Source organism: Phyllopteryx taeniolatus, chromosome 7 (assembly GCF_024500385.1).
Source record: "Phyllopteryx taeniolatus isolate TA_2022b chromosome 7, UOR_Ptae_1.2, whole genome shotgun sequence".
Classification (NCBI taxonomy): Eukaryota; Metazoa; Chordata; class Actinopteri; order Syngnathiformes; family Syngnathidae; genus Phyllopteryx; species Phyllopteryx taeniolatus.
Genome location: NC_084508.1, coordinates 24,444,049 through 24,553,025, shown reverse-complemented (window position 1 = coordinate 24,553,025; position 108,977 = coordinate 24,444,049). Strand labels below are relative to the sequence as shown.

Below are 108,977 nucleotides of genomic sequence, written 5' to 3'. Positions count from 1 at the left end.
CACAGGGCTGGAGCGAAGACCCCACTATATACAGGCAAGAACTTAAATGCGTGAAGCCTACACTGAAAAAGTGGACCAACGAAGCAAAGATAGAACTTCAAAGCTGTTTAGATTGCACAGACTAGAGTGTCTTTGAAAATTCAGCTGGCAGCCTGGATGAATATGCGGACACTGTCACATCCTATGTTAGTTTCTGTGAAGATGTGTGTGTACCAACAAAGTCATTTCGCACATTCAATAACAACAAGCCGTCGTACACTGCCGAACTTAAGCAACTTCGCCACGCTAAGGAAGGCGCATGTCAGAGCGGGGACAGGGCCCTGCATAATCGAACTAGAAACTAGCTGACTAAAGAAATTAACATTGCAAAGAGAAACTATGCAGCAAAGTTGAAAAAACAGCATGCATTGCAATCGCTGACCAATTACAAGCAACGATCACCCCAAGCTGAGAACAATAGCACACTAGCCAACGACTTGAACACCTTCTACTGCAGATTTGAAAAGGACACTTTCCTTATCAAATCTGCAGTAGAAGGTGTGCCCCACGGTGGCAGTGCCTGCCACCGTGGGGCACTGGGGCACCCCAAGGTTGTGTCCTCTCTCCGCTGCTCTTCTCTCTCTACATGAACGACTGCACCTCAACGCACCCGGCTGTCAAAGTCCTGAAGTTTGCAGATGACACCAATGTCATCAGCCGCATCAAAGACGGTGACGAGCCTGCATATCGACAGGAAGTGGAGCAGCTGGAGCTGTGGTGCAGCCGACACAACCTGAAGCTGAACACACTCAAGACTGTAGAGATGATCGTGGACTTCAGGAGGCATCCTTCGCCACAGCTGACCCTCATGCTCTCCAACCGCCATGTGTCAACCGTCGAGACCTTCAAGTGCCTGGGAATTACAGTCTCTCAGGACCTGAAGTGGGCGATCAACATCAACTCCGTCTGCAAAAAGGCCCAGCAGAGGATGTACTTCCTGCGGCTTCTGAGAAAGCACGGCCTGCCGCAGGAGCTGCTGAGGCAGTTCTACACAGCAGTCATCGAATCAGTCCTGTGTACTTCCATCACAGTCTGGTTTGGTGCTGCTACAAAAAAGGACAAACTCTGACTACAACGGACAATCAAAACTGCTGAAAAGATTGTCGGTACCCCCCAACCCACCCTTGAGGACTTGCACGCTGCCAGAACTAAGACAAGAGCGTGCAAAATCCTCTTGGACCCTCCACATCTCAGTCACCAGCTCTTCCAGCTCCATCCCTCAGCTAGGCGCTACCGATCAATGCAAACTAGAATTAGCAGACATTCCAACAGCTTCTTCCCTCTTGCCATCAACTTCTTAAACAGCTAACCTACAATTCCATTGCAACATATAGCCAATTATTATTATTTTTTTGTCTTGAGTTTGTTGTCACATTTCTGTTGGGCCAATTATACATACTAGTGCACTCACTGTAGTAGTCTCACCACGCTGCACTATTTGCATAAGAGTTGTTGACCAATACTGGCCATTCATGCCAGAGTAGCATCTGCCCCCCTTGCACACTGACTGAGGAGTATCTGCAACATTTGCACAATCAACATTGTCCCAGATTATCGCACTACTCGTCACTTTAAACTGCATACACTCCTTGAAGTCTCGGCGCCCTTTAAACAATGGTCATTGCACCGGACTACTGCTATATTAGTCATTCAAACTGCTCTAAGTGCTAGAGGACCCTGCATCTTTTTGCACAGTTGTCAAAACAAAAAAAATAAAATACCATTACCAGATCACTAGCAACCCTTTATTGCTCAGGGACTGTTTTTGTCAATGTCTTTATGTCTCCAAAGATGTTCTCTTTCAATTGACTGTCTGTTGTCGTACTAGAGCGGCTCCAACTACCGGAGACAAATTCCTTGTGTGTTTTTTTTTGGACATACTTGGCAAATAAAGATGATTCTGATATAAACACTAAGCGCCCTTATTCCATGCAGTGGTCATTTGGTGTAATTGCACTTTCTTGTTAAAAAAATAACTTCACCCTGTTCTACGAGTACAGCGTGCAACTGGACATGAAACCCATGAAGCCCACAACTTGAAAAACACGTCTTTCCTGAGTTGTAATGTTTTTCTTTTTTTTCTTTTTTCTTTTTGTTTATTTATTTAATAGGTCGTCGTGTCTTGCCAGCTCAGAGGTTTCTTCTCTGCAGCCAGTTGGAAAGCATGTGATATCTCGGTCGCTGGAGTGGAAAGGAGCCGTGAGAGGACCACGAGGGTGGTATTTAATGGCCAGGAGAGGCGGGATTTTCAGAGCTCTTAGCGACACGCCCACAGCGTCTGCAAACTGAAAGAATGTCTTCATTCTTGACCATTTTGAAGACTGATTTCACATACTTTGCAATTTTTAAATTCATTCATTCATTGTCAGGCTTGTTAACAAGACTCTTCTCTGTGATGTGTCAAACTTAATTCATTTTTTCTCGTTTGGTTTCACTTTAAGTCCAATATATTTCCATTTAATCTTTAGGAACTGCTTTTTAAAAAGCGTTTAGGTAGAGTTATTTTTGAACTTTTATGTGCATTATTATATTTTAATTGAATCATTATTTGAGTGCAGTTTTTTCATTCTCCTATACTGTATTTTAAGCACAGTGTTAATGTTCAAACTGCATAATGTTACAGTGGCTTACAAAAATATGAAATATACTGAGTAATAAAGTCTTTGTCTTGTTTGTTGATGAACACTTAAAGGCCTTTTCACACTGCATTTAGGTTTTCTTGCTGTTCACCATGTGGCAGCACGTAGGGATGACGCTGCCTTGGTGCAAGTTTGTCCAAATTTGGAATGGTAGCTTAGTGGCCTACCAGGAAGTAGCATTGAGGCTTTTAGTGCTGGTTTGGATGTGAAATAGACCGATGTCATTTCTCTTCCAAGGCTTGAAATGAGTGGATTTGCATCGCAATTTTCAAATCCATTTGACCGACTGGTTAGCACATCTGCCGCACAGTTCTGAGACCCAGGTTCAAATCCGGCCTACCCTGTGCGGAGTTTGCATGTTCTCCCCGTGCCTGTGTGGGTTTTCTCCAGGTACTCCGATTTCCTCCCACATCCCAAAAACATGCATGGTAGGTTAATTGAAGACTCTAAATTGTCAGTCGGTGTGAACGTGTGTGTGAATGGTTGTTGGTTTATATGTGCCCTGCAATTGGCTGATGACCAGCTCAGGGTGTAACCCGGCTCTCGCCCAGAGTCAGCTGGGGTAGGCGCCAGCGCGCCAGTGACCCTAGTGAGAATAAGCGGTTTGGAAAATGAATGAATGAATTTGCATTTTCCACCTCATAAAAACACAAAATTAGAAAGTTGCTCCTCAAATGAAGTCATTGATGATCAAAACTGCTCCTCAAAGAAAAAAAAACGTATTTTGAACCAAAGCTCGGGACACTAAGAAACTGTATTCTCACTTCTTCCATTTTCTCCATGCTATTTACTGTACAAGTCCGGCAAAATCTTTTGCTGTTAGTACGTTGAACTCACTTCACCAAACCCTCACATATTGGGAGCAATGAAGTCATGGCGACACTTCTCTTGAATTGAAATTTTTTTAATTCAAGGCACGGCGTCGCGACGGCAAACGTCCACCTTGCGTGTCGATATGCGACGGACGCAATAGCGTTCGGTCCTCGCTCCATCGCAGCAGATGCACAGATGAAGAAACGGTGATTTTTGACATACCATTACACCCCTAATGATTATACATTCATGTGCTTTCCTGATTACAACCGGTCCGCTGAGGGCAACCATAACTATGATGTGGGTACTTGTGATGAAAACAAGTTTTATACCCCTGATCTAGGAGACGAACAGGTGATCACTGGCACAAGGTCTTTCAAAATATCTGTTTAATAATGTATAATCTGTTCAATACCCATATACAATACCCGTTTTGCTAATTGAGCACAACGTAAGAAACACTGTAGTTTCCCTCCATTAACTTTTTTAGTGCTTGTATTGTGAGAGAAAAAAGATAGCTAGCATTGGCTCGAGCTTTTGTGCCATCAAACCAATGTGTTCCCATAGCTTTACTATCATTGATTGACTCATAAAAACATGCTAAATAAGTTAATGATGACAGAAAAAACTAGTGTAATTGGCTGGCAACCAGTTCAGGCTGTATCCCGCCTCCTGACCGCAGTTAGCTGGGATAGGCTCCAGCATACCTGTGACCCAAGAGAGGATAAGCAGTGTTGAAAATGGATGGATGGGTACACAAAAAACAACAACACATTACCTCTTTTTTTTTGTCAGATTAGACAAACTGGTGATTTGTTGTTAGCAAACAAGGAATAGGCATTTTTTAAGGGGTGGATATTCTGGTGGATATTCCAAAATAGTTCCAGCAAAGCTCCTGAACCCTATGCTAACAGGTCAATGCGAGGCTGCAGGGGTGTGCGGGTGACCGGTTGAGAGTGCGCACGCGGGGGCATGGCAAATGATTGACACCACGTCGGGTACGCCTTCTGTCTCTGATAGGTTGTTCTTCCTCGAGTGTGGTGGTTTCTTCAAAAAAAAAAAAAAAACAATTGAAAACTCTCCCTTAAAAACAAATACAAATACAACAACAAAAACAAGCCACGCCCACATTGATGTCGTTAATCACCATCCAGGTAATGAATGGTATTAAAATTGATTTGGGCCGCCCTCTACTGGTTGGTCTCATTACTGAATAAAATTCAGCTGGAGAACATTAGGAAACATTTTTGTTGATGTAGTTGGTATTTATTTTTTTCTGACTATTGAAATTGAAATTGAAAACGTGAACAGTTGTTAAAATGTTCCGAGAATATGTTTTTATGCTTCGATCTCCATCTCCCACAACGCGCCATTCACGACAGGAGGTGACGTACTTGTGCGACGTGTCAGGAAGCACTGTTCTGTCCAACATGGCGGCGCAGCAGACTGATGTTGACGAACTGTTCGATGTGAAAAACGCTTTTTACATCGGCAATTATCAGCAATGTATCAACGAAGCCCAAAAGGTGAAGGTAGGTCAAGTTTTGTGAAGCGTTTAATAGCTTAAAGTAAGATCATTTGCTCCTTGCTTCCATTTCTGAACGTTACCAACTAAAACGCAACGAAACAGTGGCTAATAGGTCTATCATTTAATTAAAAAAAAAAAAAGATTAAACATACATGTGCCTTGATTTTATCTTAAGAATTCAACACCAGAAAAGGAGACTGAACGGGACACGTTCTTGTACAGAGCATACATTGCCCAGGTAAACAGCGCATTTATGTAATGAATTGACGCGCGAGTGTCAGTTTCGATAAATAGAATACAAAGCTTGGTCTTATTCACGTTTTATGTTGTGTATTATATTATAGAGAAAGTATGCAGTCGTCATGGATGACATCAAGGCCAACTCTTCTCCTGAGCTTCAAGCTGTCAGGATGTTTGCGGAGTATTTGTCAAGTGAAAACAAAAGGTAAAACAGTATGGCAAAGCTGTTTGTTCAACTGGAGGAGTTATATGCTACAAGTATGAAAGAAGTGTATAATTATTTAGTAATTTTTAAGGGTGTAATTTTATTACTCTAGCCATTCCCAACTGAACTGAAGTAGTTCTCTGCAAAAAGAGTAACATTCGTATTTTAAGAAATTTCACAGGTTAAAGGGAGAATATGCTGACAGATGTAGTGATAATTTCAATGGTTGAAGTACAGGATATGTTGAAAAATTAATTGCCATTCTCTACTGTTGTTTTCCTATGCAGGGATGCCATTGTGGAGGATCTTGACAAGAAAATGGCAAAGAGTGTGGATGCTGCCAACACCACGTTTCTCCTCATGGCAGCCTCCATCTACCACCATGCGATGGACACTGATGCTGCTCTCAGGACTCTTCATCAAGGAGAAAGCCTGGAGTGGTAAGTAGACTTTACACCGATTTTTATTGGCCTGATCGGTATCGGCCGATAATTAGCATTTTATGCTGATCGGCTTTAATGTCATAATTCGCCGACGTCATTGATGGGCTCCGCAAAAGACAGTTACTCCTCATCGCCATCGTGCACAGTATATTTGAATCCTCGTTCGGTCTCGAAGACAGCAAAAAGTTCACCTTCCCTTAAGTGTCTCTGTCATCTGAATCTACGCATTGCACATGGAGCAAGGCTGTGGAGTAGTGGAGAGAGCCAACACTGGTAAGCTTGTACCGGTCTGCGGGCGTTCCGTGAGCCCAATAGCAACTAATGACACAGCCGTCCAAGTCGCTCACTGTGTGATCCGCACGCCGTCTCACCACAACAATGATAATTTATCGAGTCTGGAAAAACTGTCGTGTCCATTTTATTTATTGAACGATAAGTCAATATTGTGATTATCGTAACAGGCCTAGTGATGGGCAGGTGAGGCCCCATGAACCACTGAGGCTTTCCTGCCCATTGCTTCAGGAAAAGGTTCATTCCTCGAGTCCTCATTGAAACACTAAATACCGCCATCTGGTGTTGAAATAGACATATGACAGCCATATTTGATATCTGCCTCACAGTTCTGAGGACCCGGGTTAAAATCCGGCCTCGCCTGTGTGGAGTTTGCATGTTCTCCCCCATGACTGCGTGGGTTTTCTTCGGGTACTCCGGTTTCCTCCCACATCTAAAAAAAATGCACGTTAGGTTAATTGAAAATTCTAAATTGCCTGTAGGTGTGAATTTAAGTGCACATGGTTGTTTGTTTATATGTACCCTGCGATTGGCTGGCAGTCAGTTCAGGATGTAACCCGGCTCTCGCCCAGAGTCAGCTGAGATAGGCTCCAGCACGCCCGCGACCCTAGTGAGGATAAGCGGTACGGAAAATGGATGGACAGATTCTATTTCATTGTCGTTGCACAAAGTACTGAGACAACGAAATATCATTTAGCATCTACACAGAAGTCCAAAGAGAGCAGAAAGTGTAAGATCTATGTATATGAATGGAAATGGAGTATGAGTAAATAGTATGAAATAAGATAATGCAACATTGACAAAACGTTGAATATGAGCAGCACATTTTAGCTGTAGGTATGTAATGCTAATATGGCATACAGTCCCTTCCAAATGTATTTGAACGGAAAGGTCAATTCCTTTGTTTTTGTTGTAGACTGACGGTGTGAATGTTAGTGCGAATGGTTGTCCGTGTCTATATGTGCCCTGCGACTGACTGGCAACCAGTTCAGGGTGTAGTCCGCCTTTTGCCTGAAGTCAGCTGGGATAGGCTCCAGCGTCCCGTGACCCTAACCAGGATAAGTGGTGTTGAAAATGTATGGATGGATGAACCCTTACTTGCAATAACTGCATCAAGCCTGCGATCCATTGACTTCACCAGACTGTTGCATTCTTCCCTTGAAATACTTTTCCAGGCCTTTACTGTAGCCTCTTTCAGTTCTTGTTTGTTTCTGGGGGGTTCTCCCTTCAGTCTCCTCTTCAGGAGGTAAAATACATGCTCTGTTTGGTTAAGGTCTGGTGATTGACTTGGCCATTCTTAACACCTTCCACTTTTCCCCCTGATTAAGTCCCTTGTGTTGGAGTGTGTTTTGTGTAATTGTCTTGTTGCATGATGAAGCTTCTGATTAGTTTGGATGCTTTTCTGCCATATTGCCATATTTTAAGCTATATACATTTCCCTAAAAGGCATTAAAACTGCTTTCCAATGATTTATAGATTGTGGTAATCAGGTAACAATTGGTGAAGATATGTCTGTTTAAAGCTTGGAAGCACCGTTTCAGCGTTAGCCTACCAGGAAGGATGTTTTGTTTCCACTGTATTACAGCTGCTTTTTGGTTCATACGTCTAATGATGTACATTTGAATTAAATCTGCAGCTAGAGAAAACCCCAAGCTTTCTGTTGATAGCATTACGTGGTTTTCCTTGTTTTGCGCGCCGCAGCAGCCGATTAGTGTTGTCAATTTCTCATCGTTGTCTTGACTTTTCTCATGTAGATTTTTTGTGCCCTCTCAAGAGCATTTTTTTCCCCAAGACATTAAGGTAAAAAATCACATCAAATGACACTGGGCAGTGGTGTTATTTTTATGGTGTTTGAATCATATCTGAAAATCTATCTTTTTCACATAGTAAACCATTTATGGGCTTTAGCTCAAAACACAGCCTTGCGACTTCCGATTGTTTTTGTCACATTTGTGCAAGGGCCACTCGCCTGGTGTGCAAGTGTGAGTCGCTGAGTTGACTTTGTTTTTGCCAGTTCAGTTGCGTTCAGTCCCATTGCCCAGTGTGCTGCAGGCCTAAAGCTTGCTTCTGTTGGCTATTTTATCAGTGATTCTTTTTAGTGCATCTCTTTTAATTTGGGGGGTTTAACCTAAGGATATCAAACTGATCTAATACAACTTATTTTTCAGCATGGCCATGACAATTCAGGTGCTGCTGAGTCTGGATCGTGTGGACCTGGCGAGGTAAGAAGTGAGCTATAAACAATAGACAATTTGATGTGAATGTTAAGTTTTATTTGATTAAAAAAAGGAAAATCTGTGTTTTATTTTTTATTTTTTACATGAATCCTGTCATTAAACCCACATTTTATTTGCTGAGTATACCCAGTGAAACTTCTAATGTTGAGCACAATCCATCTGACTCACTGTTAAACTGCCAATCTGGATTTCTAAATGATTTTTTAAAAATAGCATTTTACTATCCCCAACTGTCATACAAGTGTAAAAATAACCGCTGCCATTAGTAAAAAGGATATAACAGTATGAGTTTCAATGATTAAGGTGTGGCATAGTGACTCACCGATACGTATCGCACATTAATTGTCATGCAAGTGCAAAATGAAGTTAACCACTGTAAAAATAACCAAGTTTGTCTACAAGTAAGGACTCATAGTTAACGCTGGCGTCTGGCTGCTTTGAATGTGAGATTACTACTTAATTTCAGGTGTACATTCTTCTTCTCATGCTCTTCTGTTAACTGCAGAGCCCTTGTTCAGGCCGGTCCTTATTTTCGAGAAGAATGCAAAGTAACAAGCCAGAACAAAGCAAAACATTTGAGACCAAACGTGAGCTACACTGAGGTCTCACAATATTCTGTGCTGTCGACCGTGGTCCAGCTACGTGTTGCCAAAAAGCCAAAGAAGAAGCAAAGCACACATCCAAAATCATTCCTTTGATGCTTGAGGTGTACAAAATGCGGATGCCTTGCATGATGCATATGTCAGTGGTGCAAGCATGTTTTTGTGGCCTCTAATTATAACAAATGTGTTCTGTGACAGGAAGGAACTGAAGAAGATGCAGGAGCAAGATGAGGATGCTACGCTAACCCAGCTAGCCACTGCTTGGGTTAATTTGGCTGTGGTAAGCAGATCATTACTAAAATGCTTATTTTAACAGCCAAGATCTTCACTGATAATTGCCATTTCATTTTCTGAAAGCTTTTACACTTTTCTTTGCATACTTTTAATCACCCGCTGCTTATCGTCCCAGGGTGGAGAGAAGCTGCAAGACGCCTACTACATTTTCCAGGAGATGTCAGATAAGTACTCCTCGACGCTGCTGCTTCTCAATGGGCAGGCAGCCTGCTACATGGGTCAGAACAAGTGGGAGGAGGCCGAGGGAGTCCTACAGGAGGCACTCGACAAGGTTAGATGGAAATGTTAGGTTTGTGAGAATCTCACTAAACCAAATTATCCAGATAAACCTCACTTTCCGATAATTTCGCAATGAATGCGCCAGAGGTGCTGTGTGGCTACAGAGTTGAACCGAGGCAAAAAAAAAATCCCTTTCAACGATAATGCAGTTTTTTATTCACAATTTAAAACAATTACCTGGTGTCTTAATGACAGGTCTCCGACATTCTTCCTTCAAAATACACAAAAGGATAAAGAATTACAGCACACATAATATTCACTTTTTACCATCTAGTAGGGCTGGGCCAATATCGATATTGAAATTACAATTAATAAACAGAATTATTCATTGATTTCAAAACTTAGATGTTCAACTACCAAAATTCAACTTTAAATATACCGGTAACTTAAAAGAACAACCACAAAATAAATGAATAACAAGGAAAAATAATATATTAATATAATAGCATAATAATTTATTGTGCATTTTAGTTTTACAGTAAACTCAAACTAAACAGCTTAAAGCATGCTCTGGGAGGGCAGAATAACATACTGTAAATCACACTTACTGTAAGCAACACGGGGTGCCTTCAGGGTGCTTTTACAATGCAGGAACTTGCATACACAACCCGTTTCAAGGCACATTACTTGTTTTTACGATCATGAGAAGCCAAAATGGAAATCAAATGGAAATTTTGATTAATCGCCCAGCCCACGGACTGGTTCAAATCACTCTGTTTTTGGGGGGCAGCTCTGTCATTTGCAAATATCGATAAGAGTATAGCGTTAAGAGATCTAAAACATTTACACCACAAATGCTCATAATAATAAATATTTGCTTGGTCAGATTTTTTTATATACTCTACTGTATTAATTTGGCCCTCAGAGGACTTCTTAAATTTCCGCTGGTTGGGAAAAAAGATTCCCCACCCCTGCTTTAATGATGATGTTCATTGATGTTCAGAAAACTTTTACTAATCGCAATATCTGTTGGATCAGCAGAGGGCGCCAAAGCTTTTTTCATTTATTAATTGTTGGATAGGCAGGTTGACTTATGTGCATTGATGCACACTTGTGCTTGACATTTCATGTCAGGTTAACTTTGATTTTAAACCCTTTTATGAGACAATTGTTAATGAGTTCACGTAGTAAATGTGCTTTACGGTAATAAATAATACTCCAGGTTTATGATGCAATGACCGCCTGATCCTGGCGGTGGTAAAGTTATTACTCCAGTGATTAACCTTTTGCAGTGTTATGTCATACTAAAAAGGCCAAAATGCAGTGCAACTGATCAGTTTCCTTGTGTATTACAAATCTCATGTTGTGCTTTTTTCTTTCTTTCTTTGTTAATTCTCATTTACAGGACAGCAGCCACCCTGAGACGCTGATCAACCTGGTAGTGCTGACTCAGCACCTCGGGAAAGCCCCTGAGGTTAGACTTTGGCTCTTAAGCTGCGAGCCAGGAAATGCTTTTTTTACAGCCACACATTTTGTCATTTCCTACTGATGAACACAATCTCACCTACTCTCACTGGGATCCCTTCATTTTGGTGACTACATGATGTAGTTCTCAACCAAAGGCATTTAGCTGTGCTTTTTTTCGTGATTGCATTTTTTTATCCTACCATGAAAGACATCTTTTAATCATATCTTTGTTTTTACTGCTGCACCTGTGCTTTGCATTGCACTCTTACAAACATCGATAAGATAAAGACTTGATAGGAGTGTAACCGAGTGCTGACCATTGAATCCAAGCCATCACTATTCTGAGATAACATCTGATAACATCTTTTACAAGGTTAAAACTTCGTGCAACACTTACCGGACACTTGATTAGGTATTTGGTATTCTGCCTGTTTTAATTGGCACTGTTGGTGTGTGCGTTTACTTTGTTGACTTAAGAAGTTAAATTAGGTAACCCAAATACTTGAAACAGCTTTCAGCATGATGCAGTGCAGCTCTTTATTATTTTGAATTACAGCCACAATAATAAATAAACAGTGTTAAATTAATTAGCCCTCAGACTATGGTAATTAAAACTGATCTTTGTACAGAATGCTCTTGTATTCAATCAGCTCATGCAGGTGTGCCTAATGTTGAGGCCAGTGTGAGTGTTTGTTAGGGGATGGTTAGTCTCTTTCTGAGCTAGGGTTGAACCTCTAAAGCCGAACATAATCCATTCCTTGACACGGGCTGACTTCAAAGTTCTTGTAATTTCAAAACATAGGAATTCACATAGGAGCAATGTAAAGTGAATTAATTTGTTCCAGGTTCAAATGGTCGTTCCAAAATCTTCATAAACTGTACAGAGATTAAAGTGAATTAATTTGTTCCAGGTTCAAACGGTCATTCTAAAACCTTTATAAACTGTACAAACTGTTAATTAACCTTTATTCCCTCCTAACTTTCGTGTCGGTAGAACAAGTGCACCATTTTATAATAAAACAGAAACAAAGAAAGACTACTTACCCTTTGAAGACACCCAACAAACATAATGCAAAGGGATAAAGTACTTCACAAACTTGTGAAGTACAGTATATTATACTGTATGTATATCTTTTATTTGCTTCTATACAAAATGCACACACTTAGGAATTGAAACCCATTGATGCTTCCTGAGCTGAAGTCTCACATTTGCTGATGTTTCGTGATTTCATGCGGGATGATGGTTTGAGCTTCAAAGTTTTTTTTGGTTTTGAGGCATACATCTCCAGAGCATTTTGGTTACACTCCAAAATATACCACATTTAGGGTGTTTGACCGCAAGTTGTTCCACTATATTTCTGTTGTCCAATAATCAAACCTGAGTTGAAACTATTTTGAGTCGTTTTCGTTCCATTTTCTCTTCAATTTTATCCAATCTGTCCACAGGTGACCAATCGCTACCTCTCTCAACTCAAAGATGCACACCGGGCCCATCCATTCCTCAAAGATTATTTTTCCAAGGTAACCTACTTGTCTTAATGCTCTGCCTTATGTCAACATGACTGAAGATATTTGTAATTACTTGCTTGAATTACTGCCTTGGATTAGCAATACCGTATTTTCACGACCATAAGGCGCACCGCATTAAAAGGCGCAGTCTCAGTTATGGGGTCTATTTCTGTATTTAACACATGCATAGCGCACCGTGTTATTGGGCGCAGGCATGGTGAAACATATGCTAGCTTAAAACATAGGGTAGCATGCAGCGGGAGCAAAACTGAGTTTGGTTGTACTTTATTGAAGTATTTAACAATGTACTCACGTTATTTTTTTCATCAATCCTCATGCACCAGGGGCAATCACCATTTACTTCTCAGTTTTGTAGAAAAAAATAATGATTTAATGTGATCCTAATTTCTATCAAAATATGGTATTTTCAAAGCGATATGTTAATCTTCAATACTTGATTGGTAAATCCCTTTGCTTTAATCACTGACTTGATGCGCCATGGCATTGACAAACATCTTGAATCTTTAATATTGTTCATATTAGGCACTAATAGCAATGGCAAAAACAGTCTTGACTACATTCCATATGTAAATATAATGTATAATAATATAATATAGGCAGCACGGTATCCGACTTGTTAGCACATCTTCCTCACAGTTCTGAGGACGCGGGTTCAATTCTGGCCTTGGAATTTGCATGTTCTCTCCGTGCCTGCGTGGGTTTTCTCCGGGTACCCCGATTTCCTCCCATATCCCCAAAAACATGCATGGTAGGTTGATTGAAGACTCTAAATTGTCCGTAGGTATAAATGTGAATGTGAGTGTGAATAGTTGTTTGTTTATATGTGCCCTGCGATTGGCTGGCAACCATTTCAGGGTCTACCCCGCCTCCTGCCCGCAGTTAGCTGGGATTGGGTCCAGCATGCACGGAAAATTAATGAAAAAACAATAACCAATCCGATCACAAGATGGAGCAATGTGTCTATTGAAATTAGTTGTTCATTTACTGTATATAGTTGTGTACTATATACTGAGTATCTTCAAAGGTATTCTCTATTCAGGTCATTCTGATCAGTCAGGTCAGACTAACATGGCAAAATGACAGAAATAATGGATGCTAACTTACTGTAATTAAATTACTTTATAATTACTTCACCCACACAGAAACTTGAGAGAATGATTCGACAGAACGGCAGCATGTTTACGCACAACCGTTAGTGCTAGCACTAGCTTGCTAGTCCACTGAACATTTTGTTGCCTGCTTGCGAGCCGTATCGTATTAAAAGTACGTGAACATACCTCAAGCAATCCTTGAATGAAAGTCCTCTCCCAAGCACCGGTGAACACCAGCATACGTTTTTCCCCATTTTGTTTTTATAATACACACGAGGTGATCCATTGTTGTTGTCGTTGCCATGGTAACGAGTGTATCCGGTTACGTTTGAGTGGACAAGATAAAGCCCAGTGATCGTAAAAGATGGAATATTTTATTGCAGTAGTCTGACATAGTTCAATCGTGAAAGACCAAATTTGTGTTGTAGTCTGATCCAGGCCTTACTAGTCTGTCTCAGACGTGTTGTCTGTCCCACACAGACATTTATTTATTTTTAAAAATACTTTTATTGGCGGTCAGATATTTACAGTACTACAGCAAAAGACACACGACAAGGCTGCAAATAAGCTACATTTTGGATTCAAGTATACTGTATACGATGGCGACGCGGAGTAAATGTCTTTTGCACAGCCGATCAATGACGTCATTGATTGGATCGGCGAATTAGGACATTAAAGCCGATCAGCATAAAATACTAATTATCGGCCGATACCGATCAAGCTGATCAGATCGGTGTAAAGTCTAAATAATAATATCATTATATGTAAAAGCAAGTTGCATTTAGATTTAATTCATGAGTAATTTGTTGTTATACATGTACAAAGTAGAACCTTACACATCATCAGTCTGGATGCTGCAGGCTGGACAAGAGTTGGGGATACATGTTCAAAAAGCTTTGCTGCATATCTTTGCTTGCCATTAGCTGGCAAGAAACTTGCATACTGTGATAAGTCGCCATGAAAACTAGGTGATGATGCGTCTTTCTTACATTAATTACTTATTGTCTTCCTGTATTGATAACAATACATTCATAAATGTTGCTTGTTACCCGCCATGGAGGCGCTCAGGTGAGGATTAGGTAGTACAACAGTGCGAACTCCCGGACTTTAAAAAAAAAAAAAAAAAAATAAAATAAAAATTCTCCTCAGACCTTCCGCTCTGCTCGCTATCTAGCCGCAGATCGTACTGTGCTGGCTGGTACAGCACAAGTGAGCATTCCCATATTCCTTTCTGAACTCCATGACCAGACGTGCATGAGCCATTTTTATCCTGAGACAGATACGATGCTGTCGTCAATAAGTTTTATCGTGATTAAGTCCAAATGTATGCCTTCTGCTGATTATACTGTGCACCCCTACTTGTGTGTAATTTTATTGTGGTGAATTACTTGTGAGACATTTATATAAACACTCAACACAACCACTCACTCCTCTATGTCTAGTAACAGCGTGAGCTTCCCAGTTGTCGTTGTCTTTCATGTCACAATCACAGAGTCACTGGTTAGAGGTTTTCTGAGCTGATCGAGGAGGAAAAAGCACTCTTCACACACCCAGAATAATTGCTTAGGTTAATCTTTCATAGACATTTGACAGTTGGGCCTTTGCTGACTTAAACCACACAGGATGGAAAATGCTCAAATTTGGCCCAATTGTCTGTATTTGTGTACCTTGCTTAACCTGGCCATTTGTTGTTGTGGAATTGCTGCAGGCCCTTCCAAAGAGTACTCTTGGTCTTTGGCCTTTGTCACGCATGTAATTGCACAATGGCACAGATATACATAAACACTTGATTATCCGCACATTACCAAACAAATCATGCTATGCACAACTGTTGCTTGACTTTCTTCTTTTCTTGTTTTTTACCCCCTGCAGGAGAATGACTTTGACAGGCTAGCGATGCAGTATGCTCCCACCGCCACCGCATAATGGCCCTCAAGTTAACCTTATACTTTTCCTCCTGTCTTTAATGTGCATACCTGGATTTATTTTATTTTATATGAAGACAATGTGTTGAAATGAAACGTACACCACCAGATGAAAGGAAACTCTATTCTGTATTCGTTCTATATACGTCTACTGGTGAGCCAATGTGTCAGAAATTCTTGCAAATACAATAAGGTTCACTGTCAAAGAGGTATTAATTTAACAAAATGTTTATTGTTATAGTTGTGTTTGCAGTGGTTTTGAGGGGAAAATATAACTTTGGGCCCCTCCACATCAATGTAGCTCCCAAGATTATTTGAGCCAAGCTCACATATATTACAAAAAACCTCATTACACATCACCAAACAAAAATGTGGATATGGATAAGTTAGTTTACATCTACTGGAATAGCATGTAATTGTTGTGCCTGTTCCTACATCTTGCTGGCATAGATAAGTGAAATTGGATATATATATATATATATATATTTTTTTTTTTTACAGCCCACCTGATCTCTCACCAAACTGCTCTCAGTAAGACGCTGTACTGTTCTACACCACTGCAAACCACATCCACATCAATACATATTGTTAAGCTACTGTATACCACACAGAAGTGGCCTGCAAAAGGGCATTTTCGGATGCCGTTAGATTATGCTGGTGGACCCAATATGGCCACTTGTGTGAATCATCATGCACATTTCTCCTGTAATTAAACTGCGTTTGACGTAACATTCCTTTGACGTTCTAATAAAAGCTCAACTTGTACATGGGTGTGTGTGTTTTTGTTGTTGGGTCGGTGAAGCAAACGTAAAGCGGCACTTTGCTTTAATTTTTCACTTATATGAGGGCGTGTTGCAGTGTGTTGCGCCTTGTCTAATCTGCAAAGGTTTCAAACCGACGATTCAGCGTGTAGATTGCGGTCCCCACTTACGTCACGTACCTCTGCCTCCGTTTTTTTTGTTTGCATAAGCGTCGCTGTCTCCTTTCTAGCGTCCCACTTGAGCCCTGGGCGCGCTTTTAAGATCGACCATCGACGGGTAATTTGTCGCTTCGTGTGGCATTATTTGTCTTTTAAACTGAAAGATGCGTTATATAAACAAAGTAACGGTCAAGGGATGAGACGCGACGTAGCTGCCCCGTAATGGCACAATAGTCGCGTGCTGTCTGTCGACCGCAACGCCGCGCTTTATGGACCCTATTTGGAATTAATTCCGCGATCGGGAGTCTGTTATAGTGACTTAGCCGGCTTGAGAGCCACTGCCAATGCCCGTCTTTTTCCTCTGGAGTGATTTGAAGTTAGCTCGCCAGCCTAGCAACAACACGCCGCGCTTCTGCCGGTGCGCAGCGGGATGATGATGATGATGATGATGATGAGAGATGGTGTGGCCCGTGGCTCCCGTTAATTGTCTTTCACATGGTTACATTTTTGCTATGATTGTGGCTGGGCGAAGAATGAGCGGTCCCACACCGTAAAAATACGGACAGCAAAGAATAAGGCTACCCGACCGAGACAGCGGGGTGTCGGATCAAGCTTTTCTGTTTAAATCAGCTAGCAAGCTTGTTAGCGGATTAGCCACACGGCCAGGTTTCGGAGTATATCCCCCATTCCGACCGCTTTTTATTTTTATTATTATTTGTTTTCCTGCCTTTTTTTCCCTTCTCGAAGCGCCCCGTTGCGATGGGCGCTCATACCGGGGACGTGGAGCCCATGCCGGGATACTTGGAGCTCATCAACCGAGCCTCCAGCGTCATGCTGAAATCTTGGAGAGACTGCAGCCAGTGCGGTGTGGAGCTCACCACACGGACACTCCTGGATCACGCGTACGTCACCTGGACCGAGATAGCCCTGTTCCTCTTTTGCGCATTTTTGTGGACGCAGATCAGGCGGGGGTTGACAGAAAGTCTGTTCAAGGTGGGTGACACACATGCACAAGTTAACATTTCCTCAAATCCTTTATTGTGGCATCAATTGCTCCCCAAAGGCACAACAGGTGTAAGTAGCGGGGAGGGCATTTTTTTCATTTTCACCTTAAGCTACATGAGTCTGGTACGGTGCGTAGTTCGCACTTTACAGAAACATGTACGCCATAAATTGTTTGTATGTGACTGCGATTGGCTGGCGACCAGTCCTGGGTATATCCCACCTCTCACCCAAAGTCAGCTCCCTCAGCCGGGATGGGATCCAGCTCGCTCCTAAGTCGAATGAGCACAAGCACTATTCAATATTAATTGGATGGAGAGATGGTGACGGTGTACCTAATGAAGTGTCCATTCTCCATTGAGTGTATGAGTAGCTGGTTACAGTATATGGCCATAATCAAAGACTTATAGTGCCATATATGTCATATTGTGTTGAGGTCTGGGGAAATGTACAAACGCCAATTCCAAGTTGTGTAATACGTAAACAAAAACAGAATACAATGATTTGCAAATCCTTTTCAACCTATATTCAATTGAATACACTACAAAAACGATATTTAATGTTTAAACTGATTAAATGTATTGTTTTTGTTCAAATATTCACTCATTTTGAATTTGATGCCTGCAACACGTTCCAAAAAAGCTTTGACAGCGGCATGTTTACCACTGTGTTACATCACCTTACCTTTTAACAACACTCAATAAGTGTTTGGGAACTGAGGGCACTAATTTTTGAAGCTTTGTTTGTGGAATTCTTTCCCATTCTTTCTTGATGTAAAACTTAAGTTGCTCTACAGTCCAGGGTCTCTCCGCTGTTGTATTTTTCGCTTCATTATGCGCCACACATTTTCAATAGGCCAGTTTAGAAGAAGAATCATCTTTTATCGTCATGAACATGCACGCATGCACACGAAATTTGTGTGCATTTAACCCATCACAGTGAACACATACACGTTAGTGGAACACACTGGAGGAGGGGGCATCTGAAGCGCCCGGGGAGCATTTTGGGGTATCAGTGTCATGCTCAAGGACACCACAGCCGTGAGTCTGGGGGATGTTGGCAGATGGTCCAGTCGGGGTCTTGAACCTAGGTCCCCCACAGTGGCAGGCGATGATCTTAACCATTGGGCCACGGCTCACACTCTTTTATTACGAAGCCACGCTTTTGTAAAGTGTAGAATGTGGCTTGGCATTGCTGAAATAAGCTAGAACATCTTGAAAAAGACCTCGCTTGGCTGTATGTGCCTTTCAGCATTAATGGTCTCTTCACATGGTCCCTTTTGGTTGTTGGGCCGTGGAGAGATGGGGTGCCCAAATGCTGTCCGGGGGTGGGGGAGTTTTGCATGGCGGTGTCGAAGGATGGGGGTGGTCCGGTACCCCTGCTCCTCCCTTTGGGATTGGTCGAGGCGCTTCGGTTGGGCTGGGGGACCGGCCTGGGTCCTGGGGAATGGGTGGCGTCCACCTGGCTGGATCCCCCACGGGATGGGCTCATTGACTTGGCGCCCCCCCTTGCGGGCGGGGGGGGGGGGGGGGGGTGCAAGTCCACCCTTCCTCGACGTGCCGGCACAGCAACTCCGTACACCAGTTGACTGACATGCATATGATATGGTGTTCAGTCACTCATAAGTTCCATAGACATGCTGGAACAACTAACAATAACACAGGTTGTATTACGATATCAACTCACAGATTCTTAGAGGTGTTCAGACACTATAAAAGCATCCCCCCCCGTCCACAAATAAGAACACAATTTGACTTTGTAATCAGAATCAGAATCATATTTATTTGCCAAGTATGTCCAAAACACACAAGGAATTTGTCTCCGGTAGTTGGAGCCGCTCTAGTACAACAGACAGTCAATTTACAGAACACTTTGGAGACATAAAGACATTGACAAAAAACAACAACTAACAACAATTGTGCAAAAAGATGCAGAGTCCTCTAGCACTTAGAGCAGTTCGAATGGCTAATATCGCAATAGTCCGGTGCAATGACCATTGTGCAAAGGGCACTGAGACTTCAAGGAGTGTATGCGGTTTAAAGTGACGAGTAGTGCGATAATCTGGGACAATGGTTGTGGAAATGTTACAGATACTCCTCAATCAGTGTGCAAATGGAGCAGATGCTACTCTGGCATGAGTGGCCACTATATGCAAATAGTGCAGCACGGCGAGACAACTACAGTGAGTGCACGAGTAATACATAATTGGCCCCACAGAAATGTGACAACGAACTCAAGTCAAAAAAAATTGCCAGCTTGTTGTAATGGAATTGTAAGTTAGCTGTTTAAGAAGTTGATTGCAAGAGGGAAGAAGCTGTTGGAATGTCTACTAGTTCTAGTTTGCAATGATCGGTAGCGCCTACCTGAGGGAAGGAGCTGGAAGAGCCGGTGACCAGGGTGGGGAGGGTCCGAGAGGATTTTGCACGCCCTTGTCTTAGTTCTGGCAGCGTGCAAGTCCTCAAGGGTGGGTAGGGGGGTACCGACAATCCTTTCAGCAGTTTTGATTGTCCGTTGCAGTCGGAGTTTGTCCTTTTTTGTAGCAGCACCAAACCAGACTGTGATGGAAGAACACAGGACTGATTCGATGACCGCTGTGTAGAACTGTCTCAGCAGCTCCGGTGGCAGCCCGTGCTTTCTCAGAAGCCGCAGGAAGTACATCCTCTGCTGGGCCTTTTTGAGGACGGAGTTGATGTTGGTCGCCCACTTCAGGTCCTGGGAGATTGTAATGTTACTTGTAGTCAAATATCTAGACTGTCTTAATTGTTTTTCTGTTGTGGTTGGCGCCCCTATTCCCCTTCGGTTTATCCCCTAGAGCCCTTTAATGTCCAGCTGCATTTTCAATAACCACGAGAATGATTAAAAAAATAAAAGATAAGCAGGAATTATTTCAAACTCCCCTGTTGCACAGCAAAACTGTTCAGCACAAAAGGCATACAGATCCACCACATTCTGCATGGCCAAGCAGCTGAACAGGACAGGTTGAAAAAAACAACAACTTTCGGTTGCGCAATTGGTAAGCACATCATGTTGAGGGGATTGGCTATTGTTTGCCGTAGATTTTCTTGCTTGTCTGAACCTTGTGGTTGAACCTTAGCCCCCTCATTTACATTCCGATTAACTTGTGATTCAGTTAGTACAGGTACTGTATGTCTCTGATCTTCATTTCAATGAAATCATGTGTCTCTTTATTACTTGTACTTTCTGGGATTAATTCTAAGTCTTTACCTTTGGATATGGCATTTTCTGATTCTGTCATTTTAAGTGACTTTGGATAGGTGATCAGAAATGAGATCTCTCTGGTTTGCAATGATTCCATCACACTGTTTAAATATTCTAAATCTGATATGCTCTGACATCAAAGTTCATTACAATAAATACATCACAAGAGGCGGCACGGTGGTCGACTGGTTAGAGCGTCTGCCTCACAGTTCTGAGGAGCGGGGTTTGATTCCCGGCCCCACCTGTGTGGAGTTTGCATGTTCTCCCCGTGCCTGCGTGGGTTTTCCGGGCATTCCGGTTTCCTCCCACATCCGAAAAACATGCATGCTAGGTTGATTGAAGACTCTAAATTGCCCGTAGGTGTGAATGTGAGTGCGAATGGTTGCTTGTTTCTATGTGCTCTGCGATTGACTGCCGACCAGACCAGTTCAGGGTGTACCCCGCCTCCTGCCCGTTGATAGCTGAGATAGGCTCCACCACTCCCACGACCCTTGTGAGGATAAGCGGCTCAGACAATGGATGGATGGACATCACATGCAGGTTGAGCGTTCTTTTCATTGACGTAGATCTTGTGTTGAGGAGGTAGATCTCGAGGTGTCGACTTGACTTTCAATCGATGATTCTTCTCCTAGATCACAATTTTGACTGTAGCTGTCCCTCAGTTCAAGACAGGTCCTTCACTTTATTTGCATATTGGTTTCATCCGAGACCAAATGCAGTCATCAAACACCGTGAAAAGTAACTACAATTGAACACTACCAGTTCCAAGATGAAGACAAATTACACTTGAAGCTGTTTTTTTTTGACAAAGAAATTACCTTGTAATTAGGGGACTAATATAGCAATAATACTGCTACTACTACTAATACTACTACTACTATTAATAATAATAATACATTTTATTTGTAAGTGTCTATCATGGCCCTCAAGGTCACCATACATCAATAAAACAACATTAAAACAGTATTATACAGAAGAAATAAAACAAATAGATACAAAAATATAGGGCAGTCCACTTAGTGAGGCAATATAGAACAGGTGGGTTTTGACTTTGGATTTAAAAGTGGTGAAAGAGACTGAGTTGGGGAGGTCTGGTGGCAAAGAGTTCCAGAGCTGGGGAGCGGAGCGGCTGAACATAAGATTCAAGAGCTTAGTGGCTAAACATAAGATTGAAGATCTTAGCTTTGTTTCTTCTTTCTATTCTACAAATGAGTTGCTAATGTTAGCAGAAATGGAACTAAACCAAATGAAGAGTGAATGAAAATAATGTGATCTCTTACTTTACCCACAAATTGACTCAGTGGGAAATCTGGGCCTGTTTAATTGAACACAAAGCTATACTGTTGCATGATGACAACAGGCTCATACGCAGGTTTATTATACCTGCTCCCATGTAGTGGAAGAGCATTTAATTGTTCTGCCTGTTACTATACTTAGCTGGCATAGATAGAGGTACAAATATATACAGTGGTGTCTTGAGATATGAGTGACCCGATTTAACAAGTCTTTTGAGATACGAGCCAATCGGACAATTCTTTTGCTGACTTGCGAGCACAAACTTGAGATATGAGCGCTGAATGGTGGCCTGTGAATCAACATACTTCACAACAAGCGGCAGATTGGCAGATATAATTACCGCATATTCTTCAAAAAAAAGAGGCTTCAAGCTGTTTGTTGCCACTCTCAGCAGGAGGTTCCTGTCAAAGTAAACAAAAAACAAAAATAATTACACCACATCAAACCACATAACCTCTGCTACCTTAATGCTAACATAAAATGAGAAACTCCTTAGACACACAGCCTAACTATTAGCATCTATGTGGCGGTGACCCTTTAAGCAACGGATATCTGAACACAGTTATCAGCATCATATTACAAACACATGTATGTCTGCCATTTTGAGCTCATACTTGTGTTGCACTTGTATCTCATGTTGTGGCCAGCCAGTATTGGTTTAAATCCAGATCACAAATGTACTTATGCGAAAGTAAAAACAATGCTGTTCACTACTATTGGAGGGATTTAATTAGTGATGGGCCTCATGACGTTTTAAATCAATTGACAAAACATGGAGTTAGGTATTTGGCTGCAACCAGCAGAGGCGCTGTTGATATAATCTTGTTTGCAGTCGAACGAAGAGTAACATAATGTTAGCTATGGGAAGTTGAGGAAGTTTTATCCAGAGGAGGGGTACTAGGACCTTCAGCTGGGACTTACTTAATCCACCCCTTAAAACCACCATCACAACACAATCATAGGAACTATCACTACGATACAAAAATGCAATATAACAGCATGCGACTGTGCCACTGCCGCATACATCATCAGGAGCAGTTCAGAATCTATATTTATTTAATCCCATGACAAAAACATAAAAGATTAAACTATGCTCACCAGAGATACTGATTATGAAATGTCTTAAGTGTGTGTAGAATGTTACGTATGTGATTTGCTAGTTGCTGTGATCAATCAGAGGTTGAAAAAATGCTTCGTGGCTGTGCGTTTATTAGTTTAGATTAGACTAATTTAACTAAAATTAAGATGAAAATTAAGACACCTAGATAGGAAACACAAATATAACTTTAATACATTTTTCACAAATTTGCCATTCACAATAATTGTTTTCACCGACAGTACTTGACTCAAAATGTAGCCACTTGCAAATACGATGGTAGTACACTGGCCATAATCTACAACTACATTGTGCGCGACTATAACGTGACGTAACATATTCAGGGTGTTTGTTAAGCACTGTGAGATGTGTCTCAGCTTGGCAATGAACTCTTTCCTGCCATTAACAGGCAGCTACTGTACATGCCTATAGTACTGTAATGCCTTCGGAAGTGGTCAAGGAAGGGAGTCGCTAATGCACTTTCAGTTGCTTTATTGAACTCACAGCAACACATGAACATCACAAACGTACGACCTGCTGACGGATACAGCTCATGCCAATAACATCTTCCCAGACTGACTTTTCCTTTCACTTACGTCACACTAATCACCCGCCCTCTTCAAGGCATACACACATCAAACTGGCAGGTCTGGCATTGAATGAGTTAAATAACCGGATCCCCGAGGCAGAGAAGATTCCACAAGCATTTGTTGTATTCGAACATCTTGAAACATTTGTGTATTCCTTCAGTCCAAGTTAAACACGTGGCTTTCTCCGTGTAGGTACAAAATCTCAATGAGCTGTGATTCGTGCAGATGTGGCTGAGCTGTCTTTGGAACAGAATTAATGATGTCACATACAGTCTGTGCAAACACACCTAATTGGGGTTGAAAGTATGGCTGTCAGTTGACAAAACAGGTTATAAATTCACTGTGCAATAACAAATGCGCAGTTTTCATTGTGTAAAGACTACAGTAATTGGCTCTCAAATAGTGGCAGCACAAAGGCAGCACACTAGTGTTTATTAGGAAGGGGCTGTAAGCTTGAATTATCTTTATTTACCAGGGGAAAAATAAACAGTCAATTGATTAAATGTTTAAAGGTCTTTATGAGTATAGACACATGGATGTATGCTTCCCATAGTTTGTTTATTAGCCTACAAAGAACTTTAGACTGAATCAACAGGGCTTTTGCTATTGCATCCAAGTAGTGCACTTCTGCTTCACAATATGATTTATCACTCAATAGATTGTTATGCCATTGCCCATTCCTAATTTCTATGTAATTCAACATTTGTTTATTAGCATGTGACCTTAATCCTCTAGGAAATAGTCGAGAAAAGCAGTTATGTTACAGAACAGAGCTGCTTCCCAACAAAAGTTACATACCTTCAAACTTTGGACAGAAGAACTATGATGTGGCCATCTGCCTCAACTAGTTGATTAGATTAGAAACAGAGGTTAGTGGGATAAGCAAACGGCCATCATAGAATAGCATTAAGCATGTATTCGGGTTGCCTGTTGTCATACACAAAGGTGGCAAAAGTACTCACACTCTGTTCTAAAGTAGAAATACAAATACTTGTGTAAAAAATACTTCGGTAAAAGTCGACGTACTGATTCAATTCCTTTACTTTCAGTAAAATTAAAGTACAAAATCTTGAATGTACTTCAGTAGAAAACAAAAAAAAATAAATATTTTTTTTTACTGTCAATTACCGGTACTACTGTACTGCACATGCTATTTGGTGGTGTACTGGAGCCTGGTAGATTGTCCAGATAATTGTTAAAGATATCAACGAAGGCCAATTTTACATGTGTTTTTTGTGTGTGCTCTTTTACTAACTTAACTTTATACCACATCTTCTTCCTGTTTACAATATAGCACCTGCTGCTGACCAATAAGAGAAGAGAGCGATCTCACATGGTTTGTGGTCATGCATATTGGTTCACTTAGATTTTTTCATACCATGTGGAAAGGAACGGAACCAGGACGAACCAACTAATTCGGACGAGAGAAATCAGACTATTATTAAATACTCTACATGTACCAATGTGCCATGGTTGAACTGCTAACCTCAGTAAGATGTATCCCGATGACAGGTGGCCAGTGGGGTACCAGTACCACCCTAAAGACAAATTGTCCTTCTCATGGCTTCTACTACACAATCAAATATTAATAGATGTGAATCTATAAATGATTCAGTGTTACTGTAACCACACTACCTCAGACCCAAACTGGGGCGGCCACTAAGCTTTGCTTTTTATGGATCTTTTGTTGGTTTTTGTTCTAGATGCTAAACTAAGCATACAGTAAGCCAGTAAGCCCCTTTCAGGCGGATGTCACAGGGTACTTATAGTTTGCTATGCTGTGTTATGCGACTTCTACATGCTATATCGATGAAGTGTAATTGCAAGTTATTTCTTTTATCTTAACTGATAAGACATTTTTACCCATGTGCACACTAGAGACTTTGTGGTCTTTGTTGAAAAGCCCATCAGAAATCATGTGACAGATCACATGTAAAAACAAGTGTGAAAGTATTTGTACAGTGTCTATAAAAAGTCTACACACCCCTGTTACAATGCCAGGTTTTTGTGAAAAAATTGAGACCAAGAGAAATAATAAAAAAAAAAAAAAAACTTTTGTCACCATTATTGTGACCTGTAACCTGTACAACAGTTATTGTGTTTGTTTAATCTTTTCGAGAGTAAACGTAAAAATAACTGAAATAATGTGGCTGCACAAGTGTGTTCGCTCTCCTATAACTGGATGTGGCTGTGTTTAGAATTAACCAATCACATTCAAACTCATGTTCAATAGAAGTCAGCCCATACCTGCCAGTGAAGTGCCTCGGCTTAACACCAAATACATTTTAAATGTTCTAAGAAGGGCGGCACGGTGGACGACTGGTTAGAGCGTCAGCCTCAAAGTTCTGAGGACCCGGGTTCAATCCCCGGTCCCACCTGTGTGGAGTTTGCATGTTCTCCCCGTGCCTGCATGTGTTTTCTCCGGGCACTCCGGTTTCCTCCCACATCCCAAAAACATGCATTAATTGGAGACTCTAAATTACCCGTAGGCATGACTGTGAGTGCGAATGGTTGTTTGTTTCTGTGTGCCCTGCGATTGGCTGGCAACCAGTTCAGGGTGTACCCCGCCTCCTGCCCGATGACAGCTGGGATAGGCTCCAGCACGCCCGCGACCCTAGTGAGAAGCGGCTCAGAAAATGGATGGATGTTCTAAGAAGCTTTTCCTGAAATGTCTTTTGCTTTCTAGCATAAGCCTAAAGGTTTTGTGCTAACACTGACTGTTATTTTGAAGTGTTCATAATTCTTTCCACCAGTTTAAGGGCTCAGTTCCCACTGAAGATAACCTCAAAGCATAATGCTGCCACCACTATGCTTTACTGAAGTTATGGTGTTTGCGCCAAACATAGTTTTTGGAATTATGGCAAATACGTTCAACCTTGGTTTTATTAGACCATAACAAAACCTCCCAAACATGTGGGAAAATATGTTAAAGTTTGATGAAACCAAGGTTGAACATTTTAGCCATAATTCCAAAAGGTATGTTATTAATGGTAGCTATGGTTTTCGAATGATTTACCTTGGTCGCATTGTTTTCTTTATCGAAGACAAAATGGCATTTGAACAGGGTTGGGTAGACTTCTTATACTGTAGCTACTTCGTGTGCAGCCAGTCCTTCCTACTCCAGTGTGAATTGAACTTTTTTTTTTCTTTACGTAAAGCTTGAGAGAGGTTTGTTGATCACATAGAAGTACGGCCAAAAAGAGAAGAGAGAGACGAGAACGGAAGGAATAGTGGCCAGAAGTAAGGCCTGCTGAGTTGGCATTGCAGGAACCAATCATTAACACAATAGCGTGCATACCCAGGCACGCACATATGTTGGTGGTCTTAGAAGAACTTGAGCACCATGCAACTTTCATCATGGGCAGCACATTCTACACACAAGTAGTGGCTACCAAAGCATGCATGGCTCAAAATCTGTCAGCAGCAGCACTACAGTATAACCAATTTCATTTCAATCAAGCCCCTCACGCACAAAGTAATTGTTATAAACCGAACTGTGAGTGCAGCAGTGTGCTTGCCAGTGTTGCAGAACTTATCTCTCCGTGCAGAGCAGAGGAGTTACAAAAACACCTCCGTGGACCGAAAAGTGAAAGCGGCCTCAGATTGAACAAGTTTATCCAACCACAAGATACACGATCACCTTCCTCCTCTGGCTCATTTTTATTGCATTAGAGCCGCAAGGAGAAACCCGACACTTGAACTGTGGTCAGGGAAAGTGCTTGTCCATTGGGCCAAAAGTGCTCCCTCAGGTGGATGCCTTAGAATTCCGACCCTTGAATGAAGTTCAGCTATTGTGAGTTGCATGTATTGCCAATGGTACTGTAATCTAATTCCATCACCTAAACAGCACATAGCATGTGTTCCTTGTCATGTATATGCCATTGGGTGTCGTCTTCTGCTCGTCTTGTCTGTCCATCCATCCATTTTCCGAGGGTCACAAGGGTCACAAGGGTCGCGGGCGTGCTGGAGCCTAAATTTACGCTCCGAGCAAGCTGCAGATATATCGCCGTTATAGTGAAGTGGAAAAAATTTTAGCAATTAAGGTACTGTGGGGGAGGAGAGCCAGAGTCACCGCACTTTCAGTCGTTTGAACGAATTTGAGTTCGTTGTCACATTTCTGTCAGGCCAATTATACATTACTCGTGCACTCACTGTAGTAGTCTCCCCACGCTGCACTATTTGCATATCTGTTGTTTACCAATACTGGCCACTCATACCAGAGTAGCATCTGCCCCATTTGCACACTGACTGAGGAGTATCTGCAACATTTGCACAATCAACATTGTCCCAGGTTATCGCAGTACTAGTCACTTTAAACTGCATACATACCTTGAAGTCTCGGCACCCTTTGCACAATGGTCATTGCACCGGACTATTGCTATATTAGTCATTCAAACTGCTCTAAGTGCTAGAGGACTCTGAATCTTTTTTGCACAATTGTCAAAAGAACAAAAAAGAAAAAAAAACATTTGTACCGGCATTACCAGATAACTAGCAACCCTTTATTGCTCAGTGGCTGTTTTTGGTCAATGTCTTTTATGTCTCAAAAGTGTTCTCTGTCAGTTGACTGTCTATTTGTCTTGATTGAATAAGCCCCCCAAAAATTGTGTTTTCCAGGGGACTAGATCAAAATAATGGCATTTAAAATAATTTCAATGGGGAAATGTATTTTTTTATTCAGTAAATAGAGTATAGAGTAGCAATTTTGGTCACTGAATGAATTTAACTTCAAAGTCAAGGTACCACTGTATTAAGAAAACACAAGACAGCGCCAACTCGATATAATGTTTCCTAAAACTCTGTTTTAATTGTCTTATGCTAATAGTGCCTGCATCGTCCCTCCAGCTTGAAATGCACTTCAACAAACAACAAACAGCTCATGCCATAGAAAAAAAAGCTCTCTCCGCCTACTTCCTAAGTACCACCTACTCAGCACTTAACAGTAAACATTGAGCAAGCGACTCGCTGCTGGCTCAAGTGCCAGATTGTTGCCTCGTTCAGAGAGAAGGTAAAGAAATTTTGCACCTTTTAGCAGACGGCTAGAAACACAAATTATGTTTTCTGTGTACTACATACTGTGCAACACGCAATATGAAATTTGCTGTGGCGTTTCATGGATGCAGTCCAGTCAGCAGGTGTCGGAAAATTTTACTAGAACCAAAGAAACAAGGGGAGTCAGTGGTTGCGTCCTTTTCAAGGTGGTGAATCACAAAGCAGCCATGTTTTTCCTCCACAATGCAGTATCATGAATCAACACTGTTTGCTGACTGTGATGGTCTGGCCCTCCTCTGGGCAGGTGGAATGTGCCGTGCGGCCTTGACCGCTCCCGAGTTCCCGTGGCCAGCCACTAACTGATTTTCCTCTTCTGTTGGCCTTATTTAACCTTACACTAACTGTGGGTGCAGGCTTTTATGAGGCCCAAACACACTTGTTTCCAATTGGGCCACTCTATTACTGTGTATTAGGCTGCAGTAGTCTGTGGAACCAACTTCATTCTGTCTGTGCACTAGTATGCATGCATGCATGAGATAGTTTGCACCAGGAATTACTGATGAATTGGTTGCTCATCTCTTTGGAAATGGGTGAGATCTCACAAGAATTCACTGAGTGGACTTGGATCAGTTTTTGTACTACTACACCTCCACGCATCATATGATTTATTTTACAGATACAGGTACAGTATGTTTTGGTGGGATCTTAAGACTGAATGCATTTTATTTGGAAGGTTAAATTGTTTCCTCACGAGAGGTAGCAATAGCTTTCTAATCAATATTTTATATGCCGCATGATACTAGAAAATACTCATTGATTTAAAATCAGATTTGTCAATTCACACATACAAAAATGTAATTTCATTTAATGTTGAAAAAACTGCAATTGACTGGTGAGGTGACCAATGCAAGGTGTACCTTGTCCCTTACCCAAAGTCAGCACAGATAAGGTTCAGGTACCCGCGACCCAAACAAGGACAAGAACATGGATGCAAAAATGTGTACAGTGCATACTAATGAAAGTGTAGCAAAGCTAAATTTTACATTACAATTGTTCTTGCATTCACGAAGAAATGAATAAATACCTTACATTTGAAAGGGGTTGTATAGTGTTCCCCAATGAGGTCTATTGGAAGAGATTTAAATTAACAGCTAGAAAAAGACTGAGCTCCAGTAATACTCATTGTTCTCAGAAACCAGAGAGAATATGCCTGTGAGTAATGCTGTATGCACAGTTTGTATGTGTTACGGCTCCGTTAAGTTGCAGTTGTTTTAAGGTTTGTAATTACAGAAACATCTATGATAATTTATGTTAGCCCGTCTACAGCATTTCACATAATATGTTAGAATTAAGCTGCTGGACTTTCCTTGGGCTTAATTGCATGGTTTGATCGCACATTTTGGTGTTTACAAAGTTGCAAAGTTTATTTCTCGAGTTATGTGTCAGTTTTACAGTAAACAACTGGGAGTGACAAATGTCGAACAATGTAAAGCAAGAACGCTTCCTCTTATTTGATGAACAACTGTGAACTGTGAGAGAGAGGAAGTAAGAGCAGGCGCTAAGAAATACCTTTAAAGTGTGTTTTAATAAGTTTGGAGGCTGTAGAAGGGGTAAAACAAAACATTTTGGCCTGTATGGATTTTTTTCCCTGTTGTGGGTGGTTCTGAAACGTATCCCTGCCATAAACGGGCGTTCTCTGTTTTCATTATTAGCACTATATTTCAAGTAATATTTTACCATTAATTAGTGTCCATCTTTTTATCATGAAATATTTCTAAATTCTGTTGTGGACAATCGCATTGGTTTGGCAGCTCATTCCGATTTTTCACACTCACTTTTGGAGCGCCTCTGTTTTAATAAACACACTCATATGAAAGTAAGACAGTATAACAGTGCACTGGCAGGGCAATTTTGTACAATCTCTGCATAAGAGAGGGTTTAGACTGTCTGCAATGTGATGGCCGACTGTATTATCATCAGCCTGTGTAAATCTGTAGCTAAAAGAGAAGAGTCAGGACTCCAGGTGACACGTGACTTGCCAACACACACACATGGACACACGCACGGACACAGACAAACACACACACACACACACACACACACACACACACACTTGTACTGTCATCTGACCTCCCTCCTAAGCAGTGTTAAGAGCATTTGCACTCACCAGGGACCCGACCTGCTCGGACGCTAACAGCCATCCATTTAGACTCTCATATGTATGCCCTTTCTGTTTCATCAGTGTTACTCACTAGTGAACATGCTATAATGAACATAATATTTTCATTTTGATAAGAAAAAAATAGTACAGTAACAATAGCATCCTTGCAATAAACCCCTTTTTTGTTGCTAATAATCATTTCAGATAATTTAAAGTGTGGTGCTATTAAAAGGATCCACTTGAGAACACTGGCATGTGTTCCTTATATTATGGTATCTTATTAGGTGTGGGCATCGAGAACCGAGAACCGATTGGAACCTCCTATATCGTGGAAATCTGTAATGCCCACACAGTTATGAAAGGAGAGCCGCAGTCACCGATGCACTTTTCAGCCAATTATTGAACGCCGGGAGAACAGTAAAACACAAACACAGTGAACACTCTCTCGCGGGAGCTGCTGTCAGCCACAGCTCTCAGCCAGACACACGCTGACTGTCTTAGCTTGAGCCAACTGGCCCAGCTCCCTCCTGCTCGCTGTGTCACATGAAAGCCTAATTGGCCCCGCCTCTTAAAGACACAAACAGACAGGTAGTACAATACATACAGCATTTTTTATACGTTATGTTGGCAATAATTTTTTGTGTTCTAATACATTTACAATATGTTTAAAAATTGTGTTTTAATAAGTTGGAATGTGTTTAAAGCATGTAGGAGTGGTTAAACTTAAAAAGATCCATCCACCCATCCCTTTTCCGTACCGCTTATCCCCACTAGGGTCACGGGCGTGCTGGAGCCTATCCCAGCTTTCTTCGGGTGTGAGGCGGGGTGCACCCTGGACTGGTCGCCAGCCAATCGCAGGGCACATAGAAACAAACAACCATTTGCATTCACATTCACACCTACGGACAATTTAGAGTCTCCAATTAACCTACCGTGGATGTTTTAGCAGATTTTCCTTTATTGTGGGTGTGTCTTGAACAAGCAACGATTCATTGTTTCCCTTTGGACATAATGTATTGTATGATGTTAATCAAGACGTTAGCACATACACCTAATTTCAGTAAGTATTGTAGTAATAATTCCATGTATGTGTTTTGCTTTGTATTGTGGATTTATTTTTTGTACGTGAGATTACTTGAGATCAGCCAACATATCGCACATCTCAGCGTACAACCCAGCAAGCAACAAAGCAAGAACTCTCAGCATGTGTTTTTATTTTTATTTTTTAAAGAAATCAACTCAAAAGCAAAGCAGGAAGACTCCTGCCTGACCATACACATCACTAGTTAATCAAGTTATTACATAAGTAGTTTTACAACGGTTCACGTCTTTTTACGTTTGACAAGTAAGAACTTTCTTTTTTTCCCAGTATTACATTATTATTTCTATTTCCATCTGAATTGTATTGCCATTATTATGTACGTTCCAGATTTGAATGAATCTTGTGTGCGACTTTGGAGGTTCCACTTTTATGTGGCTGGATACCAGTCTCTTGTTATACAGTACCCTGAGTTAAGCTATCTATCTATTGATTTTCTATAGTGCTTGTCCTTATTAGGGTCACGGGTGAGCTGGAGCCTATCCAACAAGACTATGGATGAGAGGCACTCTACACCCTGGGGTGGTCGCCACCTAATCACAGGGCACATATAAGCAAACAAAAATGGAAAATGTAGTCTTTAATTAACCTAATGTATGTTTGTGGAATGTGGGAGGAAGGGTTATTACATGCAATAAACAAAGTAAGCATGAGGAGAACATGCAAACTCTCGACAGGAAGGCCATAGCCAAGGTCCGAACCTCAGGCAGGGATGCTAACTCCTAGATGTGCTGCCATTAATTGACCATTTAAAAAAAAAAACTATCCAGATTATACACTACTTGTGGCCCACTTTAAGGTTTGTTCTCAAGAAAGCTTTGTTGTTCATGGCGAGCTTTTGAATGACCCTATTGTCTGTTGAAGACAGAGACTCATTGTATCAGCCCTCTTTTCTCTCCATGCTATATGTGGCACGACTATTGCATTATGAATAACAGCCATATGTCTCCTAACACGCCAGCGAGAGTGAGTTTAACAATTGGCCGAGAATGAATTCTCTCTTTATGTTGCTTTAACAGAGGGTTTCAATTGCATTAGCGTGAACAGTTTCTTCTTTCCGCATGCGTAATACCAATTAGGAGATACATTTTTAAGTTTGTGATCAAATAATAAAGCGCACATGACTGTACAACATGAGACCCCCAATGGCACGCTGAAACAAAATTATTATTATTTTTTGCTATGGGCTGTATAACACTAGAAGAATGTCTGATGTCTTTGCAGTGGTCAGAACACAATTTAGGAATAGAAATAGTCAAAGAAAATACATACTTTGGTACCTTGTGCACATGTTTAGAATAATATTAATGAACATGAGTGTCTTCTGTCACTAATATCAAATTAAAAAAAAAAATTCTGTTCCAGCCCCTACAAAAACACCACAATTTTCTTTAACATATTCAAATAAATAAATAAAAATAGCATCATATTGTATTAAAACATAATAAAAGAGGATGTAAACAAATGCACTGGTTTTCTAAAGTGTATTTAATGTACTTATACTGGTACATGCATTCATATGTTGCTTGTGTGGATTTAAGGGGTCTGGCCTAGTGCAGTGATTCCCAACTTTTGGGTCGGGACCAAAGAGCCCTTTTTGGAGGGTCGCAGACAGGTAGTAAAAAATTTATAGCATAATAATTCAGACTGTTTATTTAAAAAATAAAACAGTTGCAGTGGTTTTGGTCTGCAGCCTTCACTTCATGAAAAGAATAACTATTGATTTTGCACTTTTCTAAAAAGAAAACATCAGGGCTAAGATGTAAAATTTTCTACATGTAGTTATGTTCATCCTTAGTTTCTTAACTGCCAGTCTTCCCAGTTAACATTGATATTTGACTTCTAAAGCCGTCAATGGCAGTGACTGTGTTAATATGGTGCTCTTAAAGCTACTATAAACATGTAAGCATGAGTAAGTAAATTTAAAATTATGATATTCAGATGTTTTCAAAGGTTAATACATAAATCATTTTACACTTGAGACTATCTGAGTCCCAGGATACACTCATTGTCTGGAAACAATGAATCCCTGCAATTTATCATCATGGAGTACAGATGCAGTAATCCTCCACTATATGACGGTTGTTGCTTCGTGGTCCCGCTGTATTGCAGATTTTTATTTGTACAATTTGTATAATATTTTTATGTTATCCATTGCTCTTGCTCTCTCTCAATATATTATGTTTCAGTTTGCCACAAGGGCAAATCTTTTAGGAGGATATATTTGCCCTGAAACTATCACGATAAACGAAACTATCACGTTAAACGATAAAATCCCGGCCTCCGCCTGTTTGGAGTTTGCATGTTCTCCCCGTGCCTGCGTGGGTTTTCTCAGCGTACTCCGGTTTCCTCCCACATCCCAAAATCATGCGTGATAGGTTGATTGATGACTCTAAGTTGCCCGTAGGTGTGTATGTGAGTGCGACTGGTTGTTGAAGTGGCCCAAAAATGTCTTAACGCCTGCCAAATGTGAATGAATAAAAAATACACCATCTATGTTGTACTCGAAAGCATTTGAGCTTCGTTACTGTTTTTAAATCAGATGCCATACATTGTAATATCACTCTTATTTTTTAATTTTCATTTTTATTTATTGTATGAATTTTGATGTCACTGTACGATATAATTTCTGATGCCTCTTTTGAAAGAGATTTTATCTCTCAATAAGCTTTTACCTGGTTAAATAAAGGACAAACAAAATGTAAAATAAGGGACTGTGATGTGAGACCTTTACCCGTCAATCAAAAATGCCAAAAATTAGTTCGCTGAAGTCAACTACTTTTTAAACAGTTAACTTTCCCGTATGTGTGTGTGATGTGGGGAACACAGACACAACTCCGAGCGCTGATGTTTTAACGATGTCGCTGCTATCGAGTGAGCTTTTTAACTCCAGCCCTTAGCTCACGAGCTTATTAGCTTGCAGACTAACGAACGTAATAAACAGTTGACTTTCCCTTTATCCCAGTTGTGTGTATCTACGGAGCAAACACCGTTCTGCCAATGGCTTGCTGAGTTGTGAGCAGTGTGGCAGGTGTTACCAAAACAATGAACATTTATCGAGTCCAGAAAAAACTTCTGTGTCCATTGTATGGATTGATAACCCGCCACACTCTGCCTCTGATTGGCTAGCACCTGTGTGTGGAAGCTCTTCGCTAACATGCACGCATGCACACACGCACACACACACAAACACACACACGCAGGGCGGGTCTTAAACCATGCGTCAATGGACGCAGATTAAATGTACTTCATGTGTCCCTGCTAATTTTTGTGCGTCTCAGACGCAGGATGCACATCATACGAGATCCTTGCTCATATTAAACAATACATGATTTTCATTGTTCCTAACCTTTATAAAAGTGGATTTCGACAATCAAAAAATCTGGTTCTCTGGGTAACAGTTGAAAACCAATGGCCTGGTCAGTTGGTCTTGATGGAGCGAGTCGGGTTGGTTGGTTGGTTATTTCTGTAATAGTCAGCTTCAGCTGTATGGTGGACCCCAAAAACAGACACAACAATCTTTGAGCAATTTAGTAGTCTTTATTCAAAACCAAGGGAGCATTCAAGTGTGAAATATCGAACAAAAGAATACAAAAGCAGAAAACGATAACAAAAGGTCAACGAGAAAACGAAGCAATTTATACGATAACTAACTAATAGAGTTGGACGGAGCTACAGTGGAAGGAAGGTACTCCATCCATCCATCAATTTTCCATACCGCTTATTCTCACAAGGGTCGCGGGCGTGCTGGAGCCTATCCCAGCTACCTTCGGGCGAGAAGCGGGGTACACCCTCAACTGGTCGCCAGCCAATCGCAGGGAAGGTACTCCTGTAAAACAAAACAGGATCTAATCTACACAGGCAGAATTACAACAATGAAACAAAAACCTACAATTACAAAAACAGAACTGACGGACAGAAAGAAAGGACACAAGAAGAGGTGACAATGGTGACAAGCAATCGGATGCAATAATGCGCCACCTTCCTTCCGCTGTGACTGAGTTTAAATACAGAATGGCAATGCTTGCCAACAGGTGTGACAAGGCATCTCTGCCCACCAGCACTTCCGAAGGTGACTGTGGAGTCATGTACAAAAAGTCAACAGAAGACAGGAAAACTGAAACACAACAATTTCAATTGTGAGTGTTCTCATTTTGTATTTGTGTGTTTGACTGTTTGTTCCATGCAATATGGTATTCATCATGAGCTTGCACTGTGACAGAAGGGCCTTAGCAAAATAACGGGAACAACATGAAATGTATTTATGTATTTAAGACAAGCTTGTGATTGGAGATCAGTATTCCGTTGGTGTTGGGCTGGCCCCTCTGAGAAATGTGAGTTTTCTTGGCAGGACAGGACAGGACTTTGCAGTAAGGCAACACGTTTGAACCCGGGTTAGGCCAGTTTCATTCAGATGTCCTCATTACTTAGTGCCCGTGGACGATTCTTTGCTGTTTGACGGAATGGAAAGTGTACGCACTGTGGAACTCATTCCTTTTAAAGGAGACTACTATTTTTTTGTCCTTCCTTGCACACAAATGTGGATTTCTGTGTTTTGATGTACTGACCTATGCATTTAAATGAAACCACATGTAACCCCTAAACATTTGTTTACCTCATGTTTCCCCTTCTATTATTAACTCTGCATTTTTCCATCAACATGCTCATCACCGTGAACTCATTCGTGCAGGCCCAATTCTTTTTCATTTATATAGTCTCATAAAAAATTGCAGCTGGCCCATCTTGAGATGCTCTGTGGACCGCTACAACTGGCTCCAGTGAGCATACAAGATGTGGATGATTAAACTTAAATGACCCAGAGAGCATAGTGTGTGTCTGAGTGGGTGCGATTGAGGGCAGAGAAGCAAAGGACCACCATACTGATTTTCCATCATCACACTTTATACATGTGTCTTCGGTATTATTTTATTTGTTTTTGAAGTTTTTGGGACTAATGGAATGTAATTGCGGAGGTACTGTATATATTTTAACGGGAGTTAGAATAGTTATTCCCTCTCTGTGTGATGTTCAATCACCTATGACCTTCAACTCACTAGTACACCACTAAAGAGTGATACTGTTACAATGTGTTTAAACTATTCGGTGGAGGACAGGAGGTGGCAGCGGTGAGATGCGGAGATCCGACCCACGGGGGCTTCCCGGTGGCGGCCACCGCGAGCCAGTATGCTGACTTCGTGAAGCGGACAGAGGCTAGTGTGAACAACAAGGCGCCTCTATCTCAATTGTGAAGCGATGCTCCGACAAGCATAGTACGCCGTAGAAGTTGCAATGCTAACGCACTCCTCTCAACGCTGCAGTCGCACGGGCCAATCAGTGTATTTCTTTAGACGTACACATTGGTGGCATGGGTTGCGCGTCCAAACGGGTGTGTTTACACAGAAAGTGTAAAAGTGAGGAAGTGAAGCGCTGTAGCAGCCTGGCTAAGCGGCTTGGTTTCGTATAGTCGGCACAAAACAACATTTTAAGCACAACGGCTCATTATTTTATGCAGAGACAAGGCCACGATGATATTGAGGCACTTTTAATTTCTCAAAAACTACTGTGACATCCCTACATCTGACAATATTATTTTTCATTCCCTTGCCCGATCAGAATGTTGTTTTACTCGCTTGCCCGTGAGTATTTTTCAGTTGCCCCGGGCAATCGGGAATCATTAAAACTTCGAGCCCTGATTCCTGAATCATAATGGCAACAAGCCTTCTGTTAGTCATCACCATGGAGAAGAAAGTGGCTTGTTAACTAACAAAACAGTTCTGTTTTACACTGAGTGACATGATAGTGATATACTGTACGTTCCAAAATACTATGAATCCATTTGGATTATTGTGTGATAAATATACCAAGACATGCAAATTTTACAAATATGAATTATATCTTGTTAAAACAAGTCATTGGCTCTGTCTTAACATGTTCAACAAAAGTTCATAGTACACGATGAATGGCATGGCACAATCCTTTTGGAATTTGGCTTTCATCTTTTTTTGGAAAACAGCTGTCTCTTCATACGCTAATTATACACTTGCTAAAACAACATATTTAAGGATACCGTTTTTATTTTAACATACGTTAACTCTTGAGTAGATAAGAGACAGGACAAGGAGCACTTTTAGAATAAAGAGAAATACAATTTATTAAAGACTTTCATGCAAGGAGAGTACACCTGATGGCTTCAAAAAGTGGCTGTCTATTTATCCTTAGGCAAGGTCATACACAGTACACACATGAACATCAGTTATCATCTCCCTAATGCAACTGGCGCCCCCAATCCACAGAAATCTTGCTTTGTCCTATCCTCACACTAAAACAAAAGTTTATATGAAGTCATAATTAGCATAGAATACATTTTGTGCAAAAGCATATCTTTTTCTAACACCTTCCATTAAACATACTGTGATGGCTGTCAAAATATTTTTTTGTGCTATAGTGGTTTTGTGGGGCATTGCTATGAAATACTATGCTATAAAATATTTTTAAAAAAAAAATGTGTCCTTAAATAAAACCTAAATGTGACATGCGCGGTCAAGCGACACAAACTCACTGTGGTTTGTATGCAATTTCAATCTCACATTTACTTTCATCACTTTCTTATTTGCTAATCTTTGTTTGACTTTGGATGTGTGATGACAGTCAAGGGCAAACCCAGGTCAAACCTTTTGATTGCAACCTACAAAGAAAACAAAACGGAAACAAACAGAACAGGACACAAAACCCCACAAATCCAGTTTTATGATGATCACATATTAATAAAATATAAATAAGTCATAATCAGCTGATTTGAATACTGACAGAATTTGCATGTGTGTAAATGTGACAAAGAGAGTGTCTGGGTGACATCATACTGAACTGGAAAGAATCCAGCGGGAAGAATCCAAAGGGATGAAAGTGGACCATTCCGAGCAGAACCACATGAGCCAGTGTCCTGACTCACTGGCCCAGTTTATCTGCTTATACAACAGCCTAATGAAGTCCATTCACCCTCTGTCGTCTCTCATCACTTACTTCCTGGAAGGAAGGAGAACTTTAGAGCATGGAGGGTTCAGTAATTAGAGCAGCTGCATGTCAGCGGGGAACTAAAGGAAATGACAAAGAAAGAATGAGGAATGAGTTGGAAGAAGGAGCCAAGGGAACCACTTGTCATTAGGTCTCCTTCACACGAGCTCCGATTTTTTTCTCCGATTTCCTCGGTTCTTTTTTAAAACAAGTGTAAAAGCAGAGATGGGAGTAAATAATGTTGTCATATGTGCAAGTCATAAATAAGTGTCAAGTCTTAACCTTCAACTTTCAAGCAAGTCCCAAGTTACTTCAGCAAAAATCAAAAATTGCGTCCAAGTTATTACTTGGTTTAAACAAGTCAAGTCATACAACCGTGATCAGTCACAACATATACTGTATTTGCACATTAGCCACTTTACACTCAGGAGGCCTATATCTACTAAAACATTGACCCTCATTATTTGTTTTTAATGGTCCCAAACCAATCTACATATGTCTATTGCAGTACTTTGTCTTCTCAATTAGACGCACAACCGACATGAAGCCCATTTATTGTTTGACGAGCTCACGGTGAGCTAAACTGTATAATTAATTTAGGTTATCTGCCTTAGTGGGTTTCATACCGATGGATGAAGTTGAATGTCGTAGTTGTGTTTTTTATCTGTTACTATTTACCATTCTGTTTTTCCCAATGTGATGAAAAACACAATCCTTGAATCCAAATGTAGTTACTGTATCTTTGGCGCTCCCTCTGTGATACTCGCTTCATGAGGTAGCCTTTGAATTTTGCATCATACTGGTGGTTTGCCTGGCTGACTATCTTGAAAATCAAGATTTTCAAATATAAGCAGACAAGACTTGTCTGGTCAAATGGATTAAGTCCAAGTGAAGTCGAGTCTCACGAATACCAAGTCAAGCAAAGCTAAGCAAGTCCCAAGTCCTAGAATTGCCCACTTAAGTCTGACTCGAGTCGAGTCGTGACCTGAGCCCCCCTCTGGTAGTAGAGCTTGAGGAGGACATTGGAATGAAATCCAATGAATTGTCTTTCTGAGTTTGATTGGGGAAAGAGTTGAACGCTCAAAGGTGAGGTCAAGGCCACTTATCTGACACAGGTCCCAAGGATTATCTCGGTGTCCTTCGTCCACTGTCATAAATGGCACTACAAGATAGGACTTTGGCCATACTCATGCTCAGTGACTATGTGCCATTGCTTCAAACTAAATCTAAGACTCATATGCTCCGTTTTAAGTAGAAACTACTTTGAGCCTTGTGGTACTGTCTTTGGAGACAGGCCGAGAAATGTAGATGTCCATATCGCAGGCCTGTCGATAACTCGGTGAGACCTTAAGACCTTTGACTGCAGAATTCAATTTCTGTGAGATCATAAGCAGAGATACTGGAAATCATCCACATGAAAGACACTGTGTGAATGGTGTTGAACAAACCATGCAGGACTCTGGAACACTATCTTAAGAACGCATGATTGAGATTTTAGTTTACAGTGTTTCCCCTCTATATCGCGCTTCATTGTTTACGCCTTTGCTATATCGTAGATTTTTTTTGTGGAACGTATATGTCGCAGAAATCCCCACTAATTTGCGTTTTTTGATGGTATGCTTACTGAAATGCCCTTGCATGTAGGAAAGGAAAGCCAAAGCTGCCAATGAATTACAATATTTATTATACAGTTTATATTTGCTATTTGTTTGGTGTGTTCGTATATGTTTGGAATGTGTTTCAAAATTGTGTTTTGATAAGTTTAAATGTGTTTAAAGTGTGCGGGAATGGTAAAAATCATGGATTTTCACCTATAGTGCGATTTGGTTTGGTCGAATATGAGATGTGTAGTGTAGGTAGGCAGGTGTAGTGTGACCAATGTGTTTCAGGCTTTGGAGAGCCAGTGTGGGCCTGTTTTGTGGCAGGCGGGCGGAGGGTTCGAGCGATGTGGAGCAAGACTGAGGGGGCAATGCTGACAGATGGCTTCTATAAATAAATGTCGGAGGCAGGGGGCAGACTGAGAGGGAGAAGCAAGTGTGGAGTTGAGCAGAGAGTGAAGGAGGGGGCTGACAGATGTGCTAGAATATGCAACACAATGTGCTGAGATTCTGCTGTCTGCTTCGTTCTGAGCCTGCATGTCAATGAGTCATGGCCTCTCTGCCTACTATTTTCTTTTCTTTTTTGAGTTACATGTGATTTGTCACGACCACACAACCCAGAGTGTCGCTGTTGCATGATCTCAATCCACGTGGGCCTGTCAGATTCCTTCCCTGTTGTTGTTTCCGACTCAAGGGTCACACAACCACTAAATGTACCTTATTTCATATCTGACGTTAATTAGAGTTCAAGATTCCAGAGAAAGACTTTATTTGAACAAATACGTTTATTTGTAGTTGCGGCAAATCAAGCTTGAATCAAAATGGATTTATTGCATTTTGGAAAATATATCTTCAAATTGACAGCACACTCAGCCATTCATCACAGCTTGATATCTTATTAGAGCAGTAGTAAATATACTGTATAAAATAATGTAATGTGATGATAATAAAGGGGGAATCATTTGATTGTGACCTTCAGACGACTCACAGTTTACATTTCGCCGTAGCCACACTTCCTGCATGAAGTTATGGTGTAATCAGAGCCTTATCAGATCATGTCCTGTTGACTGCTAACAACTGACTCAGATGGACTGGATAGCTGAGGCATGAGGCAGGCATCTTTCTCTTTCCTGCAGCCTCCGCTTGTTCACTTTGAAGCCCAAAGTGGCGCGTTTGTGTGTGAATGTTATTTAGGAGGCTGTCACAAAGCTGGGTTTGAGTTGAGACACCATACAAACACCCTGCCTGTCTTATGCTGTTACACTTGCACTCTTACCGAACCTTACCTGTCTAAATGTGTACGTCCTGTGATCTTGCAGTTGTAATTTACATCATTGTGGAGTTCTTGAATAAGCTTGTTTATGTGCAGAGGCGGTCGCAATGTTGCCGAGGTGGAAGCTGGTGACTGCCCCCGCCAATAAGGAGGTGGTGCCTTGTTATCAGACTCCATCAGGATGTCAGCAGGCCTCTCCTCCACTTTCTCTATTTCTGCTTCTATGAAGTTAATATCTGTGTGCGAGTAAGCCACGTGTTTTACATTGTAGAATAATTCAGTATTTTATTTTGTGCATTTTTTCCTTTGTAAGTACAGCACATTTTTAAGTACAGCTCAGTTGTATTTGCTGTAACTTTTAAGTACAATGCATTTGATTATAATCTTTTATTTTCCTCATATTTAAACACAGTGTTAATGTTCAAACGTTAAGTGGATTACAATATTAAATGTACTTAACTTTAGGATTTAACCCCTGCCTCATTTTTGATGAAAAAAGTACACTACTGTAATGTTTTAATTTGGTCATTATGGTGATACTTGGAGAGCTAAATATTTTTTGAGGTGGTACTTGGTGTAAAAGGTTTGAAGCTCTATACTTTAAACTGATAAAAGAATGAATACATGTAAAAATATATAAATATCATCAAATCTCATTTGTATAACACTATGTGAATAGTCCAGTTTCCCCCCACTTTCTTGCAAATTCCACTATTTGCTGATATTTTTTAACCTCTTCTCCATTAGGCTCTTGCTCTTTATGAAATGCCCAAAAAAGACAAAAGTAGGACTCCTTCTCTTTGAGACAAGGATTTTGCACCATTTTGTGCCATCTTTGCCCCAAGGAACTATGTTGAAGCAACGCCTCACGACTGAGATGAAGAAGTTATGAAGGTCGTTGCTGCATGTGCACTTCAGGTGCAATTTTTTAAAATCAAATCATCTGTAATCACTTTCTTTTTAACGTTGCAAAATGAGTCGAAATGATATTAAAGCGTTTTGGGATCATAGTTTGTCGTAAATTTGTGGTCTAAACCATCAACATAGGCAATTATAAACCTTTTTCGGGGGCACATGATTTACTTGTAGTTTTTCGCTGTTCAAGTCAGGACTAGGTGACTATCCCTGGCGAATAGCACGGGATTACTGTACCTAAAAGCATCGGGTACTATATCTTTTATCATATAAACAACATTCCAGCATAATCAGCATCAGAAGCCAGTCGTTGGCTCTTCTGTACTTCGTGAACACATTGCTGTGTGTGTACTTGTGTTTGACAGTGTGTCCTCAACTAGGAGTTTTAAACAAAGAAACTTAATTATTAAGTGAACGTTAGAAAATGGGACAATTGTTTATTGGGGTTTTGAATGAGAACAATTTGGAAGTCAACCAGTTTATAAGAGCAGGTTTGGCTTTTAAGGTGCCACTGTATGTAACACATGCCGACATCCATTATGTAGGATCACATGCAGCAGAGAGAGGATTGCTCTACTGATAGCATGCTGTATACAGTATGAGTTGCAGTTTACCTGTTGTTTCTCTGTCTCACTGTTGTGTTTTGTCTGTCTCTGCAGCCTCTGGCACAGTGGTGCAGGTTGCTGCCCAAAGATGCCGCCAAGATGCCGGAGAGTGCGTGGAAGCTGGTCTTCTACACCATGTCGTGGTGCTACAGCACCTACCTGCTCTTTTTCACCTCCTACCCCTTTTTCCACAACCCACCCTCCGTCTTCTACAGTAAGTCACAGGGCACATTGGTGTAAAGTCACATCCCTCGGTTAGCTACAAGCACTGTATGATGGCAGTAAACTCAATTCAACTCCTTCACAATAATCAGGAGTTTGGCAAACAGAATCAGAATCCTCTTTATTTGCCAAGTACTGTACTGTATGTCGAAAACACACAAGGAATTTGTCTCCGGTAGTTGGAGCCGCTCTTGTACGACAATAGACAGCCATTTTGACAAAAAATACTTTTGAGACATAAAAACATTAAAAACACACTACGAAGAGTCACATAGCAATAAAAGGTTACCGGTAATGCTGATACAATTACAGTTGTGCAAATGATGCAGAGTCCTCAAGCAATTTAATGGCAAGAGGGAAGAAGCTGTTGGAATGTCTTGATTTCCATGACGATTGATGATTTCCATGACCTGGATAGATGTAAAGGAAAAACTATTTTTAGCGAGCATTTTTTATTAATATTGTGACAGTAAGTTCAAATTCTATTAGACAATTATGCTATTAGGCTTACAATACTGTCATTTCCAAATTTACACCAATGCAAGTGTGATTTTAAAAAAGAACAGCCAAAAATCATCTCACTGGTAAGACATTTTCTAAACAGAGCACCACGTTGGTGACCCCTGCTCTAAATTGTCCATAGGTTTGAATGCGAATTGCCCAGTGACTGATTGGCGACCAGTCCAGGGTGTCAACTGGAACTGGAACGTTTATGGTACATCGTACTGCACATATAATTAATTGATGCCAAGTGGGATATTTTGTAGTCCTGGCACTCTATACCAGGGACTGGTTGCCAGTCAATCACATGCTGCTTGTGATTAGTGCATTTGTACAATTGAATATTTGTAATTATCCATAGGTGTGAATCTGAGTGTAAATGCTTTTTCGCATGTGCCCTGCCATTCCTTCTTATGCAGTCCAGGGTGTACTCTACCTATTGACCAAAGTCAGCTGGGATAGATTGCAGCTCGCCTGAGAAATCAGGACAGGCGGTATAGAAAATGGCTAGCTGCAACCTTTATGGTAATATTCACGTTTTCACAGTAAAATCTTAATTTGAATTGAATTGACTGAACGTCTTGGTCTGAGAGCTCTCTTGTATTGGATCTCTTTAGATTGTAAAGGGTTGGTATGGTGGACGACTGATTGGCACATCCGCATCACAGTTCTGAAGAGCCGGGTTCAAATCCAGCCTCGCCTGTGTGGAGTTTGCATGTTCTCCCCGTACCTGCGTGGGTTTTCTCCGGGTACTCCAGTTTCCTCCCACATCCCAAAAACATGCATGGTAGGTTGATTGAAGACTCTTAAATTGTCCGTAGGTATAAATGTGAATCTGAGTGTGAATGGTTGTTTGTTTATATGTGCCCTGCGATTGGCTGGCAACCATTTCAGGGTGTACCCCGCCTCCTGCCCGCAGTTAGCTGCGATAGGCTTCAGCATACCCGCCACCCTAGTGAGGATAACCCGTGTAGAAAATGGATGGATACTTTGTAAAGGTGTACCTCGTGAAGAGTCAAATGAGTTTAGTTGCACAGGAAAAATGCATATTTCATCGCAATGTTACCAAGCCTGTCTCTTACGTAACTCCTCGAGGTAGAGAAGTCAAGTCAAGACATTTCTACAGTATTTGATCAGCATCAGAAAATAGAGAAGCCACTTTTTCTCAGCAGAAACAGAATAATTTCCATACTTTTCCCATAAGATGTACTTGTTGGCCACATAACCGGTGCATAAGATGCCTGTGGTGGCCAGCCAGCCGGCTGCTTCCGACAGTTTGGAGAGATGAGATGCTGCAGACATTTTGTTTGTGTGTATGAAACAGCAGCCTGTTGCCATTCTGAAGGTGCCGTCTTTGTATACTCATACAAATAGCCCCATTTTGGCTGTACATGATCAAATTAGGGTTGCACGATGGACTAGTGGTTATCACATATACCTCATAGTTCGGCAGTACGGGGTTGGGAGTCCGGCCCTCCTATGTGGATTTTGCATGTTTTCCCCTTGCTTGTGTGCGTTTTCTTCATGTACTTCGCCTTTTTCCCACATTCCAAAAACATGCATGTTATGTTCTTTGAAGATTAGAAGTTTTCCATAGATGTGAATATGTGTTTGTCTTCATGTGTTCAGCAATTGGCTGACCAGTCCAGGGTGTACCTCGCTTCTCGCGCAATCAGGTTAGCTCTAATGAGGACAAGCTCTACAGAAAATGGATGATCAAATGATCTACTGCCAAAAATACGACTATAGACAGGGGTGTGCAAAAGTAGATAAAAATATAAAAAACAATTTTTTTTTTTTATCATTTTACCTTCTTTATCACCCCATAGAATGAATTACCCCATAGATGGATAGGTCGATAAGGGCCAGTTGAATGGCTACCATATTTACCTGACCTCACCCCAAAGATTTCTTCTTTTGTTGGGTTAGCAAAGATAAAGTATATTCAAAAAAACCATGCACTGTTGATGGCATGTAAAAGAAGCATGCGACGAAATTAATAAAGACTTCTGTGTCAGTGTGCTTGAGTGTAGAAGGTAGGCTACAGTATTGTGTAAATGTTAAAGACCAGCAAGTTAGCATATAAGAATGTACTTAATAGTAATTTGAATTTTACGCTAAATGTGACTAAAGCTATTTTTCTCCATAATAAAAACTGTATACCTACTTTTGTACCGCCTGTATACATGTACACCATTTCCTTTGCAGCCTTTGACGTTGTGCTGGTTTGTAGCGGATTTGACATCATTGTGGTTGAAGTGTGGCGACAGTATTACCTCGCCTTGTGTCGAATGTATTTTTGGCAGATGTTGAGCTGGTGTGACAACTGCCGCCGCAGTGTTCACAGTAGGCAGAGCTGCTTGCCACGATTCCACCTAAATTCCTTTTTATCACATGGATGTGATTGAAATCACTCCCTCAGGATACTATATCACAGGATACTATCACAGACAGATACTATCTGCCTGTGGTACTGAGGTAAACACACAAAGTCTGTATCCATCCATCCATATCTATTGTTTATAGCCCTTGTCCTCATTCTGCTCGCAGGTAAGCCGAAGCATATCTCAGTTGACTCGGGGCAGAGGCGGGGTACACTCTGGACTGGTCACCAGCCAATGGCTGGGCACATATAGACAAACAACCTCTAACACTCACATCTATGGACAATTTGGAGTCTTCAGTGTACCTAACATGCATTTTTTTGGGCATGTGGGAGGAAGCTGGAATACCCGGAGAAAACTCACACAAGCATGAGGCGAATATGCAATATTTTACGAGCAATACTCTTATTTAACCTTTTTATTTTGTGGGGGAAAAAAATCCAATTTGTAGGAAAACACTATGTAATTATTACACCAAACTGCCATTTCACATCTTGTGCAGGCATTGTTAGTGAATCCAGTCCGAAATTCAGTTGCTCGCCCAAGTTAATGTTATATGTATCTAGTGTGTATCTGACACTGACGTCATCTTATCGTGTCCCCACAGACTGGAAGAGTGGAATGTCAGTGCCTATAGACATCGCAATCGCCTACCTGATCCAGGGCAGCTTCTATGGTCACTCCATCTATGCCACAGTTTACATGGATGCCTGGAGGAAGGACTCTGCTGTCATGGTGGTGCATCACATCATCACCCTGGCACTCATCTGTTTTTCCTATGCCTTCAGGTAGATTATTGTTGTTGTTATTACTGTCAAATATTTTTACATGCAGTTACACCTGTGGTCTACAAGCCGTAGTAACACCTTGTAGGTACCACAACGTTGGTATCCTGGTGTTGTTCCTCCATGACGTCAATGACATCCAGCTGGAGTTCACCAAGCTCAACGTCTACCTGAAGTCAAGAGGAGGAGGCTACTTCCTGCTTAATGACGTGCTCGCCAACATGGGCTCGGTCAGCTTCAGCATCACCTGGTACGTATATGGAAATGTAGGATATATTATAGAAGTAATATAATGACAATTGATAAAATGGGAACTTGCTAATAGTTTCTATGCTAAGATACAGCAACATAGTGACCTGGGAAACAAAAGTGCCAAGGTAGATTGAAAAGGATATTTTGACATTTATTTGTAATGAGAATTGAAAAAATGCTAGCATACAAGCCATAAGTAATTGCTTTGCTAACATGTCACAAGGTGGTGACCAATGATTTTATATCATGCACTGTAGTAGCGTACTACTACAAATGACAATTGATTAAATGCTCACATGCTAGCAGCATACTGTATCGCAAGATAGTGGCCTAATTATCCATCCATCCATCCAACCATTTTCCCTACCGCTAGGGTCGCGGGCATGCTGGAGCCTATCCCAGCTAACTCTGGGCGAGAGGCAGGGTACACCCTGGACTGGTCGCCAGCCAATCGCAGGTGGCCTAAACAACAGTAGTCTAAAACAGATTGATAATGATTTTATATCAAGTTCTGTAGCCAAGTACTGTAAAAATGCTAACCTATAGTTGGTATGTTACTAAAATTTTCAAACCACCTGGATATCAAAATAGACTATATCATTCGATAGAGGATAGAAACACATAAAATGAGCCCTATTTTGTAAGAATCGGCTAAAGATTAAGGATTTTATGCCACTTTTTATGTCGCAAATCGGCCCAAGTTTTACTTGTCCAGAAATCAATGTAAATCAGTAGGGAATGTGTGACTGAAACCTTGACTCTTTGGTAGAAACATGCACAGATGCTTCTGATTAGTTGAGACGGAAATGTGATATTTAAACAGGCCATTTTCCGATTTTTCAATGGCGGCATCCGCTCGAGCCATCTCATTTTCCGGGTCAAACTGAGAGCAAACGCATCGTCAGATTGACTTCAAACTATACACAAATCAAGATTAGTAATAATAGTGAATCACGTCCATATAGGTCTTTATTGTGTCCGAATCCCATGAATTTATGATTTTCAATGCCGAAATTGAGGAACATTTTCATCTTTGTCAAAACCACAGAAAATCTCACCTGAATTGAAAATTTCAAAAACGAGGCGGGAGAGGGATTTCCCATCAAGGAAATCTGAAAAGAACAAGGATTAAACGAGATTTTGGTGGACCTCCGCTAAATCCAAGTGTCGAAAATCCGGCACAGTGAAATGTAAAGAAAATGGCGGCTATTTTTCTAGATTTAGGAGCATACCTACCTATACCAGGAAAGCGATCTGAGAAGCAAATGTGCTAAAGCAGATTGATAATTATTCTACATCATGCCATGTAGTCAAGTACGATTTCAAATGAGTATTGATGAAATTTTAACATGCTTACAGTGTCTATGCAAACTTACAGCAACATTGAGTAACAAAAACACCAATATAGATTGATAAGGAGTTTACATCTTGCCCTATATTCATATACTAATGCAAATTGAACAAAAAAAATAACATGCTATCAGTTGTTATGCTAACATACAGAAAAGCAAAACTACCGACCAGTGTAGTGATGGTGTTAAGGAAGATTGATGATGATTTTACATCATGCCCTGCGGTCATGTAATGACTCGGCAATTCACGGAATGCTATTCGCAAAATTACATATTTGTGTTTTTTTTTCCTTGTGGAACCTATCCACAGTTAAGCTTTGTATATGGGGAGGAACTAAGTTTAGACTAGGTTGTTAACGGTAGGAGTTAAATTAGTCTTCGCCACATATGCAGGTACACGCACACTTCGGGTGCATTTGTTTAATCCATCTATCCATTTTCCATACCGCTTATCCTCACTAGGGTCGCGGGCGTGCTGTAGCCTGTCCCAGCTAACTCTGGGCGAGAGCCGGAGTACACCCTGAACTGGTCGCCATCAAATTGCAGGGCACATCTAAACAAACAACCATTCACACCTATGGGTGATTTAGAGTCTTCAATTAACCTACCATGCATGTTTTTGGGATGTGGGAGGAAACCGGAGTACCCGGAGAAAACCCACGCAGGCACGGGAAGAACATGCAAACCTATCCCAGCTAACTGTGGGCGGGAGGCGGAGTACACTCTAAACTGGTCGCCAGCCAATTGCACAAAGTTATTTTACTTATAAGTTAAATACAACTGAATTGTACTTAAAAAAATGACAGAGCCACTGTGACATTATGCAGTCTTTGAACATTTGATTCAGTGATTCCCCTTCCCATGGGTTCACCACTTCTGGGAGGGGCCAAGGAGGTTTGTGTAGTGTGAGCTGGGCAGCGGCCAAAGTCGGGGACCTTGGCGGTCCGATCCCCGGCTACAGAAACTGGCTCTAGGTACGTGGAACGTCACCTCTCTGGAAGGGAAAGAGCCTGAGCTAGTGTGCGAGGTCGAGAAATTCCAACTGGATATAGTCGGGCTCACCTCGACACATGGCTTGGGCTCAGGTATCAGTCTTCTCGAGCGGGTTTGGACTCTCTTCTACTCGGGAGAGGGAGTTGAGAGGCACTGAGCAGGTGTAGGTATACTGACTACTGCCTGTACGTTGGGGTTCACCCCGGTGGACGAGAGGGTAGCCTCTCTCCGCCTTCGACTGGGGGGATGGGTCCTGACTGTTGTCTGTGCCTGTGCACCAAACAGCAGCTCAGATTACCCACCCTTCTTGGAGTCCTTGGTGGGGGTGCTGAAGAGCTGTCAATCCGATTGGGGGGGGAAGAAGCCGGTCCGACCTGGCAGACCCAAATGTATTGTGAGGGTCTAGTGGGAATGTCTGGCAGAGTCCCCTTTTAGAAGGAGTTTCAACTCCCATCGCCGGCAGAACTTCGCCCATGTCCCAGGGGTTGCGAGGGACATTGAGTCCGACTGGAGCCGTTTCCGCGCCTCCCTTGTCGAGGCAGCCGACCAAAGCTGTTACTGTAAGGTGGCCTGTACCTGTCGTGGCGAAAATCCCTGATCATGTTGGTGGACACCAGCGGTAAGGATGGCGTCAAGCTGAAGGAGTCCCATGGCGCCAATTTGGCCTGTAGGACTCCTGAGGGAGCTGATGGGTACCGACTAGCCAAGCGAAATGCGGCTTTTGTGGTCGCTGAGGCAAAAGCGGTTGGAAGCCGAGCGTGAAGCAGCCGGGATGAAAATCAGCACCTCCAAATCTGAGACCGTGGTCTTCAGTTGGAAAAGGCTGGAGTGCCCTCTCCGGGTCGTGGAAGAGATCCTGCCCCAAGTGTTGGACTTCAAGTACGTATCTCGGTGTTTTGTTAATGGAAGAATGGAGTGGGAGATGGACAGGCGGATTGGAAAGAGAGAAAGAGCTGAGTCAAAAGGCAAAGCTTTTTATTTACCGGTCATACCCTCACCTGTGGTCACGAGTTGTGGGTCGTGACCAAAAGAACAAGATCGCGGATACAAATGAGTTTCCTCCGCAGGGTGGCTGGCCTAGGAATGCCTCTGGGTCTCTGGGCTTCCCTGCTTAAGCTGCTGCCCATGCGACCCGACCTCGGATAAGCGGAAAAATATGGATGGATGGATTCAGTGATTAATTAGCATACCACTAGAGGGAGCCCCTGTACTACTGGTGGTACTCGTACCACACTTGAATCTCACTGCTTTAGATGAATAATAATTTTATATCATGCCATGTACTATGGTACCATCACACAATGATTCCATCTGATTTTGGAGATGTATGTGCTCCTTTGTATTATCATTTCTCTGTTCCTCCCTCAGGTTCTGGTTCCGTCTGTACTGGTTCCCCCTCAAAGTGCTGTATGCTACCTGCGTGTCAGTCCCCAACATTCCCTTCTACTTCTTCTTCAACACTTTGCTCCTCGCCTTGTTGCTCATGAACATCTACTGGTTCTTGGTAAGAAATACTGTGCTCCCCTGATATATCCTGGTTCACCTACGACGGCCCCGCTACATCCCAGATTTTATCGTGGAACGTTTCTACTTGTCTATTGAGGGAATTCTTGCTATTATCACAGAAATCTGCAGTTTATAGCAATTGCTTTTCATGGGATTTTATAGTACGCTTAATAGGGCTGCACGATGTTGGAAAAAAAATGTATTCAAATGTATTCATATAGCGCATTTCATACACAAGGTAACTCAATGTGCTTTACATGACTAAAAGCATCTAAAAACAAAGAAAAGAAAAAAAATAAAAGTACAATTAAAACAGCCCAGGAAATATAATGTAAAAGTGGAAATGCTCTAAAAAGCATGAGAAATTCTGGACTTAAAAACATTCACACTTGGGGCTTATGTCACGGCTTATGTCACTTCAGAATCAGAATCAGAATCATCTTTATTTGCCAAGTATGTCCAAAAAACACACAAGGAATTTGTCTCCGGTAGTTTGAGCCGCTCTAGTATGACAGTCTGGCGATCTTAGAGCACTACTGGGTTTGTATACCATTAGCATTTCTTTCATGTATTCAGGACCTAAACCAGTTAGTTATTTATAGACCAGTAGCAGAACTTTAAAATCTATTCTAAAGCTGATTGGGAGCCAGTATAAATACTTTAGAATTGGAGTAATATGCTCTGACCTCTTTGTTTTGGTCAGAACCCGAGTTGCAGTATTCTGTATGAGCTGCAGCGGTTTAATGCTCTTTTTGGGGAGTCCAGTCAGAAGACCATTACAATAGTCATCGTCCCGCCTGAATGAGGGCATGGGAAAAAATTCCTATTTTGCTCTTTAGAATGAAACGGCAGGCATGCGGCAGCTGCGTAAGTGCGCAAGGTGCATTGTGGGACACTGCCGAAATGGGAGGAAATATGTTCTTTTGTAATACAGCATTCCTCACACATCCCAAAAACATGCGTGGTAGGTTAATTGAAGACTCTAAATTGCCTGTAGGTGTGAATGTACGTTATTTATGTGCCCTGCGTTTGGCTGACGACCAGTTCAGGGTGTACCCCGCCTCTCGCCTGAAGATAGCTGGGATAGGCTCCAGCACGCCCGCGACCCTAGTGAGGAGAAGCGGGACAGAAAATAGATGGATGGATGTCCTCATTCATAGTAGTTATCATACAAGGAGATAAGTAACACTTTGGGCTGCTACGTGTTGTTTGAAGCGTTATAATTTACGGTAACATGGGTGCTAATCTTATTAGCATGTCCAAACAGGTCCTTCTGCCAGTCACTTTTAATATTACCGTTGATTCACTGTATATTACAGTACACCAGCATCGCAGCAGACCCTGCGATGCAACTATTGCGCACGCGTACATCGCATTTACGATGCTCAAATAAAATATCATGCAGCCCTAACGCCCTTGCATGTGAGAAAGGAGAAACACAGTTGCTGATGCTGTCATGGTCTGTGTTTTGGTTTGGGTTGTGTTTAGTTTTGTTCAATGTTTTCCTGTGTTCCATGTTTGTCGTGTGCTCATTAGGTTGTTGTGTCCACCTGTTCTCGTCTACTTTGTCGACCAATCAGCTCTCTCTAGCCACTCGTCTTGTCCAGGTGTTCCTCGTTGTCTCGTCAATTTGTTTGTATTTAGTTCCCTGGTTTCTTTCAGTTCTCGTCGGTTCATTGTCGTTGTCACATGTCTTGCCATGTCATTATCGCTCAGGTATTTCACCAGTCATGTCTTGTTTCTTGTTTTGGGTTCACTCAAGTGTTTCTTTGTTACTTTGTGTTTAGATTTTGGACTTTGTTAATTTAGCATTTAGACTTTTTCATGATCTTTGTTTTCCTTTGTTTTTGGAATTAAATATTATTATTTTGAGATTCCCGCACTCCTGCCTTGCCTCCCTGCTTCCCTGCAATTGGGTCCACCATGTTCTTGCCTTGCGTTCCTCGCCTTCGCCCTAACCACGTACGTGACAGATGCACTTTTCAGGAACACATAAAGACAATGAGCACATTCAGGCAGTGACTGCTGTCGGTCACAGCTCATGCCCAGACACTCACATGCAGACTAGCCCACCAGGACCCGCCTCTAAAAGGCACACATCTAAAACACAGACACTACAATACATACAATACTTTAGATACATTTTATGCTTGCAATTTTTAATGTGTGTTAAAAAATGTTTAAAAATATGTTTTAATACATGTAAATGTGTTTACTATTTCCCCAAAACAAATGTATATGGTCTTTATGTTGCAGTGTTCCACCTATTGCAGGTGGTTCTGGAACCTCCACAAAGAACAGGGGTTCGCTGTAACTAAATTGACATTAATAATGATTGGATCTGTGTGTTTCCCCCCACAGTTCATCGTCATATTCGTAGTAAAATTGCTGAAGATGAATGAGGTGAACGATGTCAGGGAGTATGAGGACGAGGAGGGCTCCAAGGCAGCAGCGGGCCTGCTCAGAAATCCTCAGGCGGCAGCCACAAATCGCGACAGTGATCACCCCAATGATGATGCTGGACATCACAACTCTGACGATGGGTGAGAAGATACTGACACTTGATCTTTCTGACATCTCAGCGGGGAAAACACGTCCGACCTGTTGACATCAGCTAACCGTACTTTAAATGAGGAGAGTACATCAATATTCCACACAGGACATTAGAATCCGGGAACCCGCGACTGTGAGGCAGAACTGCTAACCACCGCACACATTTTTTTTTTAGTTTAGGTCAAGAGTTGGGCCAAGTATGGTGTGCAGGCCATCTCCGTTCTTCCCACAGAGAGTTCTGCAATATTTGTTGCATTAATTAAGCTGTTTCTTCCTAAAATCGATTAATTAAAATGTGTGTGTGTTAATTAAAATCTCCTTGAGCTGTCACCTTATCGTGGTGGAGGGGTTTGTGTGTCCCAATGATCTAAGGAGGAGCTAAGTTGTCTGGGGCTTCACGCCCCTGGTAGGGTCTCCCATGACAAACAGGTCATAGGTGAGGGACCAGACAAAGCACGGCTCCAAAAACCCCCATGATGAATAAAGCAAATGGATATAAGTTTCACCTGCCTGGACGCAGGTCAGAGGGGCCCCCCTTTGGAGACAGGCCTGGAGGTGGGGCCTCGAAGGCAAGCGCCTGGTGGCCGGGCCTGCACCCATGGGGCCCAGCCTGAAAGGGTAACGTGGGTCCCCCTTCCCATGGGCTCACCACCATAGGGAGGGGCCACAGGGGTCGGGTGCAGTGTGAGCTGGGCGGTGGCCGAAGGCGGGGACCTTGGCGATCTGACCCCGGCTACAGGTGCCACAAAACAGCAGTTCAGAAGACCCACCCTTTTTGGAGTCTTTGGAGGGGGTGCTGGAGAGCGCTCCCGCTGGGGACTCCATCGTTCTGCTGGGGGACTTCAATGCTCACGTGGGCAATGACAGTGAGACCTGGAAGGGCGTGATTGGGAGCAACGGCCCCCCCGATCAGAACCCGAGTGGTGTTCTGTTATTGGACTTCTGTGATCATCACAGATTATCCATAACGAACACCATGTTCAAGCCTAAGGGTGTCAACATGTGCACTTGGCACCAGGACACCCTAGGTCGTAGTTCGATGATCGGCTTTGTGGTCGTGTCATCGGAGAGGGGCGGAGCTGTCAACTGATCAGCACCTGGTGGTGAGTTGGCGCCGATGGTGGGGGAAGATGCCAGTCCGACCTGACCCAAACGTATTGAGAGGGTCTGCTGGGAACGTCTGGCAGAATCCCCTGTCAGAAGGAGTTTCAACTCCCACCTCCGGCAGAACTTCACCCATGTCTCTGGAGCTGTGGTCGTAAGGTAGTCGGTACCTCTTGTGGCGGAAATCCCCCGACCCCGTTGGTGGAAACCAGCGGTGAGTGATGCCGTCAAGCTGAAGAAGGAGTCCTATCGTGCCTTTTTGGCCTGTGAGACACCTGAGGCAGCTGATGGGTACCGGCTGGCCAAGCAGAATGCAGCTTTGGTGGTCGCTGAGGCAAAAACTCGGACATAGGAGGAGTTTGGTGAGGTCATGGAGAACAATTTCCGGACGGCTTCAAGGAAATTCTGGTCCACCATCTGGCGTCTCAGGAGGGAAAAGCAGTGCACCATCAACACTGTGTATAGTGGGGATGGTGCGCTGCTGGCCTCGACTTGGGACGTTGTGAGTCGGTGGGGAGAATACTTCGTAGACCTCCTCAATTCCACCGACATACCTTCCCATGACAAAGCAGAGTCTTGGGTCTCTGAGGTGGGCTCCCCTATCTCTGGGGCTGAGGTCACCGAGGTGGTTAAAAAGCTCCTCGGTGGCAAGGCCCCGGGGGTAGATAACATTCGCCCGGAGTTCCTAAAGGCTCTGATGTTGTGGGGATGTCCTGGTTGACATGCCTCTACAACATCGGATTGGGAAACTTGGGTGGTGGTCCCCCTTTTATAGAAGGGGGACCGGAGGGTGTGTTCCAACTACAGGGAGATCAGACTCCTAAGCCTCAATGGTAAATTTTATTCAGGGGTGCAGGAGAGGAGGCCTGTCGGGAAGTCGAATCTCAGATTCAAGAGGAGCAGTGTGGTTTCGTCTTGGCCGTGGAACAGTGGACCAGCTCTGCACCCTCGAGGGTGGATGGGAGTTCGGCCAACCAGTCTGCATGTGCTTTGTGGACTTGGAGAAGGCGTTCGACCGTGTCCCTCTGGGTGTCCTGTGGGGGCTGTTCGGGAGTGTGGGGTGCCGAACCCCCTGATACGGGCTGTTCGGTCCCTGTACGACCGGTGTCAGAGTTTGCTCTGGATTGCTGGCAGTAAGTTGGACTCATTTCCTTTGAGGGTTAGACTCCGCCAGGCTGCCCTTTGTCACCGATTTTGTTCATTACTTTTATGGACAGAATTTCTAGGCGCAGCTGAGGCGTAGAGGGGGTCCGGTTTGGTGGCCTCAGTATTGCATCTCTGCTTTTTGCAGAGGATGTGGTTCTATTGGCTTCATCAAGCCGTGATCTCCAACTCTCACTGGAGCGGGTCGCAGCTGAGTGTGAAGCGGCTGGGATGAGAATCAGCACCTCCAAATCTGAAACCATGGCCCACAGTCGGAAAAAGGGTGGAGTGCCCTTTCCAGGTCGGGGATGAGATCCTGCCCCGAGTGGAGGAGTTCAAGTACCTTGGTGTCTTGTTCACGAGTGAGGGAAGAATGGAACGGGAGATCGACAGGCGGGTCAGTGCAGCGTCTGCATTGATGCGGACTTTGTATCGGTCCGTTGTGGTAAAGAAGGAGCTAAGCCGAAAGGCGAAGCTCTCAATTTACCGGTCGATCTAAGTTCCTACCCTCACCTATGGTCACGAGCTGTGGGTCGTGACCGAAAGAACAAGATCCCGGAAATGAACAAGCGGCCGAAATGAGTTTCCTCCGCAGGGGGTCCGGGCTCTCCCTTAGAAATAGGGTGAGAAGCGCGGTCATCCGGGAGGGGCTCAGAGTAGAGCCGCTGCTCCTCCACATTGAAAGGAGCCAGATGAGATGACTTGGGCATCTGTTTAGGATGCCTCCCGGACGCCTCCCTGGTGAGGTGTTCCGGGCACGTGCCACCGGAAGGAGACCCCGGGGACGACCCAGGACACGCTGGAGAGACTGCGTCTCTCGGCTTGCCTGGGAACGCCTCAGGATCCCCGCCGGAAGAGCTGGATGATGTGGCTGGGGAGAGGGAAGTCTGGACGTCCCTGCTAAAGCTACTGCCCACGCGACCCGACCTCAGATAAGCGGAAGAGAATGGATGGATGGATGGAAAAGGAATTTATTCATTTATTATTAATTTACCTCATTTAATAATTTGTTAATTGATTTACTGTCAATAATCAAATACAAATATTAATACATTTTATTTTTAGTTAAGAATTGTTTCATTAATTTAAATTAAATATTGTTTCATGATTCAAATAAACAATTTGACATAAAAACAAATATTACTAAAACATTTTTTAATTCGTTAATTGGTTAATAAAATATAATTTAATGATGAATACACGGCACGGTGGACGACTGGTTAGCACATCTGCGTCACATTTCTGAGTTTAAATCCCGGCCCCGCCTGTGTGGAGTTTGCATGTTCTCCCCGTGCCCGCGTGGGTTTTCTCCGGGTACTCCGATTTCCTCCCACATTCCCAAAAAACATGCATGGTAGGTTGATTGAAGACTCTAAATTGCCCGTAGGTGTGAATGTGTGTGCGAATGGTTGTTTGTTTCTATGTGTGCTTATATCTGGGTGGCCTTGAACGCCTCTGATATCCTGTGTCGCTCACGCTCATCCGCTGCTGTGTGCCGGCAGGAAGCACGTGCAGAATGGCGTTGCAAAGGAGAAGCGTCTATGAATGGCAGTGCGGCGCCCCCACCAGGCAGGAGGCCGCGAGAGGAGAGGAACACCACCACTACACGCACACACACACACACACACGTATGCGCTTAACATCCTTAAGTATTTCCTGTTGTTTTTATTCGAGCACTGCGAATGTTATCTCTTCGAGGCCGTGAGCAACAGATTGTCAGGGGAGTGAAATGTCACATGATCATCTTTTGAATCCCCCCTTTTCCAAATCATCCAACCCCTTGCTTAATTGAGTTGACTCTCATTACAAGGGTCTGCGGTGGCCTCCGGCCTCTGTTAGCCACATTAGTGTGTGCGTGTGTGAGTGGAGAAAGGATGCCGAGCAAGTCGATAAAGCTTGTTCTTTTTACAACACTTCACCTCAATATTACTTGTTATCCCCCCGATCAATGTGTGTGTGTGTGTGTGTGTGTTGCACTGACATGAAGGCCAACAAGCTGACTGCTGCTTTAATGACAGCAATGAGCTGGAATCGATGGACTGGGGTTTTTAAATAGTTAAAAAATTTTGTGTGTAAAAATGCCCCCCCCCCCTGTTTGGGTTCAGTACCTCCGACCTTGTCGATCAACTTCCGGCTCTTGTTTTGAAAACTCAGCGTGCTTGTGGTGCTGGAGAGGGTTGCACAGTTTGTCTCCTGTTTACCTTGTCATCTCTCATCATTCCCGCATCCACGACTCACAAAATGTTAGGCAGATTTGGCTTTTGGGTGAAATTTCACAATGAACTTAAAATGCCTTAACCTTTACAGGTGACCTTAATATAAGCTTCTCTAAACTTTTGAATGCATCTAACCATCTGTTGTTTTAGTACTGCTTGTCTTCATTCTTAGTAATGTTGAGATATCGCAAGCATGTTTTTTTGTTACTGAACACCTTTTAAAATAGAATTGAATATTAGTTTTACAAACTATTTCCTTTGAATTCTGTACTAGTAATCCACCAATTTGCATCGCTGTATCAAAAGAAGTTGGAAATTACTCTAACTCTGTCGACAGATGTTCTTCCCCACTGCTAATGTGTTGGGAAATTTTGTGATTTTTCAAATCGGTAAATTTTAGGTTCATTTTCACCAAAAGCCCAATAATCCCTCACATTTTGTCTGAAGTGGATGCCAGTGTTTTAGTCCAGGGTATTGTTATTTGCATTGGAACTGCTGCTGTTTAAAATCTCTTTTTTTCTCTCTGAGCACACTGTTCTTATTCTTGTGTTTTATTGTATTGTTTTTCTCTCCTGTCTTGTGTTGGACAGTCTGATATAATGAGATACAAGAGGGAGAGTGGACTTGTTCTACTGCACACACACACACACACGCACGTGGATCGAGCCTCACGTCATCTCTTCCTTTTGGTCAGGAATGCCGGTTCACGTCCGCGCATACTGTCTGTCCAACATCACGTGATATCACGTCGTGAATCTTCATGGTCTGCTGCAAGATGGGAGATTCCAGTTACAAGCCGCACAGACACATCGTGCTATCCAAGCATGTGCAGTGGATAGAGGAATTGTACACACCAGTTTAAAAAAACAAACAAAAAAAAAAAGAGCTTTTTTTTCTGATGTTCAAATTTTTTCCCAAAACATGTGATTTATAACTTCTACGATTCAGTTGAAAATGAAACGCGTTCGTTGTGAGGAACATATATTAAAGAAAATACAGCTTGCTCACTGTAAAACTAGTACTTAACTCGAAACTTAACCCTGCCATTTGAAATCCAACTTGAAACTTTAATCCTGTCTTGAAACCTGACTTTGAAAACCTAACGCAGGCTCGAACCCTAAACCTTGTTTGGAATCAGGCTTTAAAGCCTCATTTGAAACTTAAAACCCCTTAAACTGTTTGAAACCTTAAACTCAGGGGTGAAACCCTTACTGTCTTAAAACCCTATTTCCAAACTCCATTATATGTTCTTTGACTTTCCCTTCCCTTTATAGTATTTCACCACTCTTCCAGACAAAACTATTTGAAATGTGTCAGATTGCGTGGTCCCCTACAGGTAACACCACAGATTTTATATAGAATTTAGGTCTGGGCTCTGGACTGTTGTTAAATAAATCCCTCCACCTTGACTAAAGAAAAAAAAAAATGGTGCAAAAATATGTAAACATATTTTTGTAAAAATATGTAAACATATTTTTGGAGTTGTATTTAAAAATATATATATATTCCTGCAAAAAGATGTATTTTCATTTTACCATTTCAATGGTACAGGGTATAAGTCTCTTTTTTTTTCAAAATCAAATCATTCCAAAATTATTTATCATGGTGTCATTTTTTTTTTAAATTGGGGTAAAAAAAAAACCAAACCTATTTTAATAGGTGTTGACTTTCTCTATCCAGTGTCCAGATACAACCACGTCACCTCATCCTTTTCTCAAGTTGAAGCAACAGTGTCATGTTGTTCTTTCTGTGGCTGACATGGTGTCAGCATCTCAGGCTGCTGTGTTGGAAATCAGTGAGGCATCTTGTGGCATTATTACAAGTTTTTTTTTCTTTTGCTTTGTGCATATAATTATTCAAATAGTTTAGTAATATACAGTATACTCCTCCTTTGAGGAAAAGGCCCAGAAAGTGACATAACTACCTGAAATTATACAACCCCAACGCCAATGAATTTGGTATGTTGTGTTACAAATAAAAACAGAATACAATGATTTGCAAATCATGTTCAACCTATATTTAATTGAATACACTACAAAGACAAGACATTTAATGTTCAAACTGACAAAACTTGATTGTTTTTCGCAAATAATCATTAACTTAGAATTTTATGGCTGCAACACGTTCCAAAAAAGCTGGGACTGGGTCATGTTTTCCACTGTGTTACATCACCTTTTCTTTTAACAACATTTAATAAACATTTGGGAACTGAGGACACTAATTGTTGAAGCTTTGTATGTGGAATTCTTTCCCATTCTCGCTTGAGGTCCAGCTTCAGCTGTTCAACAGTCCGGGGTCTCCGTTGTCGTATTTTACGCTTCATAATGCACCACACATTTTCAATGGGAGACAGGTCTGGACTGCAGGCAGGCCAGTCTACTACCCGCACTCTTTTACTACGAAGCCACGGTGTTGCAACACGTGCAGAATGTGGTTTGGCATTGTCTTGCTGAAATAAGCAGGGGTGTCCATGAAAAAGATGTTGCTTGGATGGCAGCATATTTTTCTCCAAAACCTGTATGTAACTTTCAGCATTAATGGTGCCTTCACAGATGTGTAAGTTACCCATGCCATTGGCACAAACACAGCCCCATACCATCACAGATGCTGGCTTTTGAACTTTGCGTCCATAACAGTCCGGATGGTTCTTTTCCTCTTTGGCCCGGAGGACACGACATCCATAATTTCCAAAAACAATTTGGAATGTGGAGTCGTCGGACCACAGAACACTTTTCCACTTTGCATTAGTCCATCTTAGTCCGGCGGCGTTTCTGGGTGTTGTTGATAAATGGCTTTTGCTTTGCACAGTAGCGTTTCAAGTTGCACTTACGGATGTAGCGCCGAACTGTATTTACTGACATTGGTTTTCTGAAGTGTTCCTGAGCCCATGTGGTGTTATCCTTTACACACTGATGTTGGTTTTTGATGTAGTGCCGCCTGAGGGATCAAAGGTCACGGGCATTCAATGTTGGTTTTCGGTCTTGCCACTTAATGCAGGGATTTCTCTAGATTCTCTGAACCTTTTGATGATATTATGGACCGTAGATGATGAAATCCCTACCTTCCTTGCAATTTTACACTGCGGAACATTGTCCTTAAACTATTCGACTATTTTGTCACGCACTTGTTCACAAAGAGGTGAACCTCGCCCCATGTTTGCTTGTGAATGACTGAGCAATTCAGGGCAGCTCCTTTTATACCCAATCATGGCACCCACCTGTTCCCAATTAGCCTGTTCACCTGTGGGATGTTCCAAATAGGTGTTCGATGAGCATTCCTCAACTTTTTCAACTCTTTTTTGCCACCTGTCCCAGCTTTTTGCCACCTGTCCCAGCTTTTTTGGAACATGTTGCTTTGCTAAAAACAAAGTTGATCAGTTTGAACATTAAATATCTTCGTTGTAGTGTATTCAAATTTTGCAAATCATTGTATTCTGTTTTTACTTATGTTTAACACAACGTCCCAACTTCATTGGAATTGGGGGTTGTAGAAACGAGGATTCCAGGATTATTTTGGAGTTTGGATACAATAGTCACAGGCTATCAAGTTAGGTGAAAGACAATGTCAAAGTACAAAAAGTGGTTGTGTAAGTGATTTTTGGATGGCGACGGTACTTAAAGCTTGTTCACATTTAGAAATAAAGGTAAAAGGGGCGAAATTGCTAGGACAGTGATTCACATCGTTGACTTATAGTATGTCACTAAGTCAGGATATGTGACACAGTAAATGGATGGAGGGAGGAAAAGGCAAATGCATTTGGGTGCACGAGCAGCAATGATTTTTCTCTTTTGTTTGACTGAGACTCCAATTGGTTGAAATGAAAGCTTTGATTGTGCCAAAATGTCCTCTTGTAATGTCTAATCATGAGGCACGAAGGCTGCATGTCAGGCCGAAAGCCCTGCAAGGTTTTTGTTCTTTTGATTAAATAAAAAAAAGCACTAATTTATTAGCATTTTTAATATCCATTAGTTAGATCAATACTAGAAAAGGGAAGAGTGAATTGGGGGTATTTTTTAGACCTTTTTATTTTTGTTGGAATGAAATGTATTTTAATCACACATTTTTGGAAGACCAATACACAGGCCTGTAAAACTTAATTGCCCCCAATGCAACTACTTGCTCTTTTAATAGAATATTTAGATTTCTTTTTGGTTTATCCCGGAAAATAAAAAGATGTCAAGATGGGAAAAAAAAAATTGTGTTATTTTGTCATTCATTTATTTCGCAACGATCTTATACAGGCACACCAATAAACTGTGATTTAAGTGTGGCAGTAGTTTGAAACCCTGACCAAGGTTTGAAACACCAACCCTGCCTTGAAACCCAAGTTTTAATCCTCAACACTTGTTTGAAACACCAATTGTCCCAATCACTTTAAAAACCTACTTTCAATACCTAACAGTCGTAAAACCCTAATTTGGAATCAGAATTGAGATACCGTATTTACCTAAAATTATGTTATGATTTTTTTTGAAGATAGAATTTTAACCCCTAAATTGAAAATTACCAAAAATGTATGCACTTTTTTCCCCTAAATTGAATATTCAGATTTTCTCTTGGTTCATTTAAAATAAAAAGGCGTCAAGTTAGTAGGGAAAAAAAAACAGACAGTTATTTTGTCATTTTTTTTTTTTAATCACATTTTCTTTTGCTTTTTTGCAAAGACCACTATTCAGGTGTGCCAAAGTTCAATAAATTAATTGTCATGAAAGTGTGGCTTTTGAGTTGGGGAAGAACAAGTCATGCAGTAACACAAAAAACGGAAGATTACCTGCAGGTGTTCTTAAGATTTCTCTTTTCACTATAGTCACTGGTGCGCTTAAGACTAACCACCCCCCCCTTTGTCTGGTTGTGACCACTTTACCCACCTTGTGGACTGAAAAAGTAGCCACGATCAGCAAAAGGTCATAACACAGTGATAACAAAAACAAAAAAGCCATTTATCAAACTGCAGATGCACTCTTACACACAAAGCTGTGATTAGAAAAGAAAATGGACTTGTGGCTTCTTACCTTTAGCTGTGTTAAAACACAGGACATTGGGAAAGTAAGAATAAAAATGTCCAACACAAAGACACAAGCCACAAACACAATTAGAATCACTTTTAAGGATTCAATTTTGACTAACATCTACTGTATCTTTTTATTTTTTTAAAAAGGGGGACAAACTGGAGCTGATATCGTCATTTAACATGAATGGTGACTTATATACTACTTCACATTAACTTTATTGGTTAACAATATTTCGGTTGGGCTTGTGTTTTTAATACACGGCTCATTTTAAATTAAGAGTAAGAGTTGATGCCAACTAATTACTGCGGACTTTCGGGTGCTTTTCAATCATTAACTTTTTCCCCGTATTGGTCTTCAAGGTGTCGGACTTTGACCCAATCATGTGTCCACATAGTATAATGTGGTGGATGACTTCAAAACATCCAACCGATTCAAGGTAGTTTCACTCAAAAGATTGCGGTTTGGTTCAAGAGATTCCAAATAAAAAAAGTCCTTGTACAGGAAGACACATTTGCATCCCTCTAGCTGCCAGGGACAACAGTGCGTTGGTGAAGACGAGGGTGGAGGTGGGGGGAGTGTCAAACCACTTGCAACAGCGTGCAGATTTCAAGTTGGCAGCAAGGACAGGAAGTGACATCATAGGTGTGTAGCAGAGGATGATGGGAATGATTGGGGCAGCTTTGAAAAGCACCCTGAGAGTGTGTCAAAAATAATAAACGGAAAAGTTTGTGGGGTTTGAGGGTGTCGTCGTCGACTTTAGTGGGCCTTCACTTTGGACTGGGTTACTCTCCGCGCCACGCTGTATAATACTCCAAAGTTCTGTTGGGGGGGGGGACAGAAAAAACACATTTGAACACAATCTCATCACTCACTGATTTGACAGATTTAAATATAGACGAGGCTTACCTGGATGGCCAGATACATGGCGCCCAGGTAGGCAGCGATGCAGATGGCCAGCAGCAGGTCAAAGATGGCGGGCTTGACTCTAGTCGGGAGGACAGGCAAGAACAGTGTACTGTAATTTTCCATGTATAATGCACGTTTTATCCCCCGAAAAATGTCAAAAGTCAATGGTGCGCATTATACATGGATATAGGGGAAAATGGGAAAAAAAACTTTCCCATTTTATAAGTCTATGCCGCCATCTCGGGGTTATGAAAAAGCTGTACGCTTTCATTCCAATATACCACCGCCACCTAGAGGTTATGAGAAAGGTGGAGCCTACACTTTTATTCCAATATGACAGAGGTACGAATGACTGTATAATATGTACAGTACAATAAGTACAAGTAAGTTTTTTTTGTTTTTTAAAATAAGACCGATGACTGAACAACAACCATCATGAATTTCTTTATGGTTATGTTTTGTTTGATGATAATGCTTTTCTGAAATGCTTGACAGTTTAGTGAATCCCATTAAAATAAAATTAAGTGTGTTTTGCCGGGCCGTTCATGTTTTCTTTAAAGAATTGTACCCATCTTACAAATTCTGCCTGGGTAATCAAACATATAAGCACAACTGTGTGTTTTCTTATTTATTAAATAAAAGTAGGGCTGTGAATTTCAAAGTAAGAGCAAGTAAATACAAAGAATTACGTATTCAAATAAAGTGCTTAACTTCAGAATAAGTCTTTGATAAAACTATCAAAATACAGATAATACTTCATGTTTTCATCATATGGGTAGAAGCAAAATCATGCATTGTAAAAATGCATTATACATAGGTAGAAGGGTTTTCCAGAATTTTGAGATCAACTTTGGGGGTGCATATTATAAATGGGTGGGCATTATACACGAGAAATTACGGTAATTATTGGACAAGTTTTAGTTAAAAATACACCACGCAAAACAATAGCATGACTCTGAATTTGGGTAATTAAATTATTTCTGTTGCGCTTGGTTTAAATGTTCTTTTGGGGTTTCAAACAACCTTGGTAAGAAGATGCTCACCTGTAAGCATTCATGGTCTGCTTCAGCTGATCGTAGAACACAAACTCTGGATCTCTGAAAGACACAATTACAAGGCTGTCATGTTTAGAACAAACTACAGTTGAGTTCAAAAGAGAAAGTCTAGAAGTTACCGTTTTTCCTCATATAAAGTTGCATAGCTCAATAAATTTGAATATCAGAGAAAAGTTCATTTATTTCAGCAGTTCAAATTAAAATGTGAACCTCATAGGATGAGTTTAAAAAAAAAAACAGGAAAATATTTTTCAGAAGACTAATTCCTACCTAATTACTATATTACAAATAATTTGCGTTGTTTCTTTCTCAACATTTTAATTTCTTGATATGGTGAAATTGGGGTTTTTGTTAGCTGTAGACTTTACACCGATCTGATTGGTTTGATCGGTATCGGGCGATAATTTGCATTTTGTGCTGATCAGCTTTAATGCCATAAATCGCCGATCCGATCAATTACGTTATTGATCGGCTCCGCAAAAGACATTTACTCCTCATTGCCATCGTGTACAATATATTTGAATCCAAAATCTAGTTCATTTTTAGCCTTGTCACGCGTCTTTTGACGTAGTACTGTAAATATCTGACAACCAATAGTTATTTCCAAAAAATGTAAAATACGTCAGCTGTGTGTGACAGACAGCATGTAATGCCTGGATCAGACTGCAAGACTACTGCAATAAAATCTCGTATTCCGATACCACCGCATCTGGTCTTTCAAGATCACGGGGCTTTATCTTGTCAACTCAAAACGCGACCGGATGCACTCGTTACCATGGCGACAACAACAACAATGGATCGCGTCACATGTATGACAAGAACAAAGTGGGAAAAACGTGGTGGTGGTCACTGGTGCTCGGGACAGGACTGTAATTCAACGATTGCGTGAGGTATGTTCACTTACTTTTAATATGATATGGCTCGCAAGCAGGCAACGCAACATTATGTAGCTAACACTAACGGTTGTACGTAAATATGCCGCCGTTCTGTCAAATCATGCTCTAAAGTTTTGGTCTGGGTGAAGTAATTGAATTACAATAAAGTCATTTAATTACAGTAAGTTAGCGCCCATTATTTTTGTCATGTTGTAATGTTGGTTTGACCTGTCTGATTAGTATACATGACCTGACTAGAGCATTGACTTCCAACCTTTTATGGAACCAAGGAACATATTTTACAATTGAAAAATATCACGGCACACCAACAAACAAAAATGTCACAAAAAGTGGATACATTAATTCTTGTATGTACTTCCTGCCATCTAATAGAAGACCATTCATTTGTTCTGTCCGTCACTATGCCTCACTGGCACAAATAGATGAATAAAGATACATTTATTGGAAATATAATTTTTGCGCAATTAAGTACACAAGTATATACAGTAAATTAACAGGTGACTTACAATCCCAATTCCAATGCCGTTGGGACATTGTGTTAAACAAATACATTATTTATTATAAATATAATTTTTTGAGCAATTAAGTAAAATCTGATAATTTCCCATGGCATACCTGAAAAGAGCACAGGGCACACTGGTTGGGAATCACTGGACTAGAGAATAGTACTCAGCTTGGATACTCAGTATACAGTACACAAGTATGTACAGTAAATGTATGGTCATTTAAATAGACACATTGCTCCATCTTGTGATCGGATCGGTGATCGTTTTTTTAAACTCGCCGATCGGTGATCGGCCCCAAAAATACTGATCGTGTAAAGCCGAGTTAGCTGCAAGCAGTGATGCCGGTAACTTTACTTTACTTTGTAACGCGTTACTCCATTTTGAATAACGAGCAATGTAACACATTACTGTACCCCCGGGAAGGTAATTAGACAGTTAACAGTTACTTCCGCAAACCAATAATAGTTACTTATGAGACAACAATATCTCTTAACAAGTCCTAATTTGTTGCTCGTGACTTGCAGAAACAGCTGGCCATCTTTGCTAGTTAAACAGCTGCGAAAACTTGTCACAGGGAACAAAAAAAGTTTTCTCGCTCTTTGCATCAAAATTACGATAGTGGGAGCAAGCGTGCACGCGCACAAGCGGTTGCCTTCATGGACCCCGCACAATTGGAAACCACAGCACTCAAACAATATGCAGAGTTGGTACAGTCTATCTCTAGAGAAGTGTACTTGAAAATGGTGTGCTTGTTTACGTTTATGTACTTACTGTATTTGGCATGTCAAGTCGGCACTAAGTAGCTCATTTAATGTGGCTTCATCTACACGAATATTTAAGTTATTGGTTCATGTTGATGACGTCATTCTGTAGCCTGTGTGGTGTATATTACCAAGTAATCGGTACGGTTAAGCTAATGCTATTTTTGTACTTTGGATAAGTGATATTCCTGCAACTTGGCAGCTGCTAAAAGTAACTGAAAACGTTACTTGTAATCTGACTTTGTTACTTTTGAAATCAAGTAATCAGTAAAGTAACCAAGTTACTTTTAAGATCAAGTATTCAGTAAAGTAACTAAGTTACTTTTTCAAGGTAACTGCAACACTGGCTGTAAGCTATAAGCATCAAAATTATAAAAATCTAATTCATATCTGTCACTGTGTATAGTTCATTTATACTATGAGTTTTACTTTGCATTGAACTACTGAAAGTAACAATATTCCATGATATTCTAATTTAATGAGATGCACTTATACTCGACTGCAGATGGCGGATGCCTTTATTTGTATCAACAATTTTGAATAATCAAGATTATTATTATGTATGGCAAGTGAAAAGGCAGCAGAAAACAAGAAAAATAATAGTAATTGTACTCGAACTCAGTCCAAAAAAGTGGTATGAGTGCATCCCTAAATCTGTTCAAGTTGACTAACTGAGACACAGTTTGGCTTGGGGTCTACTATTTGAGGAAATACTGTACTGATTAGCAAGCAGGTTTTGCCGCTGCAGGTGTGGCGGTGTTTACCTCTTGTCTGCTTTGACGTAGTGTTTCTTCACATCCTTGAGGTAGCGTCCCAGCTGGTACTCCAGGGTGGACACCACACTGCTGTCCTTGTCCACCAGCTGGGCGGCCCGCGGCTGTGCTGTGAGCCAGTCCACCGTGGCGGACAGGTGCTCCTCTTGTACCTGCTGGACGGAATAAACATCATATACATCCCGCACCATAAAAGCTGAGGAAAACTCGATTTCATACACAACACTAAAATACAATGGAACCTTTTACTTTTAGCTCCTTCTTATGCACAGATTTACAAGTCAACATAGTACAGCATAGGATGATAACCTGCTCACCATTTGTTCAGTGAAGATGTGCAGGTCGCTGGGGGCTTCCTAAGAGAGTATAAGAACACACCAGTGACTTGACAAGCTCCAAACACATGAAACATGAAACTGGTGCTTCTCCATTAGCCTGTCTTCACCTTTTCTGTGAGGTTGTACACGACACGGGCCAGAGCCTCTGCTACGACCTTTGTGTTCCTGCTCAGCTTCTCAATGTCTACATGTGGCCTGGAACACACAACACACACACACACACAGTAAGGCCAGGGCCACAATTTGACGGGAAGAAAAAAAAACACTAGTGAACTACTGGGCACAGTGGCGTAAGAATACGTTGTCACGTGGCGAGCGAAGGCATGCTCAGTTTCCACCCTACTTACCGTTTTTCTTTTGGAGTTTTCATAGCCAAGTCATTCATAGCCTAGAATATTGAATATAATTATGACTTTACTACTGCGGTACTACACAGGTTACGTCGCCACTGTCTTAAACTGAGGACCCTCTGTACACATGTTCCACAATTAATTTCAAACACTTGTAAAACTATTTAAATAGCAGCTTTTACAGAAGCTCATAGCTGTGGTAAACTACTAATTTATACAAATAAATCCGCACACAAAATATGCAGTAGACAAGTAATATTCTGTTACATATTAGCAGATAACACATACAGCAAATGAAAGGTGTCTGCATAATGTTTTTTTTACTACATGTAAAAAAAAAAAAAAGCAGCCACATTACTTTTCCCCGATAGTGGCCTCTGCTCTAACAGATGCCATGCCTCAATTAATGGCCGTGTGCTTTGTTCACTGGATAAATCAGTGGCGTGCCTTAAATAGACTCCTCTCCTCATTTTACAAATGCACGATTATCTTTACTGAGACTGATCATGCCTAATCTTTACCACAACACACAATGCCAACAGAGCAGATATGACATCTGTAAAGCTATCCTTCAGTAAGTGACACAAGCCTACAACAAAGGAAAATACAAGGTGTGTCCGAAAGGTTCCAGGACTGGTTTCACAAACGATATGACGTTTGCAGGTGATGAATGGCACACAATAACCTAGTTTGAATGTACACGGACGTGGCCATCCATCTTTTAACACTTGAGACTATATGAGTCCCAGGATGCACATGTCTGCCAACAATGAGTCCCAGCCCTGGAACAATTGAGTCCCTGCAATTTATCACGCAGTACATATACAGGAATCCTCTATGGGTGGGGCTTCGCAGTGCCGCTATATTGCAGATTTTTATTAGGCTTTACACGATCAGCATTTCTGGGGCCGATCACAGATCCGATCACAAGATGGAGCAATGTGTCTATTTAAATGACCCGTTTCTTTACTGTATATACTTGTGTACTTAATTTCTCAAAAAAATATATTTACAATAAATGTATCTTTGTTCATCTATTTATGCCAGTGAGGCTTAGTGACGGACAGAACAAATGAATGGTCTTCTATTAGATGGCAGGAAGTACATACAATAATTAATGTATCCACTTTTTGTGACATTTTTGTTTGTTAATGTGCCGTGAAATTTTTCAATAGCAAAATATGTTCCTTGGTTCCATAAAGGTTGGAAATCACTGCTCTTGTCAGGTCATGTATACTAATCAGTCAGGTCAAACCAACATTACAACATGACAGAAATAATGGGTGCTAACTTACTGTAATTAAATGACTTTATTGTAATTCAATTACTTCACCCACACCAAAACTTTAGAGCATGATTTGACAGAACGGCGGCATATTTACGTACAACCGTTAGTGTTAGCAACATTATGTTTTGTTGCCTGCTTGCGAGCGGTATCGTATTAAAAGTACGGGAACATAACTCAAGCAAGCCTTAAATGAACGTCCACCGGTGACCACCAACACACATTTTCCCCCATTTTGTTCTTATAATACAGTCGCCGCGATCCACTCTTGTTGTCGTCGCCACGGTAACGAGTGTATCTGGTCGCATTTGAGTTGACAAGATAAAGCCCAATGATCGTAAAAAACGGGACGCGGTGGTATCAGAATACAAGATTTTATTGCAGTAGTCTGACATAGTGCAATCATGAAAGAGCAAATTTGTCTTGTAGTCTGATCCGGGCATTACGTGTTGTCTGTCCCACACCGCTGACATTTTTTATTATTATTTTTTTTTAAATAATTTTATTGGCCGTCAGATAGTTACAGTACTACGTCAAAAGACACACGAGAAGGTTACAAATAAACCAGATTTTGGATTCAAATATACTGTGCACGATGGCAACACGGATGTCTAAATCTCTTTTGCGTAGCCGATCAATGACGTCATTGATCGGATCGGCGAATTATGACATGAAAGCCGATCAGCATAAAATGCTAACTATCACAATAAACGATAGTATTGTTTTTTTTATGCCACTGATATAATGATATTATAGAGCATAATAATACAAGTCAATCCTTTTTAAGAACAATTCACTTTTAATTTTAAAGAACATTGGCATTGTAATGTAGAACAATAATAAAAGATCTTTGATAAAAAAATCTTTGATAAAAAATTGCACTGAAATATTAAACATTTGGCACATAGGTATAGAGTCATTAACCCATTAAAGAGGCCCAACATTTTTTTTAAAGCCTGCCAAATTTAAATGAATTAAAAAACATTTACTCAAAAGCATTTGTTCTTTGTCAAGTTTTTAAATCAAATGCCATACATTTTAATGTAGTTTGCCTTTATACTCGAGCGTAACCCACGCGTGCTGTTATGAAAGTGTGCTGCAGTTCTCCTCCAAGTCGGGGGTGTCGCTACGGCTGGTCTTGGCTAGGACACCACAGGGTGGAGTTTCCTCTGCATTTTTTTTTTTTGCCATTTCCAGTAGCCGTTTTTACTTTCCTTTCAGGAACAAGGAACAAAACAACAACAATGGCGACCGTGACAGAACAAATGGACCTAGATGACCAGATGATACGTTTAATTAGGCTGCAAAACCGATCGAGAAGGCGGCGACGTAGATGGTATGTAGAACCAAGGGGCACCCTGGTATGTCATCACAGCACGTGACTTAAACGGACCAATCACGAGAGATGATCTCCGCGGCGTTCGACGCGCAGCAACTATTTTTGTCGGGTGTGCGGCAAGCTACGCAGGGGTGCTGCGCGGGGCAATTCGTCAGTCACGTGATGTAATGCGGGCGTTGTCGGCCGCGGGAGTATAAAAGAGGCCTTGAGCACAGATGTTTTAACAATGTCGCCGCTCCAGCCCTTAACTCACTAGCTCGTTAGCTAGCAGGCTAGCGAATGTAAAAAACAGTTAACTTTCCCTTTGTCTCAGTTGTGTGCATCTACGGGGCAAACACTGTTCTGTCAGCGGCTTTGCTGAGTCGTGAGCGGCGTGGCAGGTGTTACCACAACAATGAAAATTTATCGAGTCCAGAAAAAACTCCCATGTCCATTGTATGGAACGATAACCCGCCATACTCTGCCTCTTATTGGCTAGCACCAAGACAGGATTTGTAATTTTGATTCGCTGTGTGGAAGCTCTTCACCAACACATACACACACGTAGGGCGGGTCTTAAACCATGCGTCTACGGATGCAGTATGAATATGCTTCATGCGTCCTTGCTAATTTTTGTGGGTCTCAGACACAGGATGCACATTAAACAAGATCCCTGCGTCGCCATGCAGCTCAAGATGGCACGCTCAGTTACCACCATACTTACTTTTATTGAGTTGACTGTTTTTTATTTTTGTCCTAGAAGTGTTTTTCATACAAATATTTATTGTAATTATGACTTTACTAATGCATTAGCGTAGGGTACTGATAGACTATGGAACGGAATACCCTACAGTATCTACAACCAGACCTGAAAAATGTGCAACATTAAAATTCAAGCCTTCAAACAATGCAAAGCACCTGTGGGAAGCTGAATAAGGGATTAAATCATGAAATGGTTTGTGAGGAGGAGGGTGGACAGCTACTGGAAAGGTGAGGACAAAAGTATTTCTATCACTCATCAGCTGACTGAAGTTCATAATTTTAGTCATGATGTATGTCAACACTCTGTTATCCTGAGGGAACAGAGACATGTAGCAAAACAGGCCTTGTGTAGTCGTGAACCCACCCAGCAGGGGGCTCTCCTGCTCCGTAGCGAGGGAAGGGGGACACTGACCGCACGTCCATGATGCTGGAGCGCTGGGCCAGGCGGTGCGAGGGCAGGTGCGAGAGCGTGAAGGCCGGCAGGCGGCGGATCCCGAAGCGCTCGTGCTCCCACGCCAGCATGTCGTCGGCCAGGTTGATTTTCTTGTGGACCATGGAGAACTTCATCCCTGGGTACTGGCTGGCCGCCACCTGGGAGGAGTGGCGGGTCACCAAATTATTAGGAACACCTCTCAGTCAGATGGAATGCACTTGTACACTACTAAAAAAAAATACATTAATAAACATACAGTGGGAGGTAAACATATGTGGACCCTTTGGAATTTCTTGACTATATGCATTAATTGATCATAAAATGTGGTTTGATCGTCATTTAAATCAGGGGTGGAGCTGTCAACTAATCACCACGTGGTGGTGTGTAGGCTCTGATGCCGGTCCTTCCTGGCAGGCCCAAACGTATTGTGAGGGTCTGTTATGAACGTCTGTCAGAATCCCCTGTCAGAAGGAGTTTCAACTCCCACCCCCGGCAGAACTTCACCCACATCCCAGGGGAGGCGGGGGACATTGAGTCAGAATGGACCATGTTCCGCCCCTCCATTGCTGAGGCGGCCGACCGGAGCTGTGGCCGTAAGGTAGTCGGTGCCTTTCGTGGCGGCAATCCTCCAATCCGTTGGTGGACACCAGCGGTGAAGGATTCAAGCTGAAGAAGGAGTCCTATCAGGCCTTTTTGGCCTGTGGGACTGCTGAGGCAGCTGATGGGTACCGGCTGGCCAAGCGGAATGCAGCTTTGGTGGTCGCTGAGGCAAAAACTCGGGACATGGGGGGTGTTTGGTGAGGCCATGGAGAACGATTTCCAGATGGCTTAGAGGAAATTCTGGTCCACCATGTGGCGTCTCAGGAGGGGAAACCAATGCACCATCAAAACTGTGTACAGTAAGGATGTACATAAGTGCCTCTGGATTAGTAAACTGGGGTGGTGGCCCCCTTTTTAAGAAGGGGAAGCGGAGGGTGTGTTCCAACTACAGGGGTAATCACACTCATCAGCCTCCCAGGTAAGGTCTCTTCAGGGGTGCTGGAGAGGAGGGTCCATCGGGAAGTCGAATCTAAGACTCAGGAGGAGCAGTGTGGTTGTCGTCCTGGGCGTGGAACAAGTGGACCAGCTCTACACTCTTGGCACAGTCCTCAAGGGTGCATGGGACTTTGCCCAACCAGTCTACAAGTGTTTTGTGGACTTGGAGACGACATTCGACAGTGTCCCTTAGGGAGTCCTGTGGGGGGTGGTTCGGGAGTATAGGGTACTGAACCCCGATACGGGCTGTTCTGTCCCTGTACGACCAGTGTCAGAGTTTTGTCCGCATTGCTGGCAATAAGTCGGACTTGTTTCCGGTAAGGGTTGGACTGCGCCAAAGCTGCCCTTTGTCACTGATTCTGTTCATAACTTTTATGGGCAGAATTTCAAGGCACAGCAGAGGCGTAGAGGGGGTCCGGTTTGGTGGCCTCAGTATTGCATCTTTGCTTTTTGCAAATTATGTGGTTCATCAAGCCGTGATCTCCAACTCTCACGTAAGCAGTTCGCAGCAGATTGTGAAGCGGCTGGGATGAGAATCAGCACCTCCAAATCTGAGACCATAGTCCTCAGTCGGAAAAGGGTGGAGTGCCATCTCCAGGTTGGGGATGAGATCCTGCCCCAAGTTGAGGAGTTCAAGTATCTTGCGGTCTTATTCACGAGTGAGGGAAGAATGGACGGGAGATCGACAGGCAGATCGGTGCAGTGTCTGCAGTGAAGAGGACTTTGTATCGGCCGAAAGGCGAAACTCTCAATTTACCAGTCGATCTACGTTCCTCCCCTCACCTATGGTCACGAGCAAGATCCTGGTTACAAGGGGCCGAAATTAGTTTCCTCCGCCGGGTGAGAAGCTCGGTCATCCGGGAGGGGCTCAGAGCACCTCCACATTGAGAGGAACCAGGTGAGGTGACTTGGGCATCTGATTAGGATGCCTCCTGGACACCTCCTTGGTGAGTTGTTCCAGGCACGTTCCACCGGGAGGAGATCCCGGGAATGACCCAGGACACGCTGGAGAGACTACGTCTCTCGGCTGGCCTGGGAACGCCTAGGGATCCCCCTGGAAGAGCTGGACGAAGTGGTTGGTGAGAGGGAAGTCTGGGCCTCCCTGGTAAAGCTACTGGCCCCGCGACCCGACCTCAGATAAGCGGAAGAATTTTTTTTTTTTAACCTTTCCCATCTTTATATGTCAACAATGTTTCTTCTTCTACAAGTCTTCTGAGCGAGGGATGGTACACATAAGGCAATGCTTTTTGACAAGAGTGTGCTTTCTAGTGGCTAGAGCAGCTTTTAGCCACACCTCCAATTTTGCCTCACTGATTTGAGTCCAGGTTGACTCACATCTGACTGTTAGCTCTGGGAGAATCCATAGGGTAGCGTTTCAGTTAGGTTTTTCCTCCCTGTCCTGTGAATGTTTACATCTTACTTTCAATAAAAATATGAAAATATAATTGCTTGTGTAGTATTAGTTTAAGCAGACTCTGTTTATTCTTGTGATTTAGATGATCAGACGACATTTTATGACCAATTTATGCATAAATTTAAGAAATTTCAAAGGGTTCACATCTTGAAATACATTTTCCTCCCACTGTATGTGAATGTGAAAGCACACACGTGTTTTTATAAAGGTGAGAGACATCTTACAGTCTCCAGCTCCTTGAGCAAAGCATACTGAGGCGTTCCCTCTTTGGGAGGTTTGGACACATGTAGGTGCAGAGCATCTCCATTTCCCAAAGTGTCAAGACACAACACGAAGGCCACGTTGTCCTGTAGAAGACTGGAATCTACAGAGAGAGGATAAAGGAGTATACATTTGCAGGTGGATCGGATGGAGATATAAGAGGATTAGAGAACAAAGCGTTGACAGAGATGTGTACCTGTGTGGTCCAGATTGTCTTCGAGCCAGCGTTTGGTGCCTTGGTAGTTGAACTTTCCTCCACCAGATACAAAGAACAGCAGGTTGTATCTGAACACACAAGAGCATTCTTCAATAGAACTCTTACAGAGGCAGAGGGTGGACAATAAATAAAATTGCCTAGTTGAACAAATAAACTGAGCATTAGTGATTTTGATTGGACAACAGACAGTGATGTGTTCCATTCAGACAAGAAAATAAGTGTCAAGAGTGTCACTTGGCAATGCTCTACAAATTGAGCTTGACCATCTGAAACAGGATTTTACAATACAGGTCAAATAATGCCTATAAGACTGTTCGCCAAAAGAGTAATGTTTCAAATTGAAATATATATAATTAAAATAGTAGTAGACAAAACGTTTAGTGTGTGTATACCCAATAAATACAGTATAATGTAGAAATAATTTATTATGAAGAAATAACAGGGTATGTTCACTGAGCAGTCAATCGGCAGACCGTCACTACAGCTCGGTTAACTTTCTCCCTCATTCTTTTTGTGTCATGCTAAAAACTGTTTGCAATACCACAGCGATTTAGCTGTGATATTTTTTTCTTTGCTGAGAATATCGGTGCAATTGGATGACCATTAGGCCCTTTCGCCCTAACATGTAGCCCTTCAGCGAGAAATGCATCCTGGAAGAGATATGAAGAGGGACGAGAGGCGGTGCTAAAATTAAGAGAAGCAAGAGAGAGGACTAAATGGAAAAGATGATTTATACCAGTCCTTCTGTATTTGTGTTACTCATCAACAGACAAACTACGGATGTTAGACCCCGATCTCACTGAAATGGAGACTAAATGGTGACCCGATTGCAACTCCAGCATGGTCTGACGTCAAGCCTTTTTGAGTGGTGGCCCTGTCAGGCCACTGTGAGTCAAGTCGCAGTGGCCCTGTCAGAATTTGTACTGGACCCGTATATTCATGATACGATACGTTAAGTTTTAGTGATTATTTTGTATTTGGCATCTTTACAGTGTATTATTTAAGCCCCTTTAAGAAATTATCAGTACAGTTGCATTAATGGCGATTACTCAGTACAAACCTCACTAAAATCAAGGCATTGCAATTACAAGAATAAATCTATTATAAAATGAATACAATATTTACTTAGCATTGACATTACATCAATGTTTTAGGTTGTGTCTTGATGTTGTGCACACTATGTATAACTAGGGGTGTTGCGATCAGTGTTCTATGCTGCCAATTCCGGTACCAATCAACCATGAGTGAGATCTGCGATCACTGCCAATATCTATGAAATAGATTAGCTGTAAACTTTTAAATGTATTTATGGTGAGTGCTATTGGCTACTCTGGTTTCCTCCCACATCTAAAAAACATGCGTGGTAGGTTGATTGAAGGCTCTAAATTGTCCGTAGGTATGAATGCGAGTGCGACCGGTTATTTGTTTCTATGTACCCTGCGATTGGTTGGCAAACAGTTCAGGGTGTACCCCGCCTCTCGCCCAGAGTCAGTGGAGATAGGATCCAGCACGCCCGCAACCCTAGTGAGAATAAGCGGCATGGAACATGAATGAATGAATGAATGAGTGCTATTGGCTATTTGATCTAACATGTTTGTTTGGGTTTGCGTCATAGCTGTTGCGCGCCTGGGCAGTGTGAAGGAGGGAGGAGACGCTACACAAGGGATGAGCGATTATGGAAACAATAATAATCACGACCATTTTGATTGATATTGAAATCATGATTAATAAACACAATTACTCATTTATTTCAAAAATCTTTATTTATTCAACTATCAAAACTGAACTTTAAATATAACTTAAAAGAACAACCAGAATATAAATTCGTAAAAAGATAAATAATATGTCAAAATAATTCAAATTAAAAAAAATAATAATTTGAAAACATTTAATAAAAAAACATACATTTATGGCTAAAAACGTGCCAATGCTTTTAGCCATGACTGTATTGTCTATTCTCGTTGTCTGAAAATAATCCTCTCATTATTCTGGCATTTAGCAAAGAGAAATAATTTTGGTAACCCTAATTGACCTAAAAAAGGAAAAGTTGAGTCTGATTTCATGTCAAAGTCAGGAAAAAACATGTCTTTTTATGCAATCCATGACTTTAGCTGCTGTTCCTCTTGCATGTGCATAGGCCTCATAGGAGCAAACATTTTGAAAAGTTCTAAGTTTAAAAAAGACTGCTGGATAGCGCAGGTGTACCTAATGAAGCGTCCTCTGAGTGTATTTCATCTGCTTTAGTGTGTGCTCACCCAGCATGTGTCCTCTTGTAGGTGTAGAGTTTGGAGAAGAGACGGGCCAGCTCCAGTAACATAGACACTCCGCTTGCATTTGAATCGGCGCCATACGACAGCCACTGCACACAGTACAAATGGATGTGTTAGAGTAATATCCTTTTGCAATATTACATGTTTCCAAAATGGTAGACATACCGGAGCTACTCCAAAGGAGTCGTAATGAGCCACCACCACGATTGTGGGTGGGTCCTCTCCACCGACACCAGTCAGGCGGCCCTGATGAATAACAACACATGTATTAATTGGTGACCTTTAAGAAACAAGGCAGACTAGTATCAGTTCACTCACTCACCTCCAGACTGGTGATGGCCCAGTCACTCATTGCTTTGCTCTGAGCACCACTAGTGACCATTTGGAAGCCATTGGCAGTGGCGGTATGCAGCAATACTACAGAATAACAACTAAAAGTTAAAGGACTTCGAGAGTGTTATGTTTATGATTACAAGCTAAGTCTAGCTGCTGGAATGAGTGTTTGTATTCTGTCAATGCAAACATTTTCAAGGGCGATGCAGAATGAAAAACCTCGACTCTATGGGTTTTCACCTTCAGCTGCCGATAAGGCTCCCTGGGAGGAGGAGGACGTGAGGGTTTGGGTGTAAATGGACAGCAGTTCGTCATCCTCCATGGCAAAGTAGACCGGGACGATGGTCTCTGTGGATAACATCTCCGGCTCCAGCTCCATGAATTGCTACAAAAAACACAGTTTCAAAAGAGATCAAGATTGGCAAAACATTTTTCCATAGGATTACTCGAAAAAACTAATTTTGCTTTCAAGAGAGACTAATGTAATGGACAGCGAGATCTTAAGTAGTCACAACAAATGCAACATTCTCAAATGTGATTATCTGGAATGACCAAAGACAGTACCAAGTAATATTCTTTGTCAAATGCTTCAGAGTGAGAAAAAGCCTCAAAACAGAGTGGTCATACTGTATCATAAAAGCACTTGATGAGGATCTGCTGTGAAAAGCTCTTTAGCACCACCATCACAGGCAAACACCAAAGGCATGAAAAATGTGACAAAAAATAAAAAACATTGTAGGGGGGATTCCCCGGGCTCCCACAGAAAATGTTTTGGACATTAACATAAATTAAGCAATCTGGAAGAGTACAATAAGGCAAAATAAACACATTTACGCCGCTCAAGTACATGTTAATGTACCAATTTAGGATTCAAATTAAATTTGCCTCATTGCTTTTTTGTTTTGGCCTCCAACTTGAGCCAGGCCCATCTCCATCTGCACCTGATGCCAGCTTCACGCTGTGCCACATGAATAGCAACCTCCTCTTTAAGCACTCTCATTCTGGAAAAGAATTGACTACAATCATTGTCTGTTTCACTTCATTTTTCACTTTTACCAACTCCAATGGCTAATCCAAAATGCATCCTCCAGGAAAATATTAAGTACAATATTTTTCCATTTTTATTGGCCATTGCTAAATTTGAAGTTAGTTCATTCTGTGTTGTGACATAATCCCTAACGTCGCTCTGTCGTTTAATACATTTAACTTTAACATCCGTAAACTAATTAGATAAATGTAGGCACGTTTCCTAATTAATAAAAGATGGACTAGCAGATGTCGCCTAAGTTACGTGTGCTTTGCTGTTCCACTGGGATCACAACCAAGGCTACGACCCGCAGCACTTCAACGCAAAAATACAAAAGACCAGTGCAAAAATGTTGCTTAAACATAATAGCAGCAATAAATTATGTCCGCTCCAGAGGTGGGTAGAGTAGCCAAATATTGTACTCAAGTAAGAATACTGTTACTTGACAATAATGTGACTCAAATAAAAGTAAAAAGTAGTCATCCAAAATATTACTTGTGTAAGAGTAAATAGTACACAGTGAAATTATTACTCAAGTACTGAGTAAATAGTGAGTAACTTCAGATTTTTTAACCACAGCATGAACATAAATATTTTTTTTTTTTAAATTACAAAATAAAATGCAAATTCAGCAAATTCTGATGTTGCTGTGTGTGGGCGTGTGTGTATGCACAGTCAAAACACCTGCAATTTACTGCACGGTGGTTTCTCAAGTTATAAGTGAGCTGAAATATTCACGTTTAGGCAGACAGTGCCAGACAAATACTACAATACATGAAAGCTGTTGTTTTTGTTCATCTAAATGTAAACACGACGAGTTGCGCACCGTTGCCTTCATGGTAACAACGACCTTCCCAAGCCCAATAGAAGATGATGTGTGAGGTCATGTGACTTTCTTGTGTCGTTTGATTGGTGAGCAAACAGCGCCGATGCGGAAGTCTAAGTCGTAGTCTCGCTCACGAAATAGTTGATAAATAAGCAATAATTGATCAATAAAAGGAGAGACCGACATTCAGATCATTGTAATGGACTAAAAGTACCGTTAACAGCGGAAGCGGCGGAAGTGTTTTTTTCTGGTCTCGTCAACTCCTGTGATTTATCCAAAGCCGGTCCCGAGCGCACAGGCGGAACCTCAGGCCGATGCGCCAGCATATTGGACCGCCGCTGAGTAATATTCACAATTACATCTGTGTGTGGATGGCGGATGTGTGGAAATGGCCTATTCTCAGTTCAAAACGACGAATTTCGCCGAAAGGCGACTGTTTGAATGTATGCCATCTAAAAGCCAACCAGGATAAGCGTGCGCTTGAGTTCATAGCCCCTTTTTCAGAATTTTGGACATTCTGTATAAATGTCGACGATACCAAATGTGGGCACAAAGTCGACATCTATTTTCCCCTACGGAAGCAATACCAGATTAGACTGTAAGCAAAGTGGGATGACGACTGTGTGCTGAAAGTGAAAAGTTTATATGTCACACAAAAAACTGGTGCTGACCTTGTCACACATCTTGGGCTGGATTACGACTAAGTGGTACAATTCCGATATGAAAAAAAGCATTGGGAATTAGATATCCTTAGATTAGAATAAGGCCTTTTCCATATGTGGAAAAAAATCTGTTATTGTTGCATTTTTTTTCGCAGTGTAATCACAGCCATATCGGATATGTGTCACTTGAACTGTATATGTAAATAGTCAAAAAAAGAATAGACACAGGTAATAAATTGGAATTGGCCCTTTGGACCTGCAGTGTAAATACAGCTCAATTATCTAATTGCTGGACACTGTGTCACTGTGTGAAAGTGACATCGTTGTGGAAATATCCTCCTTCGCTGGGTTCCATTTACAGGTAAGCGACACAGGAGGATCAATTCCAGAACATAAAGGACCTTTGTGTAAAAGATGCTGTTGATTGAAGCTGAAGAGTGAAGTTATGGGGGGGGGAAAAATGCAGCATATTTGCAAAACTGCTACCAACTGGGAGGTCAAAAGAAAAAACGCACGTGAAAACAACAGATTATAGCAAACAGGGTCTAGTTTGCAATCTGCCTCATTTTTACTACAATTTACTGCAATGCTATTTTAAGAAAGTCTCTTTTTCTTAATGTGACACAATGTGCACAAGTGAATACCTGCACTATGTCCTGGGGCATAGTGGACATATTTTGGGGGAGGATGATGACCACAGCCCCCGCCGATTGGCGCAAGGCTTTCTGATACTTGTCATAGGAGAAGTCCACCAGCCGCATGATGACACAGCGGCGACTTAGCACCTCCGCCTCCACAGTACGAGCTTCGGTGTTCAGGATGGCATTTCTGGTACCTGAGGAAAACCACAAACAAGTTTAGCTAAGTTCCATCTTTGATGAATAAAGACCATGTATGAAATAAAAACAGCAGCTTGAAGACACAAGTTGTTAACATGTCTACTTTATAGTTCTGAGGGTCTGGGTTCAAATCTCAGCTTTCCTGCTTTCCTGTGTGGACTTTGTATGTTCTACCGGTCTTGTGTGGGTTTTCTACAGATACTGTGACTACCTTCCACGTTGACATAATTGAAAACTCTTAATCGTCCATTGAGTGTGAATTTGTCGATATGAGCCAGCCCAGGTCGGGTACAGTCCAAGGGGTATTCCACCATGCATCCAAAGTCAGCCGACCCTAAAAAGAACTGGTTCCACGTACTCATTCATCCATGCTCTATAGCGCTTCTCCTCTGAGTCATGGCTGGGTGAGCTGGAGCCTATCCCAGCTGACTTTGGGCGAGAGGTCTGGTAGAGAATGTGCTAAAGGTGCCATATTTTACCAAACCAACTTTTTCTTGTATTTGGGATATAATATTGTCTCTATGGTCCCTCAGTAAACGTGAAATATAAATTAAAATCGTCCACGCATTCCTGAGGCCCAGAGAAATTGACACCTTTCTACTAAATCCATGTTAGAGACTCACTTTATGAAGGCTTAAATAGCCAAACTATTGGACCTGTGAATTTCAGTATTTTTACTTAGAGTTGAGTATTTCCGGCTCATACGCACTAACCATGCTTTCGTATTCCTGGTTACTTTGCTCTCAGTCACATGAAGTTCAAGGCAGGTGAGTATTCTAAAGAAAGCATGAAAGCATGGAACATGGGTTTACCTGGCATGACCCACGCGAGCCTGGGGAGAACATGCAAACACAGGAAACACAGGAAAGCGAGAGCCGAGATTCAAACTCTGAACCTCACAACTGTCAGGCAGACGTGCCAACCACTAGTTACTATGTTACCAGCTCTATCAACATCAGGGTTCGTGTGCCCGTCTGCCCCCTTGCCAATGGCTAATTGAAAAAGGATGTAGCGAAGCCAATACTGCCCACGCTGGCGAATCAAAATCGAATATAGGTGAAGACAAGGTTTAATCACATAAACACACGTGATGTTGTGGCTAACTACACGCAAGTGTGGCTAGGAGATGTTTATATTGTTTAGCCACATTGGCTAAGAGGTTTCATGACCCAATGCCAACCGTGATCAACATAAATAATGAAGAAGCTTCATATATTAATTACATTGTTCGGGTATGTGGACAAACTAAAACTAATGGATAGATAAAAGGCAGATTCTGTCGAATGAAGTCATTGAACAATATAAGTTTGTTTAAACGTTGCCAGACTCTCCACGCAACGTTGTCACTCAACCAGATCGTAAATCGCGCTTTATACTAGAAATTACATTTGTTGTGATTATTACAACAATGCTCTTGCTTAAACAGTTTACCAACTTCCCCTACTAGCAACGCGAGCTACATTAGCCACTAGCTAACCCACAACATGCCATCATTTCAAAGCTAAATTGAGACGACACCTAACCTTAACGAAGGGCTACATTCAGCTCCAAGTCGGTGTACGTCTCGTGTCGAAAAAACATGCAACTCCAGCGGCCTAAATGAGTATAAAGGCAGATTGTGGGATTTACCGTAGGGCTGTCCCTGCAGGTCGTACTGCTGCATGCGATACACAGTGAACTCATGTGCTGCTTCGGCCGGGAGCGGTGACACCAGGATGAGCACCGCCGGGATAAAGACGATGAAGGTGAGGGGAAAGGAAGATTTGAACATATTATCGAACACTTCACTCGCCTCCTCGAACATTTTGGCCACTGCAATCGGTTGACAGATGGGAATGAAATATTGTCGTCCCCCGTCCTGCTTGTTGTCTGACAGCTCTGACTTTGAACATTTTCATCAGGCAAAGAGCATTCACTATTTAGGGCCACAAATTGAAAATGAATCGCATGTTGTACCTATTAAAATATAAGATACACAAATCCCAATTTTTACAAGATTTTTTTTAAATGTAAAAAAAATAAAAAAATAAATAAAAATAAACAATTGGAAAAAATAGGTCCTTCAGGCATAATCCAGGACAACCTCAACCGTCCACGCTATGACCACGTGTTTGCCACTTGGGGGCGCTACTGCACAATAAAAGCGACAAAGGGATGAACGATACTAGTACCTTCACTTACGAGTTTAATTGGTTCCATGACCATGCTTGTAAGTAAATTTACGTCAATTTTTTTTTGCATGCTAAATACATACCAGGTGTTTTTAATTCAACATTTTATATTCACTATCACTACAATACTTTCTTTGTTCTAGTTGTATGGCTACAGCGGTGGCAAATTGGAATATAGTTTTATTTATTATTTAGTACTTGCTAAGGAAATGCTGTAACAAGGAAACTTCCACATCTGTACAGCTATATTCTGACTGATGTTGCCAGTTTGGCCTGGTGGTGCATTGAATGTCAGATATAATTCATCTGTAAACAAATAATGCTTTTTTTTATTCCCTGCAAAATAAAACAAATTGACAGACTGCCTCCTGGCCTCAAAGGCACAGATGTCAGTTTATCCAATCAAATGCAATCACTTCATGCCAAATGTAGGGGGAAAAGTAGAAATGGTCTCTCCCCGCCTTGTGGTGCACAGAGTGCAGACAATCTGGCATGATCTTGATCACTGTTCATGGGAACAGCAAAGCGAATTTGTTCGTGACCTGACAAGACCTTCCCATGTTTTATAGCCTAGTAAGAAAGTCATAAAAGTCAAAAGCCCGAGTCCGGTTGGGAAGAGTTGAAATCACATTTTCTCCTTCTCCATTGCTCTGTCTGTCCTCAGGCTGCTCTACTAAGTGGGAGATAAATGCTGATATCATGTCCTTCCATCCCACTTAATAGAGCTTGGCGTCATGGTTTCCTGTTGTATGAGTAATCCATGCAGATTGATGAGAGGAGAGGCGGAAAACAAAGCACAAAACCAATTTGGGGGGCACATTGAAACCTTCAATTGTAGCAATTCCACACAATTGAGAAATCGTCTGAGCTGATCAATCACATTCCAGAATAAAGACAGAAAAACCCCAAAAAACTGAAGGACAGAAAATATCACTACTACTACTACTGATCTAGAAATAATTTTAAATTTACATACATTTCTGCATCCATCTGGAAATCTTAACAACTTCAAGTAACTATTCAGAAAGAGGGTACAGTTATCCCCCTGCCTTGTAAATGTAAACATAAAAACACAAGTTGTGGCAGTGCATGGAAAAAAACATGAGCGTGTTCCACTACACTAACTAACCCCTTTTGAAATGAAGCTGTTTAACATTTTGCAGTATTCAGTGTCTTAAAATATTTCTCCAGGAGGTATTAATTTTAATTTAATTTTAACTGTATTCTTCACAGTGCAGAGGTGGCCCAGCGTTTTAAGTAGACTTACTTTGCTCCTGAAACTTGAGCTCTTTTAACTGTCACAAGTGCATCAATATCAGGTGTCAAATCCTGAGTAGAAGCCAATTTCAGAATGTCATTTAAGTGGTCGTTAGTGTGGCCTCAGGTGGACAAAATTAGCAGTTACTGTTATTGAAAAATTGCAGTTAATATGTTCTCTATCCCCACGGGGAGGATTGGACCCCCTGTCAGGCCGGTTTTGGCCCGCGGGCCATACATTTGACACCACTGAAATAAAATAAAGCTAAATTAAAGGAAAAGTACTCACCCTTGTGAAGACATCTGACATAATGGAGATGTAGTGGGAACGCTTTTGCAATTGTATTGTGTATCATCACACTATTTGTCGTTGCAATCACTCAAAAGCAAAACCATGATGATGTTAATCAATTTTGGATGCACCGATAGTGTACGTCTGTCTGTACACCTTTTCATCCCAATTGGGTCATCAGGTATTGGTACTCTGTATTGGCGAGTACTCAAACTCAGTATGAAAAAGTGGTATCGGTGCATCCCTAATGAGATGCAAACTGAGGTGAAGTCTCACATGGTTCTCTGAAGTCTCTAAACTGTCCATAGGTGAAAATGTGAGTGTGAATGCTCGTTTGTCTCTACGTGCCTTACGATTGACTCGTAGCTCGCCTCTCATCCCACGGTTGGCTGGGTCAGGCTCCAGCTCACCTGCAACCCCATTAAGGACACACACAGTAGAAAATGGATGGTTGGAGGGATTTTGGGAGATTCCTTTGTCACAGGAGGAATACCATGCGGAGTCGTGGCTATTGGTGCACACCACAGTAAAACACAATGCCCGAGCTGTTTAATGTGCTCCTCGTTTCTTTCCAACAAAGAAACTGGTGCAGCCATTGCTCCTGACCCCCGGAACACAGAAACACATCCCCTGTGTGACCACACAAAAGGTTCAGTCAGTGTGTGCGTGGGTAAATGCTGGGGCTCAACAAGAGATTAGCAAACTAGTGCCTAGTGGTAAGCAATTTTTTTTCAGTAGCATTCCTCTTTAAGTACCCCACTTCTTTTTTGTTTTAAATTACCCCTTAGATTCTTGAAGGATGTTGTCATTTTATTACTGCTGTGGCAGGTTGCTAAAACACCACTTCATGTCACGCAATACTGAAGATGTAATGCAAGAAGCACATCCCAAAAAATGCATTGTAGGTTCATTGAAGACGAAATTGTCCGTACCTGTGAATGTGATAAACAAAAAACATTATTCATAGTTGATAGGTGGATTTATAGAAACCTTCTACTCACTAAAGTATCAAACTGGAGTTGAGAAACACTGATTAGCGTATCATTTATACTAAAATGCTCATTAACCTCCCAGGAAATGTTGCCAGTCAGGATAAATATAATTACTTTGGGTGTTATTCTGTATAGTAATACAAATATTAAACAAATCACATACACATAAGTAATGTGTCATATTTTTGAGCGCAGATGATGATGATGATGATGATGATTATTATTATTAATTTATCGAGTAGCTGTGCTGGCTTGAACTGAAATATAATCAAAGGACGGTAGGTGGTGGTACATTGTAAAGCCAATCGTCAACATGAGGAGGGTGGGGGTGGGGTAATATTCTCAAGGACAAATCCAAATCAAATCAATACACCCAAAAATTTCTTCTTAATATATATAAATATAGGCGGCACGGTGAACGACTGGTTAGAGTGTCTGCCTCACAGTTCTGAGGACAGGGGTTCAATCCCCGGCCCCGCCTGTGTGGAGTTTGCATGTTCTCCCCGTGCCTGCGTGGGTTTTCTCCGGGCACTGCGGTTTCCTCCCACATCCCAAAAACATGCATGGTAGGTTAATTGAAGACTCTAAAATTGCTCCGTAGGTGTGAACGTGAGTGCGAATGGTTGTTTGTTTGTATGTGCCCTGCGATTGGCTGGCAACCAGTTCAGGGTGTGCCCCGCCTCCTGCCCGATGATAGCTGGGATAGGCTCCAGCGCTCCCGCGACCCTTGTGGGGATAAGCGGCTCAGACAATGGATGGATGATGGATATATATATATATATATACACACACACACACACACACACATTATATTGCCAAAGGTATTCGCTCACCTGCCTTGACTCACGTATGATTTTAAGTGATATCCCATTCTAAATCCATAATGCAAATCCCTTTGCAGCTGTAACAGCTTCAACTCTTGTGGGACGGCTTTCAAAAAGTTTTAGGGGTGAGTTCATGGGAATTTTTGCCTGTTCTTCCAGGAGAATATTTGTGAGATCACACACTGATGTTGGACGAGAAGGCCTGTCCACTTGAAATCAACCCAAAGGTGTTCTATCGGCTATCTATAGGCAGGACTCTGTGCAGGCCAGTCAAGTTCATCCATACCCAATTCTCTCATTCATGTCTTTATGGACCTTGCTTTGTGCACTGGTGCACAGATATGTTGGAAGAGGAAAGTGTAATTCCCAAACTGTTTGACTGTCCAAAATCTCTTGGCATGCCAAAGCATTCAGAGTTCCTTTCACTGGAGCTCAGGGGCTAATATTTTAGACATTTCCAACTTTGTGAGAACAGTTTGGAGATGGCCCCTTCCTGTGCACAAATCAAGGTTAGTAAAGACATGGATGAGAGAGTTTGATGTGGATGAACTTGACTGGCCTGCACGAGCCTGACTTCAACCCTATAGAACACTTTGGGATGAAATAGAGCAGAGACTGAGAGCCAGTCCTTTTCGTCCAACATCAGTGAGTAACCTCACAAATGCGCTTCTGGAAAATCTTTAAGAAATTACCATAAACACACCCCTAAACTTTGTGGAAAGCTTTTCTAGAAGAGTTTGAGATGTTATAATTGCAGAGGGTGGACCGATGTCATATTAAACCCAATGGATTAAGACTGGGATGTCATTTTAATTCATATCTGAGTCAAGGCAGTTGAGCGAATAGTTTTGGCAAAATATTATATATTTCTCTTGTATGGTAGTGGTTGCTTAAAAACAAAAAAGGCATACCACACCACAATACATTTTGAGGGTTAAAATTTAAACCAACCTTTTCAGTGAGTGCCCTATAGAAGGTTTAAAGCCAGTTCCGTCCGTTCCATCATCTCGTTGATCTCCATTTTGTGTCACACGAGGGAGTTGACATTTAACCACACACATGCGCATACCCACGCACGCACACACACACACACACACACACACACATACACACACAATCAATCAAAACGACTGATCCATGGATGAAGAGAACCTGTGCCTACCTGTCTCTCTGTGTTTAATTGATTTATCATCTTTAATGGAAAGATCACATTTTTCCTGAATTGATGTGATTTCCGTACACAAGCTAATAATGATGGATGTTGTTTTTCTGGTGAAACGATGACTGCTTTTCACTTGTACAAATCCCTCCTCATCTTTTTACAATGATATGTATCCAGGGGCCTACTAGTGGGTCCGCTTTACATAAAGAAGTCCTTTGATTTAGGGATTCATTACAGTATTACGAGTGGAAATAAGACAATGAGAAGAAGAGAATATAGTTTATGACAGGCCAAAAGGCTATCTGGTTGCGCGGGACAACAGTCAGATAATGGATGGCGAGGCCTCTTGGAGTCAGTCCTTCCATTAAGCTTTGTTAATATGCTCAGAGGAAGTTGGCGTGCCTCATCTGCCTTCATATTTACTTCCACAGATACTCCCTCATTATAGCCACTGCTTTTCCACATCTCTCGCTCTCTCCCTCGCCCCTATTTTCTTGTCTTAACTGCTTTTACATTTCAAATTAGCTCTCCCCACTGGAAGTATTCATTTCTCAAATCTCTTAATTTCATTACACAAGTTGGAGTACATAGTGTATAGTCTTGGATAACCATGGCAGGAGGGTTTGTGCAAGGCCAGCCGAGTGGGAACTTGTGAAAGAGGTGCACACGTAATGATTGACTGTCAGGCGTGTGTTATGAACTGTACATTTAGTGGGTGGAACATAGAGAAAATTCATGAATGGGGACATATAGGTGTGTGTTGACAGTACATATGAAGCAATGGCATGACAGGAAGATAAAGGCGAGGTTGAGGTGAGGCAGTTTCTTCTCATGTTGATTTGCAATGAACAGTACCATATGGAGGCAGCAGAACAAGAAATGCAATATCTGAACAAAGGTAATGGGCAGAGGTAGGCAGAGTAGCCAAAAGATGCAGTCAAGTAAGAGTGATTTTACTTTAGAATAATATGACTCAAGTAAAAGTGAAACGTAGTCTTCCAAATAATATTCACTAAATAAAACTACTACTACTTCTGATTTATTTATTTTGAAATCAGAGAATGAATGTCAAATAGACAAAAATATTGAATGAGAATGTGCACATTCAAATATTGCCCAACAATATCCCTTTAACTAAAACAATCATAATTCTTCAAATTCAATCTTTATAAAATCACATAAATTAAGGCAAATTCAGCTTCAAGAAATGGTCTTAAAATAACTTTCTTTGTTTCCGCTCTTGAGTTTGAAGAGGAGTTCTTGTAGGCTGAAATGTCAACATCTTTAGCTGAACACATTCATGAAAAAACACTCCAAGCCTATAAAGAGAATTTCAGTGCAATTGAAGTGTAAAATAAAATGGATGGATGGATGGATGCATTATACTGCCCCCAGGTGGCCAAGACACACACACACACACACACACACACCAGAAGGAGCAGCACAATGTCCATTGAGTTCAAACCAAAAAAAAGTGGCAAAAACATTAATTTCTTTACATTCTGCCATGTCATTATTGTATATTCTTATAAAGTACAATATTTTAGATTACTAGTTTCCTTATTAAAAACACATTACCAACATTTAAAAAAATAATAATTAAATTTTATTATTACAATTTTTTTGGGGGGAGGCCGGAACAGATTAATGGCATTTCCATTTGTTTTAGTGGGAAACAATGATTTGAGATATGAATTACGAGCATGGTCACGGAATGAATGGACACATATCTCAAGGCACCACTGTATACGCCAAATAATAATCCATATGTTGATATTCTCTTCGACCTGAGTGTGAGTTCACTAAATGGATGAAACAGAAGCATCATATACTGCAGTGACATCTTGCTCCTGACAGCATAAGCATAACATATGATTGTTTAAAAATGAAAGTCTTTGTGGTGGCTTGTTGAAGAAGGTTCCACATTCCTCCGTAAGTGATGCTTGAACGTTATGACCGCAGCCTCTGAGCTCTGCTTCAGCTTTGCCTTATCCAGTGCATGGACGAGCCTTCGGATTCTGTAAATTTGTTATCCCCCCTGACAGTGGCCATCTATGCTCCCTTTGACCTTCTCACTCATACTAGCCCTCTCGCTCGCTTTCCCTCACTCTCTTTCCTTCCCCTCTGGCTGAATAAAGACAACACATTGCAGCAGGTTACAAGAATGCAGTGTGGGCTGCAGCGAGTAATGTAATGAAGTTGGCTTCATAGAAATGCAAGGCAATTAAAACTCCTACGATGCTTCCCTCCTGCCCGGCGGCGGGCAGATGGACTGGGGTGGGGGCTCGGAGGGGGAGAGAAAAATGGGAGCTGGATAGAGAGAATGGAAGCGTTTGTTGAGGAGTTGGACGTAGGAAGTGTGCTGAGTGTGATTGAGCTTATTTGTCATGGGGGCCCCGCCATGTCCCGAGGTCAGGCGGGGCCGACGGGAGCACTGTTCCGCCATCGCTCACCCTCCCGCTGTTTGTTTTTGCTTGTTTGCAGCCTTGATTGGCTTGATTGCTCACTGATTGCCTGCCAATCTTTGGTTAGTTCACATGCCTGCAAATTATGATGGGGGCTTAATGTATTTGGGAGCTTAATGTGAGGATGTGTGCCATCACTTCTTTTTGGCGTGTGCTATTCTGAGCTTCACACGTGCTTCTTGGGAGTTTTTTGACAAGCACTTCCATCTGTTTTCAGTCATTAGGCTGAGCTAAGCTAACTAGCTACGGGCTGTTGCCGCATTCACGAATGTGTACAATGCCCTCAGTACAAGAGCCGTGTCAACAATTCTGCCTTTTTACTGTACACTGTACTGTTCTTTCTTTCTTTGACGAGCGACAGTAATTTAATAAATGAAAGCTTCCAATTATATTTTATATTTACTTTTAATGTTCTAGGCACGGTGGCCACCTGGTTGGCACATCTGCCTCCCAGTTCATATCCGGCCCCGCCTGTGTGGAGTTTGCATGTTCTCCCCGTGCCTGCGTAGGTTTTCTCCGGGTACTCTGTTTTCCTCCCGCACCCTCCCCAAAAACATGCATGGTAGGTTAATTGAAAACTCTAAATTGCCTGTAGTTGTGAATGTGAGTGCACTTTCAGTTCTGAAATATCAATCTCTCTGATCAAACGCCAGATATTGCAATGATGTCATGGGATTGCCTTGAATCACTCACAGTGGAACCTCTAAAGTTGAATGCCCCTGAAATTGTAGAACCTTGAATTTGATCACATTTATGGCAAAAAGAAAAAATAAATACACCTCTTAAGTCACACAAATATATGCAATACCATTCTAACAGTGGTTAACTTGACTGTTAGGAATGTTAAAATGAAATAAAAAAAACATTACACAGTTTTACAATGGCAAGTTTGAATGGAATGGATTATTTCTGTTTCCATTATTTCCTATGGGGAAAAGGGAATTACCGGTACAAAGCCAAACAAATCAGTTTGTGTCCAAAAATGGATTGTGTTCAATCGTAGAAGTTCCACTGAGCGTCCAATCCGATTGCTCCAATGTCATAGCTATGCTCCTCACTTACCGTTTATTTGCATTCTATCTGGGGATAGCTATGATACTCTGTAATGTGTCCTACAGCGTGATAGTCTTCGATTGATTTCTTTCATTTCAGTGACATCCTCACTCAGCATTCATTCCCTAAAAGCGCTTAGTTTAACAATATTAGGTTGATTATTGTGGTTGTAGTTTGCAGTGATGTAGAATTCTTTAACCCTTTTAAAACGACGTGAATCACTGGTGACACTGCGGCGCATGTGCATTTCAAATTACCGTAACTCCTCGCTACTTCGTGCAATTTTAATCCTTCCAACTGCCCCTGAAAGCTGTGAAACTAATAAATATATCTATTATTATGGTGCTAAAAGGGTTAAGGCACTTTTCATTAAGTTCCTTTAGACTGTGCAGGCATACCTAATAAAATGTCTTGTGGGCTTACCAGTATGTGTTATCCAGCAGTGCATGCAAATCAAATCTGCTAGGGTACCCATAATATAAAACAATTCAATCATACAACGGTGTTTGAATGACAGCCATTCGTTCGCTCCGTGTTCCCTGTGAAAAAACAGCCAGACAGTTCCACAAGAAAATGCATTCATATTATTTGGTGAGAAAACAAGATAAACAAAATAAGATGGATGCAGGAAAGTTCCATTTTGCAAAGCCAGTCCAATGATGATGCTGATGATGCTGAGCAGAGCGCTGCAGGCTGGTGGAGGTGTCTGCAATCCATCCCGCCTGGTGGAAGTTTATTATGGGAGGCAGCAGCCTTATAGAACTGCCTCAGTTATTTTCTATCATTCCCTCTTGTTATGAATATAAATATTGGCCAGATGTATGAGAAGGTGGAGGGAGAAGAGGTTATGATGGGTCCAACCTTCAGGAAGTCATCTGGAGGGCAGCAATGCATTCGCTCCGCTTCTGTTTCCTCACCACATCTGGCTCACGTCAGTGCTGACCTACACCCTATAGATGTTGCTGCCTCACACCACATCAGAGCGGGATGTTAACTCCATCTTGTGTTGGTGACCATGGCACCCTTAATGCTGGAAGGTACATACAGGTTTTGCAGCAACATATGCTGCCATCCAAGCAACCTCTTTTCAGGGACATCACTGCTTATTTCAGCAAGACAATGCCAAGAAACATTCTGCACGTGTCCACATACAAGTGTGTGGTTTGGAAGGAAAAGCGTGCAAGTACTAGACTGGCCTGCCAGCAGTCCAGACCTGTCTCCCATTGAAAACGTGTGGCGCATTATGAAGCGCAAAATACGGCGAGACACCCCGGACTGTTGTTCAACTGAAGTTGTGCATCAAACAAGAATGAGAAAGAATTCCACCTACAAAGCTTCAACAATTAGGGCCCTCAGTTCCCAAATGCGTATTGAGTATTGTTAAAAGGAACAGTGATGCTACACACTGGTAAACATGCCCCTGTCCCAGCTTTTTGGGAATGTGTTGCTGACATCAAATTGAAAATGAGTGAATATTTGCAACAAAAAAAAACAAATTGTATCAGTTTGAACATTAAATATATTGTCTTTGTATTCAATTAAAAATAGGTTGAAAAGGATTTGCAAATCATTGTATTGTGTTTTTATTTACATTTTACAACTACAACTACATTGGAATTGGGGTTTGTTGTCACTCACAGACACATTTCTTTTTAAAATGGACTGATTACCAGGCGACATGGTGCTTAAGTGGTTACCAGATCTGCCTCACAGTTCTGATGTTGTGGGTTCAATTCAGGGTTTGACATTCCTGGGTGGAGTTTGCATGTTCTTCTCATGCTTGTGGGTTTTCTTCCTCTCATTTACTAAAAACATGCAGGTTAAGTGAATTGAAGACCCTAAATTGTCTTGCGGTGTGAATGTGAGTGTGAATGATTGTCAAAATCCGCCAGTCCAAGGTGTAGTCCGCCTCATGCCCAAAGTCAGCAGGGATAGGCTCCAGCCCACCCGCGATCCAAATGAGGACAATCACTAAAGGAAATGGATGGATCTAAGAATATTGAAATCTTACTTGAAACAATGTCTGTACAGTTAAGAAAGATTTTAGAATGGTGTCAGTTAATTCCTGCAACAGATTATTTTTCCATTTTCCTATGGCAAACATTTTTCTGACACAGTCAGGGGAATGTACCAGAACAGATTGCGTTCAACTTCAGAGGTGTCACTGCACCAGGAAATAGTCCTCACATCCTCCTTAGCACATACAGCGCTCGTCATTTGCACTCGCTGACACACAGGAAGTGAAGAAATTGTGAGGTAAGACAAAGTGGAAGTTCAAAACAGTCACATACTGTACCTACAGCATTCGATGATCGATCCAACTGTCTCAGTGAGCAAGTTATTCTTGAAGTTCAATCATCAAACAGTTCTCTTAAGGCCATGGATGGGGAATATCTTGCTTCTTGGATTCTGTTACGCTCCTCCATGAGCAATTAAAATCTCTTACCACTCTTTAGTTATGTCTATTTACACGTCGTGTTGTCATCCGCGGAGGGTGAAAAAAGTAACCACTTTGATGAAGTAAGGAGTAGAAAGTACAGATAATTGTGACATCTTATAGTCATGTCAAAGATTTTCTTTGCTGGAGAGCTCTCACTCTGCCACTTGTTAAGGAGGAATGGGAGAAGATGTCATGAGCATCTTGAACAGGTGTGTCAAAGTTTATTTCATCATGGGGCAAATCATAGTCAGGAGCGTGGGCAGACATTTTCAGGGGCAGGTGCTCAAGCCAGAAAAAGGGCCACCCATCGCCAATCAATTACCCATCGTAATTGAGATCAGTGTCGGCGCCAAATATTAGGCTCAGCCATTAGCTCATGGTTGATGAGATGCATGTATATAATACTTTGATAGGAAGTGATGTGACTGTATGCTAATGATCAATATAGTTTCTATTTTTTTGGTTTTGTTTGATTCTCTTTATCTTTATCTCACTGTTAAGGACTGAAATAAATCGATTTATACTGTGATTAATTTCTATATGACGATTGGCACAAGACTGTTTTATCTATTTATCTTATCACAGGCTGTCATGTAGCTCAACTAAACGCCTACCTTTCATTTCAAATTAGAACCCAAATTTGGGTAGCTAAAGATAATGATAATGACTGCGGGGTTTGAGTCAGGGATGTCGGCGATCTTTCTCAACTGCCGGCCTGCGAAGCCCTTTGATACAAATAAACTTAACTCGACAATTTTATTATTATTATGACAATAAAATCAATGAGACAGCTTTTTCCCATTTAGTAATCATTCCTTTATATGCTGCTCTTTATCATGTACCGTGTAGAGCATTATAGTTTACAAAACTACTTGTAAATGTACTACTACTTTTTTGTGTAAATGCTTGCATTGAAATATCTCCTTGACTACATGTGACTTTTGGCCAGGATGCTCCAATGATAAAATATTGTCATTCTACTGCAAAATGTGTTTGTGGTCACACTTTTCTCCTTCTGGCTTTCACATCAGCAAAATTAAGATTTGAACTGACAAAAGACTATTGAACTTGTTAATATGCAAAACTGTCTTTAAATTCTCTGCCAGTCTGACAGTCTGTCTTTCTACTTTAGTGTCTGCTGTAGCTAGCCTGTATGTTCTCCCCTTCTCTCTTCATTAACATGACAACATGACAATTTCAAGTCAGCGAACCGCAAGACACTTTGAAGTTGCGGATTTCATTAGTACAAGACCTTGTATAGGTTTCATGAAAGGCGCTATATAAGATAAACTCGACTGCAATTTCTGGAGAAATTGCATGTGACTGCTGAAATGCTGAATGAAATCATATAGAATGATATGGAATGATATAGAACGATTTTACAGAATACGGAATGATATTTAATAATGTGGAATGATGTTGAATAATATGGAATGATGTGAAATGTTATGGAAGGTTATTGAATGATATTAAAAGATATGAAATGATATAAAATGATGTTGAATAAAATGCAGTGATATGGAATAAAGTAGAATGAAATTGAATAATAAGGTATGATGTGAAATGTTTTTGAATGATTTGGAATGATATTAAACCATATGGAATGATTTCAATGATATGGAATGACGTGGAATGAGAGGAACAGTTTAAAGTTGGAACAGTTTGAATCAGTGAAGAAGTGGAAACGAGGGAAATACAAAACAATCTTAATTTGGGGTTTTATTTGAAAAAATTTGGAATAAATATAAGATGAATAGTTTACTTCTGGTTTACTTAGGGTTCATTGTAGGGCACCTCCTGTTCAAATTTAGCCACTGCCTCTTCATTTTGGGGCACTTCCTGTTGAATTTGGGGCACTTACTGTTCATTAGGGGCACTTCCTGTTGAATTTGGGGACACTTCTTGTTAATTTTGGGGCACTTCCTGTTCAATTTGGGGCAGTTCCTGTTGATTTGGGGGAACTTCCTGTTGAATATGGGGGCATTTATTTTGGGGATCAGCATAGGTGATGGCCCTCATGGGACGGTTTGAAAAAGAAGTTGGAACCGTTTGAGAAATAAGGAAACAGGAGGCAATTATGTAAAAAAGTTGAATTTCAGGCTCTCATTTGGAAATCTAAATTTTTCAAAATTATTTATTACATTATCAATCACCAAAGCATTATCATCTTTGTAAAGGCAAACCTTTTATCTACTGAGCAATGGCACATATTTTACACCAGAAAAACCACTAAACGAAAATGACACAAAAAGTATACGGTGTGTACTAAAAATATTGAGGGTCTCAATTTTACTCACAAATCTTCTGAGTGTGAAATCAGATTAATTGTACCTTTTGTAAGAGTATTTAATTGTTATGCATGTCACTATACACCATTGGCATATATAGATGCACAAAAATACATTATTTGTTGTAAATAAATGTATAATTTTGACCAGTTAAGTGAAATTAGATAAGGCACATCTGATGATCCCTCGTAGGTCAGGAATCACTCCATTGGACTGTGCACGGTGTACCTTCTGAAATGTCCTGTTCGTGTGTATCTAAAAGTTTTTGTGCCACCTGCCAACTGGCCCTTCTTCTCCATTGCCCCGTTTGATGCCGTTTGCTGATGTGTGTGTGATCCAGATGTGGCACAAGAATCCCCCCCCGCCCCCGGAAGAGTTCACTTAGTCCCCCGCGATTTCCCCTGCGAGCCCCTCGCACAGGCCTGACCGCCTGTTGGAGCCATGTAACATACGTGCGTGCGTGTGCGTATGCATGAGTGTCCCTTCCACAACCTCAGTCCCATTCCCTCTCGACTGCTCTCTTCTTCCACTTCCCTTATTTTTAGCCCTCCCCAAGCTCCCTCGCTGCCAGATGTCGTTATCACATACAAATCTGCGCTGCATCACATGAATGGGATCCATATTTTTTATTTCTGTTTCTAGTGAGGCTAAGCGGTACGGAAAATGAATGAATGAATGTATTTAATTATCTCAATATTGACTGTGTTATTTTTCCGCCCCTGGTACTTAAAGTATGGTGATATTTAGTGATTTATTTATTTTTTAAATGATGCTGGCTCCTGCAGCGAGACTTATATAATGTAATAGAATGAAAAGCACAGGTGTAATGGATAACATTCATAAGGCCTCGGGGGCCGCCTGGGCTCACTGGCACAATGAAATTGAACTGGGCCTTCGATAATGTCGTTAGTTTCACCTCTACCTTGTGTCAACCTATCAGCTCCTTCCAGCCACTTGTGTCTTGTCCAGGTGTTCCTTGTTGTCTGGTCAGTTTGTTTGGATTAAGTTCCCTGGTTTCTTTCAGTCCACTCCACCTGGTCCCGCCTCTTAAAGGCACATGTATGATCAGAAACACTAAACTACATGCAGTATTTTCAAAAGATTTTATGGTTGCAATTTTTTATTTATTTTTGTTATTTTTTTATTATGAAATACATCGACAATTTGTTAAAGAAAATTGTGTTTTACTAATTTCAAGTTTTGTGTTTAAAGTATGTGGGAGGGCTAAAAAAAAATTGTTCAGATATGCTGGTGCTCGAGTGAAGTGAAAAAGCCATTTATTAAACTGGAAAAGAGTCAAACAGACAAATACAAAATGAAAACACTCGCAAAGAACATGGAGCAGTAACACTCACGCTGAACAACCTACGTGGTTACCAGCCAACCCGAATGACGTCACTTTTCGACTTACAAACCGTCGCTTGGTCAATTTTTTTGCTTTGTGTTGCGATGCAAAATTTGAGTTATGTGTGAGCTTCAGCTAAACCGCAGTGGAAATGACTTCCTGTGTGTGCTATGGTAGCGAGCATAACTAGGATTGCCGACATGATTGTTTGAAGCCAAACTTTCTAAACTTTTCTTTTTTTTTATGGCTGGTGTCTTCAACCAAAAGTTAAATACATGGATATAATTTATTTGGACAAATATGATATGATGCGTTAGCACATCAGCCTCACAGTTCTGAGCCCTGCCTCTGTGGAGTTTGTGTTCTCTTTCATTGTGTTTTATTATATCTTGTACAATGTAGCGCAATTTGTCTTTATTAAAAACTCAACAAAAATATATGGTGTTTTTTTTAGGGGCTGGACCAGATTAATGGCATTTCAATAAATTAAAAAGCAAATTCCGTTACAAGTTTGGTTGCGAAAAATAATTAAACTTGCAAAATAAGGTACCCCTGGACTGCAATATGTCAGAAAACAGCAGGATGAAACACTTGTTTGTCATTTTCTTCTCCTAAACAGAGCTTAGTTGTGCAGTACTGTACACTTCAGAGCGCCAATAATGTTCCACTCCTGTAGGTGGCAGTAGTGTACATTACACACAACCAGGCGGCCCAAAAAAAAATGAAGGAAAATAAACCATAATTGTACTTTGGATATGGATTGATTTGTAGCTGAACCCAATCAAAATAAACCGTTCTTTTTAGGCCCCGTAAAATACTCTTCCACAAAGTTTTGAAAAAAAATCACTTATGTAGTTTTTGCATAATCTTTTGCACAGAAATCAGAACATTTCAAACAACTGAACTAAATAAATACAGTATAACTATTGACCACCTAGTTTATCCATCATCTCGGCAACACACAACAGAGTACACATTGAACGGCTTACTGAGTTTTAAGACGATATCGGCATTTATTTTCTACTGTGCAGCAAATAAGTAACACAACGGCAAATTTAAAATCTCAACAACAAATAACTAATTACAACATCAAATTAATAAACACAGCAACAAATAATCACAATAACAAATAACTAAACACAACAGCAAATTAAAAATCACAACCACAAATGAAAAAAACTAAACAAAATTAAGCTGCTGGAAGAGGTAGGTTCTGGTGGGGGAGATAAGGCTCATCGCTGATTGGACGAGAGGGAGGAGTAGACTGGATGCTTTCACCAGGAGTTTATTCCATGTCTGGTGTTTTTTTTTTTTTTTTTTTTTACAGTTTCTCTCAATTGCTAAAACACATTTCTTGAAACTTCCACAAATGTTTTCAATACCTTAAACACATATCCCAAAATTCAAGCTACATTCACAAAACCCCTGACACTTCTTGCAAAACCAAACTCTTGACGCATTGTGTTCTGGGTTACGTACGGCGACACTTCCTGCGCCTTTGACTACACTGGGGTTCAAACCCACACTTCCACCGTGTAACCCTAACCCTATCATATAAAATCTCACCTAGGGCACCACTGGCCTGCTCAGCAGAAAGCACCCTCTTTTAAGGACTGCGCAGTGGCGTTTCTTAACGTACATATCCGCACAGTCTTGCTTGTTCCCATTATACATACATAAGGGGTGATACTGGATAAATATACTCAGGACTAATCACAACATTCAAATAAGTATGTGCATGTTGACAACGCATTTGAAAGAGGTTGGGTTGCACAGACGTCGTCGTCCCTCTCGTGCAATCAGCGAGATCTCCCCCACGACTACGTACCTCTTCCTGTAGGTTCGTCCAATCAGCAATGAGTCTTATCACCCCCACCAGTACCTACCTTTTCCGGTAGTTTAATTATTATTATTTTTTTCATTTGCTGTTGTGTTTAGTTATTTGTTGTTGTGATTAGTTATTTGCTGTTGTGTTTTTCACTTCAGGGCCACCGTAATATTCCCACAGAAAGTGATCACAGAGGCTCTGTGTGTCATGTTGATTCTTATGTCACTCTAACCGAGAGATCCACTCTAAGACGCCATAAAAAATTGTTTAATTTACACTACAATTTTCAAGTGTAACCAGCAAAGTTTTCTATGGCATTTTGTAAAGTTTACCACACACATGACAACTGTAAATGCTATGGTATGCATGGTAGGCCCGGAGTCAGCAATGTACCTTTGTAAAAAAAACAAACCATAATACATGTGCACCAGCTAAAAGGAACAATAAAGTAATGTTTTCAAAGTAAGCAACATTTCTTTTTTTTTAAATGTCTGCAGAACTCTCACCTCTCTGTTTTTTCCTTTACAGTCACGCTGCTGCCCTTTGGGAGGGGGCGAGCTGTGGAAACAGGATGTGGCCAGGACAACTGGGCATCTGCCACATGCCATCGAACTTCTGGAACTCATTTGTATTTGCCATGTGTGTCCAAGTGTTTGGTTTCAAGCTAGTATTAGATCAAACCAGTGCCGGTGTAGCTGTTGTGCATGACCGCTTTATAGTGCAGAACGGCAGTGAATTCCGCAGCGTTGAAAAGCTGAAAAGTGCATGCCAATTTGTGCACAACTGTGTGGGTGTGTGTCTGTGTGTATGTGTGTCTGCGTACGTGTGTCTGTTCCCACTCCCATCTGTGCGTAGCCTTCCTCTTTTCCTGGCACTATGCATGGCATCCCTACAGTCTCCATCTTAGGCCCACCCTAGAAGAGGGAAAGATGCAACCAGGCAGTTTGTCTACTTCAGCATGTTCCGTGCATCCAACATTTTGACTATCTATGCTGTTAAAAATTAAATCTTTTGTAGGTCGTCTCGACCATCAGTAAGCATGCACATCAGGGGGCAAGGTGGGCAGTGCAGTTGGTGCACTGTTTTTCTTTCCAATAAACAGTGGTGCCTTGATACGAGTTTAATTTGTTACACTGACCACTAGTTCAATTGACCACGCTCATTACTCAAAACACTCGTATCTCAAATCGTCTTTCCCTGTTGAAATAAATGGAAGTGCCATTAATCCATTCCAGCCACCCCACCCAAAAAAAAAAGCATTTTTGTAAGAAGAAAATAGCAAATAGAATTATTTTTTACAATTTTTTTTTGCTTTAGTCCAATGGACATTGTGCTGTTCCTTCTGGTGTGTGCGTCTTTGGCACCTGGGGGCAGTATAATGCAGATATACTGTACATCGAGCAGGTCTCAGCTCCTCTGTAAGCCACGATAATATTTTGTTGTCTTTTTTTACTATCTGCCAAACTACTGCTTGTTGTGAAGTGAGTTAAGTTCATTGCCACCATAGAGCTCTCGTATCTCAATATTTTGCTGCAAAGTCAAAGCAAAAAAATCGGCCGAACGACAGCTCATATCTCGAAAAACTCCGAAGTCTGGTCACTCGTTATTAATCAAATAAAATAAAATTGTATCTATATAGCACTTTTCATACATTAAAATGCAACACAAAGTGCTTTACAGAGATAATAACATACAATGAAAATAGCAAGAAATATACAATCTCTGGACGTAAGCGGCAAAGCCAAAAACCAACATGAATGCCAGTGACCTTTGATCCCTCAGGTGCAACTGTATTAAAAAACGGTAACATTGTGTTAATGATATTGCCACATGGGCCCAGGAACACTTCAGAAAAACACTGTCAGTTATCACAGTTTGTCACTACATCTACAAATGCAAGTTAAAACTCTACTATGCTGAGCTCAGCTGAGATGGACTGACACAAAGTGGAAAAGTGTTCTGTGGTCTTTTTTTTTTTGGGGAGATCATGGACATTGTGTGCCCCTGGCCAAAGAGGAAAAGGACCATCTGGATTGTTTTCAGCTTAAAGTTCAAAAGCCAGCATCTGTGCTAGTATGGGGCTGTGTTAGAGCCCATGGCATGAAAAACCTCTGTGACATCTGTGAAGGCACAATTATGCTGAAAGGTACATACAGGTTTTTGAGCAACATATGCTGCCATCCAAGCAACATTATTTTCAAGGGCTTCCCTGCTCATTTCAGCAAGACAATGCCAAGCCACGTTCTGCACATGTTACAACAGCGTGGCTTTGTGAGAGTGTGAGTACTTGACTGGCCTGCCAGCAGACCTGTCTCCCATTGAAAATGTATGCTACATTATGAACCATAAAAATACAACAACGGAGACCCTGGACATTTGAGCAACTGAAGTTGTTCATCAAGCAAGAATGGGGAATTGAATATAGGTTGTCAATTATTGTATTCCATTTTTCTTTACATTTTACACAACATCCCAACTTCTTTGGAAATGGGGTTTATATTTCAAAGTCTGAATGAGCAAATACGGCCAAAAATAGAAAATATTAGTTGTAGAGCAGCACAGAACTAGTGGTTTGCATGTCTATCTCACAGTTCTGAGGTTTTAGGCTCAGATCTTGGGTCTGGCCTTCCTGTGTCGGGTTTTCATGTTTTCCCTGTGCTTGGGTGAGTTTATCGAGGAACGCTGACTTCCTCCCACATTCCAAAAACATGTATGGAAGGTTATTTGAACTCTAAATTGCCAATAGGTGCGACTGTGAGTGTGAGAATGGTTGCTTGTCTGTAAGGGCCCTCAATTGGCTGGTGTACAGTCCAGGGTGTTACCTCGCCTCTCGCCCAGTCAGCTGAAATAGGCTCCAGCTCAACCCTGACCTAATGATGGATGGAAACTTTTATTTAAACTCAATTTAAAGGCAAACCCTATTTCGCTACGTAAGAGGGACAAAATATTAGAGACTGCTCTCAGTTGGATGCAGTGCAATTCACCATCACTGCAAACTACAACAGCTATAAATTGTTTAAAAAAATACCTTTCCGAAAGTGTCATTCATAACTCAGCGTTATCTTCCAAAAGGGAGATTTTTTTTAATACATCTCTTGTATTGGATCTCCCTCATGGATTTTATATGGTGTCTGGTGAAGATTTGTGATATCCACAGTTGAGCAATGATATTAACATCTGTTGAGAAAACATGGGTTACTTAGCAACCTGTGAAGTTGAGTGTTCCCAACTATTCGCCATCTTTCCGTTAAATGCATGCGTTGTTATGCTCGTTGACAGCTGTTTTCTGCTGAAGGACTCAACAAATTAAGTCAATAAGGATCAAAGCAAGGAAATTGGCCTACAGACAAGTAAAGGCCAATCTGGCTTGTGTTCTTTATACCAATATGAATAAAAGAAAAAATATGTAACATCCAGGTATTTTGTATAGTGCTTATCCTGTCCATGGTTGTTGGGAGCTGGGGGCCATCTGTCATGAAATGCGTTTTTGTTGACTTGGTTTTGATGAAATTCAAATAGTTTGTTTCATGTTTTGTCAAGTTTTGCTGTGTCACATGTTCATGTCCTGTCTGCTAGTTTGGTTTTCTTCTCCACCTTTTCTCGTCAGCCCTCTATCTTGCGTCAACCAATCAACTCCCTCCAGCCACTCATGTCTTTTCCAGGTGTGCCCCGTTGTCTCTTCAGTTTCTATTTAGGTCCCTGGGTGTGTTCTGTATGTATCAGCTGGTTGTTGTTGCTGTTGTCATGTATCCCCAGGAATGTTATTTGTTGAGTTTATGTCTAGTGTTTTATTTTTATTTTTTTTTGTTACTTTGATTCTTGATTTTCTGGGACTGTATCAATTTAGTGTTTAGATTTTTCCATGGTCCTTTTTTCCTTTTCTGTCTTTGAAAATACTTCTTTTAAGGCTCCTGCATTCCTGCCCTACTTCCCTGTGGTGGGCAGGAATGCAGGAGAACCAGAAATCATAACACCATCCCAGCTGACTTTGGGTGAAAAGCAGGCTACACACTGGACTGGTCGCCAGTCAATCTCAGCGCACATGTAGATGCACAACCATTGACCCTCACATTCATACCTATGGACAATTTATAGTCTTCAATGAACCTAAAAGGCATTTTTTGGGAATGTGGAGAAAAAGAGGAGTGTCTCGAATACCAAACGTCAGAACTGTGAAGCAGACGTGCTAATCACTATTCTACAGTGCTGACCCACTGAGCACCCAATACAAAGGTTAATTTGATCAATCTCCAATAGACTAGTAGCTATCTGAGTTAATTTCACCAAGACATTATACAGTGAGCACAGGTGGGAAATAATGAAGTTAAGTAGATTTCTCAGGTATAGATACTTGAGAATTACATTTTGATGGCGACTTTTTACTTTTACTCCTTACTTTGTGGCGGCACGGTGGGTGACTGGTTAGAGCGTCAGCCTCACAGTTCTGTGGACCTGGGTTCAGTCCCCGGCCCCGCCTGTGTGGAGTTTGGATGTTCTCCCCGTGCCTGCGTGGGTTTTCTCCGGGCACTCTGGTTTCCTCCCACATCCCAAAAACATGCATTAATTGGAGACTCTAAATTGCCCGTAGGTGTGACTGTGAGTGCGAATGGTTGTTTGTTTGTATGTGCCCTGCGATTGGCTGGCAACCAGTTCAGGGTGTACCCCGCCTCCTGCCCGATGACAGTTGGGATAGGCTCCAGCACGCCCACGACCCTAGTGAGGAGAAGCGGCTCAGAAAATGGATGGATTATGTTTTAGATGAAGTGATATTGTTCAGCAATATCTGAATTTGCACATTCATATTTTATAATGTTATTTTTATTTGATTTGATGTTCATGCTCTGATTTTAAAAATAAATCAGACGTTACTCACTAGTTTCTTAGTACTTGAGTCGTTTTAGTACTTAGTACTTTATTACCCTTGCTCAAGTAATTATTTGGAGGACTACTTTTTACTTTTACTTGAGTCATATTTTTTCCAAAGTAACAGTACTCTTACTTAGTACAATATTTGTCCAGTCTACCCTCCTCTGAATCTTGCCAGCAGTCAAACAAAGCGATTGCAGATAAACATAATCTCCTTGGCAGAGTGAACAAATGACATGATGGCAGGCATTATTTAGTCCAAGTAAATACTGCAAACCTCCCGCCAATCAGCAGCCAACATTTAAAGGAGAGTCTCTCCATGTCTGGACAGCCCCTTAGAAGTCACTATGACCTCTCATAAGAGTTTTCCATTCACCATTATTTTATAAGCAACTCCCTGAAAGCTAATTTCTCCTTTTTTACTAGTAGTGTACAAAATAACCTCACTAAAGTCCAGTACTGAAGCAGTTAACCAATACGATACACAAACGGAACGGCAGTGAGTTATGAAAGTGCCCCGAGAACATTGCAGGGGCTGCAGTTCTGCTGCTCCAAACTGCTTTTGTAAGATATAACCTTGATTCAATGAGAGCGCAAGAGTTAATTAATGAATGTTATGTCTGGCCATGTAATAGTCGCTGAAATACACCCTAATCTTCACTCCTGTCCTCTCATCGTTTTGGATTTACGGCGAGGAACATTTGGAACCACCGGCTGCCGTGCTTCTAGTGCAGCCAAACACCACCATGAGATTTTGTACTGTTGAGTATAGTGGTGGTTTTTCATGAAGCAAATAAAAAGGACTGGTCACCACCACTTAGACTGGCTTAACTCGAAAAAAAAAACACAATACAGTCTGGTTATGCGTGACGACAACTTACGGTTACTACAAGCAGTAGTTTGGCAGATAGTGAATATTCTTCAAAAAAGAGGCTTCAAGCTCTTTATTGACGCTCCCAGTTAAAGTTTACTGTCAAACTAAACATCAAATCAAGAGAATAACCCATTATGTATTTAGAACAACCACATAGCCTTGCCTGGTGATAGTCTGTTTAGTTTAATGCTATCAAACAACGCAAAACTCCTAGACGGGCTAACGAATTGCACTTGTGTCATCGTGTTGCGACCATTTAAGCAAGGGATATTTAAACGCGGAGCAACACGTAGACCGACAGTATAATTATACTCACAGGCAATTCTCTATCCTTTGCGAAAAAAGACTATTATTAGTGCAACTTACTGATTCAGTTGTGAAACACTTCTTTGTATGTCTCTGTGTTTGTATTATACTGCCCCTAACTGGCCAAGACACACACACCAGAAAGAGCAGCACAATGTTAATTGAATTGAAGTTAAAAAAATTTACTGTATGTCATAGGTGTCACACTCAAGGCCAGGGGGCCGTATCCAGGCTGCTACATTATTTTATGTGGTCCGTGAAAGCAAATTATGTGTGCCAACATCCATAATTCTTGCTATAATCTGTGCAAAAATGTCAAATTATGTGTCATAAATTATTACATTGAGATATTATAAGCATTTCTTGTTTTTTTAAACATGAACAATAGTTGAACAAACTATTATCCTTCTAATTTCAAAAATACTAATAGTAGTTATCCATCAATTTGTTGTGAACTGTATTTGTAATAATAAGATGAGGTGATTAAACAGTTATATCGTTTCACAGTCATAACGGGCCGGCCCACTGAGGGAAACCATAGCTATAATGTGGCCCACAACAGAAATTACCTTGACACCCCTGCCGCATGCTTTTGTAAATTACAATTTCATACAGTGCTATTTTCTTATTAAAGGTCCAATATTTTACAAAGCCAACTTTATGTATTATTTGGGAGTTGTATTGGCTCTATTGTGCCTCAGTAAACGTGAAATATGAATTAAAGTCATCCACATATTCCTGAATTCCAGACGTTTTTCTGCTGAGAGGCCTGAAATCAGGTCGTTTGAATTCCTCAAGCTTATCTACGTCACTAGCGAAGATCTCCGCCTACTAAAGCAGACAAAGCAGATACAAAACTTGGTCAAACAGAAGTAGCTGTCAGAGGGGCCTTTTCTGGACACTCGTATGACAAAACCAGTGTTTTTTTTTTTATTAAATTGACACTTTTATACTACTGTAAGAGGTCTATGGAGGTCTAACTAGCCAAATTACAGGACCTTTAAAAAACACAAAACAAAGACTTTTGTTGGTCTCGGGAGGCTGGAACAGATTAACAGCATTTCCATTCATTTAAATGGGAAAAGATCATTTGCGATACGAGTGTTTTGAGTTCCGAGTGTCCAAATTAATTAATCTTGTATCTTAAGCCACCTCTGTACTTTTATACATATTTTTTAAAATTAAATATAGTAACACACATTCTTCATCACAATGTAGTCTCATGGATCTAGTCGGGCATTGCCTCACTTGCCCCTAATGTGTAATTACATCTGGTTGATTCACACATGGTCCCTCAATCGGCTTTATTTATTTATTTTTTTTAATGGAAAACAGGTCAGTGGACTTCCTGTGTGTGCCGCGATAACTAGAATAACAACGGGTTGACATGATGATCTGAACCCAAATTTGCTTTAAAAAATTCTTTATCGCTGGTATCTTGGGACAAAAATTCAATCCATCCATTATCTGAGCCGCTTCTCCTCACAAGGGTCGCGGGCGTGCTGGAGCCTATCCCAGCTGTCATCGGGCAGGAGGCGGGGTACACCCTGAACTGGTTGCCAGCCAATCGCAGGGCACATAGAAACAAACAACCGTTCGCACTCACATTCACGCCTACGGGCAATTTAGAGTCTCCAATTAATGCATGTTTTTGGGAAGCGGGAGGAAACCGGAGTGCCCGGAGAAAACCCACGCAGGCACGGATGGGGAGAACATGTAAACTCCACACAGGCGGGGCCGGGGATTGAACCCCGGTCCTCAGAACTGTGAGGCAGACGCTCTAACCAGTCGCCCACACTGTGCCGCCCAAAAGTTAAATACATGTATATAATTTATTTGTACAAATATGATATATGTAAGGAATGAAGCCTAAACATCGAATATTGTCATCTTTGGTAGCTCTTGAAGACATCTTGTGTAAAACATACGACATTGTCTATGTCTTAAGTTCCTAAGGGTGCTTTGTCCCAGTCTCCTGCTATAGGGCTCCTCTATTTACCCGAGTCAAAAGGAAGTGCTTCGACCTGTTTTATCGAATGTGGAAGTCACTCAGTGCAGCAAAGACCGCCATCAAGGCCACTTTTATGCAGATTGTTACAAAAAATGAATGTCTCACCAAAAAGTGTTGGAGATTTTTTATAGTTATAGTTATAGTGTTTATAGTTATTATAGTTATAGTATATAGTTATATAGTTTTATTTTATTTTATATTATGTATTCATTTGTTTATTTTATTTTATTTTATAGCTATGTTTCGATGATAGTTATAGTGTTTTACAGCAATTTGGATATGAGGGTCACGATTTGATATATTTAACTTTTTCGTGACCATCGTTGTTCATTATGCATTGTAGGATACATTGAGGGCACTATATAGGGGATAACCTTCTGTATATTCACTACAGGCCAAATTAGCTAACCTCTATGTATAACTAACTTCATCATCATCATCATCAGCAGCATCAACAACTTTATTAATCAGACTCATCGTTCATTAAAAACATATACAGTATGGTACACAATAAGGCAAAAAAAAAAGACTCATTCACTGCCATTGACATCTTTACAAGTCAAATATCCATGTTAACTGGGAGGGCTGGCAGTGAATGAATTAAAAAAGGCAACAATACCAATTTTACCACATAGGCGACTGGTAATGGTATGGTAATGGTGTGGTATCTTTCCTTCGACTACTCTTTCGACATCTTTGTAGTTTCCAGCAGGCTGGATGGCCTGTGACAGGTCAGTCATGGTACTACAACACACATGCTTGAGTGGTAATCTTCGTTGGTCATCTCGAGTACACCACACACTCTAAGAGCAGTAAGCACACACATAGTGATATTTTCCCATGTCATGTTTCTCACATTTTAAAAATCAGTTAAGATATGAAAAAGCCCTACGTGTGAACCCCAATTTTTGTTGTTTCAAACAACATTGGGCCCTGTTCAGCCATTAGTCGAGTTGCACGCTGTTGAAACACTATCATCCGTTCCCTCAAGGAGGTTTGCGAAAACAGCAAAAAAGTGCGACCGTGTCCTTTTACGGGAGACTGGTCGCAGAGGGAAAAAAACGAGGTGTGCATGTGGACATGCACATGTAAAAGGGATCGACATTGGGAGAGCGATAAGTAAGCAGAGAGACAAATACAGCCAGAGAGAGAGTCAACATTGCATTAGGCACTA

The 108,977-nt window shown here is 41.4% G+C and overlaps 3 protein-coding genes across 10 annotated transcripts; 2 read left to right on the top strand and 1 right to left on the bottom strand.

Moving 5' to 3' along the window:
• The first annotated feature begins 4,865 nt into the window (after positions 1-4,865).
• On the top strand, positions 4,866-16,328 carry cope (COPI coat complex subunit epsilon). 2 transcript variants are annotated; one of them, XM_061778392.1, is made up of 10 exons: positions 4,866-5,023; positions 5,195-5,257; positions 5,364-5,464; positions 5,752-5,904; positions 8,367-8,420; positions 9,236-9,317; positions 9,447-9,602; positions 10,956-11,024; positions 12,464-12,538; positions 15,511-16,328. In XM_061778392.1, exons 1-10 carry the CDS (start codon positions 4,922-4,924, stop codon positions 15,562-15,564), a joined length of 909 nt encoding a protein of 302 aa, XP_061634376.1. In that variant the 5' UTR covers positions 4,866-4,921; the 3' UTR covers positions 15,565-16,328. The 2 variants fall into 2 exon arrangements, with proteins under 2 accessions (XP_061634376.1, XP_061634377.1); XM_061778393.1 differs by having other exon boundaries at positions 4,880-5,017.
• Positions 16,329-16,475: 147 nt separating this feature from the next.
• cers1 (ceramide synthase 1) lies at positions 16,476-58,878 on the top strand. 3 transcript variants are annotated; one of them, XM_061778390.1, is made up of 8 exons: positions 16,476-16,600; positions 17,230-17,475; positions 43,394-43,553; positions 47,054-47,234; positions 47,320-47,481; positions 51,197-51,332; positions 53,696-53,877; positions 57,637-58,878. In XM_061778390.1, exons 2-8 carry the CDS (start codon positions 17,242-17,244, stop codon positions 57,677-57,679), a joined length of 1,098 nt encoding a protein of 365 aa, XP_061634374.1. In that variant the 5' UTR covers positions 16,476-16,600; positions 17,230-17,241; the 3' UTR covers positions 57,680-58,878. The 3 variants fall into 3 exon arrangements, with proteins under 3 accessions (XP_061634374.1, XP_061634372.1, XP_061634375.1); XM_061778391.1 differs by lacking the exon at positions 16,476-16,600 and adding an exon at positions 35,972-36,076 and having other exon boundaries at positions 17,347-17,475; XM_061778388.1 differs by having other exon boundaries at positions 16,483-17,475.
• A 4,391-nt stretch (positions 58,879-63,269) lies between these two features.
• ncln (nicalin) lies at positions 63,270-83,523 on the bottom strand. 5 transcript variants are annotated; one of them, XM_061778383.1, is made up of 15 exons: positions 83,259-83,523; positions 81,435-81,625; positions 78,516-78,660; positions 78,265-78,359; positions 78,108-78,188; positions 77,928-78,031; positions 75,652-75,740; positions 75,419-75,558; positions 72,677-72,903; positions 68,705-68,792; positions 68,577-68,615; positions 68,251-68,414; positions 65,312-65,365; positions 64,269-64,347; positions 63,270-64,181 (listed from the first exon to the last, which is right to left on the bottom strand). In XM_061778383.1, the coding sequence occupies exons 1-15, from the start codon at positions 83,431-83,433 to the stop codon at positions 64,119-64,121; spliced, it is 1,734 nt and encodes a 577-aa protein (XP_061634367.1). In that variant the 5' UTR covers positions 83,434-83,523; the 3' UTR covers positions 63,270-64,118. The 5 variants fall into 5 exon arrangements, with proteins under 5 accessions (XP_061634367.1, XP_061634368.1, XP_061634369.1 ...); XM_061778384.1 differs by having other exon boundaries at positions 68,251-68,411; XM_061778385.1 differs by having other exon boundaries at positions 72,725-72,903.
• Positions 83,524-108,977: the final 25,454 nt, after the last annotated feature.

What these genes read in the sequence shown, in the direction of transcription:
- cope (XM_061778392.1), top strand. Translation starts at nt 4,922, where the DNA reads ATGGCGGCGCAGCAGACTGATGTTGACGAACTGTTCGATGTGAAAAAC. An exon ending in TACAGGAGGCACTCGACAAG is followed by an intron (nt 9,603 to 10,955) that starts GTTAGATGGAAA and finishes TCTCATTTACAG; the next exon opens with GACAGCAGCCACCCTGAGAC. An exon ending in ACCTCGGGAAAGCCCCTGAG is followed by an intron (nt 11,025 to 12,463) that starts GTTAGACTTTGG and finishes ATCTGTCCACAG; the next exon opens with GTGACCAATCGCTACCTCTC.
- cers1 (XM_061778390.1), top strand. Translation starts at nt 17,242, where the DNA reads ATGGGCGCTCATACCGGGGACGTGGAGCCCATGCCGGGATACTTGGAG. An exon ending in CCCACCCTCCGTCTTCTACA is followed by an intron (nt 43,554 to 47,053) that starts GTAAGTCACAGG and finishes GTGTCCCCACAG; the next exon opens with ACTGGAAGAGTGGAATGTCA. An exon ending in TGTTTTTCCTATGCCTTCAG is followed by an intron (nt 47,235 to 47,319) that starts GTAGATTATTGT and finishes AACACCTTGTAG; the next exon opens with GTACCACAACGTTGGTATCC.
- ncln (XM_061778383.1), bottom strand. Translation starts at nt 83,433, where the DNA reads ATGTTCGAGGAGGCGAGTGAAGTGTTCGATAATATGTTCAAATCTTCC. An exon ending in TGCTCAAGGAGCTGGAGACT is followed by an intron (nt 72,904 to 75,418) that starts GTAAGATGTCTC and finishes CACTCCTCCCAG; the next exon opens with GTGGCGGCCAGCCAGTACCC. An exon ending in CCATGTATCTGGCCATCCAG is followed by an intron (nt 64,182 to 64,268) that starts GTAAGCCTCGTC and finishes CCCCCCCAACAG; the next exon opens with AACTTTGGAGTATTATACAG.